At 46.4% G+C, this 141,814-nt stretch overlaps 4 protein-coding genes, 4 long non-coding RNA genes and 2 pseudogenes across 25 annotated transcripts; 5 read left to right on the top strand and 5 right to left on the bottom strand.

Moving 5' to 3' along the window:
• The first annotated feature begins 4,270 nt into the window (after positions 1-4,270).
• On the top strand, positions 4,271-9,577 carry LOC134756883 (uncharacterized). Its single transcript, XR_010130264.1, has 3 exons — positions 4,271-4,684; positions 8,326-8,371; positions 9,537-9,577. It is a non-coding gene; the product is annotated as an uncharacterized lncRNA (long non-coding RNA).
• A 718-nt stretch (positions 9,578-10,295) lies between these two features.
• On the top strand, positions 10,296-33,740 carry LOC115935780 (uncharacterized). Of its 5 annotated transcripts, none has more exons than XR_004071379.3 (5): positions 10,296-10,441; positions 25,499-25,661; positions 28,852-30,230; positions 30,380-32,588; positions 33,079-33,740. It is a non-coding gene; the product is annotated as an uncharacterized lncRNA (long non-coding RNA). The 5 variants fall into 5 exon arrangements; XR_010130261.1 differs by lacking the exon at positions 10,296-10,441 and having other exon boundaries at positions 24,774-25,661; positions 30,380-30,785; positions 31,672-32,588; XR_010130260.1 differs by lacking the exon at positions 10,296-10,441 and having other exon boundaries at positions 24,774-25,661; positions 28,852-28,957; positions 29,835-30,230.
• On the bottom strand, positions 19,878-24,246 carry LOC115935779 (putative spermatogenesis-associated protein 31C1). Its single transcript, XM_055350900.2, is given in 4 exon segments — positions 19,878-22,635; positions 22,637-23,284; positions 23,540-23,600; positions 24,168-24,246. Coding segments are annotated over 4 exon segments (3,336 nt in total). The 5' UTR covers positions 24,190-24,246; the 3' UTR covers positions 19,878-20,030.
• On the bottom strand, positions 30,989-34,352 carry LOC101146317 (procathepsin L-like; annotated as a pseudogene).
• Positions 34,353-53,832: 19,480 nt separating this feature from the next.
• Positions 53,833-58,082, top strand: LOC109028232 (uncharacterized). 2 transcript variants are annotated; one of them, XR_010130257.1, is made up of 5 exons: positions 53,833-53,982; positions 54,998-55,177; positions 56,830-56,981; positions 57,241-57,532; positions 57,814-58,082. It is a non-coding gene; the product is annotated as an uncharacterized lncRNA (long non-coding RNA). The 2 variants fall into 2 exon arrangements; XR_002007253.4 differs by lacking the exon at positions 57,241-57,532.
• Positions 58,083-60,794: 2,712 nt separating this feature from the next.
• On the bottom strand, positions 60,795-63,806 carry LOC101149186 (ETS-related transcription factor Elf-2-like; annotated as a pseudogene).
• Positions 63,807-63,830: 24 nt separating this feature from the next.
• On the top strand, positions 63,831-72,721 carry CDK20 (cyclin dependent kinase 20). Of its 12 annotated transcripts, none has more exons than XM_063696528.1 (10): positions 63,840-64,283; positions 64,620-64,733; positions 67,339-67,527; positions 67,777-67,898; positions 68,029-68,106; positions 68,755-68,878; positions 69,104-69,174; positions 69,325-69,480; positions 70,503-70,581; positions 71,017-72,721. In XM_063696528.1, exons 1-10 carry the CDS (start codon positions 64,209-64,211, stop codon positions 71,212-71,214), a joined length of 1,206 nt encoding a protein of 401 aa, XP_063552598.1. In that variant the 5' UTR covers positions 63,840-64,208; the 3' UTR covers positions 71,215-72,721. The 12 variants fall into 12 exon arrangements, with proteins under 12 accessions (XP_063552600.1, XP_063552598.1, XP_063552599.1 ...); XM_063696529.1 differs by having other exon boundaries at positions 63,841-64,283; positions 68,044-68,106; XM_063696530.1 differs by lacking the exon at positions 64,620-64,733 and having other exon boundaries at positions 63,831-64,283.
• Positions 72,722-95,866: 23,145 nt separating this feature from the next.
• On the bottom strand, positions 95,867-132,441 carry LOC101152072 (uncharacterized). 2 transcript variants are annotated; one of them, XR_010130265.1, is made up of 5 exons: positions 132,067-132,441; positions 128,401-128,446; positions 127,184-127,237; positions 126,333-126,388; positions 95,867-96,212 (listed from the first exon to the last, which is right to left on the bottom strand). It is a non-coding gene; the product is annotated as an uncharacterized lncRNA (long non-coding RNA). The 2 variants fall into 2 exon arrangements; XR_175476.5 differs by lacking the exons at positions 126,333-126,388; positions 127,184-127,237; positions 128,401-128,446; positions 132,067-132,441 and adding exons at positions 98,087-98,184; positions 100,758-100,901; positions 102,179-102,309; positions 104,563-106,663.
• LOC109025440 (putative spermatogenesis-associated protein 31C2) lies at positions 117,682-123,359 on the top strand. The gene is made up of 4 exons (XM_031014915.3): positions 117,682-117,900; positions 118,975-119,068; positions 119,636-119,696; positions 119,952-123,359. Exons 1-4 carry the CDS (start codon positions 117,712-117,714, stop codon positions 123,241-123,243), a joined length of 3,636 nt encoding a protein of 1,211 aa, XP_030870775.3. The 5' UTR covers positions 117,682-117,711; the 3' UTR covers positions 123,244-123,359.
• A 4,735-nt stretch (positions 132,442-137,176) lies between the features above and the next one.
• On the bottom strand, positions 137,177-138,164 carry LOC115935771 (E3 ubiquitin-protein ligase ZNF598-like). The gene has a single exon (XM_031014223.3). The coding sequence runs from the start codon at positions 138,117-138,119 to the stop codon at positions 137,436-137,438; it is 684 nt and encodes a 227-aa protein (XP_030870083.3). The 5' UTR covers positions 138,120-138,164; the 3' UTR covers positions 137,177-137,435.
• Positions 138,165-141,814: the final 3,650 nt, after the last annotated feature.

A 141,814-nucleotide genomic window follows, 5' to 3' on the forward strand; every position in this document is an offset into this window, starting at 1 on the left:
GCCATTCTAGCCAATAAAAATAAGATATAGAAAGTGATCTTATTTAAATGGAAGAAGTAAAATTCTTTAATTTGAAGATTACATGATGTTTTATTTTTATGCAGAAAATTCTATAGATTCAACAACAAACTACCAAAACTAATAACTGAGTTTAGGAAGATCACAAGACATAAGGTCACAAAAATCAATTGCATTTGTATTCATTAGCCAAAAAACTGAATTTAAAAATGTTTAAGTACAATTTATAAGGTACCAATAACATATAAAATATTAAGATGTAAAGCCAATTAAGTATATGCAGGAGATATATGTTGAAACTACAAAATAGTGATAAAAGGAACTAAAGAAGACCTAAATAAATGGAGAGACACATTATGTTCATGGTCAAAGACTCAATATTTTTAAGATATCAATTCTCCCCAAATTGATCTACAGATTCAAAACAATCTCAGTAAATCTTTTAGAAGGATTTTTTGTATGTATTGACAAGATTGACAAGATGATTCTAAAATTTATATAGGAAAGCAGGTAACCTAGAATAATCAAAACAACTTGAAAAAGCCAGTGTTTAGCAGCCCTGCCATATCCATTCTTTTGCCAAATTATTTTCTTTTTTTTCTTTTTTTGAGACAGAGTCTCGCTTTGTCACCCAAGCTGGATGTGCAGTGGCGCAATCTTGGCTCACTGCAACCTCCGCCTCCCAGGTTCAAGCCATTCTCCTGCCTCAGCCTCCCAAGTAGCTGGGACTACTGGCACGTGCCACCACACCCAGCTAATTTTTGTATATTTTTAGTAGAGACAGGGTTTCACCATATTGGCCAGGCTTGTCTTGAACTCTTGACCTCAAGTGATCCACCTGCCTCAGCCTCCCAAAGAGCTGAGATTACAGGTGTGAGCCACCGCACCCAGCCCCAAATTATTTTCAATGCCACTTTGGTCATATATAAAATGTCCTTATGATTGTGATTCTGTTCCTTAGCCTGTATTCTCTTCTCTTATACAACCACTATCTTTGCTCTATTATCACCTATCAAATTTATTATAAACTTAAAACATGCCCTCTCTGTGCTAATTTTTGCCTTGTTCTCCTTCAAAATTGTCTTGGCTATGTTTGGCCCTCTTATCTTTCATATAAAATTTAAGATATTTTTGGAATTTCCATAAAAATCTGTCATTATTTTGACAGAAATTGTATTGCATATATGATCATATTTGAAAACCAAAATCTTTATGTTACTGTCTTCCCATCCATGATCATCTATCATAACTTTATTCCGTTTTTCTTTTAATACCTCTGACTAAAGTGTTACATATTTGAACAGTCTAAATTTATCATGCCATGTATATAATAGATTGATCATGTGTTTGTTATTCTAAGTATCTTTTTAAAAATCTATTTAATGTAACTTTTTGCTGGTATATAAAAATGCAGCTGATTATTCCTGGTATGTTTTCCTCTGACTACTTTTAAGATCCTCGTTGTCTTTAGTCCTCCCCATCTTATTATGTTTTTTTTGAGACTGAGTCTTGCTTTGTCACCCAGGCTGGGGTGCGGTGGCGTGATTTTGGGTCACTGCAACCTCTGCCTCCCAGGTTCAAGTGATTCTTGTGCCTCAGCCTCCTGAGTAGCTGGGATTACAGGTGTGTACCACCATGCCTGGCTAATTTTTGTATTTTTAGTAGAGATGGGGTTTCACCATGTTGGCCAGGCTGGTCTCGAGCTCCTAATCTCAAGTAATCAGCCTGCCTTGGCCTCCCAAAGTGTGAGATTATGGGCATGAGCCGCCATGCCCGGCCTAAGATGTGTGCTTTTTATTTCACGTTTTTAATATGCTTTTGTGCCCTATGTTCTTAATACACTCTGAAACACTGTTCAGTCTTCATCTCACACCTAGAGTTGCTCTGTTTTCCCAGGCTCCTCGTTTTTTCCCTCAAAGCTACTCCTTTTCCTTTGCTATCTATCATTTATACAATGTCCAGAGTGAGATTTTTAAAATGCAATTCGGATAATATCATGCCCCTGCTTAAAAGCCTGGGAATGATTTCCTTTGCATTTAGGGTTCTTAAAAAAATCTTTAGAGTAGCTGACGAGGCCCAGCCAATGTCTACGCCCTTTCTTTGGCATCCTCCTTTGTTTTGTGATTTAGTCCCACTGACCTCCTTCAAGTTCTTTCCAAACAATTCCTGTCAGGCCATTCACTCTCTGGTCTGTTTGGGCCACTGCTCCTCACTCACCGTACCTGCCCCATTTGTCTTTATTCTTCATGTTGGAGCTAAAGTATAACTTTCTTAGATGACTTTCTCCATGGAACCTACTATTATAATTCACTGTCCTTGTTGAACTCCACATAACACCCTGTTTTTCCTTTATAGAACCTACTGCATATTGTGATTATATGTATATTTGTGATTACTAATTTGTTTCTTTCTCCTTCCTTACCACAAATCTTAAGACAAAAATTAGCCTTTTAAGGCCAGGCATAATGGTTCATGCCCGTAATCCCAGCACTTTGGGAGGCTGAGGCGTGCCGATTATGAGGCCAGGAGATCGAGACCATCCTGGCTAACGCGGTGAAACCCCGTCTCTACTCAAAATACAAAAACATTGGCCGGGTGTGGTGGCAGGCGCCTGTAGTCCCAGCTACTCAGGAGGCCGAGGCAGGAAAATGGCGTGAACCCAGGAGGCAGAGCTTCCAGTGAGTCGAGACCGTGCCACTGCACTCCAACCTGGGCGACAGAGCGAGACTCCGTCTAAAAAAAATTAAATTAAATGAAAATTTTTTAAAAATGAAGAAACAACCCAGAGAATGGAAGCAAGTATTTGCAAACTATGCATCAGACAACGGGTTCATCCACAAAATATATAAAGAATTCAAACTACTCAAAAGAAAAAATACAAACGATCTTATTTAAAAAATCTAGCCAAAACCTTCGTCCCCCACCATTACTTCCCTACACCTTCTTTTCCCGACCACCTTTGACCCCCTCCCTCTGGCCACCCTTTTTCTTCCTCCATCTGCCCCCAAACTTCTTCACCATTTTTCTCCACCATCATTTCACAAAGCCTTCTCTACTCTCCTGCTCAACACCCTTTTCCCCATCCACCTACCCAAACCCTTTCCCCACTGTTTCTTCCCACCGTCTTTTCCTCTTATCCCTGGCCACCCTCTTTTTACCCCTCCCGCATCACACTCTTTTGCTCCTTCATCTAAGCAAAAACATTTCCCCCGCCTTTTCCCAAAACCTTCTCCCCACTCCTGCTGCTCACCACCGTCTTTTCCCCCTTCATCCACCCAAAAACTGTGTTCTTCATCATCTTTCCCCCCGTTCGTCCTTGCCATTTCTCTGTCCCTTCTCCATCTACCCAAAAACATTTCCCCCATCTTTTCACAAAGCCTTCTCCCCACTGCTGCTCATCTCCCTCTTTTCCCCCCTCCATCCACCCCCCAAAACTTTCCCCACCATCTTTTCAAAGTCTCCCCCCTTTACCACTCGTGCTCTTCTTTCCCCAATCCTGCTTGCCATCCTCTTTTTTGTCCTGTATCTACCCCAAACTATTTTCCCGTCGTTTTCCCAACCCTCTAATCCCTGCTCCCTCTCCCCACCCTCTTTCCTCCTCCTCGTCACTCTCTCCCCCCTCCATCTATCGAAACACTTTTTACCCACCGGCTTTCTGCAAAACCTTCCCTCCCTCCCGCTCCCCACCCTGTTTTTCCGCCTCCATGTACCCAAAAACTTTTTTCCCCACCATCTTTTCGCCGCCATCTTTTTGCAACGCCTTCTCCTGCTAAGCTATCCTTTTTTTCCCTTTGGCATTAACTACCCTCTTTACCCACCTCCAACTATCCCAAAACTGTTTTCCTTCTTCTACCTCTCCAGCCGCGCCATCTCCATCGCTGCCAACAACCGCAGCCAGGCAAGCCACGCTCCCGCGTCTCCAGCCTCCAGCATACGGCCAGTGACTCCCGATTCCTAGTCCTCTACGCCGGGATGCGACTACCTCGACAGGTCAGTACAGGAACCTGAAAACACCAGATTTCTTTTCAGCATCATTTACATACTGCGGTTATGCCCACGGAGGATCCTGGACTGCATGTTTTGATTGGATGAGAAAAAAACCTCCAGGCTTACTCTGATTGGACTCCATGATCATGTTCTGATTGGATGAGAGCAAGTCTTAACAACCAATCACAGCATGAAAATAAAGTCCAATCAAAGTAGGCCTAGAGGTTTTTCTCTCGTCCAATCAGAACATGTAGTCCAGGAACCGCTTTTGCATAACCTCAGTAGATAAAGCATGCTGAGGTCATGTCAGGTCATTTCAAGCTCTTCTGTGTCGAGCTGAGGAACTGCTCTGTGCCCGGCTTACAGAACTGGAAGGGGTCGCCACCTTCCGCCTGATGGAGGCTGGAGAATGGATGGAACCTGGATCCCTGGAGCCTGGGACACTACCTCGCTGCGGTTGGTGGTGGCAGCAGACCAGTAGGAGGGCGGTTGGCAGCGGGAGCTTCTTCTGCCGGGCTGGAGGACTAGGAGAAGGAAGAGGGACCGCCACATGCTGGAGGCTGGAGCCTGTGCCACCGTGGCTCACCTCGCTGTGGTTGGTGGCGGCTCGCCTTGCTGTGGTTGGTGGTGACGTCGGAGACTGCAGCTCGGCCACAGTGGTAGAAATGTGTTGGGGTAGGTGAGTGTTCCGGGGCTGCCCTGTACGGCTCTGGGGGCAAGGGTTGGGTGTCCTATTGGGGCTCACTGCTAGAGGCTACACTGCCTGTGGTAGGTGGTCTGGTTGGGGGCACTCTCCGGGGTTGCATTGCTGGTGGTGGGGTAGGTTGGCTGGCTATCTGGGGCTATGCTGCCCGCGGTGGCAGGAGTGGTGGGGGGAGGCAGGTTGTGTACACTAACGTGTACTGCTGGTGGCTGGGGAAGGGTTAGGGGCGCTATCTTCTGCTGCACTTCCCGCAGCAGGGGGTGGGTTGGGTGGAGTTACCCAGGGCTACAATGCTGGCAGTAAGGGGTGGTTAAGGGGCGTTGTTGGGTGCTGCACTGCCTGTGACTGGGGGGTGCGCCATCAGGAGCTGAACTGCTGTGGTGGAGTTGGGGGAGGCGGGTTTGGGATGCTATCCAGTGCAGCAACACCTGTGGCTGGGTCAGATTGTGGGCACTCTCGGATGGTACACTCCCTGCGGTGTGGGGGGAGTGCTTTGGGGGGGGAGTATTGGGGTTACATTGCCTGAAACTGTAGGGTGTGTTGGGTGTGCTATCTGGGGGCTACACTGCTAGTGGCAGGGGGCAGATTAGGGGTGCTACGGGGGCTACACTGCCAGCGGTGTTGGCGAGCTGAGGAGGTGGCAAAGGCAGCGACAGCAATGGCCTCCTTCTTCCTTCTGGTGGCTTCCAAGTAAGGGATCGTTCTCCTCTTGCCGGACTCCAGACTCTAGAAGGAGATCTTCTCCTGCTTGAGCTAGATTGCACGGCAGGGCCCCCACACCCACTGTGGTTTCCCGTCCCGCCCTCATGCTCTGTGTTGCAGAGACCACCTGGGACTACTGGGCAGGGAGTAGTAGGCACCACGGGGGAAGTGGGGGACAGGGCACTGTGGGTGGAGGCGTCAGGAATGGGAACCAGCCCTTGGGTGGGGAGGGCTGGCTGGGTCTGAGTTTCTCCTACTCAGGCTCCCCGAGGAAGGCAGCCCTGGTGGGCCCAGTAATTCCTGGCCGGCTGGACCTGGCCAGGGGCTGTGGTTTCAGTGAAGGCACTCACTCCCACCCCAGGCCCCAGTTCCTGGCCAGCTCTTGCCAGAAGGAGAGGCTGGACTTTGGAAGGTGGGTGTGAGTGCCTTCAATGAAACTGATCCCTGCCACCCAGTCACCAGTGTGACAAGGTGAGGCTCTAACGGTTCCACTCCCTGAATCCTGTTTTGGGCTTTTCGGGCTTTGCCTGCCCAGCTGCTCCAAGCCAGGCTGAAGGAGGAGGAGGAGTTGCCTGTGGTACGGTTTAGCCTGCAGATGACGTGGTTCTGCAGCTTGCCTCATGTGGTTGGTGGCGGTGATGGAGACTGCAGCTGGATCAGAGCGGTAGGAGGACACCCACGGGGGCCAGGTGGTAGGAGCCTGGTAAGGTGGGCTGGTACATTGAGGGCGACGGTGGTTGTATTGGCATCGGCGCTAGTGGTGGTAGCAGTAGGAAGTCTGGGGGCCGGGAAAGGGGAGTAGGAGCACTGCAGGGCCCATCCCGTTCTGGGGTGGGGAGGAACCTGTGGGTGCTGTAACGAAGGCCTCGGTGGCAGTGGTGGTGGTACACTTAGGGTCTTACTCTACTTGATTGTAGTTTGTCTGTGGTTCACATCACTTTTCTTTTCTTTTTTTTTTTTTTTTTTGAGACAGTCTCGCTCTGTTGCCTAGGCTAGAGTACAGTGGCACGATCTCGGCTCACTGCCACCTCCGCCTCCTGGGTTCAAGTGATTCTCCTGCCTCAGCCTCTTGAGTAGCTGGGACTACAGGTGCCCACCACCACACCTGGCTAATTTTTGTATTTTTATTAGAGATGGGATTTCACCATATTTGCCAGGCTGGTCTCAATCTCCTGACCTTGTTATCCACCCGCCTCAGCCTCCCAAAGTGCTGGGATTACAGGGGTGAGCCTCCATGCCCAGCCCATACCACTTTTAAAGTTTCTTTGCATCATCTTAACTCTTTCCACCCATAATCACAAGTGAATGACAACCACTTAATGACATATAGATATTTATTATTTAATAGAATCCAAAATAAGTGCGTTTTATGAATTAAATAAAACACTGAAAGGTTCATTTTCATTTTTCTGTTAAAAGCTTTGTGCTTGGCCAGGTGTGGTGGCTCATGCTTGTAATCCCAGCATTTTGGGAGGCCAAGGCAGGCAGATCACCTGAGGTCAGGAGTTTGAGACCAGCCTGGCCCACATGATGAAACCCTGTCTCTACTAAAACTACAGAAATTAGCCAGGAGTGGTGGCAGGCACATGTAATCCCACACACAGCAACCCCATTACTATACTAGGGGTATACCTCAAGGAAAATAACTCATTGTAACAAAAAGATGCATGCACATGTTATGTTCATTGCAGCACTGTTCATAATAGCAAAGACATGGAGTCAATCCCGGTGCACCAAAGATAGATTGAAAATCCAAGGTAGATTGGAAAATTCCATATATATATACCATGGAATACTGTGCAGCCATGAAAAGAACAAAATCATTTCCTTGGCAGCAACATGGATACAACTGGAATCCACTATCCTAAGCAAACTAACGCAGAAAGAGAAACCAAGTATCTCGTTTTCACTCATATGTGGGAGCTACACATTAGGTGCACATTGGCATAAACATAGGAACAATAGACACCGGGAAATAAGAACGGGGAGGGACAGAGTGGGCCAGGGTTGAAAAACTACTTCTTGGGTCCTATGCTCACTACCTGTGTGATGGGTTCAATTGTACTCCAAACCTCAGCATCCCTCGATATACCTTTGGAAGAAACTTACACAGGTACCACTTTAATTTAGAATACAAACTAGAAAAAAAAAAAGAAAAATTTACTATAAAAAATTTTCTGTAAGTAAATATAAATTTCTTTTTAAGAAAAAAATTACTGAAGTAAAAAAATGGATTAAACTTTTACAAAGGACAGAGTTTTGCTAAGAATTTCAAAGCGATGCATTCATTGCAAAATATGACTTTAATTGTTTAACTTTTCTTCTTTTTTTTGAGATGGAGTCTCGCTCTGTCACTAGGCTGGAGTGCAGTGGCACGAGCTCAGCTCACTGCAACCTCCGCCTCCTGGGTTCAAGCAATTTTCCTGCCTCAGCCTCCCGAGTGGCTGGGACTACAGACATGCACCACCACACCCAGCTAATTTTTGTATTTTTAGTAGAGTCGAGGTTTCACCATGTTGGCCAGGATGGTCATGATCTCTTGACCTCATGATCTGCCCGCTTTGGCCTCCCAAAGTGCTAGGATTACAGGCATGAGCCACCGTGCCCGGCCATTATTTAACCTTTGTACTAATAAAACACCACCTTTCTAAAATTATGTATATCCAGTAGACCAATATTATCTATTTTTGTCAGATTACTCTAAACAGCATTGCACAGAGACATCCTCTATTATCTAAACTTAAAATAAGTAGGAATTTTACTTTATTTATGTGATTACTTTTCTTTTTAAGCAAACTTCATGTTATGTCTAGTCCCTAAAAATACTAAAGGCCACATTTTGTAAGTGATATATTATTCTCATGATAATGTCTCTTGTTTAACTTAAAACATTATTTTTTTTTTACGTATTTTAGATGGAGCCGGACTGTGTAGAACAAATAATTACAGAAACAAAGAAAAGTATGTTTCCAAAATTTATTAATTAAATTTAGGTTTATTTTAGTAATAAAGTGTAAATAGCAAATGGCATTCCTTTTCATTATTGGGTTAGTAGATACTACGTTCAGTATCTTTTCCTTACACACATCTAGTGAAAGATGTGAAAACAAAAACTGTCACAGTGAAGAGTATACTCATGTACCATTAATTCATCATGTCCGATAGCTTAAAAAATTCCCAAGAAGTGTATCCATCTCTTTTTTACTGGCTCTACAATTTCTTCACTTTTGCCATCCTCGTGGAACTGTCAGCCAGCACGTTGAAAGGATTCTCTGAAAACAAAGTCATCATCAAGTTCTCTGGGTTTTGGTAGAGATTGAAGGCCAACAGACCTCAGACTCATTTAGAAATACTTAGTTGAGGAAAAACCCTTCATAAGCAGTCGCTTGACAGGTGACATTTTAAATCTCCTGTCATTTACTGTGCCATTGGCTTACATCTGTTCTCAGGAAAAGTTCCAAAATTTTCACCATGAAATAAAAACACCTGTGTCAATGTAATTCTTGTCAGGTTACTCAGCCTTATGTCTCGCCGCTTACCGCACTCTGCCCTTTGCTCTAGCACCAAAGTGGGCGGAGTAGAACTCTGTAGGGCTCTTCCTCACCTCAGGCTCTTTGCCTTCGCCTGGTCTCTCTATCTGGCAAGCTTTTCCTTGTCCTTCAGGTATCAACCCATTTATCTCCTCCACAAAGCCCATGATATTGACACAAAAGTGGGATAGATGTCCCTTCTGTGTGTTCCAGTAGTGCCCTGCTTTATACCTGTCATAGTGTCTATGACTCTATACGGACATTGCCTGCCTGTCTGTTGTTTTAGGTTGTAGCATATGACTGTTGAGAGGTGGACCATGCCATCTTCATATTGTAATTCAAGTACTGATTCTAGTGCCTTAGCACGTGGGTGTTGAGTACATGAATAAAGAATGGAAAAGCTGTGATATTTAACCACAATTAGAATTAATGCCATGCGTTAATTATTTAATAGTAATTTTGTATTGTAATTGTACGTACATATTTCTCATTCTTTTTAACTCTGATAACGTTCTCAACTCTTTAGATTTTAAACTCACACTTAGTTAACTGAAATGTTTTGGGTAAAGAACATAATCCTTTCTTTTTCTTTCCAGCTTTTGCTGTGTTGGGCACTTGCTCCCATCTGCTTTCTTCTCTAGAATCCACTGGGAAGCCACATCTAATAAAGAGAATATTTAACCATAAAATCTTAAGGAAAAGTTGTGTGATTTAAAAGATCATAAAACTTTATTACTGGGCTATTTACATGAAATTTTAATTGCTTCTCATTACTAAAGTGGAATATTTTCATATCATATGTATGATGAAAATTTATTATGGTATTTTAAATGATGTTTTTTAGCCCCCTTAAGTTTTAAGTGGATCTTGCAAATGAACACCAGTATTATGGAGTTTGACATACTCAAATTGCCCAAATGTCAGCTGTTTAAAAAGCCAAACAACCAAGTCATCCTTGATACTCTAGTAAAGGTCATCGAAGCCTTCTTTGCATTTTACAGGTTTTATTACTATATATAGTAGGAGACTTAAAGAGTACCTGCCAGGTTTGTCCATAGTAATGTTATGAATTTCTTTTTGTAGTTCAACCGTATTTTGTGTGGAGATACTCTGAGGCTCTGTAAATATCTGGTTACTCCTAAAAACCCACTAGATTTGGTATTTCATTGATGTCTTGTCTTTGAACAAGTATTACTGTGATGGTTGCCAGATGATTATTTTCGTATTCTCTTGTTTGTTCTACATGGAGAAGTAAAACCAATAAATAAAGGAGAAGGGAAAGCTCATGATTCTGGTGCTCCAATTCTCCAAGATTAGGCCAGTGGTAGACATTTCTTTATGTCTGACTTTATGTCTTTTTGATTTGTCTCTGTTACTCTTGTCAGCACTTTTTTACTTTCTGGCACAAGATGTTCCAAACTAATCTTGTATTTTCTCTGTTCCAGCCCTAGAATGAGTAATTTTTCTTAGAAGCAGAGTTGGAACCACTGAGGAAGCACAGGTGAGCCCTCCCCAGGACACACTCGCTAGTCCCCAACAGAAGAACTGTTGCTGCATCCATTGAGGTACCAAGAAACTAGCAAAGGGCCTTCTGGCTGTCTGGGGACAGTCCTCATGTGGTCCCTGGCTCAGCCTCAAGGGTTCTGGATTAATTTGTCTGCAGCCTCTGTGCTGTGTCTCTAGATCGGGGCTCTGTGGGAAGGGCCCTGGGAGACCCAGCAGCACAGGGTGTCTCGTCTGCCAAACGTCCCTCCCTTCTCCCACTCTGACACTCAGGAATGGGGTAGATGGCATGTCCAGGCAGTGCCAGGCCACCTCATTGTCTCCTTTGAGATGGGCCCAGAGGGCCTTGGGGGGCGAGTGTGAAGCTGGGTACCTGGAGCCTGAGGCTGACTGTCCCTTCCTGTGTCTTGGAGGAGAGGCCTTGGGGCCCAAGAAACCCCCCAGGGCCTGATCTCTGGGCACACATGCAGGGAGGGAGGGTCTGTGGGCTGATTGGGGCATTGTAATGAGACGTTGAGCACCACTGCACAGGGGCCTCGTCAGTGGATCATGGTCAGAGATGACCTAGCCATCAGGACCTGGTCAGTTGGGACCAAATCAGCAGGGACCTGGCTAGGGGGTGGCCTCCTCAGTGAAGGCCTCACCAGTGGGGATCTGGTGACCTAGTCATTGGAAGCCTAGTCAGTGGGGATCTGGTCAGTGGTGGCCTTATTAGTGGGGTCTGATCGGTTGGAACACAAATAATAAAAAACTGGTCGGTGGGGTCTATTCAGTATATTAGGGGTCTGGTCAGTGTGGGGCCTTAGTGGCTTGGAGCCTGGTCAGTGAGGGCCTGGTCAGAGGGGGCTCAGTCAGCTGGGGACTGATCCATGGAGAATTGTTCAGTAGGGGTGAGGTGAGCGGCAACCTGGTAAATTGTGGTCTTGTCAGTGGGAACCCAGTCAGTGGGGTCTGGTCCGTGAGGCCTATTAATAGGGGCCTCTTCCTGGTTATGGAGACATGGCCAGTGGGGACTTGGTCAGTGGGACCTGGTCAATGGAGGAGTGGTCATTAGGGGCCTTGTCAGTGGGTACCTGGTTTGGGGGGCACCTGGTCAGTAGGAACCTGGCCAGTTGGCCGCTGTGTGACCTTAGGCAGGGGGTTTGTGGAGCCTCCTTGCTTCCATGTGTAGGAAGGTGAGTCAGGGCACCCTGGAGCGTTGCTGGAAAGAGAATGTGAGACGATGTGTTGAATTCAGCACTGCTTGGCAGACTTCCAACTTTACACACAACCTGGGTTCCACCTAGAGAGGGTGCCAGCCCGCTCTACTCTGCTCGGCGCCCCTCCTCTGTCTGCATCCCCAGGACCACACTCGGTGGGGAGGGCAGAGATTGGGGAACACCTGTGGATTCTCTAATCCTGGCCCTGGGCCCTGGTGGTGATAGTGATGAGGACCTGGGTGCACCTGTGAGTGGAGCAGCTAGGCCAGGCCAGAGAAGCAAGACAAATACACCCATATACACATAGACACATGCATGCATAAACACATTGCATGCACACATGGGAGTTCAGGGGATAGAGGACACTGATTCTGGGCCCTCTTGACCCAAGCAGGCTCCCGTTGTGGTGTGTTGTGTCACCCCACGATGTCACTGTTGCTGAGCCCCCATTGCCTATGTGTTGTGGAGCAGTTAGAGACACAGCAGTGTCTGTGAGTGGCTCTGCATGAAGGGCCATTTTCTAGGTGAGAGGCACATCTCAGCACAGCTCACTGATCAGACTTAGGTGAGTGGAACCTGCTCTCTTCTCTTCCTCCTGGCTTAGGGACAGTCGCTATCAGGTGGATGGTTTTGGCCTCTGGGCAGCTACTGAGGGTAAACCCTGAGCACTCACCAGGTGCCTGTTCTGTGTTGACAGTCATCTGATTCATCCTGGTAGCAATTCCATTCTGCATCTCCTCTGGACACCCACAGGACCACCAGAACAACCCCATCATGGCCCTGTCACCAGGCCCAGTTTGGCTCCATGATAACCAAGACGCAGGTCCAGAGACAACCGCCCTGCTTGATGCCTGCATCTGACCTCCCTTGGTGGGTAGTGATGAGCACAACATGGAAGAAGCCAGCGCAGCTTGCGGCCAGCTGCCCTACAGCCCCAGATGGCTGGGGACAAGGATTCCAGAAGGATGATTTTGGAGCTGTAGGATTGAATGACTGGCCTGCTGGGTTTTGGATGTTCATGTATCCTCTGAGTCCCATCGGTGTTTGTTTTTCTTTCAGGCAATTTTTCTTCTATTGGCTGGGAATGCTTACCCATTACCTGTACAATCATTGTACCTTGGAAGTAGTTAACTTGCTTTATAATTCAGAGGCTCATGGGCAGAAGGGACTGTATCCTTGTCCCAGATAAAACTTTGGGCTTTGGACATTTGCTGGAATGAGTTAAGATTTGGGGGACTGTAGGGAAGTCATCATCGTATTTTGCAACGTGAGAAAGACATGAGATTTGCATGGGCAGGGACAGAATAATATGACTTGGCTCTGTGTCCCACTGATGTGAAATTGTAATGGGAAATGTTAAAGGTGGTGGGGGCTGGTGGAAGGTGATTTAATGGTGGAGAGTGGAGGTTGGAAGGTGGGGGTGGTGGGGAGAATTGGGGGGAATTATGGTGGGGTTGGGGGTGAAAGGCAGGGGTGGGGGTAGATCCTTCACAAATGGTTAAATACCATCTCCTTAATGCTGTCCTTCTGATAGTTCTCTTCATAATTTTGTAGCTGTGAGATTGAATACTGGTCTGCTGGGTTTTGGATGTGCATTGGGCCTGTGGTCCCATTTGTGTTATTTTTCTGGGAAATTTCTTCCCTTTGGATTAAGAAAGCTTACCCAATGCCTGTACCATCATTGTACCTTGAAAGAAAAGAACTCCATTTTAACTTCAGGGACTCATAGGTAGAAGATACTGTAGCCTTGTCTCGGATGAGACTTTGAACTTTTTATAGTTGAGTTAATGCTGGAATGAGTTAAGGCTTTTGGAAACTTTTGAAAAGGCATGATTGTGTTTTACCCTGTGAGAAGGACATGAGATTCGGAAGGGTCAAGGTCGGAATAATATGGTTTGGCTGTGTTTTGCTAGAAAAACTCATGTGGAATTGTAATCCCGAATTTTGGTTGTGAAGCCTGGTGGGAGGTGATTTAATCGTGGATGGGAGGTGGGTGGGGGGGTAAGGAGAAAGGGGTGGGGAGGAGTAGGCTGGCGGGAGGGTGGTGGGTAGTAGGAAGGGGGAGTAGCCTGCTGCACAGGTAGAGGCTCATGGAAAACCTCTACTAGGGCAGTGCACCTGTGGCTTTGCTGCTCTCATGGCTGGGCTGGTGTTGAGTGCCTGTAGCTTTTCCATGCAGAGGGTGGGAGCTGTTGGTGGGTCTATGACTGGGGTCTGGAGGATGATGGTATCCTGTGTGGGAGCTCCAAGCCCATATTTTCCTTCCGCACTTCCCTAGGAGAGGTTTTCCAAGAGGCTCTGCCTCTGCATCAGGCTTCTGCCTGGAAACAGTGGGAGTTGGGGGTGGGGGGCGAATCCTTCACCAATGGTTAAGCACCATCTTTCTGATGCTGAGCTTGTGATAGTGAGTTCCCATGAGATCTGGTTGTATAATAGGGTGTGGCACCTCTTTCCTCTCTCTGTCTCGCTCCTACTCCTGCCACATGAATCATCTCATTGCCCCTTGACATTCTAATATGATTGGGTGGCTTCCTGAGTCCTCCCAGATTCAGAAGCAACTATGTTTCCTTACAGCCTGCAGAATCATGAGATTCTTTATGATCATAGAGAAAATTAGTACTGGAAAGTGGATGTATGAAATGTCTTCAAGGCCTTTTCCCTGTTGTCTTGGCAATCAGCACTCAGCTTCTTTTCATTCAAGTATCTGAAGCCTTGAATTTTCCCCCTGAAAATGGACTTGCCTTCGTTTACCACATTGCCAGGCTGCGACAAGATAGCTGATAAAGTAGGAGCAGGTTCAGAAGGGGGTAGCAGACAGAGGTTGGGAGAGTTTGAAGGGCTTTGAAGACAGGAAAATGAGGAAAAGTTTGGATCTTTGTAAAGAATTGTTAAATACTTGTGATCAGAAGGCTGACAGGAAAACGGTCAGTGAAAGCCAGACTTAGAAGGTCTCAGATAAAAATGAGGAACTTATTGGGAACAGAAGCCAAGGTTACCTTTGTTTTGCTGTAGCAAGGAATGTGGTGGCACGGTGACCCTGCCCTGGAGATCTGTGAAACTTTAAACTTGAGGGTGATGACTTAGTACATATTTGGTGGAATGAACTTCTAGGAAGCAAAGCTCAAGAGGTGTCCTGTCTGCATTGAACAGCCTGTGCTCTGATGTGTGACTGAGGAAATGACCTCTGGATGGGACTTACATTAAACAAGTCCCAACTCTTACATTAAATAAGAAACAGAACTCAGAAGTTTGGAAAATTTGCAGCCTGGCCAAGTGGTCAAAAAGAAAATCTGATTTTCAGGGAGAAAATTCAGGAAGGCTGCTTCAGAAATTTGCATAAAAAGGAGCCCAGTGCTAATAGCCAAGACAATAGGGAAAAGGCCTTGAAGGCATTTCATAGAACTTTGCAGTAGCCCTTCCTGTCACAGGCCCTGGGGCCTAGGAGAGAAGAATGGTTTCCTGGGCCAGTCCCATGACCCCCCTCTATGTGCAGCCTCAGGGCACTGCTGCCTGCATCCCTGCAGCGCCAGCTCCAGCCATGGCTGAAAATGCACAGATGCAGCTTGGGTCACTGCTTCAGAGAGTGCAGGCTAGAAGCCTTGGTAACTTCCTCGTAGTGTTAAGCCACTGGGTGGACGGATCTTGAGACTAGAGGCTTGGAAGCCTCTCTGTAGACTTTGGAAGTTGTATGGAAATGCCTGGGTGACCAGAAAAAAGCATCCCAAAAAGGCAGAGCCTCATAAGAAACCTCTACTAGGGCAGTGCAGAAGGAAAATATGGGGTTGGAGCCCCCACACTGGAGGCCACCATCATGCAGACCCCAGATTCGTAGACCGACCAATAGCTTGTACCATCAGTCGGGGAAAACTACAGGCACTCAACACCCGCCCAGCCCATGAGTGCAGCCGTGGGGCATAAACCCTGCAAAACCAAAGGTGCAGAGCAGCCCAGGGCCTTCAGAGCCCAGCCCTCACGTCCCTGTGCCCTGGATGTGGGACAAGGTTTCAGAAAGGATGATTTCGGAACTGTAGGATTGAATGACTAGCCTTCTGGGTTTGGAGTTTCATGGGGCCTGTAAGTCCTGTGTTTTGTTCTTTCTGGCAAAATTCTTCCTTTCGGCTGAGAATGCTTACGTAACATTGCCTGCACAAGCATTGTACCTTGGAAGTAGTTAACTTGCTTTATTGTTCAGAGGTTCATGCACCTAAGGGACTGTAGCCTTGTGTCAGATGAGACTTTAAGCTTTGGACATTTGTATAAATGCTGGAATGATATAAGATTTGGAGGGGCTGTAGAGAAGGCATCATTGTATTTTGCAATGTGAGAAGGACATGAGATTTGGGAGCCAGGGACAGAATAATAAAGTTAAAGGTGGGGCCTGGTGGAGGGTGATTTAATCATGGTGGAGAGTGGGGGTTGGAAGGTGGGGGTAGGGAGAATGAGGGGATTATGGTGGGGGTGAGGGGTGAAAAGTGGTGGTCGGGGGTGGATCCTTCACAAATGATTAAACACCACCTCCTTATTGCTGTGCTTATGATAGTGAGTTTTCTTCATGATTTTGGAGCTGTGAGATTGAATGGATACTGGCCTCCTGGATTTTGGACTTGCATTGGGCCTGTGGTCCTATTTGTGTTTTTTTCCTGGGAAGTATCTTCCCTTTTGATTGAGAAAGCTTATCCAATGCCTTTACCATCATTGTACCCTGAAAGAAAAGAACATCCTTTTAAATTCAGGGACTCATAGGCAAAAGGGACTGTAGACTTGTCTCAGATGAGATGTTGAACTTTTTACTTTTGAGTTAATGCTGGAATGAGTTAAGACATTTGGAAAGAAACTTTTGAAAAGGCATGAATGTATTTTGCTCTGTGAGAAGAACATGAGATTCTGGGGTATCAGGGTCAGAATAATATGGTTTGGCTGTGTTTATTTACAAAACTCATGTGAATTGTACTTCTTAGTGTTGGAGGTGGGACCTGGTGGGAGGTGATTTAATCATGGCAAGAGGGGGTTGGGGTTGGAAGGAAAAGGGGTGGGTAGGGTGGAGAGTAGGTTGGCAGTAGGGTGGTGGGAGGGTGGGGGGTAGTAGGAAGAGGGAGTAGTCAGCTGTAGAGGCAGAGGTTTGTGGAAAACCTCTACTAGGACAGTGAACCTGTGGCTTTGCAGGCTTCAGCCCCCATGGCTGCTCCCATGGGCTGGGCTGGTGTGGAGTGCCTGTAGCCTTTCCATACTGAGGGTGCGAGCTGTTGGTGGGCTTATGAATCTGGGGTCTGGAGGATGGTGGCCTCCTGTGTAGGGGCTCCAAGCCCATATTTTCCTTCTGCACTGCCATAGTGGAAGTTTCCCAAGAGGCTCTGCCTCTGCAGGAGGCTTCTGCCTGGAAACAGTGGGTGGTGGTATGGGCGGTGGTTCCTTCACCAATGGTTAATCTTCTTGATGCTGATCTGATAGTGGGTTCTCTTGAGATCTGGTTGTATAACAGGATGTAGCACCTCCTTCCTCTCTCTGTCTTGTTCCTACTCCTGCCATATGAAATATCTCATTGTTGCTTGGTCTTCTGGTATACTTAGGAGGGCCCTGATGAGTGTGGGCCTCGTCAGTGGACCTAGTCAGTTGGGACTTGGTCAGTGAGGCCTATTTATTGGGGGCATGGTCAGCAGGGGTCTGCTTAGAGAGGGTCTCATTAGGGGGATCTAGTAGTGGGCATCTTGGTGAGTGGGGACCTAGTGGCAGCCACTTGTTCGGTGTCTGGTCAGTGTAAAACTAGGCTGCAGGACTTTGTCAGTGGAGACCTGGTCAGCTGGGGCTTAGTGGTGGCCTTGTCAGCATGAGCTGGGTCACTGGTGACCAGGTCAATGGGTGCTATTCAGTGGAGGCCTGGTCACATGGGACCTAGTCAGCAGGGCCTGGTGGCCATGTCCTCATCAGTGAGGCCCTTGTCAGTGGGGCCCTGATCAGGGCAGCCTGGTCAGTGGAACCTGATCAGTGGGGGCCTGTTAAGAGAGAGCGTGGTCAGTGGTGGCTTTTGTAGCACTGGTCTGTGGGTGACCTGGTCAGCAGGGATCTGAGCAGTGGGTGCCCATTCAGCGGGGCCTACTCACTAGGGTCATAGTCAGAAGTATCTGGTCACCTTGGGCCTGCTTAATAGGGGCCTGGTCAGTGGCAGCCTGTTCCCCGGAGGCTTAGTCAGCAGGACCTCATCTGTGGGGCCAGGCAATGGGGTCATGATCGGTGGAACCTAATCAATGAGGCCTTGTCAGTAAGGACCTGGTCAGTGAGGCCCTGGTGTGTAAGGTCCTGGTCAGTCAGTAGGGTCCTGGTCACTGTGGGCCTGGCAGCAGGGCCTGGTTAGTGGGGCATGGTCATGGGGTTCTAATCAGTGAGGGTGTGGTCAGGGAGGACCTGATGTGTGGGATCTGGTCAGCAGGGACCTGGTGCGGGGGCTGCTGAGCACTGCTGGGAGATGCCAGGTGTGTAATGCACGTTATCAAAGGCCCTATGGACAGCTCGGATGGGCCAGTGATGCCCAAAAGCCCAGTCAAAAGTGGACAAAGCAGGTGTTTGGATGGACCTGGGAGATCTTGCTCAGAGATTTTGACAGGACAAAGGCAAAGGAAGGGCCAGAGTGGCCGGTGAGATGATCACAGTCTATGGGCTGCACGGAATGGAGGAAGCCAGGGAACAGGCAGGGTGGGCAGCTGGGGTGCAGGGAGAGGAAGGTACATGCTGGGAGGTCAGATCCTGTCAGTGCTGTGGGGGCGTCAGGTGGGGTGGGCTCCAGTTGCACCCTCAGTGCACTGGGCAGGTCTCAGCCCAGGCTCCCTGCGCCCTGGCCGAGTGATGCGGTCACTCCCTGGGGGACTTCTGTCGGGCCCCAGCCACCCACCCTGGGCAGTGCTGTCCCATCTCAGGACTGGACTTTCTCAGATCCTGCAGAGGGCACAGCCTCCAGCCCAGGAGGGGCAGCCCGAGCTCTCCATGGGCCTGGAGCATCCCCTGCCAGCCCTGGGCTCCCTCTTCTTCCAGGTCCCGCGTTTCCAGTGTCAGCCAGCAGGGAGGCCCCGTCCTCCCTTCCCTATGTGTCTCCTGGGCAGAAACTTGCGGCGGATTGGGGCAGGGATGGTGCTTCCCTCAGGCCCATTTAGGGAGGGGACTGACTCCCAGCCTGGCACAGGTCCTCAGCTCTGCCTTGGTTGCCTTAGAGTGAGAAGGATCATTCCTGAAGGTAAAGGTAAGAGACTGTCCGTGCTGTGTGGGAGGCTGGTCTAGGGATGGAGGACTTAACAGTTCCTCCCAGTCTGTCAGGCCTGGGCAGCACCGTCCTGTCTCAGGACTCAGAAAGTCCAGTCCTGCGATGGGACGGTGCTGCCCAGGGTGGGTGGTCGGGGCCTGACAGCAGTCCCCCAGGGAGTGACCACATCACCCAGGTGGGGTCCAGAGAGCCTGGCCTGAGACCTGCCCAGTGCACTGAGGGTGTACCTGGAGCCCACTCCACCTGATACCCCCACAGCCCTTGCAGGCTCTGACTTCCTAGCAGGGTCATTCACTCATCTGGGGCAGGGGAGTTCGCCGCCCTCAGCAGCCTCCATGAAGGCCGTCCCCCCAGCCCCCCGCCCCCCACCTACACATGCACAGAGCTGGAAGGTCTATCCCCACCACCACTCCAGAGTGCGAGAAAGGGAGAGGCAGTGGGATGGGGACTCTGTGCTTCGCACGTTGGCTGAGCAAAGAGGGCCCATCTCCATCCCAGCCTTTGTCAGGGAGAGAAGGGGCTTCCCAGGGCAGACATTATCTATTCTTCACCAGGATACCCAGGGTCAAGACTTCTCCCACTTCTGAACTCAGGGTCCAGCACTCTCCCACCCAAACTTCCACTATTTTGTGACACATGAAGTTATTCGGCTGTGGCACTTCCTGGAGCCTGCATGGAGATGTTCAGCCGTGTGACATCTCTGCAAACCTTCTCCCTATAGTTGCATAAAATTTGAGGTGGACAGTAAGCAGTGGAAAGATGGGTTGAACCTTATTTCAGAGTGGGATCTTCATAGGTTTTTCTCATCTTGTTTTTAGAATTTTTTGTTGTTTGTGTAAAGATGGTATTACGGAAACATAAGGTTCAGTGAAGGAACTCAGGATGAAGGTGGGCTTACAGCACCGCTGTCAGCCTCCCTCCATGTCCTGTCGCTTCTAGAAGCCAAGCCCACACCAAGCACAGCACAAATAAAAGCCATCACCCTCTTATGAATAAAAAACCATATATATTGTGGAATATTAAATGTTCTGCGTGTACTAACATGAGAGAAAATACTTTTTCTCTACATAGAGTGAATTTTTTCTTGGGGACTTGTTTTTCTCTAGGGAAGGCTAAAAAGGAATTTGTGACTGACCAAATTAGATACCTTCCTGAAAAAGACAGTGCCTTGGGCAGTGGTGATGGTGGCTGGAAGCACCGGGTGTCTTCGGCCGGTGCTGAGGGGGACTGACTGGGGATACAGCTTTCTTGGGGAGCAAGAGTTGGGGATGTCGCAGGCCCAATTGCTCATTGTTGCACCGGACACTTTTCAAGGGCTGCTGATCTCTGATTTGTCTGTCTCTGTTGGGATGACTCTGGTTCTTGAGAGTGGCTTGTTGACTCCTGGCTGCATAGCTCAGCATTCTGCTGTGTTCTGAGTAGAACGGGTGTCTGTGGTTGCAGGGAAACCCACAGACTGGGGCTTGAAACTGCTGTCTTTGCTGATTTACCTTCGAGGCATGGCGCGCATGGCAAAGTGACATTTTCTCCTCCAGGATCTGTCCAACTGCTGTCGTGAGCCTCTCAGCTTCAGCACTGCTGCCGTACATGCATGATCTGTTTTTTACTGTTTTTTGGCTCTCAGCAGTGACTGGTGCTGGCTTCCTTTCTTTCTTTGAAAAAATCCTCTGAAAAAATTGCTTGATGTTTTCTCCAAAGTGGCTTATTGAAGGAGGCTGTTTCTTTGATGGCAGTAGCTGGACGCCTTCATTCTGACGGGTGTCTTCCGTTTTCCTGCCTGGGGTAAGTTGAGGAGTCCTCAATCCTTGAAACATTTCTTCACGTTTTTCTAAGTTGGGCTTCCTAGAGTTCTCCCTCTTGTGAGTAGGGGGAAACATTGGGCTTTGGCTCTTGCATGAGCCTTGACAGTTTGGGTTCCTGGGCTCCTTGTGCCCCACGTTACTCCTTCTGGCTGACATGAGGTCACATAGCTCTTGGGAAGCCTGCATGTTCCCAGTAGGCATGCTCTGGAGATGGCCCTGGGGCACTTGAGAAGCCAAATTCTCTGAAGCATGGGGCACAACAGATGCTTGCCCATCTGGAAGGAGCACAACAGCGGCAGAAACTTGAGGCTGGGTCTCTGACTTCGTGGCCATTCCAGGCTCAAATTCACTAACAGCCTCCTCCATGAGACACAGCTTTCTTGGGTCTTGGGAGACAGACATTCTAGGGAGTAGAGAGCTTTTGCTGGCGCCTGGAGCTTTGAAACCACGCACATCCTCACTTGTGGCTTGGAGGTTTGCTCTCATACAGGTTCCCAAGGGGACTGTGGGTTGTGGCACTGCCTCCCTGGTCTCTCCAGCCCTTGGAGATTGGGCTCCTAAGCTCCTGCTCTGCTGGGTGCTGCCTGTGAGGCTGTATGTGAGGGGCTTAGATGGCCACCTGCCCTCCTTTCCAGCTGTAGGAGCCTTCAAGGACCCATGATCATTCCAAGATGGGATCCCTCGCGGGGCCCTCTGGAACTGCTTACAGGCAGGTGAGGAGGCCTGAAGCCTCTCTGGCATGTGAACAGATGGTTTGGTCAGCACCTGCTTTCTCAGACTTGCCATTGGTGGCTCTCCAAGGAACGTGGCCACCTCAACTTTTGAGCCAGCCCCAGATTCGCAGGTGTCTGAGGAGGGACCAGGAAGCTGTATAAGGGACAAGGATGAAACCTTTTCCAGTTGAAAGCACTGAATGGGCTTGAGGACCCTGAGGGGTAGACCCCACCTGTGTTTGGCCCAAAACCTCACAATATGGGCTCCCAGCACCTGCTGAGTACACGGCTCAAGGAAGGAAAGCACCTGGGCTGTGTTCACACAGGCTTTCCTACTTTTCGGGGCTGCTAGATTGCTGGTTTTCATGTGGGTGTTGGATACGGGAAAAGCCTGGTTGACAGCAAGCCAGGATCGACGCACACTCACGGGGATCAAGCCCTCGTTGGTCTGGCCCAACTTTCTGCCCATGTGGGCTTTCAGGATGTTTTCTATATGATTCCTCTCTGTGCGTCTTAATAAATCACTTCCTGAGTCACTCCTCAAGGGCTTCCTCAGGTTCCTTTCTGACTCCTCAGAGGTCGCCCCCAGAACCTTCCCTGGGAAGCTTTCCATGTCCCTGGATAGATTTTGTGGGGTCTCACCCAGAATTTGCCCCAGATGTGGGCATGGGTCCCTCTCTAGCTGGAACTTCACCGTCTCTGCCTCCTTGCTGCTTTCACCTGTGGACGTGGAGGACTGCCAGGGCCTGGGTTTGCCCTTGGCCTGACTTGTCCCCGGCAATTCATCCTGAAGCTGCATCAGATCCAGAGACTCTTGGATCCTTCCACGTTGCCCCATGTGTTGCTCCAGTTGTCTCCAGAGTTCAGGACTGACTGGAAAGTTCTCAGGCAGAATGGATGTCAGTCTTTCCTGGGGAAGGTTAGGAGTGGGGACACTAAAGATGTCCTGAGATTTTTGGACGCTAGAGGGTAAAGCCAACCCACCTTCTAGTTGTTTCCTCAACAAAGGCCTTTCAGGGTGCTGAGTTTCAGGTAGGGAGAGAGCTTGCACTTTATTCTGCGACGCAGGGCAAGCTACTCCAGTGTTCTTCATCGGGGATGGAAAAGCAGGAGATAGGACTGGGAAAGAGGATTGAAGATGGGCCTGAGCCTCGGCCTGAGCCATAGGTGTGGGCCGGAATTGGGGTGTGGATGAAATAAAGGGTTGGGACTCAGGCCCCAGATGGGACGGGCTGGGCCTGGAAAAGCAGTGGGGACATTGTAGTGTCCCTTTGGCGGGAAAGATGATCTTGCTGGACTGACGAGTTGAAGTCGCACCAGGTTCTGGTAGTCTCCTGCGACCCGGAGAAGGCAGAAACTTGACTGTTTGAGCCGCCAAGGCCTGAGATGGCTGGGACAGAAGCCGCCAAATCCTCACGTGGAGACAAGCTTTGAGGGACGGTGTCCAGTGGAAGTGCCACTGAGTCACAGTGAGATGGTGTTAACAGAGTGGAGTCCCGCAGGGGAGGAGCAGTGAAGCCTTTCGGAGGAGGTGGAGAGCAGGCCAGAGGATCAGGGGTGTGTGGTGGGTGAGGGAAAAGTACAGGTGGCTCGGGTGAGGGGCGTTCTAGGAGAAGAGAAGGTTCTGGTGGCTGGGAGGCACTTAGGGAGGAGACTGAGGTGGTCATTGGGCCTGGTGGTGGGGTGGAGGCCAGATCCTGAGGATGCTTGGTTCGAGGATCCGGGGAAGCTAACGGGGAGACAATGGGAGCAGCGTCTTCCATAGGCTCATGAGAGGACCGGGAGGCTCCATCAGGTGCTCTTTTGCCCACCTCACCTGGGGGGTCTGGGCCAGAGAGCTGACCAAAGTCACCTTTTGCAAGGTGTGGCCCCAGGAGGCTGCAGGAGACAGGAGGCACAAGCTGCAGCCAGGAGCAGATGGGTTCGGAGGGCAGAGTGGGCGCTTGGGCCACAGCCCCTCCACCACGCCACACCCTGACCACCCAATTCTCCTGCTACCCCTCACCCCAGGGCTTTACTCCCATCCTCTGTCCCCCTGGTCTCCCCATCCCAGGTCAGCTCCAGGCTGCCTGTGGCCCTGGGGTCACGTCCCAGCCCTGGTAGGAAGGATGCAGGGAAGGGGAAGTGCCTCACCTCTGCAGTTGTGAAAGCAGGTCCCAAGTCTCCTCCAGGCCTCTCGGGCACTCTCTACAAGCTGGAAATCAGGAGACCGGGTTAGGGCAGTGAGGGAGGGGCTTGGGATCTCACAGGAGGCTGAGTGTATGTTTCTTTAGGGAAGACCATGGGGAATTAGACCCTGGAACCCACCCATCTGTGTCCAAAGCCACATGGCCCTGACGGTAATAGCAAGGCATAGAGGACAGGGCTTTGTCATTCACAAAGGGCTTCCACACACAGACCCTCCACCCCCACGGTCCTCACAACTGCCCTGTGAGGAGAAAGGACTGGGGTGGTCTCAAAGAGGAATCAGCCTTAGCAGAGTTGAACAGCTGTTCCCAGGGAGCGGGAGGCCCCTCAGTCCCCTCCGCATCCAGGCAGGCATTGGTCTCCCCAGGACACACACACTGCCCCCTGCTGGGTAACGCTCAGTCCCTGGCCCACCATGGCTTCATTCCGGCACAGAATCTGAGAAGGACCCAGGGTTCTGATTTCCTTCCTAGGAGCCCCTACCTCAGGTTTCTTCAACTGACTTCTTCAGAGTCAGTTCCCTCCCGGACAGATGAGATCAAATTAACTCTAGTGTGCCCTGGCAGAGCCTTACCTCTCAGACTGTGGTTTTTCATCCTGCCTCTGGGCCTCCCCCTCCGCCCTACTGGACACTGGGAGACAAGATGACGCTGGGAGACAAGAAATGGTGAGGAGCTAGGACCGGCTCTCCCTCTCTGCCCCCAGCCCAGCCGCAGCACGCTGCACTCATGAACCGCATGGCTCTGTCTGTCTTGCTCAGGGAGCTCTGTGTGCTTCCTCCCACTCATGTTTAAATGGATGATAAGCTGCTTTTCTTAGAAAAACAGGAAGAGGGGGTCGGGTGCGGTGGCTCACGCCTATAATCCAAGCACTTCGGGAGGCCGAGGCAGGTGGATCACCTGAGGTCAAGAGTTTGAGACCAGCCTGGCCATGGTGAAACCCCATCTCTACTAAAAATACAAAAATTAGCCAGGCGTGGTGGCGGGCGCCTGTAATCCCCAGCTACTCAGGACGCTAAGACAGGAGAATAGCTTGAACTCTGGAAGCAAAGGTGGCACTGAGCCGGTATCGCTCCATTTCACTGCAGCCTGCACAAAAAATATAATAAATAAAAATAACACACAAACACACATGCACACACACAGGGATTTTCAAAATTTTTAGAATTTTTTGTTGTTTGTGTAAAGATGGTATTACGGAAACAAGGTTCAGTGAAGGAACTCAGGAAAAGGAAAGGGAATTTTGTCTGCACCTAGGCTATCCTATAGTGGCTATCCTATAGGATCCTATAGGATCTAGAGGACTGGGGAGAGCTGTGTTCCCGCTTCTCCTTTCCTCTCTAATGCTCCCTTATATGGAGTCTTAGCAAAGCTTCCTCTGTCCTCGATGTCAAAGGAGATTTCAGAATATTGCCTGGGCTCCTCTTCCTGTGTTGCCATGCCCTCTGAGTCTCGCCCTGCCCACCTCTGCACTCTGTCCTCATTGCCTCACTTCCATGCTCCTCTTGGGGACACTTGCACAGCTTGCTGCCCCGTGAATGCTCCACGTCCCCTTTTCAGTTCCAGGTTGTTCCTCTGCTGGAAGAGCATGTGCCTCGCCCGGCCTCTTTGTCTGGACACCTTCTTTTCTTTAAGAATCCACCCAGGAATGGCTCCTGACACTTCCAGGTCTGCAGAAAGCCATCCCCGGCCCCTTCCTCACCCAGCCTGAGTGCTGTGCTCCCCTGCAGTGCCCACACAGTTCCCGGTGTGAACGGCTGACATCCCGTTCACATTGACCTCCCATACTGCACCCTGAGCTTGTGAGCTCTGTGACAGCAAAGGGCTTATGTGAAGGGCGTTTGGCACCTTCCACATGGAGGTGAACCCATTTACCTTGTTAATTCCATTTGCTCCCACCTCTTAGGTACCTGCATATTCCTATCCTTCAGATTTCCTAGCACTGGGCATTATAACAGCATTTCTTAAAATGGGGTCCCCAGTCCAACAGCATCAGCATCACATGGGAATTTGCTAGCAATGCAACTTTTGGAGCCCTCCTTGGACCTCTAGGATCTAAAACTCTGCAGGTAGGTGCAGCGTTCTGGGCTTTCATAATCCCTCCAGCTGACACTGAGGCGGGCTAGTGTTTGAGAACCATGGCCTCCCAGGAAGTCATTGCTCATGAGATTGTTGATTCCCTGAGGACAGTAACTGGTTATTTTCAATCTGGAAAAGAAAAATAGTAACTGAGGAAATGATAAAGAAAATTTTTACTGTAGAAGAAGAATTTTCTGACTTGATATTTCAAATATGTGCCTTCCAAAGAAGGCCTAGCTTTGTACATTTAAAAACAAGGTTGATTCTGTCTGGCTCAGTCTACCCCAGATGTGGTTTTGCTGAAGAGCAGGTGTTTGGAAGAGATAGCCTTACCAGGTGCCCTCCACTGCTCAGATTCTCTGCTTCTAGAATATTCTGTGTACTATGAAATAAACATAAGCTAGAGAGCAGGGCATGATTGCTAGGGGAGTAAAAAGATGGTTTCTGCTTTGCAGGATGAAAGTATTCATGGATGGATGGTGGTGTTGATTGCATAAAAATGTGAATGTATTTAATGCCACCAATCTGTGCAGTTCAAGATGGTTAAAATTATCAATTTTATGTTATTTATGTTTTACCACATTTTGAAAATAAAAATAAAAAGATAAAGCTAGAACCTAAAAATGCCCAGGTAACAATAAAGCTGGCAGAGTAACGTATAGGACTACCCATTCTATTTAGAGCAGCCCAGCAAAGCAGAACCCCCAGAGAAACGGGGGATAAGAAAAGTGAAAGATTGTTATTTCCAAAATAACCACCTATAAGGTGGTCTTCCTAGTGGGAAGTGATTGTTCCTTGGCTCTTTTGTTTGTTTGTTTGTTCGCAGGGTTTTTGTTCAGTTTGAATTCATATGTGGGAGGATGTCATAGTCTTTGCAGGCCTTTGGATTCTTGAGAACTTAATCAGGCCAAGCTGTTCATGTGTAGTAGGGTGCTCAAATTCATCCTTCCAACAAGGGACTGTTGGGTACCAGTATGGTGCCAGCCCCGTGCTGGCAACAGGGATGAAATGCCCAGTGAGGGCCACATCCTGGCTCACCTACCAGGCCATGGGCTCAGCTCCACAGCTGCCTGTGAAATTTGCTTTCAGGGGCAATTTGTAGAGATTGTAGCTGAGGTTTGGGTGGCAACCTGAGATGCAGTCCAGCTTTGTCATCAAAAGTCACTTGATGAGAGGCTCCAAACAACACCTGGAGCCCATGACCCAGCAACTTCCAGATGTTGAGTTGGGACAGGGGATGGGCTTGTCTGCTCCAAATGAATGCCCTGGCCAGAAAAAGTAAACTACGGAGGCACTCTTGAAAGAGGGTGTTAAGGAGCAGTGAGCCCCCTTCCACCTCCACCAGGAAACGTCCCCAGGACAGACAGCTGCTGACCTTTTTCTGGAAGCTCTGGGCCTCAGAAGGTTGCTGGTTCCTGCCTACTTGCTCCCAAGGCATATTCTTGATCAGAAAGGAAGGAAGTGCATGGGTGTGGGGAGGAGGGGCAGGGAAGAAGTCACAGGAATGCCCACAGCAGAGGTCTTTGGGGACGCTGGGCTATCCCTGGTGGCAACACTCTTGGGGCTGGCGCTGGGTGAGGACGGCCTCACAAGCACCCTATGCTGTGACTCCAGCCCCCAGGATCCTCCTCAGGGTACAGAGAAGGAGCTCAGTACCCTGATACTGTCTTTTCCCATTGAAGTCACAGAATTTTACAACTAAAGAGAACTTCCAGATGATTTGAGTCAACCACACTCTTTTGGGGGCTGGAAGCAGAAATGAAAAGATTTAGACAAAATTACACAGTTCAATTATTAACAATTCAGACTAAGTGTAAGGCCATCTGACCACAACTGAGATCCCCTGATGCTACTCTACTAAGTGTATTATACTGTGGTGTGTATGCATGTGTGTGTGCACATGTGTGTGAATATGTGTCAGGAGTACATGTATATACATGTGTATTGCGTAAGGGTGTGAATATGTGTGCATTTGGGTATCTGTACATAAGTGTATGTGTATAGGTGTGTCTGGTGCATACATGTTCATTTGTATAATGGGTTTGTGTGCATGTACATGTGTGTGTATTGGGCATGTGTGTAATTCTATGTGTTTGTGGATGCACATACATGTGTATTTGTGTGTGCTTAGTGAGGGCTTCGCTGGCCATAATGGCTTGTTTTTCTGGCCAAGAGACTTGATTCTCCCTGATTCAGCCTTGAATGTGTATTTTCAAGGATCAGGGTGACTAACCAGGACATCCGGAGAACTTTCTTCTTCTCTGCCCCACCCATCCTGCCCATTCCATTCTTGGGTGTCAGAGGCTGAGGCTCTGGCCCCTGTGTGAGCCCCACAGGAGGTCTTCAGAGCCCTCAGGTTGCCTCACAGCTGGCAACCATTAGCATCTTTCTGTTTTCCAAGAGGGTGAGCCAGGGCTGCTCCCATCAATGACAAGATGCTGGGACCTGGATTCATGTGCAAGGAGAAACCAGGCACTGAGGGGCTGAGGGTCCAGCTGCTGCTGGGCTGGGAGTCAGCAACCTCTGTGCTTCCAAGGCTTACCCTTCCTGGCCATGGGCAGTGCCCCTTGGCTTTGCGGCAATTTGAGGCAATGAAAGTTTTTATTTCCTCTAGCTGCATTTTCTAGATATATTTTAATGTAGCTGTAATTATACAAAATGTTGAATTTTTTGTCCTGCTTTTAAAAAGATTTTAATTAGGTTAGATTAGAACCAAGGTGGGCGGATCACCTGAGGTTGGGAGTTCGAGACCAGCCTGACCAACATGGAGAAACCCCATCTCTACTAAAAATACAGAATTAGCCAGGCATGCTGGCGCATACCTGTAATCCCAGCTACTCGGGAGGCTGAGGTAGGAGAATTGTTTGAACCTGGAAGGCAGAGCTTGCAGTGAGCCGAGATCGCGCCATTGCACACCAGCCTGGGCAAAAAGAGCCAAACTCCGTCTCAAAAAAAGTAAATAAATAAATAAAAACGCCTAATACTTATTGAAAGTATAAGTATAGAAAAACTTTAATTATGTTAATTATGAGATTTTTAAACTGTATTACTGGAGAAAAGAGACCAAATCTCCTCGTAATACTTTTCTTTATCAATTTATTTAATGATAAAGATGAACATAAGCATTTGTGCAATTCAGTGTTTAAAGTTTGCCAAGGTATATGTATACATTTTTCCCAGAACTGATGCTGTGAGAAGCCCAAGCCATGGAGAGGCCCTAGGCAGGTGCTCTGGTCAACAGCCCAAGCTAAATGCCCAGCCAACACCAGCATCTGCGGCCAGCCGTGTGAGTGAGCCTTTGCAGATGTCTAGTCCCGTCAAGTCCTACAGATGTCTCCAGCACAGATAGAGCCTACAGATGTCTCCCCATGAAACCACACAGCCAAGTCCAGGCGGAAAATGTGAAAGATGTTTCTACAAAGCCACTGAGTTTCTGGGTGGTTTGTTTTACAGTAATAGAGTAATAGAAAACCAGAACAGTAATAGAGAACCAGAACAGTCTGTTCCTGCACTCTCCAGTGGTCCTCCTATGTTCAAACACTCCACTTAGCAAGCTTCATCACCCAACACCTGGACCTAATCACTCCGCAGGGTCTCTCACTGCAGAGTCATTTCTCAGGGTTACTGACGTGCTAGTCTCTGCTAAGATGCTCACCTCTTCACCTTCCCTTAGTGACTGGCTGCTCTGGTTGATGTTGGCTTTCCTTTCCTCCTGGAAGCCCTCCCTCATTACCTCCCTTTCCCTAACAATTCCAGCTCTTTGAGGTCAAGACCTCTCTCTTCCACCATGGTGATAACCTGCATATGTTGGGTGCTGCATAAATTCTAACTGTATCAAATCTAGGACCCAACCTGCACAGTTAAGGGATTTACCTTGAGAATCTTCCCAGTCTTCTTGCTAACATGGGCTACTTTTATTATAAAATCCAAAGAATTTCACAGTTGCCACTTTTGTCATTTTATGTCAAAAAGATGGTTTTAGCAACGACTAGGGAAGGGCACGTAAGAGTCCAGCATGGCACATGATCCAATTCCGATGAACTTAAAAGGAGCCTGCTGGAGGCTTTGTGGGATGAGACCCCATTGTCCACCTAGTTTTCTTCCTGCAAGATTATGGCGTCTATTCACTAAACACTTCTAACTATCTTTTATATTTTTTTCAGTGGGAACACGAGACTTTTGAAAAAACACAGATGATGAAACTATGTGCTCTTTCAGCCAATACAATGTGGGAAGTTTTTCTGTTTGTTAAAATAATTCAGGTCCTTACAGGGTAGCTTGGTGTAAATGTGGCCACAGACTCTCAGTTTGGGTCCTCTCATCTGGTCCTCCACCTTCCAAGGCCAGCACACCATTCCTGAAGCCCAGCTTCACACCCTGGATTTTACCCCTCATCCCTTGAGGACCCGAAGACAAACAGCCTTGTCAACACACTAGTGCTTTGTCTCACCTCAACTGCAAAGTGGCCATGGGGTCTTCACCAGCAGCTGGGGAGGATGCTCCAGAAACTGGCCCTGATAGCTTTGCCCTGTAACTTGACTGGATTGCAACCACTATGGGTGAGATAAACATGATCTCTAAGGCTCTTTTTCAGTATTGAAATTACATGTATGTCTGATCACTTTAAAGAAAAATGTGAATTTTTTCTTTATTAAAACAATTTTCCTTTGTCCTTATGGATCATTTGTCATATTTTGCTTCAATCAAGAGTTGGGTCAGACACAACCACTGGGCAGCTGACACGAGATCTGCACATTTGTTACTAGAAGAGCCAGAAGGCCACCCACTGTTTCTCCTAGTGAACCACTGGCAGAGCAGGTATGGCTTACAGCCCAGTTTCATGCTTGACTACTGATATGGTTTGGCTGTGTTCCACCCAAATCTCATCTTGAATTTTAGCTCCCAGAGGGACCTGATTGGAGGTAATTGAATCATGGGGGCAGGTCATTCCCATGCTGTTCTCATGATAATGAATAAGTCTCATGAGATCTGATGGTTTTATAAGGGGAAACCCCTTTCGCTTGACTCTCATTTTCTTTTCTTTTCTGCTGCCATGTGAGATGTGCCTTTCACCTTCCACCATGATTGTGAGGCCTCCCCTGCCATGTGGAACTGTGAGTCCATTAAACCTCTTTCTTTTGTAAATTGCACAGTCTTGAGTATGTCTTTATCAGCAGCACAAAAACAGACTAATACAACTACACAAAAAAGTCAGTGCATCAAAACAGAAAGAAGCCCCACCAGTACGTTTGAAATTACATTTTAAACAGGTAAAAATGTATATATCCTTTTAAAATGAAAATACAAAGTAAGTGAATCAATAATACAAATATGTTTATAGCAGTAATTAAAATAGAGGTAATATTTACCAATGTGAAAATATCACAGAATTCCAATCACACTTGGATCTTCAATGATTGAAGTGTGCATTTGACACAGCAGGGGCTGGTAGATTGAAGATCAGTTCCTCCTCTGGATGTGCCATCCTCAGTCGAGTCCTTCCTCATCACCATCCATCAGCTCACACAGTTGGGTAGCTGGCTGCTGTGGTGATTCCACAGTTGTTCCTCCGGTCTTTGGCCATCTTTATGTAGCCATCCATGCCCCAGTTTTTACCCCAGCTGAAAGGAGAGCAGGTTTTCCATTTCAGAGGCAGGATAAAGCACGTTGGGTTATTAACTTAAACAGTGTGCCAGAAGCCACAGGCTTAACATAAAGAAACAGGAGATGGTGATGTTCCTGTTCATCCCTTATAAATTCTTGAGTCAAAACCTGCATATCACTTCGATCCCACACCCAAAACTGTGACCTTTCACGGAACTGCAAAATCAGAAACAGAAAAAGGAAAGGATGTCTTTCCAGCCAGATATGCTTCAGAATTAAGAAAATGTTCAGAATTTAGACATGCAATGGGACAAATACTATATTAATATCCCCAGCATGCTTGTGACAGTATCTAGATGTTACAATCAATCATTAATATTCTGTGTTCTGCCTAAGGGGGATGAAGACTTCTGGGATTTCAGAAACGTGATTAAGGGCTTCTGGTATGTAAACATTGATTGCAAAAAAGGATTCCCTTTTGAATTTCAACTGTAAGTCTTTCTGGCCATTTATACCTGTTCTTCACCAGCCAATATTTGTTATCCCAGTCTGCTCCTTCATAGCCGTAGCCAACCACCAGCATAGCATGATCCAGGCCTTCAGAGTCACAGCGTGGCTCAAAATAAATTTCTGAGAGAATAAAATGAAGGCTGGGTGAGAAGTTCCCGAGGACACCTGACAGTAACCCACCCTGTCACCCACAGGGAGGGAGGCAACTCTAAAATCAGTGAAATGACACACAGTCCAGATCAGGCTTAACAAAATCTATTGTTACCAAGGCTAGGGAATTAGGCTCTCATCCACAACTAGCAGAAATAGAAATTAGCATAAGTCCCTCATAAAAAAACTTTCTTACAGGCATAAAAGACCACTCATTTTAAGCTTGTAATTCTACTCTAGAATATCAATCTTGAAAATAGCACAGAACACCAAAATCCTTGAATCAAAAGGCTCTTTTCAGATTTGATCACAAAAAAAACTTTGGAAAAATTCTAAGAATACAACAATTAGAGAATATTTAAGTAGATTAAACTATACATAACATAGCTATTTATAAAAAGTTATGAAGTACATGTATTCATGGACATACGTTCAATGTAATATCAAATGGAAGCATTAGGTATGATTATTGCGTGTATAGAGTCCATCATGCTGGTATGTCATGGTGGTTTACTTTTTTTCTGCAATAATTTCTATGAAGAAAGATGCTTACCTTTTTTTATAGAACTGGAAGGAGACATGGCTTGCATCAACAGCAACAGAGATGGGTCCCACAGTTGCCACTGCCTTCGCCAGGTCCTTCTCCCATGAAGGTATGTCCACAAAGCCAGTGTCATTAGCAACAGAATACTTGGGATTGTACCTACAGGTTTTAACCTTTTAAAGGTTAAGAGGGAGGAGACTTGATTACTACCATCCTTCTCCTGGGGAACATGAGTCGGAACCACAACACTCAGCAGTTTGCAGCATAGAATTTCCAAGTCAACATTCTTACAAATCAACCAAGGAAGTGAAATGTAATTATTAATAGTTAATTCGAAACGGAAAATTAGCTCAGTTCTCTTCAGTGAGACCCCTAGGTTTACTTTCCATAAGATATTTTTCACACTGGAGACGTATATTATATGTAGAATGGTTTGTATATTCTCCGTGTTACATAGAAGCAAGAACAGCTGCATGTTAACCATGTAATCACAGAACTGTGCAAAGGCTATAATTTATAATGACAATACTGACAGTTTGCAGATAGAGATTCCACTATCTAAAATGGGAATTCTGAAAAGTGTCTGTTATCTCTGAAAGTGTCCCAGTAAAACAAAGCAGGAATGGCAGCAAGAAAAGGAGCTCCATTTACCTTTCCTTCATATGGATAGGAGGCCTCAGAGTCCAGGTCTCCGTTCTCCTGAACATACCAGAAGGAAGTATCCATGAAGCCACCATTGCAGCCCTCATTGCTTTGAGGCCCAGAGCTACCAGATTCTGCTCACTCAGTGAGATAAGTTTGCCTGTTTTCTAGAACATCTGCCCTTCCAGCATACCAGTTGTACTAAAAGCCCAAGAGCCACAATGACCCTGAAAAGAGAATAAAAAAGCTGATATCCACACACACTCACACACACACACACACACACACAGAGCAAGACTTTTAACAACAGCTCATATATCTAAATACTCCTTTAAAAAGTGAACTGCATGTTGCAGCACAGTCTAGCATAGCTCAAATGTCAATTGCTTCTTGGCTTTCCTGGGGTGATGGGAGGTCTGAACCTAACACAGTCTCACCTGATCCTTCACAGGACTCATGTAGCCTTTCTCTCTCCAGTTCACAGATGTGGGGATCTCAAGAAGCAGAAGTTCCTGGAACTCTTTCCCCTTCCTGTGCTTCTGGTATTGAAAACCATTCATCACCTGCCTGAATTCTTAATTAGTCTTCAAGGAAAAGTAAATAAAATGTTAAAAAGCAAGAGATTGATTTGGTAAAGAACTGAGGAGAGGAAGCACAGAGTTCAGCAGTCCACAGCACACTCACCATGTCTCCAAAGGCGTTCATGGCTGTTGTGAAGCTGTGTTTCCCTTGGCTGTATTCCTGATTGTGCTGCTCAATCATCTTCATGTTCTTCTCCCACACTGCTCTCCTCCATCCTTCTTCATTCTAAAGACAAACATGTAACTGATGCTCTTTATTTCTAATTAAATCCCAGCCTATGCTAACCAAGTGAATCTTCAGACAGAGATGTAAGAGTAACCATGGCAGGGGAAGGCTTGACACCTCTGGGAGATGTTCTCCAAGCTGAGACACAACAAGGGTGTATGCCCATATCGTGCTCATAATCGGTGCTATTAAGTTACTGCATTAGGTTATTGGTAAGAGCTGGCCTCTAGAAGCTACTTTCTGGCCGTATGATCCCAATAGCAAGGTCCATCTCTCTGGGGTTCCCCTGGACAGTTTCAGATGCCACCAACCATGCCATATAATCTCTTGTGCTTTGCCTTCCACTTGGTCCATTGTTCATCTAAACTGGTCACGTGTTACAGCAGCTGAGGCAATAGGCAGCCAGGAAGAGTGAAGGGTTCATGTTTCAAAAATCTGGGAAGGGAAAAGAAATGAGGATCTGATTAGACCAATCCGAAAAAGTCATCTTACTGCCCGCTGAGAAACTAGGGCCACCATGGTAGAATAAAAATATTTAAATTATTCTCCCATGCATTTACCTAAGGACTGTGGAAGAGGCCAAGGATCTGGTTGGAGAAAAACAAGGCAAGTGGAAGTATTGGATGGACTCACCAAAATGAAAAGCAGCCTGTCCAGAGCTGTAGGAGCTGAAACAGTTTTATGGGATGATAATTTAGGCTATGAAAAGGATAGGAAGGTACCTTATGGGCGAGAAGTTAAAGGCAACAACCAGGAAACCGTTGGCCCAGGTTTTGTACCAATTGTGCTGAGGTCATCCAGGCAAAACCTCACTAATGAAGACATCTAATTTCAAGAAGGGACAAAGGGATCCCCAATAATTGGGAAGTCACTTCACACCTTGTTCTTGGCTAATACATAGCAGAAGGTGAAGTATGTTTTCCAAACACCCCTTGTAATGGAAACAGTTCTTAAATGTCTTCCCAGGAGAAACTGGGAAGGAGAGCACCTATCTACCGCCGCTCCCGCAGTCCTGCAGTCCTGCAGGGGCCAGTCCTGCCAACACTCCAACTCCCCTCATAGAGCATAAACCCAATCAGGTGGCCGAACCGCCAGAAGCCAGAGTCCCCAGTGTCTGCGCCCACACAGGGGTAGGCAGCTTCCCGGGCTTTGGGCTGGGGACCCAGGCCAGGTCCCCTGCCTCTTGCTTCTGCCCCCCGCTCATGCTCACTGTGGCCCCAGGAGGCGGGTGGTGGTGCAGGGAGCAAGCGGCGCCTCTGCCTGATTTGCCCGGGTCGAGCCTCCCTGTCCCACCCCACCAGCCCTGGGAATACTGCGGCCTGGCACTCCTGAAAATCCCTCACTCAGAGCTGAAGGACTTGCTGGGTCCCTGATGGCCCTTGTCCAATCTCAGCCCACTGGGGTCTCAGCTGCAGTAGCCACAGGTGGACAGGCACAGTGGGCAGGTGCCGAGTCCAGGAGTCTCCTGTCGCCTAAGGCCGCCCGAAAGCAGCTAATTGACCTCTTAAGGCCCTTAGGGCCCCCTGTCCCCTTGCCGCCCAGGCAGGCCCGTCCCAACCGTTTGCCCGCGCTGCGATTGGCTGCGCCAGCCGCTGGGCGGGGCCTTCCGGCGGGCTGACTCCTGGCATGTGGAGCAGCTCAGTCCACTTGCCTCAGTGGAACCGGGGGAGGGGAGCTGGGGGCTACGAAGAGAAGGGTCGGAGGTCTCCCTGGAGGGTTCGGATCAACTAAGTACCCTATTTAATGCCCTGGGCGGGTGGTTCATGAAAAGAAGTTTACAGGAGCCCTGTGTGCATTTTCAGCCTAACCCTGCTTTTCCCTTAGGCCTAGAATTGTTTATTAAAATCTCCTGCAGGGCCGAGAGCCAGAGGACTCTAGCCCAGTGGTTCCTGTTTAGTCCACAGCAAAGAAGGGGCCGGTTGGAAGAACTCACAGCCCGCAAGCAGAAGCCTTATCTCCCAATTAAGGGTATAGAAGAATCTGGGCATGTTGCTGGTAGCTCATGCCTGTAATCCTAGCACTTTGGGAGGCTGAGGCAGGCAGATCACTTGAGCCCAGTAGTTCGAGACCAGCGTGGGCACCCTGGCGAAACCCCGTCTCCACTAAAAATACAAAAATTAGCCGAGTGCTGTGGCCCGCGCCTGTGGTCCCAGCTATTCGGGAGGTTGAGGCACGAGCATCCCTTGAACCTGGAAGGTTGAGGCTATAGTGAGCCGAGATCGCACCACTGCACTCCAGCCTGGGTGAGAGGAGACCCTGTCTCAAAAACAAAACAAAACAAAAAACAGCAAACAAAATACAACTGGTAGGAAAACGCACCCTCAAAACACATGATGAGATGGTCAAGACCAGACCCTAGGAGGGTGGGGACTGGCTGGGTGGGTATCCAGAGACCATGGGCGTTTCATAATGCATTGTTTCCAGTCTTCTCCACTCAGCGATTCTTCTTCCCCTGAAGTCTTGCATTAAGTAAGTGAATGAATCAATCATCAAGAGTTAATGAAGCTCTGACTTTGTACATATTGTCCTTTGCTTGGTACAGTTGGGGACTGCCTTAGAAACAATCTCCAGGTAACTTTTCCAACTGCTTTTGTGAGGCCCAGTTTTCCATTTTAAAATCTAAGATTAACTCAGTAATCTTGCTTTTACAGCAAGTGGGCATGGAGCCTGACGGATATATTTAAACTAAGTTATGGACAAGCTGCTTGGTGCATTAGATAGCACAGGAGATAACCTTGTGGGACATCTCCCCACATTCGTAATATCCACCCCTAAGTCTATAATCAATAAATGCTTGTTTGGAGGCCATAGAAACTCTTCCCGAGATCTGACCTGTGTCTTCTGCCATCTGCCTGATTACTCCCCATAGAATAGGAAAACACTGTGTAGGAGATACTGTGAATAGAAATATGAATATAGGTCGGGTGTGGTGGCTCGCATCTGTAATCCCAGCACTTTGGGAGGCCAAGGTGGGCGGATCACCTGAGTTCAGGAGTTTGAGACCAGCCTGGCCAACATGGCGAAACCCAGTCTCTACTAAAAATACAAAAATTAGCCAGGTGTGGTGGCAGGCGCCTGTAATCCCAGCTACTCAGGAGGCTGAGGTATGAGAATTGCTTGAACCCTGGGAGGTGGAAGTTGCAGTGAGTGAGATGGCACCATTGCACTCCAGCCTGGGCAACAGAGTGAGACTCTGTCTCAAAAAGAAAAAAAAAAATTACAAAAATTAGCTAGGCAAGGTGGTGGGCACCTGTAATCCCAGCTACTCAGGAGGCTGAGGCAGGAACAACTGCTCAAACCTGGGAGGCGGAAGTTGCAGTGAACCAAGATCACACCACTGCACTCCAGCCTGGGCAGCAAGATCAAAACTCCATCTCAAAACAAACAAACTAAATAAATAAATAAATAAACAAGAAGATGGATATGTTGATAGAAAAATAAAAGACATGAAATATACAACCTACAAAATAAAAATGATCAATAAACTCTAAAAAGTTTACCTCACTCATAAAAATAGAAATTAAAACAAAGAAGAGGTCTTTTTTTCCACCAAACTGATGAAGTTGAAAAGACAATACTATCTTGTGTTTGTCAGAATAAATTAAAAAGAACCCTCTTATCACTGATGGTAAAAGTATAAATTTATGCAACCTTTCTGGAGGAAAACTTCAATATGTATAAAAAGATTTTTTACCCAGTAATTTAATTATTTGGAATTTCTGTTGGGAAAACAATCAGAGAATCATGTATTTATGACCTAGATTGTTAATCTCAGGTTGTTTTGTTTTTCAAAAAGTTGGGAGCCATCAAAAGGATAGTAAGGGAATATTATAAACAACTCTACACACATAAAATTTATAACTTAGATGAAATGGACTAACTTCTCAAAAAGCACAGTACTCTAACTCACCCAATATAAAATAGATAATTTGAAAGGCTAGTTTCAGGGCTCAACTATTAGAAAATAGAATTCAAAAAAGAAATCTCCAGGCCCCGATGCTTTCACTAGAAAATTATACTAAATGTTCAAAGGTTATTCAATCTCTTCCAGAAAAGAGAAGAGGAAGGAACATTTTTCAATTCATTTTATAAAGTCAGCATTACTTTGATACAAAAACCAGACAATGATAGTAAAACTGACCCAATAATCTCATAGACTGTTCTTTTGGATAAACATAGAAACTGACCTTTCTGTTCTTAAAGCTTGAAGCTTACATTTGTTTTATATGAATTCCTTCCTCAGGAAAGGAACTTCAGACCTCTCAAAAAGAGTATTAGAGAACTGAAAGTCACCAGATCACCACATCCTGACAATGAGAAGCCTGGAGCCCTCATTCTTCATTATTGCTTCCTTTCCCCTCTCTACTTCCTGTATTCTTGCACATTGTCACATTTCTTCTCTGTTATATAAACCTCTAGATTTAGTCTGTCAGGGAGATGGATTTGAAACTGAGCTCCCCCATCTTCTCGGCTGCAGCACCCAATTAAAGCCTTCTTCCTTTGCAATACTTATTGTCTTAGTGATTGGCTTTTTGTGTGGTAAGCAGCAAGGCCTAGACCAAACCCCTGGTGTTTTGGTAACAATAGCTCCAAAAAAACAAAAACAAAAGAATACTACAGACCGGCCGGGTGCGGTGGCTCACGTCTGTATTCCCAGCACTTTGGGAGGCCGAGGCGGGTGGATCATGAGGGCAGGAATTCAAGACCAGCCTGGCCAATATGGTGAAACCCCATCTCTACTAAAAATACAAAAATTAGCCAGGTGTGGTGGTAAGTGCCTGTAATCCCAGCTACTTGGGAGGCTGAGGCAGGAGAATCGCTTGAACCCAGGAGGCAGAGGTTGCAGTGAGTCGAGACCACGCCACTGCACACCAGCCCGACAACAGAGCGAGACTCCATCTCAAAAAAAAAAAAAAAAAAAGAATACCAAAGACCAATATCCCTCATCAATAAATGAAAAAACCCTTAACAAAGTATTGAGAAGTAGAATTCAACAACACATAAGACAAATTATACACCATGACTGAGTGGGATTTATTCTGGTAATAGAAGGCTGGTCCGGTATTCAAAATCAGTCAGTGTAATCCACCATATCAACAGGCTAAAGAAGAAAAATAATATAATTATATCAATTGATGGAGAAAAAACACTTGAACAAATTCAAAACTCATTCATGACTTAAAAAAGAAACTCGCTGAAGTGGGAGGATCACTTGAGGCCAGAAGTTTGGGACCAGCCTGTGCAAAGTAAAAAGACCCTATCTAAAAAAAAAAAAAAAAAAAAATTAGCCGGGTGCAGTGGCTCACACTTTAATCCCGGCACTTTGGGAGACCAAGGCGGGTGGATCACGAGATCAGAAGATTGAGACCATCCTGGCTAACACAGTGAAACTCCATCTGTACTAAAAATACAAAAAAATTAGCTGGGCATGGTGGCACACACCTATCATCCCAGCTACTTGGGAGGCTGAGGCAGGAGAATCACTTGAACCCAGGAGGCAGAGGTTGCAGTGAGCCGACATTGCGTGACTTCACTCCAGCCTGGGCAACAGAGCAAGACTCCATCCCCACCCCCCACAAAAAAAAATTAGCTGGAGAGGTGGGTGGTGGTGCATGCCTGTGGTCCCAGCTACTTGGGAGGCTGAGATGGGAGGATCGCTTGAGCCTAGGAGTTGGAGGCTGCAGCGAGCCATGATCACACCCCTGCACTCCAGGCAGAGCAACAGAGTAAGACCCTGTCTCTGAAAAAAAGAAAATCTTAGAAAACAAGAAATAGAGGAGGAGCTTACCTCAACCCTATCAAGTACATCTACAAAAATTTATAGCTAGCATTAGTATTTAATGGTGAAAGAGTGAATGCTTATCCTCTAAGATCAGGAGCAAAGCAAGGATGTCCTCCCTCACTACTGTTACTCAACATATGTAACCCTGGAAGTCATAGTCAGCACACTAAGGCAAAGAAAATAATGAAAGGGAAAAAGATTGGAAAGCAGGTAATAACATTGTCGTTCTTTGCAGATGCCATGATGATCTGTGTAGGAAATCCCAAGGAACTTACAAACAAAAAACCAAAACACTCCCTAGAATGAGTGAGTTCAGCAAAGTCACAGGACACAAGATCAACATACAAAACCAACTGGATTTCTATATATTAGCAATAAACTAATTCATAATAATAATTAAATTTAAAATATGTACTTTAATCACTTAAAAAGTGAAATAGTATTATATAAATCTAAAAAACATTTCTAGGATTCTTATGCTGAAAAGCACTACATGTATGCATGTATATATTTATGTGTGTGTATAAACTTGCATATATATTTATCTGTGTGCTCGTCTGTGTTAATTAAATGCAATGATCATGGCCCAGATTGTGTTACATGGTGGGAAAACAGACATGAACAAGACGGAGTGGGTACCTCCCTTCAGGCTGCTTACAGTGTAGCTTGGAAGTCAGACACTAAACCCAAGAATGAAAATGTGTTGGGAGCTTCAAAGAAGTAGCCCTGGATGCTCATGGCATCAAGCACCTGGAATACCAAATCATGAGGTCAGAGCATAGGGGTGAGACCATTCAGATTTACAAGGCTTCTAACTCTACATCACCAGAATGTCCTCTAATTCTAGATATCTGGAGGAGAGAGGCTGATTGGGCCATTCTAGGTCAGGACTCTCTCTCCTACCCCATCAAGAGTGTGTGTGTGTGTGTGTGTGTGTCTGTGTGTGTGTGTGGTGGGAGGCATGACTCAATATAAACGTAGCAGCTAAGAGTTCTAATTTTGGATAAGGGGGTGAGGAAGAACCATTTGCACTGGCTGGATGCACCAAAGGCTAGAAAAAAACTAGAAAGAGGACCAAGATTTAAAGAACCAGAGGAAGAGGAGCTGTGGGGAAGAGAAGCAAATGAGAAGGAGCATCCACAGAGTCAGAGAGAAAGCAGAGTCAGGGCTTCCTTCTGTTGAGTGAGTTGTGCAGCTGTTCCAACTGCAGTAGATTGTTCATCTCAGGTTGTTTTTTTCTCAGAGTTCTCCCACTGAGCCATGAAGGTGACAGTGCTATGTGCCTCAGATAGCTGTTGAGTGTGCAGAGTGAGACGCTGCACACTCTGCGCAGTGATCTGAGTTGTGACTATCATGGCTCAGGAGTGCAGCTTACGATTTTAGCATCTGGGAGTGCTTTTCTTGGCAGGCTGCAGACACATGTATTTGGAAAATAGGAAGAAATCCAAAAATGGCCTTTGCCATGGCTCAGCTAGAATTGTCGGTAACGTGGCAACTCATTTTCTCTGGATAGATTTGTGGCAGCTTAAAATTCTAAGAACTGCACTTTCTTCGGTGGTTCAAGGAGATCTGAATCCCATGCCTCTGACAAAGGGTTCTCTCCTGAGACAATAACACACCGTGTTTCTCTCCTTTCTTCCACAGACCTCAGAGGACAAGCCTTCTGAAAGGGATGCCCTGCAGCCTGGCTGCAACATTGTGACCATAGTTTATACACTGTACAGTAGCACAACCCTGGTGGCTCTCTCCACAGGGCAAGGGGTGGACCTCTTCATGCTTGACTTGGTAGGTACAGAATATGGCAGCCTCTGGGCTTGGGGACTTGATGGGCCTCTGTGCTTTAATGCTAGTCCCCTGGGATAATTTCCTGGTCATTCCTAATACTTGTTTTTGGGGCCAGAGAGTCTGAAAACCTAGTTTCGGGAGCCAACGCCATCATCAGAAACCATGAAGGGCCTTTGTCCCAGTGAGGGAACCCGGGGTAGGGGTGTCCTGCAGAGTCAGTTGCATCAACTCAAGCCCTGTCCTTAAGGAGTTCATTTTTCAAAAATGCACTCGATCTCTTTGGTTTATGAGAACTCCATGATTTAAGAATCGTAATGCTGCGAATTTCCAGACAGAAGCATGAATGCTTTAGAGCAGCATCATCCCATAGAATGCTCTGTGAGTTTTGCTTTTAAATGCTGGATGCCTTGTTTATCACTTGTGAAATGCTTTGCCAAATACACTGAGGTCTTGTGAAAACTCAGATAATGTTGACCAATGACGACTTCAAAACCCCTTGTGTTCACTTAGATGAAAGGTCAGTATTTAAATTTAATTTAGATTTACAGATGTTATTGAGCATCTACTACATCCCAAAGCACCATTTCAGGCAGTGGAGGTACAACATTGATCAAACACACATGCCAGCCCTTGTGGAGTTCACATGTCAGTTTGTATGTGGAGAGAAGGGGATTGCAAATTTCAAAATGAAACAGGGTTAACAAAACAGGGTTTGCAGTATGGAAATCCAGAAACTTTTCAAATCTTTTCACCTATAAACCCATTAGACCAAGGCCCACTGCTGTGTCACTTTGCTAATGCCACAGTTTCCCTTTATTTTCAAAGAAGCTGGCAAACTCTCAGAAATTCTATGGCTTACACATATTACTCTCAGACAATAAATTGCCCTTTCTACAGCTGCTATAGAGTAACAGCTAACATAATTCTTAATAAGTTGTAGGAATGTAGGTACCTGTCCTAGGGAATTTACATCTATTAATGCATTTAAACATCACAGCAGCCCTGTGAGGTAGGTCCTACTATTATTCTCATTTTCAGATGGGGAAAGTGAGGCACATAGAGGGTGAGTAACTTGCCTGAGGTCAAGCTAGTGACTGGTGGTGTCAGGAGTCACACTCCGGCAATCTGTGCTTTAACTACTAAACCAGACCGAATTTCAAAAACAACTGCTCTTGAGTACAAGTAAAATATCTCCAAGAACATTCTGAGCAGTTCTAAAGGCAACGGGAGGTGCTTTGACTCAGGTACTCAACTCAAGGATTCCCAGGCACAGAAAGAGCCTCTGCTTTCTGCCCTCAGTCACGACAGCAGGGCCCAGTCTGGACATAGGTGGGCACGAGAGCTTGTCAGCATGACAGAAGGAAGAGATGAACCATAGCATAATTTTTCGTGATTTCTGTGTATTATGCTGAAACCCCTTTGGATCATATCACTCTACTATAAAGGACATTTGAGCAAAGACCCAGTGCACAAAGCTTAGTGCCTGTTTGGGATGTTGACGTCCAGTGGAGATAGCTTGTGGCAGTTGTCACAGATAGAAATGCCATGGAGGGCAGTCAGCAGTGATGGAGGCAGCATTCCCTGGTGGGTCAAACTCAGCCTGTGAGGTCTGTGGGTTTGCAGACCTGATGATTTGATTTTGTCAGAACACACATATTGTTCAGGCACAGAGAGACCACCTCCTGTTAACCAACTCCCCATTGTGGGATAAAGCTCAATGTCAAAGCATTCATTTACAGATTCTTTGTTTCTCAGTGACAAGGATCTGGTGCCCGATCATCAGGGACCCTCTTATCTGAGTGTATGAGAGCTCATATTAAAAATCAGCAGTTGTTGGTGACCACACAATCAGAACAAAGGGGCATATTTTCCAGGTTAATAAAACTGTGGAAACAACATTCCAGGGGCCTGAGAGTCCCTGCCCCAGACCCAGGAGCGGATCAACCCAAGGCGTTTTCACCCCCCCGATGCATAATGAGCTCCTCTGTTCAGGTGGAGAGTGAGTGCCGCTGTTTAAATGACAGCTGCGCATCTCCATGCTCTTTGCTGAAAAGCAAGAGCAAAATCGACCCCAGCTCAATTAAGTGAAAGGAGTTACTGCATTGATGGTGATACGAGAAGGGGGCAGGGAAATGCTGGGAGGAAAAGGGCAGGGTCCTTGGTGAGGGCTCCACCCCCGGGCCTGTGCCCACGGACCTAGGTTAGGACAGGCATTTCTGTTTCAGTGCCCAAATGTATTTCTCAAGACCATCCTGGCCTGCCACGCCCCCATCCTGTGCCTATAAAAACCCCGAGACCCTGGCGGGCACGCACCCAAGCGGCTGGACTTCAAGAGGAACACGCCGGTGGAAGAACACACTGGCATCTGCCATCAGGCCATTGACCTGTGGATGGCGGAAGATAAGGCAGGGCGTATAATTGAGCTGACTAATGCAAGCCGCCTGTGGACGGATGGCTAAACTGAAAGAGCACTCTGTAACACACGCCCCACTGGGGCTTCAGCTGTAAACATGCACACCTAGATGCTGCCATGGGGTCGGAGCCCCACAGCCTGCCTGTCTGCATGCTCCCCCTAGAGGTTTGAGCGGCGGGGCTCGGAAATAGCAAGCCACACCCCCATCACATGCCCTGCGAGGCGGATAAGGGAACTTTTCTCGTTTCATTGGGAAAGCAGAGGACCTTGGCTAGGAACGGGCAGGGCTAGAGGACCAGGAAGCAGAAAGCATGGCAGTAGTCCTGCAACACGGCCACTCTGTCCTGGACACCAACTCCAGTGCTGTGCCTGTCTCTCAGGTTTCAAATCCCATGGAGGGGTATATAATTTTTAAGCTAAGGCACGTGCCTGGCCTTGGTCTAGAAGAGGCCCAGATACGGATCTTTCTAGACTGACATCCCACTCTTTAAGGGATGTCAGGGCACTTTTCAGAAGTGGAACTCAAGGCTGGTCTGCTCCAAAGCAACAGATGTCCACAGAGAGTTAAAACTCATGAGACAAAAACCATCACGTGCATGCCTGTAATAAAAAGAAGTTCGATTTACTGGGCAGGGGGAGTGCACTGCAGAGGAACCACGGGGTTTTGCTTGGTGATTCTAAAGAGGGTTTGAGGAACAGAGGGTCAGTCTGGATTGGATATTGCCTGGAAGTGGGTGCAATTAATGATTAGTTATCTTAATAATTTTTAGTTAGGAGCCAGGGAGATTAAAGTGAAGTCATTGGTAAAGAAGCAGTTGTCAGTCTTGTTAGCAGAAGAGAGGAATGTGTAGTTGTTGAGTCTCCTAGTCACCATCTTATTTCAGACATGGACAGCATGGCCTTCCTTCTTTATATTCTGGGAATATCTCTGATGTTCCTTGGGAACCTCTGGGCTAACTGTTAGCTGTAAGCTGTCATTTTGGAGTTTCTCACTTTCTCAAAATCTTGAACATTAATGAAAATGAATCTGGTTTCAGGCCCTGACTTTACCCCTAGTGACTTAGAGAGACATCAGCATTTAAGGTGGTGTCTGTTGTGAGCTGATCACACTTTTAGTGACTGATGTCACCAGAACTAGATAAAGGGGTGTCTGAGGGATGCCCTGCAGGTATTGACCATGGTGGCTAGAAGAGGGACTGGGCACAATTTTATTAATAAGTCTGAGGATTCCTTTAGATTTTGCCAACTTTTTCTTTATGCCAGGTGAACACAGTTTCCAATTGAAAGAACCTCCTCTTTTCCCCAGGCAAGAGTAGTTGGGATACCAGAAACTTTTAATGGTTTCTGAGATTGAATCATTAACATAAACGAAATAACTGGACCACAAATTGTCAAAATGCATCCCTCACACATCAGTGCAACTTCTCCTCTAACTGTTGATAGCCCAAGTCTTTCTGAAAACATTAATCTGGGGGTGACAACTTGGGAGATAAGCACAGTCATGTTCTTTATAAATAAGGAGCCTCCCTGACAGTAGAAATCACAAAGAAAAAGAAAGAAGACCATGGGCCTCTTCCCTTTGAATTGTCTTCCCTCTTGCTATGTTATTGCTTGAGCTTCCTTTGTGGGCTCCATATTGTCACTGTTCTTTCCACCACTCATAAAAACACCACGGGGCAGGCTCCAGAGTGACCACAGCTAGGCCCCAGCTCTGCCAGCAGGCCCCCTTCTTCTCATGATTCTGTGGGCTTCTGTTTCCTGGCATCTCTCTTCTTCCTGGCATCTCTCTTCATCTCTCTAGGCTCTCGGTGAGTTTGTACTGGTGGAAAAAGATGTCAAGTTTAGTAAGAAAGGAAAGATTTACAGCCTGAATGAGGGCAATGCTAAGTATTTTGACAGGGCCGTCACCGAATATGTGCAGAAAAAGAAATTCCCTGAGGTGAGTGAAGAAAGCCCAGGTGGGTCGGAGGGAGAGTGTTGTCTCTATGGGGTCCTGTTTGGGTGGTGGCTTCAGGGGGCCTTGCTGAAAGAGGTTGGAGCCACTGTTCATAGTTCTGGTCAGTATGAGAATGGCAGACTGCTTTTCTTCATAAGCAATCAGTATCTTTTATAGCTAAAATTTACCTTCTAAAGATAATACTTCCCTTTACATTTAAGTTGTTCCAGGAGAAATTGTTTGTAGCAAAAGTTAGGGATCACACTTGCAAAATTCAGAGCTCAGGCCAGAACCTTTCTCAAGTCATTTGTTTAATCTAAGCTCCAACCTGCAGATTCACTCACTCAGTTGCATTTGCTTTTCGAAGGAATAATTACACAAGAGAACTTCAAAAAGTTCATGGAAAAAAATGAAATTAAAAGATAAAAATACAAAATACAAAATTTATTTCTCAACATAAGCTCCATTGAGCTCAAGACACTTTTGTAAGGGTTTATACCAGCCATTTAGTCCAACCCTAAACCCAAGGTCCTGGGAATTTAACCCTGCCAAGGCAGTCTTTTTTATGTTATTTGCTCAAGAAAAATGGATGCCCTTTAAAGGTTTTTTAATACTAGAAAACAAAAAGAAGCCAGAAGGAGCCAAATCAGGGCTGTAATTATATTCCATTAAAACTCTTGCAAAATTCCCTTGTTTATTAAATTAATGAGAGGAATGAGCAGAGCATTGCTGTGGTGGAGAACTCTCTGGTGAAACTTTCCTGGGCTTTGTCTGCTAAAACTGTGGCTTTCTCAGAACACTCTCTTAACAAGCATATGTGGGCCAAGGAGCCAACATCTCCCCAGTGTTGTGAAAATGAATGGCCGTGATTAGTCAAGGCCAAATTGTATCCTGCACCTTCAGAGGCTCTTGCTCTCCTCCCTCAAGTTATGCCCATCTATAGTTATCCATCCATCCATCCATCCATCCACCCATTCTTATATCCCTTCATCCCTCCCTCCCTCCTGTCTATGTATGTATGTATGTATGTATGTATGTATCTATCTATCTATCTCTATCTATCCATCCATCCTCCTTTCTATCTATCTATCTATCTATCTATCTATCTATCTATCTATCCTTAACTGAGAGATTTCTCACAACTTTCCTTTCCAGAGCAAAGGTAAGTTGAAGAGTAGCAACACCTCCGTCTGTTATGTGGAGTCATTCTGGGCTTAAAAACTAGGAATTTAGGGATATAAGTTCTATCTCTGTTCCTGGTAGTTCACTGTGTGTCTTCTGAAAGATTCTTTCTGTATTTAAGTGTTTTGGCTTCATGACTTAACGTTTTCTCCAAATATAAGAATTGTGTTTGTTCATGTGTAACACATGGAAGGTGCCAAAAAAATAAAATGTAAACAAAAACCATGTGTAAGTTTCTTCACTCTCAGTAACCCCACTGTGAACATCATCATACATCTCTCTAGGTTTTGTTTTCTTGCAAATGTGCTTACATAGTTATCAAATGTAATCCACTTATAAATACAGTTTTTAAACCTGCATTTCTACTTACATCTACTTCATGAGTATTTCCTAGTTATTAAAAATTCTTCAAAAGCACATTGCTGTACCATAACGTATTTAATCATTCTCAGGTTGTTCTACACTTAGTCTGTGTCCAGCTTTTCACTCCATAAAAAAATATTGCAGTGAGCCCCTTTGTACCTCGTCTTTGCTGATCTGAAAATTCCCTTAGAAGGTATTCCTAGAAGTAGGATTTCTGGTAAAATAGAATTGTGGATCCTCACCTTAGTCTTCACTGTTAAGTCAGGCCAAGGCGTTTCATCTTGGATCCAATAAAGTGCTAGGTAACTACAATACCCGAAGACTTGGTAATTTCCTGCCTGTAGTGTGGTTTCAAGGGATGCAACTAGAGGACAGTATAATATAATGATCTTCATTGTAACTATGAGTTGGATTTAATAATAATAGTTAACATTTACTGGGTGATTAATATGTGGTAAGCCCTGTTTTAAGTGTTTTACACGTATTAACTCCTTTATTCTCATAACAACTCTTGGAGGCAGGTACAGATGGGGAAGATAAGGCACAGAGGGGTTCAATTACTTATCCAAGGTAAGTGGCTGAGCCAGGATTCAAACCCAAGCATTCTGGCTGCCAACCCATACCATTAACCACAACATGACCCTGCTTGGAAACAATCAGATGGGGAAGAACCCTCACCTCCCACACACTGGAGTTGCAGGGCTTAGGGCTGCCTAACCTGCAGGGAGATAGCGCCTCCTCCTTGCTGGCTGCGGAGTTTCTGCCTCCTTCACCTTGGTTCCTTTTCCTGCTTTATGGGCTGTGTGCCTGCTGGGTATGGGCAGGACAAAAGCCCAGGTGAAGAACACACAATTCTGTATCTGGAAGGGAAGAGGAATATGTATCAGGCTGTTTTCAGGAATCTGCTGGAAGGGGAATGGAGGGAGGAAACGAATGAGAAAACACTGCTTCCGGGGTTTGGTATTTTGTGTTCTCATTTTTGTTTTTGACAATTGTTAGAGCATTAGGCTTGCCTAATTAGCAGTAATAGTTCTTTACATTTTTCACAAATTCCACCTGGTGCAATGCCAGATGTGATCTATAAAACCAGAGTTCCTAGAGATGACAGGTCTAGTGGTAATGAATTCCCTCAGTATTTGCTTTTCTGCAAAGGATCTTATTCTCCTTTGCCGATGAAGTTTAGTTTGGCTAGATATGAAAGTCTTGGTTGGAGTTTCTTTTAAGAATGTTGATCATTCCCTGTGACTCATGGGAAATGGACCTCTGCTGAGAGGTCCATTGTTAGTTTGATGGGCTTCCCTTTGTAGGTGACTTGACCCTTCTCTCTAGCTGCTTTTAACATTTTTTCTTTCATTTCAAGCTTGGAGAATCTGATGATTATGTGTCTTGTGGATGATCTTCTTGTGAAGTATCTTACTAAGGTTCCCTGCATTTCCTGAATTTTCTACTGGCCTCTCTAGCTCAGTTGGTGAAGTTCTCATGGGTGATAACCCGATATGTGTTTTCCACCATTGTCTCCATCTCTTTCAGAGACATTAATGAGTCATAGATTGGGTCTTTTTACATAATCTCTATTTCTCAGAGGTTTTCTTTTCATTCCTTTTTATTCTTTCTTTCTTTATTCTTGTCTGACTCTCTTATTTCAGAAAGCCAGTCTTCAAGCTCTGAGATTCTTTCCTCAGCTTCATCTATTGTGCTATTAATACTTGCGATTGCGATTAGTGTGTTTTTCAGCTCTATCAGGTTGATTACATTCCTTTTCATACTGGCTATTTAGTCTGTCAGCTCCTGTATTGTTTTGCTGTGATTCTTAGCATCCTTGGATTAGGAGAAGGAAGATCATTCTCCTTAATCTCGATGATCTTCCTTCCTGTTTGTATTCTGAATTCTATTTCTGTCATTTCAGTCATCTCAGCCCAGTTCAGAACCCTTGCTGGAGAGGTAATGCAGTCATCTGGCGGAAAGAAGGCACACAGGCTTTCTGAGTTGTCAACTTTCTTGCATTCATTCTCATCTGTGTGGGCTGATGTTCCTTCAGTCTTTGAAGTTCTGTCCTTTGGATGGGTTTTTTTTTCTTTTATCCTATTTGATAACCTTGAGGGTTTGATTGTGGTACAAGGTGGGTTCAGTGGACTGGCTTTGTTTCTGGAAGATTTTAGGGGGTCAAAGCTCAGCTCCCAACTTCTGGACTGCATGCTCTAATTCTGGACTTCTACTGGGCTGACTTTGTTCCCTTTCTCCTTGAGGTTAGGAATCCACTGTGCTGGAGGTATGGAGGTTCTCCCAGATAGCTGGTCACAACACTTGTATGGGTGGTGCCAGCCAAAGCGCTTCATAGGGTGGTGGCAGTGGAATCTGTCCTCATTTGCATGTGCCAGCAGCAGTGGCAGTGGCGCTGTGGCGGGGTGCATGCTTGTCCACTGTGGTGGGGTGCTAGGTTGCCGGCCTCTGTGCAGGTGTTCACAGCAGTGGCAGAGGCAGCATGGTGTCAGGAGGAAGGGCACCCCAGCTGGCGTCTTACATGTGTTTGCACTGGTGATGGTGTTAGCATGTGGGTGGGGTGCTGGTGGGTGCAGGAGTGTGTGTGTCCTCTGTGTGTGTTCCTCTGGGTGGCAGTGACCACTCAGGGTGGATGTGTGTCCATTATTCTCCATGCCTAGTTTCAGGCTGGTGATAGCTTGGCACAGGGGTGGGGCATTAGTGGGGGCAAGGTCTACCCGTACACATATGCTCCGGCAAAGCCATATGGGGGGTGGCTGTGGGCAAGTGTGTGCAGGCAAAGCAGCACAGGGGAGACTGCAATGGGGGGAGGGCATTAGCAGGTTGGTGTATGTCTGTGGGGCTACTCTGCTGGAGCTCTCTGCTGGTCAGGTATGGTCTGCCAGCACAGGAGCTATGATGTGGGGCCCTAGGAGGTACCCTCTGTGGGCACCCAAGGCTGCATTGCAAGCAGGCATGGCCAGGCTGGGGCCCCAGGAGAGACCAGGAGACTGAGGGGTGCTCAGGTCGGACTGGCCCTGTCTCACGGACCACCCCGTGGTCAAGAAGACAAGAAGAGGATGGGCTTTAGGTAGGAGTCGGACACCACTTCCATCATAACAAGAGGAAAGGCAGGATATTTACTCAGCACCTGTGACTGGCAAATAAGGAACATGGTCCCATCTCCAGGAAGCTGCAGTCTGGTTGGAGTGGCAAGACATTACTACAAAAAAAGAATAATTCAGTGTGCGATAAGCCTACAGGGACCAAGTGCTGTAGTATTGTGTAGGCATTTACAAGAAATACTTCAAATTAGGTTTCACTTATGTCTGCAAATCAAGGAAGGTTGAGGTCCCTTAGGAGGCCTCACTGGCTTTGTTCAGAGATTTCCCAGGCTTGGTTTCCATCTTAACTTATTTTAATGATTTGTTGGTCACACACACACACACACACACACACACACACACACACACACACACATGCAGTTTCTAACCAAAACACCTTGAGAGGACATCAGTTCACATTTGATCTTACTGGCATTTACTCCGTTCTTGATCCATTACTCAGTCTAGTTGTGTTCAGGTCTTTAAAGCCTGGAAAGGTTATTTTGCCAAAGTACTAGTTTTGAAGCTTACTTTGTTTGTCATTACTCATGACTGATACCATGCTGAGTTAACCCCAAATATTTTTGGAACACAAAACACCTGATGGCTGCCCTAAGGAATTTGCTGTCTCCCTGTGCACTGTCAGAGAATTATCAGATTAGAGAAAGAAATCACAGATGGGTCACTGAATGGGGAAAACCAAACCTGCCTCAGGGAGCAATGTAATCATATTGTCATGACTTACCTCTTATACCTACTCTAAGGAACATCATGACCTTTGACATATTTCTCTCTGGTCAAACATCCTTTTTATTACATGTGTGAGTAGTGAAATCGCAGTTTACAAATAAATTGTTTTATTTCTTTAAATAATTGCTAAAGGTGTTTAAGATTTTGCCACGTATAAACACTGCATGCAGTAAGAGAAGAGTAGTCATTATTTAAGGAAGTCTGCTTCTCAGAAAGCTAAAACTATTGTGAACCATAGTGATTCAAGCAGGAGCTTCAAGGAGCTACCAAACAACGGTTGTTCATATAGACTTTCTTTCTATCTTTCTCTTTCTTTCTTTCTTTTCTTTCTCTCTTTCTTTTCTTTTTCTTTCTCTTTCTTTCTTCCTTTCCTTTCCCTTTCTTTCTTCCTTTCCTTTCCCTTTCTTTCTTTCTTTGTTTCTTTCTTTGTTTCTTTCTTTCTTTCTTTCTTTCTTTCTTTCTTTCTTTCTTTCTTTCTTCTTTTCTTTCTTTCTCTTTATCTGTTTAGCTGCTCTCTTAAGATTGCTACAGGATATTGTCTCTTACTTTAAGTAGTCCTACATTTAATAAGTCCAATCACATGTTGACATTTGAGGGGCTCATAATGAATGAAATGCACAATTGTATAATCTTTTCAATTTCTACACTAGTGGGTGGAGGATAGGGGGTCAGGAATGTAGAGGTCACCCCAACTGGATGTGTGACCCCAGAGCAGGTACTGACTAATCATGAAGGCCACTGAATTTTGTCTCTTCTCTTTCTGCCTTGTAGGACAGCAGTGCTCCCTATGGGGTCAGGTATGTGAGCTCTATGGTGGTGGATATGCACCACATCTTGGTCTACAGAGAAATCTTCATGTACCCAGGCAACAAGAAGAGCCCTCAGGGCAAGGGAATTCTCCTTTGTCCACTGGCTGTGCACCTAGTCAGGGAGCAGGAGGAGCTCTCTCCTCTCACGCTTGCTGTTTGGCTACTGCACTGCTGCTCCTTGGCAAGTCTGTGTGGTGGGCAGGGGAAGAGAAACCAGCTCTGTTTTCTTTGAGTGAGCCTCCAGGCTGTGGTAGGTTTGAAGGAGAAGGCCGAAATTATGTGACTGGTGTTTCTTACTGTCCTTCCCCTCTGGCCTCACACCCATCATTCACCATGAGCCATCTGTGTGTTTTATTTGCCACAGGCTGCGTCTGACTTTTAGCTTCAACATCTGATTAGGGATCATAGACCCCATAAGGAATCTAATGAAATTTATCAACACACTTCCCAGAAAAATGCAGATAAACATACATGTTACATACACATTACATGTTTAGAGGGTTTACAGATGCCCTGAAGTCTACCCAAGAATCCCCCACAGAATTCCCAAAATCCAGAATAAGAACTTCTGCTCAGAACTCATCAAATATGACTGTAAACGTTGTTCCTGGAAGGTCTAACTGCAACTCAGCTCTATCCCATATCAATTAATTGTAGGGTAGAGGCCAGCGGCAGAAGTTGTAACTGACAATTTATTTGCGGGGCCTGTGGCTGGCAGCTCTGGGTGGAAAAGATTTCCTTGATGCAAGAGCTGAAGGCTCTTCCCCAACATCAGCAAGCCTGGGGGGCTGAGCAGGTGGTCTTTATCCTGCACTTCCTGGGCCACCTTCTCTGGCAGCAGGAAACAGCCCCGGGCGGGATCAAGGAGCACTGTTGGAGATGGGTCAGGCTTCTTAAGGGGAAGGACCCCTCCAGCTGGGCTGTGTGAGCTGGGGACAACATGGCCTTCCCAGCAGGAACTCACTGGAGACACCTGGGCCTTGTCAGTCAAGTTATTTTCTGTCAAGCAATTGGGATAAACATTTCCCTCTAGGGGCCCCGGACTGCACCTGAAGGAACTGAGGTCTCCCTGGGTCTCCAGGGCCCTGGAAGCGGATGTCCTGCCGAGAGAGGGGGCTTTTCTTGTCCTCCTGCTCCTGGGTCTCTACCTGACCCTCCTCCTCTATCACTGCTCTGGGCTTTTCTTGGGTCCTCACCTTGGTCTTATTCGGCGGCCTGGCTGGGATCGGAATCAGCTTCCTAGCCCCAGCCACCTGCTCACGTGGTGAAGGCAGTTGGAGAGTGAACTTGCTGCTGGGAGGAGGGATCCTCACCGAGCTGGGGTGTCCCAACATCATGGAGTTGCCACTAGACAGCACGGGTTTCTTCCTTGAGGGGAGCCCGCAGCCCACAGCAGGCAGGACCCCCAGGGGGGCGCCCGTGTCTGGCGGGAGAGGACACGGTCTCCTAGGCGCGCTGTAGAAGCTGACTGGAGAAGGCCCGCGACTCTGCTGAGGGTTAAAGAGGAATCGGAAAGGGCCCGGGGTAGACGTGGGTGCCACAGGGTGAGCCGGGCCAGGCTGAGAGGACTCACGGGCTATGGGAGCTTGTGGGCGACGGCCCGGCAGGGGCCTGCGGCGGGAACAGGGACAAAATATACTTAATAAATTGCCCATTTAGAGCAAGTTGTGTGGGTACAATGGCGAGAAAACGGTCAGTAATGGAGACGCTGCTCCGTAGTCGCCCACTTCTCTTTCTCCAGGCGCGCACTGGACGGCTGAGCGATTGTGACGTCCCAGTGGGGCTGGTGACAGAACCAGGGCGCGCCGAAGCGCGCGGCAGCACCCCCGCCCTAGGGCGCCTACCAGAGGGGTCAAAGGGCAAAAGAGAGAGCCCCACCCCCACCACGCCCGCCTCCGCCGGGCCGAGCAGGACTCTCTAACACCTGGGGACATCCTGCTGCTGGGGGCAGGTGTGTGGCCTCGGATGGGTCCCTCTGTGGGGCTGTGGGGTATGCGGGCTGACATGTCAGAGCCCTTCCCGCCTGGCGCCTGGCCTGGGCGCTTCCTTGGCACCCAGTGGCCCTGTATTGGCCGGCCCTGTCCCCTGGGTTACAGGGCCAGAACCCGCTGGAAGCCGAGCATGGGGCCACCCGGATGCTACCAGGCTACCCCAGGGCTGCTCCAGTGCCTCTATGCCGCCTGGAGCCAGGCCCACCTTCTACATGGCCACCCTGGCCGCTAGGGCCACCAGCCCCGCTACGAAGGTTTCCAAGGAGAGGACGCGGTGCCCTGACCTGACTGGATGCTGCCCCTTACCACATCCCTTCCTGGCAGGCGGGATCTCCACTTCTTTTCACAAATGTACCTAAGACCTTTCTGCAGGTCATTCAGGTGGTCATGGCCCAGCCAGGCTTTGAACCCGGGCTGTGCGATTCCACAGCTGGCGCTCTGGCTTGTGTGCCTCCTGATCGTGGATACAGCATGTATTCTTATTTTTACTGTAGTCCTGGGGTACTTAGCACCTGGCATATCTGTAATAAGCACATGCACACCTAGAAGTAGGTCTTCACTTCAACATGTAAGTTGACCATGGCCCACTCCGGGCTCCAGTCCTCGACAAAGATGTAGGGCAGGGACTACCAGTTGCCAGCATAGCACCATCCCACATTGCTCTTCTAATGGAGCCTTTCAGCCCAGATGTTCTTTCTTGTCTAGTGGGAAGGATCCAAGTATGTAAAGATTATGTTCTAGATCAGCTTTGGTCTATCCTAAAAGAAATTCACCAGGGGACTTATTCCGTATCGATAAGAAGCCAGTTTCTTTGGCCTTCCTGGAATATGTCTAGAAAGCAAATGTGTCATTTATTTGCAAGTTAATAGTGGAGCAATGTATTGGATTAAAATATGATCAACACAATTTGGTCATTGTGAGCATGCCAGCTGGATCCACTCTTCACCACACATTAACACCTAAATATAATTTCAGATCTTATGCCCAAGAGAAGGACATACTCTTGGGTGTCTGGACAAGGAAAACATGCGTGAAAAATCAACGATTCTTCTTAGACCCCTCAGGCAAGTGAAGTCATGGAGCAAACCACGACCCCATAATTGGAGAGACAGAGTAATACCAAAAATCACAACTTACAGCCTCAGAAGCCCAAAGGTAGAGACCTCCACAGGAACAAACAACTGGGTGGGGAAAGCAAAGTGCAACTGACAAATTGCTTGAGGCCCAGTGTGAGCAAGGCTGAGAGTTAAAACTCTTAAGAGTTCCCAGTCATAGAGAGGCCCCATGAGCTGTAAAGCTTCAATAGCTCTACTGGGTTCTGAAAGTGAAAAGGTGTGAAAAATTGCATTTCTCTAATGATTAGTAATGTTGCATTACTCTGGTGGTTAGTAATTTTTTCATTTTTGTTGGCCACTTGCATGTCTTCTTTTGAGAAGTGTCTGTTAATGTCTTTTGCCCATTTCTTGACGAGGCTATTTGGTTTTTAATTTTGTCTTGTTCAATTGTTTACATTCCTTATAGATTCTGGATATTAGGGCTTTGTCAGATGCTTAGTTTGCAAATATTTTCTCCCATTCTGTAGGTTGTCTGTTTGCTCCATTGATAGTTCTTTTACTGTGGATAAGCACTTTCGTTTAATTAGGTCCCACTTGTCAATTTTTGTATTGGTTGCAATTGCTTTTGAGGATATAGTCGTAAATTCTTTGCCAATGCTGATGTCCAGAACATTGTTTTCTAGGTTTTCTTCTAGGGTTCTTATATTCTGAGGTCTTACATGTGAATCTTTAATCCATAGTGGTTACTTTTTGTATATGGTGAAAGGTAAGGGTCCAGTTTCAGTCTTCAGTATATGGCTAGCCAGATATCTCAGGAACATTTATTGACTAGGGAGTCCTTTCTTCTTTGCTTATTTTTGTCAACTTTGTTGAAGATCATATGACTGTAGGTGTTCAGCTTTATTCTTGGTTTCTCTATTCTGTTCCATTGGTCTGCATGTCTGTTTTTGTGCCAGTACCATGCTGTTTTGGTTACTGTAGCCTTATAGTATAATGTGAAGTCTGGTAGCATGATGCCCCTGGCTTTGTTCTCTTTGCTCAGGATTGCTTTAGCTATTCGGGCCCTTTATTAGTTCCATATAAATTTTAGAATAGTTTTTCCTAGTTCTGTGAAAAATGATGTTGATAGCTTGATAGGAATAGTATTGAATCCATAGATTGCTTTGGGCAGTATGGCCATTTTATCAATATTGATTCTTCAAATTAATGAGCATGGAAAGTTTTTCCATTTGTTTGTGTCATCTCTGATTTCTTTCAGCAGTGTTTTGTAGTTCTTGTAGAGATCTTTTACCTTCATGGTTAGATGTATTCTTACATATTATTTGTTTTTGACTATTGTAAGTGGGATTGCTTGCTTTATTAGGTTTTCAGCTTGTTATTGTTATACAGAAATGCTACTTATTTTGTACATTTGTATTATATCCTTAAACTATATCAAAACATTTATTAGTTCAGGATTCTTTTGGTGGAGTCCTTAGGATTTTCTAGGTGTAGAATCATATAGTTTGACTTCTTCTTTTCTTGTTTGGACGCCTATTATTTCTTTCTCTTGCCTGATTGTTCTGGCTTGGACTTCTTGTTATATCAATTTTATCTGAAGTTTTAAAACAATTTATTAGAGACAGAAATAAACATATCTACAACATTAGTAATAATTGCAGACCAGGGGTTACGGACCATGAGAATAGTCATTTGAAACTTTTTGTTGTTGTTGTTGTTGTCACTAACTGGCTTTTTCTCATCCATGCTCAGGATATGCATTGAGGACTCTTCATCTAATAGCCCTGACCCACGCAGAAACTGCTCCCAAGAATCAAGCGCAGGCTTTTTGGCCACTCAGGTTCCAAGAAAAGCAGCCTTATGGACTCTCTCAAGTGTGGGCTGCTGAGGAGCTTTCTCAAAAGGTGAGGTCCTGACTCTCCTCTCTCTCCCAACTACAGCAGATTCCCATCTTTGCACCTGGCTCTAAGCTTGCAGGTGGAGCCCAGATGCTGGCCCCTGTCTCTCCAGGATGTCTTGGCTTCTACGCTGTCTCCCATCAAGGTCTAGGAGGAGGAAGGGTTTTGCATCAGTCCTTGGCCTATGGCTGACACAGTGGCTTTGGTGGCTTTCAACTGTGGTCTAGGCTGGCTGGTGACCCTGTGTGCACCCCTTGTTTTCCAGCAATGGCAAACTGCCCCAGCAATAGCAAAAGAAGGGCTCCACTGAAATCACAGCCACAGACACAATGGTCCATCATCGTCACTGTGCCTGTTGCAGAATTGCCTCATGTTCTACTCAGGCTCTGCCCTTAAAAACAAAGCTTGGACTCACACAATTCCAAGCATAGCACAGATCAAATACTGGCATCAGGAGGAATCCTCACCTCTTATACCTTCTTCCTGGAATGCTGCAGGGTGTTGCAGAAAAGGAAAATGCAGTGGAAAGGCTGGAGAGAGAAGGCCAAGGCTGGGAGGTACACGATGCCCTGTGCAAGGGCTCCCTTGAGTTCTTTCTGGCCTGCAGCCTCCATAAGCATAAAAAACCTATACCCAGACTGTGAGAACATAGTATGAGGAACTGCAGTGTCATGTTGGAGCTGGGCCTCCCCAAAGCCATGCTGGAGGTGTTTGTGGCCCTGTCCTCCAACTGGAGAGATGGCCTGGGCATGAGGCCAGCATGCCCTCCTCACCTGGGTAGTAAAGTCAGCCAGGTAGCAGGATCCGCCTCCTGAAATAATTCATTCTCTGCCCCCAGCCTTTGGTGACAAGCTGAAGAACCCACTCCAAGTTGTCCTGCTGGCTTCCATGCTGACATCATGAATGTTCCCGAACCAGCTGGAGGCAAGTTTGGATATGACAGAGATACATCATTGCTGAAAGAGATCAGGAGTAGGTGAGGATCAGGTGCTGGGTCTCCAACCCAGGGGCAGGCTCTTATCCCAGGGAACTGAATCAGGGCTGTGGAAACCACAACAGGAACAACTTGAACCAGGAAAAGAATTAAAGGCCTTTCTTGCTTGCTTAGCTTTTTTGTTGTGCTTTTCATTTTTATCAAATCAATGAATTCACATAACAACGAGTTAAATGAGTGAAGAGCATGTGATGAAAAGCAGCTGTCCTCCCTCTTCTTTCTCACCTCCCAGCACCACGGCTTGGTGGTGACTTCTTTCATTATTTTAGCTTTCACTGCTTTTTCATGATTATTGTGATAACACTAATCAGTATTTCTCAAAATATAAGTTGCAACCCACTACTGGATCATTAATTTCATTTAGGAGGGCATGTCCAGCTCTTTTAAAATTTTTAATTGATACATAATATTTATAGATATTTATGCGATACGAAGTGATATATCAAAACATGTATACGTAGTGTGTTAATCAGTTCAGGGTAATTAGCACACCATCACCTGGAACATTTATCATTTCTTTGTAGTGATAACATGTAAACGCCTCTCTTTCAGTTATTTTGGAATATACATTATTGAAAACTATAGCCACTCTGCTGTACAATAGGCCACCAGAGCTTATTCCTGCTATCTAATCATACTTTTGTACCTGTTAACCACTCCCTCCCCAGTCTCTGGCAACCACTGTTTTATTTTCTACTTCTATGAGATCAGCCTTTTAGATTCCACATATAAGTAAGATCGTGTGATATTTGTCTTTCTGTGTCCGGCTTATTTCATTTAATATAATGTCTTCCAGGGTCACTTATGTTGTTGGAAATTAAAAGGTTTCATTGTTTTTAGTGGCTGAATAGGATTCCATTCTGTGTATATACCACATTTGTAACAATCTATGTATGCATTGATAGACACTTAGATTGATTTCATTTCTTGGCTATTGTGAATAGTACTACAATAATCATGGGAGCGCAAATATTTCTTCAGCATACTGATTTAATTTTATCTGAATATACACCCAATAGTGGGATTGCTATATCTAGTATTTCTGTTTGTAAGAAGGAAGGAAGGAAGGAAGGAAGGAAGGGAGGGAGGAAGGAAGGAAGGAGAGAGAGAGAGAAAGAAAGAAGGAAAAGAAAGAAAGAAAAAAGAGAGAAAGGAAGGAAGGAAAGAAAGAAAGAAAGAAAGAAAGAAAGGAAAGAAAGAAGAAAGAAAGAAAGAAAGAAAAGCTCCAGGTATTAGAGCTACCTGACAAAAATTCATGCTGAGCCTAAACTTCCTAGAGACAGTAGAACTGAAACTGATATATCTGCACAAATGCCAGGGCTGAATGAGTGACACAGGCATGTTACAGCAAAAGGCCAAAGCCATTTGTTAATTTGTCCACAGTTAAGAAACTGACAGACTTAAACTACCATATAAAATGTTACACGTAAATTCTGTAACAATACTGTGCTAGGTACAAGATTTTTACATTTTTTCTTTTAATAAAAAAGCTTTACACGAACAAGCCATTAGCTTATTTTAAGAAAGAAAACAAAAAGTCTGAGGGCTTTGTTTTAAATTAGCTTAAGCTATAAGATATATATATATGTATATATATGTGTGTGTACATATAGTGATACATATCTAGTGATATATAGTGATAAATATATCTATCACTATATAGTGATATATATATCTATATCACTATATAGTGATATATATATATCTATATCACTATATAGTGATATATATATATCTATATCACTATATATATCACTATATAGTGATATATATCTATATCACTATATATATCACTATATAGTGATATATATTCTATATCACTATATATATCACTATATAGTGATATATATGTATATACGTATATATGTATATATATGTGTGCATATATATAGTGATATATAGTGATATATATATCACTATATATGATATATATGTATATATGTATATATAATATGTATATATATGTGTATATATATATCACTAGATTTTCTTTTGCTATCCTCTTTCTGAAGTTTTTGGATCCATTCTTCAATTCACATTCTAAAATACCTCTATTAGCAGGGTCTTCACTTAGCACCAGTTAGGTGATTATTGTGCAAATACAGTAATAATTGCTGGGATGCATATAAAATGCATCAAAAATTGCTATATGTAACAATGAGATCACCATCCCAACCCCTCCCCACTGAAAACTACATAACCTCTTACAGAATGTTAGTGTTCCAAGTCTTAGTGTAACTTGATCTCATAGTGAGCTGCTTTCAATTCTTTTGATTGACGGGTTCAGTTGTTTCTGTAAGAGGCAGTTTTCTGTCAGCATCTTAATACGTAGTTCATTTCCCACTGAAACATGAGACAGGTAATTTATTTCCAGTAAGTTTGATTGTTTTCTTTTTCTCTTTTTTTCTTTTTCTTTTTTTTTGAGTTGGAGTTTCACTCTTGTTGCCCAGGCTGGAGTGCGATGGCACGATCTTGGCTCACTGCAACCTCCTCCTCCTGGGTTCAAGTGATTCTCATGTCTCAGCCTCCCAAGTAGCTGGAATTACAGGTGCCCACCACCATGCCTGGCTATTTTTTGTATTTTTAGTAGAGACAGGGTTTCACCATGTTGACCAAGCTGGTCTCAAACTCCTGACCTCAGGTGACCCATCTGCCTCAGCCTCCCAAAGTGCTGGGACTGAGAGCCACCGTGCCTGGCTAATTGTTTTCTTATAAGCATTAAAAATGTCTTAAAGTCCTCTTTGGCTTTTCTTGATGACTTCCCTTGCAAATGTTTATGTCACTACTACCACTAACAGCCTGAAGCACATGGTGGAGCTGCTATTTTATTTCTCACATGTCACTAGTCCATCATTTTCATAGTTACAGGAAGGGGCAATAGCTGAAGGTACACTGACAAGCACTACGTGGGTAACTGTCTCATTTCCACCTGTCGGCTTTTCTTCTTTCAGCTGCAAAGTTTTCACATCATGTTCTTGCGTTCTTGCCACTGCTTCTGAGTTAACCTCTGGCCCCTTTATGACCAAACTGATAACTAGAGGAGGAATCTGGCCAGATGCCTGCTGAGTAGGCACTGAGAGTCTCATTACAGGTGTACCATGGGCTATTGAAACAAACAAGGGTAAGTGCTCTCATAGCCAGTGGTGTTCCAACAATGTTAATGCTTCCTGATCCAGTTAAATTTGACTTTGTCTGCAGTTGACAAAGTCAAACTGTGTAGCTGGGATGGTAATAATTTTGACAGGCTGCATGGTGATTTTTTCTTGGTTTTCAGTAGAAGCTGTCATCATAGTAGGGATTATCTGAATGACTACCTTTGGAGAGGTCGCTGTTGTTGGATTAGTGCTGGTTATTAGTGGTGCACCTGCATTAACTGACTGAACTGCCACAGTTGAAATGTTCTGACCCAATGATGTCATTACAACAGGTACTTGCATTGCCACACAAACTGTCCTTGGAGCTGCTGTTGCTGATACAGATGCAGTGGTAGTTGGAAACCTGCATGAAGCATCGTGACCAGGCGAAGTGATATTCACGACTCTAGCTACACTTTTCTCTGCTCTGGAGAAGTTTATGCGGGATGAATTTTTTTATCACAAACAGAGGATGCTGCTTTCAGGAGACTTTCTGCTGACAGTGACACTCGTTCCAATGATTTTTTATCAGTAGCTCCTGCTAAATTTTCATTACAGATTTCACTTCTGTCATCATCTGTGACCACTATGTTTTTGGGCATATCCTTAAACTGATATACAAGCCTCTGTCCTTCAACCTTTGCAAGACTTCCCTTTTGGTAGCTTTGCAATAATTCCCCTTTGGTAATAGAATCTCAAAGCTCATTCCATAGTTTCATAGTTCATGTTTGGTTTGTTCTTATGCTTTCCCCAAAACTTGGAGACAGCCTTTGAATCCACCAGCCTGAATATGCCTTTTTCTCTCTGAATCCATTTAATATACAGGGGACAAATATTTTTATCTTTAAGTAGATCTAAAAGAAACTCCCACAAATATATTATGTTTCCTTTTCCTTCTCTCATCTTTTTTTTTATACCTGACTCAGGAGACCCACTGGAAATTGGTGATTGTTGGGTCTTTGGTTTACAGCCAATTTTTTTCCTTTTCATTGGTTCATGGCTATCTGGTGATGTAGGAATAGGAGAGGTATCCATTGGTTCAGACCCCTCAGTTGACACCTCCACTACAGTTTCTGTAATGATATCTGGCCTCATAGCAACATGGATAAATTCAGGACTTCTTGAATCCCTCAAGTAGGTGGGAGATTTCATAGGAAGCAGGGCTTCAGCAGCTTCAATTCTCTTTTGGAGTCATGTTCAAAATAATCTTGCTCAGGCCAATGTCTTTAAGCATTTCTGCTGTTTTCCTCTAGTAGTTTCATATTTTGGGGTCTTATATTTGTGTCTTTAATCCATTTGAGTTTATTTTTCTATCTGGTGAAGGATAGAAATCCAGTTTCATTCTGTGTGTGCACATCCTGTTTTCCAAGCACCATTTGTTGAAGAGTCTGTCCTGTTTGCAATGTGTGCTTTTGGCACTTTGCCAAAAATCAGTTGGCTGTAGATGCATGGAGTTATTTCTGGGCTTTCTGTTCTGTCCCTTTGGTCTATTTGTCTTTCTTTATGCTAATGCCATCCTGTTTAGGTTATTATAACTTTGTAGTGTATTGTGTATTTTGAAGTCAGGCAGTATGATGTTTGGAGCTTACTTTCTTTTCCTTCTTCTCCAGACTGCTTTGTCTATTTGGGGTCTTTTTTGGTTCCATATGAGTTTTAGGATTGTTTTTCCTATCTCTGTGAAGAGTGTCACTGGTATTTTGATAGAGATTTCATTGAATCTATAGATAGCTTTGGTTAGGACTGGCGTCTTAAAAATATTAGTTTTTCTAATGCAAGAACACAGGATATCTTTCCATTTATTTGCATCCGCTTAATTTCTTTCACCAATGATGGACATCTGTGTGGTTTCCAGTAGTTTGCCATTGAAACAACGTTGCAATGGAATAACTTTGTACATGTCATTTCACATGTGTAAAAGGTGTCTATTGGGGAAATTGCTAGAAGTGGCTTTGCTGAGTCTGAGGGTCTGTGCATTTGTGATTTGATCAACATCGTCAAATTATACTGCCACCAGCAATGTATGAAAGTGCTTGTTTTCCCGTAGCTTGGTCAATGAACTATTAGACCTGAGATCTTTAGCCATCCAATATGTGAAAAACTGTAACTTTAGTTTGCATTTGTTTATTGTATGTGAAGTTGAGCATCCTTTCAGAAGTTTAAGGCCTACTCTGTCCTGTCTGGGTCAGAGTATGCCCTTTTATTTTATTTTTAGTTTTAGTTTTTGAGACAGAGTCTCGCTCTGTCACCCAGGCTGGAGTACGGTGGCGCAATCTCGGCTCACTGTAACCTCTGCCTCCCGGGTTCAAGCGATTCTTCTGCCTCAGCCTCCTGAGTAGCTGGGATTACAGGAGCACGCCACCATGCCCGGCTAATTTTTTTGTATTTTTAATAGAGACGGGGTTTCACCATGTTGGTCAGGCTGGTCTCGAACTCCTGACCTGATGATCCGCCCGCCTCAGCCTCCCAAAGTGCTGGGATTACAGGCGTGAGCCACCGTGCCCGGCCCTCAGAGTATGCCCTTTTAAAAATCTGTGGGTACACGTAGCCAACTGACATTTTAAGACAAGAGGACCCACAGACCCTCTTTCCACAACGCAGCCCGGGACCTGTCTGTCTGCATCAATAGTGTCTGGCTTTCGGAGCTAGAAAACAGCACCTGCGCGTGGTCGAAGCCGGAACCTCTACTTACAGGTGCGGACCTTCCGGCTTGCCAGGGGAAGGAGCCCGCCCCTCCCGGCTGCGTGCGCCAGCGCAGCTAGTCACGTGACGCCGGGGGCGGGGGCAGATAGGAGGTGCCTGCTGTCATCGTTCCGTGGGCCCTGCTGCGGGCACGCTCTCGGCGCATGCGTTTTTTATGCGGGATTAAGCTTGCTGCTGCGTGACAGCGGAGGGCTAGGAAAAGGCGCAGTGGGGCCCGGAGCTGTCACCCCTGACTCGACGCAGCTTCCGTTCTCCTGGTGACGTGGCCTACAGGAACCGCCCCAGTGGTCAGCTGCCGCGCTGTTGCTAGGCAACAGCGTGCGAGCTCAGATCAGCGTGTGGCGGACGAGAAGTGGAGTTTGGAAGTTCAGGGGCACAGGGGCACAGGCCCACGACTGCAGCGGGATGGACCAGTACTGCATCCTGGGCCGCATCGGGGAGGGCGCCCACGGCATCGTCTTCAAGGCCAAGCACGTGGAGGTGAGGCTGGACCGCGGCCGGCAGCCTGGCGGGGGTGTGCCCCCGCCACCCTCCGGCTAACGCTCTAAACTGTTTCGGTTCCCTTTTTACATCCAGTACAGTTTTTAAAACCTACTCATATTCTAAACCTACTTTGGGCCGTTGCGCTTCCCTCCGCACAGCTGGCTTGGTCCCCTACTCCAGCGGCTGGGTCCCAGGCTAGTCCTAGACCCCCGAGGAGGGCCTCTGGCCGAGCCGGGGTCGCGTGTCTCTCTCTCAACCACTTTCCCCCCACCCACCTTCATCTCTCTTTCCCAGCCGAGGGTGGGCTGGCAGTGTCTGCCTTCTATCCTGCAGACTGGCGAGATAGTTGCCCTCAAGAAGGTGGCCCTAAGGCGGTTGGAGGACGGCTTCCCTAACCAGGCCCTGCGGGAGATTAAGGCTCTGCAGGAGATGGAGGACAATCAGTATGTGAGTAGGGGAGGGGGGGCATCGTATTCTCACCCTCCGTCGCTCGTTCCCACTTCTTTGTGCCTTCATTTTCCCAGCTACGCCTTCACCAGCTTTCAGGGATTTCCTCCCGCTGTCACTCACACACACTGCTCATTCATCTGCCTCCTTACCCGCTTTTGCCCTTTTTTGTCCACTTGTTCACCTTTATTTACGTATTTCTTTCATTTCTCACACATTCACTCTCATTTGCCTACTTATTTCTTAATGTATTCATTCATTCACACATGTAGCGATTTATAATGTAACTAGCACCTATTGAGCTCCCGATGTGTTCTGCAGGCATTATATACATTGTCATTTTGAGACCTCTTTACTACTGTACAAGGCAGGTTTCAGGATCTCTGTTTCTCAGGTGAGAGGAGGAGGTTATGTCACCAGCTCTTGGGCCCTCCGTTAGTCAGTAGAGGGTTTGGCCCAGGTTTGATTGAGAGTCCAGACATTCTTCCCTTGGGACCTCCCATAGGCCCTACCCTGTGTTGGGCACTGGTGACACAGAGAAACCAGCTCCAGCCCAGCTCCTGAGGACTTAAGTGTGCTAACAAGAGACAGAGGCAACAGGGCCCACCTAGTGTGGTTCGTGCTGTGATAGGGTACCGGGAGGGGCTGCTGGAACACGAAGAGGGGCATCTTTCACCCCTAGTGTCATTACTCTTTTGGTGCTCTCTCTCACCCATGTCGAAATAGGGAATGTATTTGACTCCCTGGAGAGTAACAGGGTTGGGTCTCTGTGATCCTCTGACTTATCTTTGCTGTTCCCTGGAGATATGCATGATATATTGGATGACAAAAGCATGTTATAAAATTTTGTGTCATCTGGGTTTTGTTTGGAAATATTATATATGTGAATGTGTATTTGTGTGTGCCATATCTGTTGTAAAGTCTGGTAGAATACACTCTAAGATTGACTGTAGGATTTTTCTTTTGTTCTTTTTCTGTTGGATTTTATGTCTTACCTGAATGTGTGCATGTGTTTTGATCTGTTAAATGGTTGTGTACTACCTGAAAAATCCAAAAACAGCAATCAGGCCATTTTGATTTTTTGAGGAAGATAAAAGGGCTTCCAGACAGCCATGCGTGGGATAGGTGGAGAGAGATCCATAAGGAAGCTGGTGATATGGTCCCTACATCCAGTTGGTCAGCAATTCTGAAGGTTCTAACTTTAAAACATACTCTAGATTTGCTCCTTGCCCAAGTCATCATCACCACTCATCAGAATGACAGCGGCAGCCTCCCCACTGCTCTCCATAGCCACAGTCCGGAGGGCTTTGTCAAAAGTGTAAGTTAAGTCATCGGCTCCCCTGCATAAAAAGCCCTGGTGGCTTCTCTTCACACTTAGAGCACTATCACCATGTGCCCACCTCCAGCTGGCCTCTCCCTTTTCTCTCATTCAACACAACTTCTTAGGCATCTCTCCAGTAACCAGCACCTATCTAGGGTCCAGGAGCACAGAACAAGGCAGACACATCCTTCCCTTAAACGACCTCATGTACTCACATCCCTCTAGCCTCCTTCTGTGCTGGCGTTAGGGCCTTGCACTTGCTTTTCTTCCTGCTCAGAGCTTTATCCCAGATCCCCACAAACTGGGTCCTCATCTAGCCCCACCCCACCTAAATAAAGAAGTATCCTTTTCTCCACTCACAGAATCACACTATCCTCTTCTAGTTCTGTTGATTTTTTTTTCTATTCTTGATACAGGGTCTCACTCTGTCACCCAGGCTGGAGTGTAGAAGTGTGATTTTGTCTCCCTGTAGTCTCAACCTCCTGGGCTCAGGTGATCCTCCCACCTCAGCTTCCCAAGTAGCTAGGACTACAGGCACGTGCCACCATGCCTGGCTAGTTTTTTGTATTTTTTGTAGAGACAAGGTTTCACCATGTTGCCCAGGCTGGTCTCAAACACCTGGGTTCAAGCCATCCGCCCACCTTGGCCTCTCAAAGTACTGGGATTACGGGCATGAGACGTCATGCCCAGCCCCCTTGTATTTTGGTTCCTGTACTTACAGAATCTGAATATATCCCTTTTATTCATTTATTTGTTAAATTGTTTGTCCTTTGTGCTGTGAGTTCATTAAGAGTCCTATCTCTCAGCTCACTGCTCTGTGTAGCCTGGCTCCTCTGACAGTAGTGGCCTCAGTGTTTGTGATGTGTCTGTAGCTGTCCCAGCACTGGGAAAGGTGGGATTCCTGGTGTCCTTTCCTTGGTGCTGGGATTCGGTGGTTCTAGAGGAAACAGGAGGAGACCTGTCCATCTCATGTGTGACCATCCAGATGATTTTCAGGCGGGTAGGCTGGGTGGGCGGACCAGATGGTGCCACTAAATGAACTTTTTTAGACCTTTACTTTTAGTGTTCATGGAGAATTAGAGTAGGGGCACACCTTATCTCAGGAGAGCAGAGCAAATCATGAGCATCGAGCTCTCTGATTCTTAGCTCAAGTCCACGTCACCTTCTTTGCTTACTGTCTTTTTGGATACAGGGTCCTCTGTCAGGGCATGGGCTGGGGTCTCAGGGTCACAGAGAGGGTCTGGTGACTTGAGTCTGGGGGCTAACAGGATGTCCTGCCCACAGGTGGTGCAACTGAAGGCTGTGTTCCCACACGGTGGAGGCTTTGTGCTGGCCTTTGAGTTCATGCTGTCGGATCTGGCCGAGGTGGTGCGCCATGCCCAGAGGCCACTAGCGCAGGCACAGGTCAAGAGCTACCTGCAGATGCTGCTCAAGGGCGTCGCCTTCTGCCATGCCAACAACATTGTACATCGGGTCAGTCTCAGCATAGGCCGGGCATGGGGTCTGGGGAGCTGACTTGGCTTGGGGATGGGGCTAGCCCTTGTAAAAGGTGTGATAAGAAGTTGGGACAGAGCTGGTCAAGGCCTCCAGGTAAGCGGCCAGGGCATGGCCCTGGAGGAGGCGGGGACCGGGGCTGACCTGAGTGGTTAGACTGCCAAGCCCGCTTGTCCCAAGGTCCTATGGGGGATTTGGAGGGACTGATGCTTCTTTTGGTACTCCCAGGACCTGAAACCTGCCAACCTGCTCATCAGCGCCTCAGGCCAGCTCAAGATAGCGGACTTTGGCCTGGCTCGAGTCTTTTCCCCAGACGGCAGCCGCCTCTACACACACCAGGTGGCCACCAGGTAGGGAGGGCCAGATCCCTTCCAGTCCTCTCCATGGGGAAGAGATGCTTCTGGGCCTTTTCTCCAGACATTGCTTGTGGGGCTGGGGTCACCTCCCCAGGCATCCTTTTCTCAGCCCAGTGCCTGCCAGCCCTCTTCCTCGCAGGTGGTACCGAGCCCCCGAGCTCCTGTATGGTGCCCGCCAGTATGACCAGGGCGTCGATCTGTGGTGAGACCCCTGTGGGTGGTCAAAGGGTAACATGGCTCATGGATTTCTGCTAGGCTCTGAGGCCTCTGAGCTGTCTGGTGGTCTTTTCCCTGGTGGGAGTTTAGGCTTCCTTAAGGGTGTCTTCCCTGGTTGGGGTATTCTGAGCACTTTGGGGTTGGGGTTCCTCACTATGATGTTTTCGAGCTGGGTGGGGGCCAGGTGGGATGAGAATGGTGGTCCCAGGTGGTAACCTTTCTGGGCTAGATGGGGAGGTGGTCTGAGCCGATATGTGCTGGAGTTAGATCCCAGGATATGGCATCTCTGAGCTGGTCAGAGGCCTGTGTCCTTGGACATGAAAGCTCTGAGCTTGTTTTGCAGCAAGAAGATAGTTGGCAGTGCCCATGGGTCTGAGATTTGGGGCAGGTTTGCAGGTCTGCCCCAGAAGTGTCCTAGAGCAGGAGTCTCTGAGAAGTCTTGGAACAGCTGGGGCTTTGCTCTGGGTTCTAGGGTTGAGAGCTTTGAGGGTTCAGGGACTGGGCCTCTGGACTTGAGGCTCCAGGGCTGGCTTGTGGGGCCTTGCCCTGGAGTGCAGTGTTAGAGCTGCTCTGTGGGTGGGTCTGTGGTCCATGGTGGGAGATCTCTGACCTGCTTGGGGCTCTGTGTCCACAGGTCTGTGGGCTGCATCATGGGGGAGCTGTTGAATGGGTCCCCCCTTTTCCCGGGCAAGAACGATATTGAACAGCTTTGCTATGTGCTTCGCATCTTGGGCACCCCAAACCCTCAAGTCTGGCCGGTTTGTAGGGGCCCTTGGTGAGGTGGGTGTGGGGCAGGTTTACTCCACTCCCAACAGCAAGTAACCACTCCCTCCCCTGAACCTTCTCTCTCCTGGCCCCAACCCCCCTTGATGGACAGGGACCACTGTCCTGGCCCAACTCAGGGCTTCCTCCTTCCTGCTGTCATTTGGGTTGGGGTAGGTCCTGTCCTTTGTCCCTTTTCACCCCAGTACACACATGTGCAGTGTCTCAGCAAGCTGTGCACAGAGTCGTCATCTGAGAGCGCAAGGGGATGGATGAAGGAATACAGGGGTGGGTGAGTGAATGAATGATGGGTCAGGGAGACACATGGATGGGAGAGCACCCCCCATGTGAGTGTGTGTTAGGGGCTGAGAGTTGACAGCAGAGAGCATGGCAAGGGTCGGGGACTACTCTCATTGTACCCTGTTCCTTCTCCCTGGCCCAGGAGCTCACTGAGCTGCCGGACTACAACAAGATCTCCTTTAAGGAGCAGGTGCCCATGCCCCTGGAGGAGGTGCTGCCCGACGTCTCTCCCCAGGCATTGGATCTGCTGGGTCAATTCCTCCTCTACCCTCCTCGCCAGCGCATCGCAGCTTCCAAGGTAGGGGGAGAGGCTGTAGTCTCTGCTCCTTCAGCTCCCCTCCCCATCACCCTGGTACTCTGTACTTGGTAGCCATGTGACCCCATCACATCAGCGACCCTCAGAACCTGTGATTGGCATGGACCAGCACCGGACATCTGGAACCCAGGGGACAGGGGCCTTGGAGCAGGTGTGCCTCTCATGAGTAGACCCCACTGGACATCCCCAGACTTCCCCTGAGGGTGGCCCATACGAGGGGCATGCCCAACTCTCAGGAGAGCGCGTGACCGGGAGTGCAGGTTTCTGGGCTGCCCCTGACCCTGTGGCAGATACAGTAGGAGAGTCACTGGGGACTCATTCCTTTATTCCATTAGCAAGTATTTTCTGCACATCTGGCACATGCAGGGATTGTCCTGGGCCCCGCACAGATGGTAAACAATCAGTCCTACCTCCGCGGGGCACTCCTGGTGGTGAGGTAGCTCCAGGTCCAAAAGGTCACAAGAGGTCATGTTCTCCAGCTGTGGGAGCCCCAGGAGAGAGGCGAGGCCGACTTTGGGGTCAAGCAAAGCTTCCTGGTGGAGGGCAGGTTTAAGCATGAGATGTTTGAGGAGGTGTTCGCTGAAGAGAGAAATGGTGGGCAGAGGCCTGGAAGAGAGGACCCAGGAAGGCTGGTTATGGCTGGTAGGCCTGGGAGGACGATGACCACAGGAGCATGGGCTGACAGGTGTCAGGGTGTCTCTCTCAGGGGTCCCTGTGCCCTCCCTGCACTCAGCACCAGCAGCGTGTGTTTACATATGCCCTCTTGGTCTCCACTGTCAGCAGCTCCTGTGGGCTCTGTGTCCACAGTATACCCAAGCCGTGTGACCCTTATCTCTTGGATTGCCTCCCAGAATCTGGGTCTCCCCTCATCCCATTTAATCTCTTCTCCACCTGGCAGACAGAGTAACTTTATCCAAGTAGAACAGGACACATTCCTTCTCTGCCAGGGCCCTCCTGTGGCTCCATCTCAGAGGAAAAGCCAGGGTCCTTTTTGTGACCCACAGATGTCATATGCTTGGGTGCCATCACCTCATGACGCTGCCTGCTGTTGTGCCCTGTGCTCACTCCTCTCCAGCCCCAGGGGTCAGTACACTTTTGTCCCTGGCCTGGAGCCTCATGTCCCAGTTGCTTATGTCTCAAGTCTTGGCTTAAATGTCACTTCTCAGATGGCCTTCCCTCATGACTCTTCAGATCTGCAACCTCTCTCCAGGATTCCTCATTCCTCTGTCTTGCTTTCTCTTTTCCACTGCACTAATCATTATCTGACGTACTGTGTATTTTACTTCATCTTGTTTATTACCCCCCACACTCACTTATGTCAGAAAAACAGAGCTTTTGTCTGTTTTATTAACGGCTATGTTCCCAGCTTCTGGAATAGTGCTTCAGACATAGTAGACACGCAGAAAACACCCAGACACACTGAGTCAGCTGAATGCTTAGATGAAGGAACATCTGCTTGAGGCTGGGGACAGGGAGGTGACTAGTTTCCTTCTGCTGTTCCTTACTTGCCACCCTCAGGCTCTCCTCCATCAGTACTTCTTCACAGCTCCCCTGCCTGCCCATCCATCTGAGCTGCCGATTCCTCAGCGTCTAGGGGGACCTGCCCCCAAGGCCCATCCAGGGCCCCCCCACATCCATGACTTCCACGTGGACCGGCCTCTTGAGGAGTCGCTGTTGAACCCAGAGCTGATTCGGCCCTTCATCCTGGAGGGGTGAGAAGTTGGCCCTGGTCCCGTCTGCCTGCTCCTCAGGACCACTCAGTCCACCTGTTCCTCTGCCACCTGCCTGGCTTCACCCTCCAAGGCCTCCCCATGGCCACAGTGGGCCCACACCACACCCTGCCCCTTAGCCCTTGCGAGGGTTGGTCTCGAGGCAGAGGTCATGTTCCCAGCCAAGAGTATGAGAACATCCAGTCGAGCAGAGGAGATTCACGGCCTGTGCTCGGTGAGCCTTACCTTCTGTGTGCTACTGACGTACCCATCAGGACAGTGAGCTCTGCTGCCAGTCAAGGCCTGCGTATGCAGAATGACGATGCCTGCCTTGGTGCTGCTTCCCCGAGTGCTGCCTCCTGGTCAAGGAGAAGTGCAGAGAGTAAGGTGTCCTTATGTTGGAAACTCAAGTGGAAGGAAGATTTGGTTTGGTTTTATTCTCAGAGCCATTAAACACTAGTTCAGTATGTGAGATATAGATTCTAAAAACCTCAGGTGGCTCTGCCTTATGTCTGTTCCTCCTTCATTTCTCTCAAGGGAAATGGCTAAGGTGGCATTGTCTCATGGCTCTCGTTTTTGGGGGTCATGGGGAGGGTAGCACCAGGCATAGCCACTTTTGCCCTGAGGGCCTCCTGTGTGCTTCACATCACTGAGCACTCATTTAGAAGTGAGGGAGACAGAAGTCTAGGCCCAGGGATGGCTCCAGTTGGGGATCCAGCAGGAGACCCTCTGCACATGAGGCTGGTTTACCAACATCTACTCCCTCAGGATGAGCGTGAGCCAGAAGCAGCTGTGTATATAAGGAAACAAGCGTTCGTGGAATTAATTTATAAATTTAATAAATCCCAATATATCCCAGCTAGTGCTTTTTCCTTATTATAATTTGATAAGGTGATTATAAAAGATACATGGAAGGAAGTGGAACCAGATGCAGAAGAGGAAATGATGGAAGGACTTACGGTATCAGATACCAATATTTAAAAGTTTGTATAATAATAAAGAGTATGATTGTGGTTCAAGGATAAAAACAGACTAGAGAAACTTATTCTTAGCCATCCTTTATTTTTATTTTATTTATTTTTTGATGGAGTCTTGCTCTGTTGCCCAGGCTGGAGTGCAGTGGCACAATCTCGGCTTACTGCAACCTCCGCCTCCTGTGTTCAAGTGATTCTCCTGCCTCAGCTTCCCGAGTAGCTGGGACTACAGACGCGTGCCACCACACCTGGCTAATTTTTGTATTTTTACTCAAGACAGGGTTTCACCATGTTAGCCAGGATGGTCTTGATCTCCTGACCTTGTGATCCACCCGCCTCAGCCTCCCACAGTGCTGGGATTACAGGTGTGAGCCACTGCGCCTGGCCTGTCCAGTTCTTCTTGAGAAACTGGACTTTTATCATTTACATATTGAATTAGAAGTTGACATATCACATCCTCATTAGACCCAAACTTTGGCCAGAAGATTGAGGGATTGAGGATGGGTCCCTGAGTCCAAATAAAATAGCAATATTTTATCATTTGTTGCTTTTTCTTATGTTTAGTTCTCTCATTATCTTTCCAATATTTCAACATGAGACCTAGGGAACTATCGGGGGAATATCTTTATTGGTATCTTTATCCATTTTTTTTTTGAGATGGAGTCTTGCTCTGTTGCCCAGGCTGGAGTGCAGTGGCATAATCCCAGCTCACTGCAAGCTCTGCTTCCTGGGCTCACTCCATTCTCCTGCCTCAGCCTCCCAAGTAGCTGGGACTACAGGCACCCGCCACTGCACCTGGCTAATTTTTTGTATTTTTAGTAGAGATGGGGTCTCACTGTGTTAGCCACAATGGTCTCAATCTCCTGACCTCATGATCCACCCATCTCAGCCTCCCAAAGTGCTGGGATTACAGGCGTGAGCCACCGTGCCCAGCCCTATCTTTATCCTTTTTACTCCCTGTCTTGCTTGGGGTATTTCCCATGTTGGGTTCCAATTAGGCTCGATCTCTCATACTAGAGACTTCTTACCTATTCTTCTCTTGAGGCTTGCTGAGGCTCAATCCCTTATATTAGAGATTTCTTGCTTATCCTTTAACCCCATCTGCTGGAGGCTCTTTGCACCCTTCTCCCTTTGCTTCGTCCACTCTGGCCACTTTCCTCTTTGGAATGTTTCAGGCCCCTCTTAGCATTGATGGCGGGTCAGTATAAACCCCTGCTGGGACCCCCAAAGGGCCTCCCTAAGCCGTATGAGGTGACCACAGAACTGCAGATTGGACTCACTCACACTGCACAGCAGTCATGCTTGTTGCCATTCATGTGCTTTAAGCCTCCAGAATATTCCAACCACCAAGGAAGTACTTTGTTGCTGCTGCAAAGTTTCTTACCTTAGTATGTGCACAGAGTTACTTGGTCACCACGGTGTTGCAAGACTTTTTCTCGCGTTGCTGAGAGTCTGGGTTTATTCGTTGCACCAGGTGGGTCCTGATCCCTCACCCTGAGGCCACTTCAGTGAGGCAGTGGGACACATCTCCTCACGAGAGGTGACTGGAGACCCCTTTCCTGGAGGAAAATGGGGATCCTGGATGAGTCCCCAGATTTGTTGGAAACAAATGCTCAGAGCTGCAAAGTGAAACCAGCACTCAGGCAAAGGTTTTCTCAGCAAGGCAATTTACTTCTGCAGAAGGGTGCTGCGTGTGTCAATCACGATCACAGGAGCACACTGAACAAAGGAGAGAAAGGGTTTTTATCCCTAATGCAGTCCCTACCTCTGTGTCACTACCCCAGGGGTTGGGGTTGGACCACACATTCTAAGTTGACCTGATTGGCTATTTGTGAATACTTTTCCAAATAAGGAAGGGAAGGGGGATGTGAGTTACAGTGATGGGACGTGCAGTTTCAGTGGGAAGAATGGGTGCAGAGTGGGTAACCAAGGGAAAGATGTGAGTTATTGATTAGAACTGGCGAGAAGGTTGTTACAGTAACTAGAGGCAAGGAGGCATGGAGAACAAGGAAGCTGAGTTTGAGAGCAAAAAATAAGGAAGTTAACAGGCTAAATCTTTGAAGGGGAATTTACTGTATATTACATTCACCATCCACCCATCGCTCAGCAGATAGCCTGTGCTTTGCTCAGGGTCATGCTATGAGTGCCCACCAAGGCCCTCAGGTATTGGGACATCAGGCGGCAAGTACACATGGTAGCCCCAGGTGTGAAAATGCCCAAGGAGAACATCAAGAGAGGCCACACTGTCAGCCACCGCCTCTAGACACGATGGTTGAAGAGAGCTGTCTCACTAGATTAGTGCTTCTCCAGAGAAACAGAGATAAGATGATCTATCTATCTATCTACCTATCTATCTGAATGTAAACCAAATATAAAGTCTAAGCCTCCTAACTGACTGAATGGATCAGTGGCCAAAGGGATTCCAAAGACACGGGAAAAACTAGTTCAGGTCATGACAGGAAGGGACGAGGGGTCAGACATGCCTCATTATACTCCCTCCCTTTTGGAGTTTAGAAAAACTGACCAGTATTATCATTAAAATAGAGATCCCAAGACTGACAACACAGATTCTGTGTAGCAATGAGATACCCACTCTGAACTGACCCTGGTATAACATCCCAAGACAGATAACAGGCCCTAAAGGGAATCAAAGGATTTTACTCCAAAATTTATTTTTCTTTGACATATATTAAAATGGACCCATAAAGCTTTTCCTTTTCTTTCTTTCTTTTTGTTTTTTGTGTGTGTGAAATGGAGTTTCACTCTTGTTGCCCAGGCTGGAGTGCAGTGGCATGATCTTGGCTCACTGCAACCTCCACCACCCAGGTTCAAGTGATTCTCCTGTCTCAACCTCCTGAGTAGCTGGGATTACAGACGCCCACCACCACACCTGGCTTATTTTTTGTATTTTTAGTAGAGAAGGGATTTCATCACGTTGGCCAGGCTGGCCTTCAACTCCTGACCTCAGGTGATCCACCTGCCTTGGCCTCCCAAAATGCTGGGATTACAGGTGTAAACCACAATGCCCAGCACAAAGCCATTTCTTGTGGGGAAAATCTACACTCTGTAGAAAATCCCCTTCCCTTTCCAGGTCTTTTCCTGACCCAGGAGAGATTTAATTAAGAGTCTGGCACCTTTTAAGGTCTGATAAGAGACAGTTACCATCTATTCTCTCTGAAGCGTGCCACCTGGAGGCTCCATCTACATAACAAGTACCTCAGCTTCCACAGCCCCCCTTATCTTAACCCCAAGCATTTCTATCTGCTGACTTCAACTCTTCAGTCAAAGTTTAATTCTTCCAACTAATTTCCAATCAGGAAATCTTTGAATCCGCCTATGACCTGGAAGCGTCTTGCTTCGAGATGTCTTGCCTTTCCAGGCTGAACCAATGTATAGCTTACATGTATTAATTTATGTCTTTGCCTGTAACTTCTGTCTCCCTAAAATGTATAAAATCAAGCTATAACCCAAACACCTTGGGCACCGGTTCTCAGAACCACCTGAGGATCATGATCCTCACATTTGTCTCAGAATAAACCTCTTCAAATATTTTACAGAATTTGGCTTTTTTCATCAGTCTATCTATCTATCTATCTATCTATCTATCTATCTATCTATCTATCTATCTATCTACCTATGGTAAAAGGAATATAAATCCTGGGATTTCCAAATCACTAAGCCAAAGGGAAAAGTCAAGCCGGGAACTGCATCAGGCAAACCTGCCTCCCATTTTATTCCTAAATAAGATAGCTACAAAGATGAAAAAGCTACATGTTTCCCTAAAATATATAAAACCAAGCTGTACCCCAGCCACCTTGGGCACATGTCATCAGGACCTCCTGAGGCTGTGTCATGAGCACATCCTTAATCTTGGCAAAATAAACTTCCTAAATAGATTGAGAGGTTTATTTTGAGGCACTGGTTCATATGACTGTGGGGCTGGCAAGTCTGGAATGTGCAGGGCAGGTGGCAGGCTGAAAACTCAGAGAAGAGTTGAAGCTGCTGCTCGGGCCCAAAGGCAGTTTGCTGGCAGAATTCCCTCCTCCATGGGGGAGGTGAGCCTTTTTCTTAAGGCCTTCAACTGATTGCATGAGCCCTGTAGGGGAGGAATAAAATATCTTTACCCTATCCATCTTAGGGTTCATTGGATGAGGCCCCGCAAATTAGACTAGTAGAAGACGGAGAAACAGGAGAAAAACAAACCAAAGTTTGCTAAAGCATGCTTACACATGGAAGGACTCAGAGATGAGTCGTTGAAAGGGGTAGTTAGTACTTGGGCTTAGGGCCGGGCACGGTGGCACACACCTGTAATCCCAGCACTTTGGGTGGCTGAAGTGTTACAGGAAAAGGGTCCTGATCCAGACCCCAAGAGAGGGTTCTTGGAACTCACACAAGAAAGAATTCAGCGTGAGTCCATACAGTAAAGTGAAAGCAAGTTTATTAAGAAACTAAAGGAATAAAGAATGGCTACTCCATAGGCAGAGCAGCCCTGAGGGCTGCTGGTTGCCCATTTTTATGGCTATTTCTTGACTACATGCTAAACAAGGGGTGTATTATTCCTGTCTCCCCTTTTTAGACCTATAGGGTAACTTCCTGATGTTGCCATGGCATCTGTAAACCGTCATGGTGCTGGTGGGAGTGTAGCAGTGAGGATGACCAGAGGTCACTCTTGTCGCCGTCTTGGTTTTGGTGGGTTTTGGCTGGCTTCTTTACTGCAAGCTGTTTTATCAGCAAGGTCTTTATGACCTGTATCTTGTGATGACCTCCTATCTTATCCTGTGACTTAGAATGCCTGACTGTCTGGGAATGCAGGCCAGCAGTTCTCAGCCTTATTTCACCCAGCCGCTATTCAAAATGGAGTTGCTCTGGTTCAAACTCCTTTGACAGAGACAGGTGGATCACTTGAGTCCAGGAGTTTGAGACCACCCTAGGCAACATGGCAAAACCCCATCTCTACAAAAAAATACATAAAAATTAGCTGGGCATGGTGGCGTGTGCCTGTGTTCCCAACTACTTGGGGGGCTGAGGTGGGAGGATCACTGAGTCTGAGAGGTGGAGGTTGCAGTGAGCTGAGGTTGCATGGACATTGCAGTGAGTCCATACCGCACCACTGCACTCCAGCCTGAGTAACAGAGTGGGGCCCTGTCTCAAAAACAAAAAAAGAACTTGGGCTGAGATTGTTGTGTCTTAATAAAGAACAATAACTTTGTCGAGAATTGACTAGACAAAGGAAAGAGGAGTTAGGCTTTTAGGGGCAGCAAACACACAAGGTTAATGTCTGGGGAAAAGGCAAGAAAGGGCTTGTGTGAGTAGTCTTCCTTGGTGCTATCTCATCTTGGTGATCTGGCTGTTAGCCCCTTCCTGATACAGGAAAGTGGGGAGCACCTTCACAAATGAAAATTTGTGCTCTGTTTTAAGTAAGTGAGTGGGGCAGCAGAGAGCTCACATTGTCTACTTTTTTCAGTTGCCTTCAGCTCAAAATAATATTTACGCCAGAGCGGCTTGTTCTGGGCGGCACACCCTGAACCCCTTCAGCCCCACCTGTATTACGGAGGTTCATCTGCTTCACTCAAAGTCTGGTGACTTAAACTTTAATCTCATCTGAAAAATACCTTTCCAGAAACCATCTAGAATAATGCTTGACCAAATATTTGGGTACAAGACCCAACTAAGTTCACACATGAAATTAACCATCACACTGACTAAGTGAAAATGATGAAGACCATTCCAGGAAAGTGGATGATGGGTCCTGACTTGGATGAGAAAAGGTGGGGAAGTGGTCTGAGTGCACCACAGTGAAGCAGGGAGAGGGGAGCTGAAGCCACATGGTGGAGGGCCCTGAGGATATATAGGGAGTTTTGAGTATTCTGAGAGGTATGGGGATGAAACTGCTAAAGGAAAAAAATATATATTTGTGGTGTTAGGTACCAGGGACTTCTATAAAGATCTTCTAGTTCTACATGGCAGGTGTAAAATAGGGTGCTCTGAGGAAGACTGTTTGCCCTACTGAAGAGTGAAGGCTGGATTCTAGTTGTGATGGGGAAGAACAATATTAAATGTGACAAGTAGCCCTCACTTTACACTTTTATTCCAAAAGGATACTTGAACCGTCACTGATACCCTAATCGCCACCTTTTTTTTTTTTTTTTTTTTGAGATGGCCTCTCGCTCTGTCACCCAGGCTGGAGTGCAGTGGCTCGATCTCGGCTCACTGCAGCCTCCGCCTTCTGGGTTCCAGTGATTCTCCTGCCTCAGCCTCCCGAGTACCTGGGATTACAGGCATGTGCTACCATGCCTGGCTAATTTTTGTATTTTTAGTAGAGACAGGGCTTCACCATGTTGGCCAGGCTAGTCTTGAACTACTGACCTCAGGTGATCAGCCTACTTCGGCCTCCCAAAGTGCTGGGATTACAGGTGTGAGCCACCGTGCCGTCCCCTAACCACTACTTTTAAACATTTTTTTATGTGATGTTAAATGGCATTGCATTGGCTTGCGCTACAGGCTCCTATAGTACTGAGGCTGTAATAAAGAGCCAGTTTCCACTAGAACACAACTGAAGCTTTTTTTTTTTTTTTTGACTGCTTGGAAAGTCAGTTTCGCTTTCATAATGACAATTATTGCAAAAATGTCAAGAAACTTTCACCATGTTTTCTCCGGAATGTCTCATACAGCCCTTACTAATTTTTTCTTTTTTTTTTTTTTTTGAGTCAGGTTCTCACTCTGTCACCTAGACTGGAGTGCAGTGGCGTGATTTTGGCTCACCATAACCTCTGGCTCCCAGGCTCAAGTGATTCTCCTGCCTCAGCCTCCCGAATAGCTGGGATTACAGGCGCCTGACACCAGGCCTGGCTAGTTTTTTTGTATTTTTAGTGGAGATGGGGTTTCACCGTGTTAGCCAGGATGGTCTCGATCTCCTGACTTCGAATGATCCACCCGCCTCGGCCTCCCAAAGTGGCAAAGCGATGGGATTACAGGCGTGAGCCACCGTGCCTGGCCACTGATTTTTAAGTAGCCACCAGGTAGCACTTGAGAGCAGAGAGAGGAAAAATGGACTCTCAGTGATCACAAAACCAGGCGGCTCAGGACCAAGGCCAGAGCTGAAATATTTATCAGGAGTCCCCTCCGAGTACTGTAAAGTGACCCTTTAAGAGTTCTTGAGAAAAAGAAGCCCCAGGAAGGGGGGCTGAGTGTGAAGAGGCCCTCCCCACCCCATCTATGGCTGTGTTTGGGTCTGTGGCCCCTGCGGGGAAGAGCTTCCAGAAGAGCCTCCTTTCTTTATCTGGAACTCAGCAGTGTTTCCAAGAGGCTTCTATTCCTAGCTCTCATTGCAATATGCATCTCAAGCCAGCTTGATGAGCGCAGAAGTACTGGAGAAAACAAAAGCGAACCGTAAGAGGCTGCGGGCTCTGGCAGGGTGTGGATGCCCTGCAGCAGTCTTTCCACCCTGCTGCCCAGGTGTGGGGTGGTGTCATGGAAAGTGCGGCGTGGCCCAGGGTCCAGCTGGTCTGTGCTGGTCCCCCCACCCCATCTCCCAAGAACTATCTTCCCAAAACATCTGCTTCATCCTGCTCTTTCTTCTCTGAATACGGCGATGGCTTTCAACTCTAGGACACCCAACCTAAAAAAAAACCCAAACCGAGCAGTACACCTAACCTGTTGTTCCCCAGATGGTTTTTTTTTTCTTTTTGAGACACAGTCTTGCTCTGTCACCCAGGCTGGAGTGCAGTGGCGTGATCTCAGCTCACTGCAATCTCTGCCTCCCGAGTTCAAGAAATTCTCCTGCCTCAGCCTCCCAAGTAGCTGTGATCACAGGCACCCGCTATCATGCCCGGCTAATTTTGTATTTTTTTTTTTATGGAGACAGAGTTTCATCATGTTGGCCAGGTTGATCTTGACCTCCTGACCTCAAATGATCCGCTCGCCGCGACCTTCCAAAGTGCTGGGACTATAGGCATGAGCCACCATGCCCGGCCCCCCAAATGGTTTTGAAGGAAATGCCACCTTCTCACCTCCATTCCCCTCCTCGCTGTGGCAGCAGCCCCTCGCCTGCAGAAGCCAGCTACCACCATGTGTCCTGATGACCTGTTCTCGTGAAAAATTATGACGCTCACACTGGGCTCTGTGTCACGCCTTCTCTGGGGGCCTGGCATGTATGAAAAAAGATAGCTCTTCACAGAGAAGGGGCTAAAGTCAGGCTCTGGTCACACCAGTGGCCTCTAAGCTTTCTGCGAAAGGCCAAGGATTATTTTTCAGGGATCTTCTTAAAATTCAAGAGTTTTTCCCTCTATGAGCAGATATTTTCATTTTCTAGCAGAAGCTAAGTGTGTAGGTAGAAAATTGAGGTGCATGTCAGAAATTTCTGTTTTTTAGGACATAAAGATAGTTCAACTTAAAAAAAAGGAAGAGAAATGAACCCCATCCTTTGCCCAGCGGGAATCTCATTGACCTAATGGAAATCAATAACTGCTTTCATTTCCTGCAGATTTACTTTCTATAGAAATGTGCCTTTGTGGAGCATGCGGCAGCAGGGCAGCCCCGGGCCTGTGGTGAGCACTGGTAGCGGCTTCTGGGGCTTGTTAGCCCTGAGCTCCCCTGGCTGTGCCGCTGGCGGGTGGTCCCTGTGTTCTGCAGTTAGCACCTCAGAGTAGGAAGGCAGGTGAGGAGGCCAACCAGAGACCTGCACAGGAGGCCCTGGGTGCTGTCAAAACAAAAACTGGGCTGTGCGCGGTGGCTCACACCTGCAATCCCAGCACTTTGGAAGGCTGAGGTGGACAGATCACCTGAGGTCAGGAGTTCGAGACCAGCCTGGCAAACAGGGCGAAACCCCATCTCTATTAAAAATACAAAAATTAGCTGGGTGTGGTGGCATGCTTCTGTAATCCCAGCTACTCAGGAGGCTGAGGTGGGAGGATTGCTTGAACCCAGGAGGTGGAGATTGCAGTGAGCCGAGATCACACCACTGCATTCCAGCCTGGGCAACAGATTAAGAGTCAGTCTCAAAACAAAACGAAACAAAAACTGTACCAGATAGTCGGACAGGTATAGAATACTTTACTCCAGGCTATGACCATGGGGGAGAGAGGGCAGAACTCAGTCTGAACTCATCTTTGCTGAGACAAAGGGCAGAGGGCTTTTAAAGGCCTGTAGCCAGGCACGATGGCTTACGCCTATAATCCCAGCACTTTGGGAGGCTGAGACAGGAGGATCGCTTGAGCCCAGGAGTTTAAGACTAGCCTGGGCAACGTGGCAAAACCCCATCTCTATAAAAAATACAAAAATTGTCCAGGCACCGTGGCATGCACCTGTAGTCCCAGCTACTAGGGAGGCTGAGGTGGGAGGATTGCTTGAGCCCAGGAAGTGGATGCTGCAGTGAGCTGAGATTGTGACATTGCACTCCAGCCTGGGCGACAGAGCAAGACTCCATCTCAAAATAAATAAATACATACATACATAAATACATAAATAAATATTAGTGGGAATGGTGGCATGCACCTATAGTCTCAGTTACTTGGGAGACTGAGGCAAGAGGATTATGTGAGCCCAGGAAGTTAAGGCTGCAGTGAGCCATGTTTGTGCCACTGCACTCCAGCCTGGGAGACAGAGACTGTATCTCGAAAAAATAAAATAAAATAAATAAAGGCCTGCAGAGTGGACTCCTCGGGCCATCTGTGTGTGCTAGTGGGCTTTACCCAAAGGAAAAGTAAACTTCTCACATCTCTAAGACAGGAAGTAGTTTTACAGCTTGGAGGTTAGGCTCCTACCCTCTCACAGTCACTGGGAGATTATAGTTCAAAGAAAGGGTTTCTAGGCCCTTAAGAAAGATATTCCTGGGTTGTAATGCTGGCAAGAGGCCTTTAAAAACGTTTTACATACACCTCAAAGGGACAGAGAAAGAACTTACAACCAGTTTTCTAAAGAAAACATTCTAAGAAAAGATAAGTCAGGGCCCTGGAGGCAGGAAGAAGCTGTCAAGCAGAGGGCATGTTACGGCCAAGGTGGGCCATCACCCCATCCCCCACCCCCAGCTGCCACAGCTGCGTCCCTGGTGGAGCTGCATCCCAGGCAGAGGCTCACTGGCCACTGGAGCCCTCTCTGTTTGGGTTTGTGTCAGGCCAGAGCTTCCCACTGGCCTTCAGGCATGACCTAGGAAGCCAGAGCCCAGTGGGGAGATGACTTTGGGTTGCACATTCCACCCTGTCCCCAGAGCTCCTGTTAAAGGATAATATCTTCATGACACCTGCGAAAGTTTGGTGGGGACCGTCACTGCAGGTGCAGGAGATGCTGCACTGGGGTCTTGTAGTGGGCGAGAGAGATTGAGCCCAACTCTGAATAGAGCATGGGCAGGTGGGATTTTACAGCCAAGGAGCAGGGTGGGGGTCAGCGGATGGAGAATTGCTAAGAGGAAGTGTCGGGGTGAGGGGGATTCTGGCTAAACTGACCTAATAGGATTCTCGCTGAAGACAGGCCAGGGTGACCAGATGTCACCTGAAACCGATCAGATATGGAGGGTGATCAGATATCAAGGGTGGGGGTTCTAGCCAAACTGGATCTTACAAGGTCTAGGAGAAGGTTCGGGAGCCTGACTCAAGTACCGTCAGGGCAACAGTCTTTGTCACTTCCCAGTGGTCCCTTCCTGCCTCCTCCCCTCCTTGCGCAGAGTCTCCTCTGAGAGAACCCAAAGTAGCTCCTGACCTTGCTCAAGGTACTGGGCTAGACATGGGGGAAAGACTTGGATACTCAGGGTAGGGCAACATCACCAAGAGGGAGCAGTGGCTGCCACTTATTTTGTCCAGGAGAGAAGCAATTACTTGGCTGATCACTGGCCTTTAGTGCAGAGGGCCCCAGTAGTGTGCAGAGCACACCAGATATTTTCGGCTCCAGGCATAAAAAGAAGGCTGATTTTGAGCACTTATCTGATAGGTAATCCATAAGCCACACTGCAATGGCTGGTTGGGTTGGCACAGGTCTATGTGCCCTGGGTGGAGGGAAGGTGCCATTTCCCACCTGCATGTGGGTCCTCTGAGCCCACAGGCTTGGTTCTTCAGTACAAGTAGCTACAGGGTGGCAGGAGAGAAGGTAGCCCAGATGGTTCTGCACGTCTCTGGTTTAGCTACTAAAGGACTGAGTACACAAACAGACACTGGTCAGACTATATAAAAAAACAGAGCCCTGCCCCACAGTCTGCAGCAAGCTGCCCAGGAAACCAATGTTTTATCTACAGGAACCAGCCCAGGCAGGCAGGCTGTCCATTACAGGTCAGACTTCTAGGAAGTCAGACTGCTATCTCTAGTGACAATCCAGGAAGCCAACCAATAACTCTCCTGTAACAGTTGGCCCCAAATGGCCAGGGCTTGATCGGTAACTGACAGCTTCCCATTTTTTGTTCCTGCTTCCAACTTAGGACCAACCAGAGAATGCCAAATATGCTTGTCACATTTGACCTCAACTCCTCCTCCCACCGTTGATTCCGTATAACCAGGAAAGGGGCCAACACACTTGCTAAATGGCCACACGTGCTTCTGGGAACTGGCTGAGCTTATGGCCTTGGCCAGTCTAGAGGCGCTAGAATGTGCTCCCTGGTCCTGCACACAGACATGGACTTGAAAAGGCCAAGCCCTTCCAGCACCTGAGTCATTCGTGCTGCAACCTCTGCAGCTGGGACGGGAGCCCAGGTGTTGACCACCTGACCCAGGCCACCCAGGGGCATCCAGCCTGGAGGGGAAGTCACCTCACTGGGAAGATCTTCTCTTTTGGTTTGATCTGAATTCAACAACAGCTTTCATGTTAAGAAACGTGTAACTATGATGCTCCTCCAATGACGGAGCCTGGGTCCTGGGCACTGGGTGGTGCAGACGAAGCTGTGAGAGAGCTCAGTGCTTCTTCTGTGATACACAGAAGGGTGAACGCAAGTATCTCAGTGCTGTGCCTTTGAGAATTCGCCCTGCCTCTGTGAGCCTCAGCTTCCTCACATTTGAAGTTGCTACCACTCTGGTTTTATGTTGAGCTTGAGCAAGTGTGATTTGGGAGCCCCGGGAAAGGCTGTCCATTGTCAGTTATCACTGTCGTCTCTGCATCAGTGGCCATGGGGCAGGATGTGGGACTTCTGGGGGTGCAAGAGGTCACATGATCCTGGCACCCAGGTGGTGCTGGAGGGGCAAGGTGTGGGAAAGAAGCGTGTGTCGGGCAAAGGGCTTGGCAGCACATCCCAGAGCCGAGCACAGGGCCTGTACAAAATGAGGTTTGTGGGAACATGCTGTGAGCAGAGGAGCCGCAGAGGGCTCAGGGCCCTGGAGCTCTTCCATCTGCAAAACGGTGCAGAAGCAGCAGGAGATTGTCCTGGAGGGAGGGATCCTGCCCTTGGGACCCTGCCCCATGATGCTGGGAACATCTGTGAGAGAGTGTAGCAGGGAGTACCTGGTCAAGGCCAGGGCCGGCTCCTGGGCTTCTGCTGAGCGACGTCGGCCTCCCTGCCTGGCTTGCTGAGATCTGGATTTGCCTCTCGCCAGAATCCCCACTCATCTTCCACTTTGCCCAGGCACATGGGTCAGTTTGGGCTGCCGTAACAAAGTGCCACACGCTGGGGGACTTAGACAACAGAAATTTATTTTCTCACAGTTCTGGAGGCTGGATATCTAAGATCCAGGCATTGAGAGGGTGGTTTCTCCTGAGGCTTCCCCTTGGCTTGCAGATCGCGTCTTCTCCCTGGGTCCTCACATGGTCGCCTTCTGTGCTTGTCAGTGTCCTCATCTCCTCTTCTTGTAGGACACCAGTCATGATGAGTCAGGACCCACCCTAAGGGCCTCACTTTAACTTGATGACCTCTTTGAAGCCCCCATCTCCAAATACAGTCGCATCTGAAGTCCTGGAGGTTAGAACTTCCATGTCTGAATTTTGGGGGAGACGCGATTTGGCCCACGGCACCAGCAACCAGAGGCATTAGGAAGGAGACAGGTGTGAGGCAGGGCGTCAGACTCCATGGCACTGTGTCAGGCTCTCACAATCACACATTGTAGGTGGTCCTCATGCTTTAACATGAAGAAACTGAGGCGAAGGTAACGTAACTTATCCAGGCAGCGTAGTTGGCCAGCAGCGGCCAGCATATCTGAGACTTATTCTAAAGCCCAAGCTCCTCCGCTGGACTTCACAAGGAAGAGTGGGCGTTGGCGATCTGTGGGTTCCCAGATGCAGAGTCGTCAGTACTCAAAATACACCGTCAGGTATGTGTGGTGAAGTTCATAGCCTTCAAAGTTCCAGAATGCCCCTAAATATCTATAGCTGACAGTCAATGACACAGATCAATTTATCTCATAGGATGGAAGGAAAGTTAAATTATTACCAGGGACCCTTCGATTAGTAATGATAGGTAATTGGCTGGGAGCGGTGGCTCACACCTGTAATCCCAGCACTCTGGGAGGCCGAGGTGGGTGGATCACTTGAGGTCAGGAGTTCGACACCAGCCTGGCCAACATGGTGAAAACTTCATCTCTACTAAAAATACAAAAATTAGATGTGGTGGTGCGCACATGTAATCCCAGTTACTCAGGAGGCTGAGGTGGGAGAATTGCTTGAACCCAGGAGGTGGAAGTTGCGGCCAGCCATTTGTACGACTGCACTCCAGCCCGGGTGACAGAGCGAGACTCTGTCTCAAAAACAACAAAAACAACAATAGCAACAAAAAGAAATGATAAGTAATCGTGATATAAGCCATTCCCTTTAGTGACCAGGTGTCTTGTGACCATTCCACAGAAGCAGCTCAAGGTCAGAGGCCAGTCCCTGAAGCAGTGGTGCCCCAGGCTGGCTTTGACACTCAGAGCCCTTTCCAGGGTTTGTGGCCAGCATGGAGGAGGGACTCATCATGGTGCTTAGGCCAAACGTGGAACATTGTGACAATCTGCAGGCAAGCACAGTAGTGGAAAGATGCAGACAGCATGTATTTGGAAAAGGTTGCAGTATTTATCCAGGAAAACATTTATGATCTACAAAGAGATAAATATATGTCTTGGCAAGTCAAGTATCAAAGGCCTACAAAGGGTCCTCAAAGACCTCTTCGTTTGTTGAGTGTTTTTTTGTTTTGTTTTGTTTTGATTTTCTATTTCCTTCCTTCCTTCCTTCTTTCCTTCCTTCCTTCCTTCTCTTTTCTTTTCCTTCCCTCCCTCCCTCCCTCGCTTGTTCCCTTCCTTCCTTCCTTCCTTCTCTCTTTCTTTCCTTCAATCTTTCTTCTTTCTTTTCTGAGACGGGGTCTCACTCTGTCTCCCAGTCTGGAGTGCAGTGATGTAATCATGACTCGCTGCAGGCTTGGCCTCCTAGGCTCCAGCAATTCTCCTACCTCAGGCTCCTGAGTAGCTGGAACCACAGGCATGCACCACCATGCCCAGATAAATTTTTTATCTGCAAAGATGTGGTCTTGCTATGTTGTGCAGGCTAGTCTCGAACTCCTGGGCTCAAACTATATCCTCCCTTCTCAGCCTCCCGAAGTACTGGGATTACAGGAGTGAGCCACCATGCCTGACCTACCATGTACATTGTAGAATTAGTTTATTGAAATTGAAAAAAACCCACAAAACCTCAACATTTTATAGGTATTCTATAAACCTTCTAGATTATTTTGGGGGTGAACTGATATCTTTACAATGTTAAGTTATCCCTTCTATGGACATGGTCTATTTCTCCATTTACTCTTTTTCTTTTTTTTTTTTTGGAGATGGAGTCTCACTCTGTCCTTCAGGCTGGAGTGCAGTCGTGCCATCTTGGCTCACTACAACCTCTGCCTCCCAGGTTCAAGTAATTCCCCTGCCTCAGCCTCCCGAGTAACTGGGACTACAATTGTGTGCCACCATGCCCAGCTAAGTTTTGTATTTTTAGTAGAGATGGGGTTTCACCATGTTGGCCAGGCTGGTCTCGCACTCCTGACCTCAAGTGATCCACCTGCCTTGGCCTCCCAAAGTGCTGGGATTACAGGCATGAGCCACCGTGCCTGGCTTAGCCTACTCACTCTTTTACGACCTTTTTAGACTTTCAAAATTGACTCCATTAATATCATGTGCTTTTTGGGATGAGTTAATTCCTACCTGCTTTATAATTTTATACAGTTGTAAATTTGTGAAAAGGAACACTAGTGTTTTTTGTTTTTGTTTTTGTTTTGAGTTGGAATCTTACCCTGTCACCCAGGCTGGAGTGCAATGGTGCAATCTCAGCTCACTGTAACCTCCGCCTCCCGGGTTCAAGCGATTCTCCTGCCTCAGCCTCCCAAGTAGTTGGGATTACAGGCGTGTGCCACCACGCCTGCCTTTTTTTTGTGTGTGTGTGTCTTTATTAGAGATGGGTTTCACCATTTTGGCCGGGCTGGTCTCGAACTCCTGACCTCATGATCTGCCAGCCTCGACCTCCCAAAGTGCTGGGATTACAGGCATGAGCCACCGCGCCCGGCCCCACACTAGTGATTTTTATGAGTTAATATTATTCCTGGAAACCTTTATAAACTCTTGTAATTTTTTTTTTTTTTTTTTGAGACAGGGTCTCACTCTGTTGCCCAGGCTAGAATGCAGTGGCACAATCATGCAGCCTTGACCTCTTGGGCTCAGGTGATCCTCCCACCTCACCCTCCCAGGTAGCTGGGACTACAGGTGTGCACCACCATGCCTGTCCAATTTTATGTAAAGATGGTGTTTCTTCATGTTGCCCAGGCTAGTCTCAAACTCCTGGGCTCAAGCGATTTGCCCACCTCAGCCTCCCAAAGTGCTGGGATTACAGGCATGAGCTGTGATTTGGCCTTACCTCTTCTAACAGTTTTAATAGATTACATGTTGTTCTGTTGAGATTTATATGTGAACTATCACATCATCTGCAAAGAATGACAGTTTTCTCTTTTTTTATTCCAATACTCATTTGGATGGCAATTTTAATTTCTTAATGTCTTGTAACATTGGGTAACACCCCCAGTACTATATTGAAAAATAGCGCTAACAACAGGCATAATTGTTTTGCTTCCAGTCTGAAGGAGAGTCATCTGAAATTTCTGAATTACATATTTTTTTTTTGCTGTGTTTTTAAAAAATGTAATGTTTATCAAGGTGAGGACATTTTTTTATATTCTGAGAGTGTATTAATTTAAATCATAAATGGGCATGGAGGAAACACATTAAGAGAAACACCTGCCACTCAGGAACCAGGGAATCTGACCTAGGAGAGAATCACAGGGGATTCCTGGGATGATGGCAAGGGAGGACCTGGAGGGGATGGGGTGGTAATGCGGTGCTGGCCTGCGGCACTGCTGACGGTGTAGGTTAGTGACATACTGATGGCGTGGCCTCGGCTGTATTTCCTCCGCCTGGCCTCACTTCATTCTCAACTACTTTCAAAGCCTTATTTCTCTGGCCTTCCCATTGGCTTTAGTAGCTCCCCAATAGCCAGCCCTCCAATATCTTCAATAAATTTCCTTAGGATGGCCAGGAACATTTTCTATTAACTGCACCAAAAACTTAGGTAATACAGAAAGTGAGTTACAGAAAGTGAGTTACGGAAAGCAAACTGTTAAAGAAATGTGGGTTGTGTGGGCTTAGCTGTCTGACCTAGTAGTCACAAAAGCTCATGAAAATCCACTTAGTATTTAGGGACACAATGCTGATATGGCATAGGACAGCTTGAGGAAAAACAAAAAGAAACCTAAAAGTCTTACATTCTGAAATTGAGGCACAAAGTGTAACCCAGGGTTCTTTTGAAATGATAAAGTTCAGTCCTGCAGGTTGCTGAATTGTAAAGTCCATTGAGTTTACAGAATCTTAGTATCACTTAGGTGAAAGTTAGAGCACTGCTCAAAACTCTAAGAATTAGATTAGGGATCTAGAAGAGAAGCCGAAGCATCCAGACTACTCTCAACCCCACCTCCCCTTGCCCCCAGGTCCTCCTTACTAGCCCACATCCTGCCCTCATAATATAACCAGAATGACTTTCCTGGCATAAAGACCCTGAAGGCCTCTTGCTCAAGCAAGTTCCATTGCATGAAGTAATGGCTCCTCACTCACCAGTCCTTGCATGTTACCCTGACGATCTCTGAATTATCTTTGATTAGACTCAGATCTTCATATGTCTAGGGAATCAACTGCAAAGTCAAATCCTGGAATAGGCCAGCCTGGGCAACAAAGTGAGACCCCTGCATCAAAAAAAAAAAAAAATCATTACAATAGAAAACTCTTGATAGCTTCCCTCACCATTGGCAAAAAAGCCAAAAGCAATAGCAAATCCATGAGGGAAATTCAGAGGATGTTGGCTGTTAGTGACCAAAGATGCATGGATGTTGATTCCTGTCATAGTCCTATTTAACCTCCAGTTTGACCAGCATGAAAAGTGGATGGATGGTAGATAATGACAGTGGATTATGACTCACCAATAATTACAGTTGCTTTTCCAGATGTGAGCTTTTTTTTTTTTTTTTTTTTTGAGACAGAGTCTCACTCTGTCACCCAGGCTGGAGTGAAATGGCGCAATCTCGGCTCACTGCAACCTCCGCCTCCCAGGTTCAAGCAATTCTCCTGTCTCAGCCTCCCTAGTAGCTGAGATTACAGGCGTGTGCCATCACACCTGGCTACTTTTTTGTATTTTAGTAAAGATGGGGTTTCACCATGTTGCCCAGGCTGGTCTCAAATTCCTGAGCTCAAGCAATCCACCCACCTTGGCTTCCCAAAGTGCTAGGATTACAGGCATGAGCCACCGCGCCCGGCCCCAGAAGTGAGCTTTGTAGTGGAGCAAATCGAAACACCCTCAGGCATATAGAATGCAGCTACAGATAAGGAAATTTTTTTTCTTAATCCCAAATTAACAGAAAACAACTGAGAGGGTTTTTTTGACCAAGAAGCACATCTTCCGTGTCTTGCCTCGAGGGTTTCAGTGGTCTGGCTCTCCGCAGCCATCTGCAGTGCACATTCCATAGGACACCATCTGAGACCTGCACCATCCCGCCCTTGAACATCCTTGCAAGTAAGGTTATATGACATAAATGAGAATGGTCCCACACTTTGAGAACAGTTTGGGTTTGGCTTACACACACACAAGTCTCTGCCATGCCCCACCATGAATGGAGCTGTCAAGAATCTGGTGGATGAGATGATCCACATGACGAAATGAGTCAGCTGCTAACCCAGTGCTTGCTTACTGGACTCATGGATAAGATGGCAAGGAAGGCACTGCCCACTGGGGGTGTTAGCCGTGGTTAATTCTGCGACAAGTAGCAGAAGGATATACATGGATGTGGGGCAGCGGTGACTGTAGAGTACATTTTTGTAGCTACCTAGTAGAAACATTCATCCTGTGCTGGATAATTCCCTGATTTTGGGATAACCGGCCCTTTCCTCCCAGTATGGCACGGAGTGGGCCAGATGCCTGCTGTCCACACTCCCTGCACCATGGCCTGTGGTGTGTCCTCCTGGGACTTGAATCTTGAGGGAGTGATGGAAAGATGGGGACGGTAACATTGTTCATTTGTGGTGGCAGCAGCCAGGCCAAGGGTCCAGGGCCTGTGTGCCCAACGGTCTCCAACTGACCCCTGCAGTGTAAGCATGACTGCCTGGCCCCTTTTCCTTCCCTACTTCTTCTTATTTTTTTTTTTTCTTGAGACAGAGTTTCACTCTTGTTGCCCAGACTGGAGTGCAATGGCGTATCTCAGCTCACTGCAACCTCCGCTTCCTGGGTTCAAGTGATTCTCCTGCCTCAGCCTCCCGAGTAGCTGGGATTACAGGCATGCACCACCATGCTCAGCTAATTTTTGTATTTTTAGTAGAGACGGGGTTTCTCCATGTTGGTCAGGCTAGTCTCAAACACCCAACCTCAGGTGATCCATCTGCCTTGGCCTCCCAAAGTGCTGGAATGACAGGTGTGAGCCACTGTGCCTGGCCCGTTCCCTACTCCTTAAACTGGGGAATGACTCACCCTAGGTGAAGGCAATAAGAGGATACATTCTCAATAAAGAATTTTAAAGGTTGCCCTGCAACCTTTCCACATTCTGTGAGCTACCATGTCTCTTTTAAAAAATATCTCTTTTGGTGGGGCGCGGTGGCTCATGCCTGTAATTCCAGCACTTTGGGAGGCATAGGTGGGTGGATCACTTGAGGTCAGGAGTTCAAGATCAGCCTGGCCAACATGGTGAAATCCCATCTCTACTAAAAATACAAAAATTAGCCAGGCGTGGTGGTGCATGCCTGTAATCCCAGCTACTCGAGGCTGAGGCAGGAGAATCTGTTGAACTTGGGAGGCAGAGATTATAGTGAGCCGAGATCGTGCCACTGCACTCCAGACTGGGCAACAGAGTGAGACTCTGTCTCAAAAAACAAAACAAAACAAAACCTCTCTTTATGATCAAGCCAACCAGTTGTTTTCTGAGGTATGCAAAAAAGAACCCTCTCTAACACATTCTCCAAGCCAATACTGTGCATTTTTCTATCTTCAGAGTGATCATTTAGGTATGAATTTTTATGAAGAAACTTTTGTTTGATCTACAGAAATTCCTTACATTTGACTTGTTTCATTTTCTTCTATTAAATTGCAGAAAATTAAATTTGACAGCTTTATTTAAAAATTGCATACATAATATCATCTGATTTTTGTGAAAATTTTTCTATTCTTCTGTCTGTGTTTAGGGATGCATTGAGTGTTGTTCGCTGGGTGCTACCTAATACTGTTGTTGGCTGATGGGAGTTAGGATGATAGTTTATGTTCTTTGTGTTTTTTTTCTGTTATCACCTATATTTTTTAAAATTAATAATCATCTATTATTTGAAATAAATAATAATGTTAAAAAAGCATATTCTTAAAAATTTAATAATGTGAAAGAAAGTAGATTACAAAACTGCAGGCCGGGCACAGTGGCTCATACCTGTAATCTCAGCACTTTAGCAGGCCAAGGTGTGTGGATCACTTGAGGCCAGGAGTTCAAGACCAGCCTGGCCAACATGGTGAAACCCCATCTCTACTAGAAATACAAAAATTAGCTGGGTGTGGTAGTATGTGCCTGTAGTCCCAGCTACTCGGGAGGCCGAAGCAGGAGGATCACTTGAACCCTGGAGGCGGGGGTTGCAGTGAGCTGAGATCATGCCACTGCACTCCAGCCTGGGCGACAGAGCGAGACTCCATCTCAAACAGTCAAAACAAGACAAAACCCTGTATATTATGCTGTTGTGCAATTATATAAAGAAAAATGATTGGGAATAATTGCATTTAAATGTTTCTAGTTATTTCTGAGAATTGAGATTTTAGGTGAATTTCTTTATTCTTTTTTTCTTTTTGAGACTGGGTCTGGCTTTGTCACCCAGTCTGGAGTGCAGTGGCATAATCTTGGCTCATTGCAACCTCCACCCACCAAGCTCAAGCGATCCTCCCACCTCAGCTTCCCCAGTAGCTGGGACCACAGGTGTGCACCACCATGCCAGGCTATTTTTGTTTTCTTTTGTTTTGTTTTAGTAAAGGCAGGGTCTTGCCATGTTGCTCAGGCTGGTCTCGAACTTCTGACCTCAAATAATCCACCCACCTCGGCCTCCCAAAGTGCTGAGATTACAGGCATGAGCCACTGCACCTGGCCTACAGGTGATTTTTAAAATAGCTTTTATAAATTCTAAGTTTAAAAAAGTTAATATATGTATTACTCCTTTGTATTAGGTCAGGGTTTTCCAGAGAAATGGAACCAATAGGATCTGTATATATATATAGAAAAAGATTTATTATAAAAAAAAATTGGTTCATACAATTGTGGAGGCTGAGAAGTCCCAAGATCTGCATCAGCAAAAGCTGGAGACCCAGGAGAGGTGGTGGTATCTATAGTCTAAATCCAAAGGCAGGAGAAGACTAATGCCCCAGCTGAAAGGCAGTCAGGCAGAGAGAGCACATTCAACCTTCATCCACCCTTTTGTTTGACTGAGGCACTCAACAGATTGATTTGATGATCCCACATTGGGAAGGGGCAACTGTTTCCCTCTCTCCACCAATGCAAATGCTAATCTTATCTGAAAACACCCTCACAAGACACACCCAGAATAATGTTTAACCAAATATCTAGGTACCCCATGGCCCAGGCAAGTTGACAAATAAAATTAACCATCACACTCATTATAATGAAAAAAAAGTCACTGAAAACACACAGAGTGATCTTTCAAAAGAAGCATTTGGACAAGTTGAGCGGCTGTGTATTTGAAAATTTTTACCAAGTGTTGGGGGAGGGAACCACACGTTGAGAGCTTTCTCAAGACATCAGTAAATATTCTAGATAACCTCACATCTTTGTGTTTGTGGAGGGTATTCAGTATCAGAAGTGGTGAGGTAGAGAGTCCTGGGATCCAAGCAACCTCTATTTTGATTTTAATAGCTTCTGTTCTCGGAGTTCCCAGGGTCAGCCTGCTATGGCACGGGGTACTTTTTTAGATGTGTGGAGGGGGTATGACTCCTGTCTCCAGATGAAGAAACAAAAGGTCCAACACAAATAAAGACAGATTTAAACCCAAGTTTGAGTCAGCATTTGAAAGGAAAATAAAGAATGGTTGCTGAGGTGGTTGAGAACTTGTTTCCTGGGTCTGAAGCTCCATCTCCTGTCTCTCTTGGATGCTGGACAAGAGCCGGTGGAATTTTTTCTTTCTAATCAGGGCATTTTTATTGCAGCACACACATGTAAAAAATTGCAATGTATTTTATATATCCCTCAATGGGCTTGAAATATTAATTTCCCAGCTATTTAACATAAAATTGATCATAGGAGCTCAGAGATTGGAGAACAAGGAGTAATGAGTGAAACAGTGAATTATATACCCCAGGGCTGCTGTCTACCTCCACTTCCAGGGCAGGTGGAGAACAGTCACTGTGGCGGGGAAGTATGTCTTTGGCAAAATTCACACTGTCCCATGTCTCCTAAATAAAAATCATCTATTAAATCTTGCAACACAGCCGTTTGCTTTCAAACGGGGAGTCTTGGGGATTTCCCATACTTAGAATTAAATTAAAACAATCTATTCTATCCCACCAGATGTTCTGTTTTTGTGTCTGGACTATGTGAAATTATGAGGAGAAGAAGCATTTCTGCCAAGTGCCAACACGTTTTAAACACTGAAGCAAGATAGGCTCTAATTTGCCTTAAGACTCAATATTTTTTATTCAGCAGGTAAGTTTTTAGATTCTTAGACTAATGACAAAGAACACATCCCAATTCTTAGCCTTCTTTTTACCACTGGCTACACTAATACAATTTTAAGCACATTTTAACATGTAGCTGGTAAGGTATCCTCCTAGTCCACACACCTGGGGTTTTAGCACATTTAATTTCTTCTACAACTTCCCTCCTAGACATGGCCCACTATCTTCCTCATGGCAAAACTTGTTTATGACAAATCTTTTATGACACTGAGTACCACTGCTTATGACACTCAGAATTCATGGTTTCGAGATTCAGAAGTCTTTTCTTCCAAACTATTATTTCTGCTGAGACCTTCAAAGTCCATTTTAAGACTCAAGGTACTATCTCCATAGATTTCTCCCACCCCCTCCTCTAGGGCAGTGTTCTGTGTGGGAAATGCATGAGGGGAAAAGAAAAGGCACAGACAATACTTTTAAGGGTAAACAGCCTTTATCCCAAGTATAGCGCAATACACATATAATAAGCAAATGATATAATAAGCAAATTGCAATGGGAAGGGGAGATGGGAAAAGATATATATGTATATATATATTTACACTCACCAGACTATGGAGGATTCATCACCAGACCAGGAAGCAACAGCCTGGGCTCCAGAGTCGGCCACCAGTCCGTGCACAGATGAGGAGAGGTCTCATGGGGCTTTGGTGCGGTCTGGGACCCTAGCTCTTTTTGTAACAAGTTGTTTGGCATGAGGCCCAGTCATGAGGGCCCTTTGTGACTGGGCTCAAGGAACACAAAAAGGTCAACTTGTTTTTGCGATTGTCTGTTGTTTTTCAGTAAGTAACACATAGGGATAGTTTGAAATAGAGATTTCTCCGAAACAGGGCAGGATAAATGCCTCAAGGGACTCACACAACCTGTTCCCGGACTTGGTGACCATTGTTTGTGTCCACATTCAATTGAGTTCAAATTTAATATTTAACTTTTCCTCCACAGGCAGGAAGTGAGGATGTCAGCCAGGAAAAAAGGAATGACTGGATATGAAAAACATACTGGCCAATGTCAAACTAGACCAAAGCATTCTTTGAGTTTTGCCAACTTCATGAGGTTTGAGTTTTGAGTTTACTAAAACTCATGAGAATGACTTTACTCAATTTCAGTACTAGCCAAGGACTCCAGGTATCAGAGGTGAGAGAAATGAAATATGAAGTGAGACTATATGTAATATAAACAGAAAATTCTTTTTTTCTTTTCTTTTGAGATGGAATCTCGCTTGTTGCCCAGGATGGAGTGCAGTGGTGCCATCTTGGCTCACTACAACCTCTGTCTCCCGGGTTCAAGTGATTCTCCTGCCTCAGCCTCCTGAGTAGCTGGGACTACAGATGCCTGCCACCATGCCCAGCTAATTTTTGTATTTTTAGTAGAGATGGGGTTTCACCACGTTGGCCAGGCAGGTCTTGAACTCCTGACCTTGTGATCCACCTGCCTTGGCCTCCCAAAGTGCTGGGATTACAGGCATGAGCCACCGCGCCCAGCAGAAAATTCTTTAGTTCAGCATCAAAGCAGGAATTATTACAGCATTTATGGATATTTAATTTTATTTGATACACTTGGATGCAACTTTACTCATTACCATTTTTAAACCCATGTTTAAAAGTTTTAAAATTTGGGTAGAGGCAGAAAGAGTAGGTTGAGTTGGAGATGCTGGGGTAGTCAGCAGCTCAGTCATCGGTGCTTGTGGGCTTTTTTTGATCCGGGCCTTGGCTCTCTCTGGTATGGGAGGCTTCGACGTCAAGAGGGAGCTGCTGCCACCCGTAGTTCTAAGCTTGAAGTTGCTAGGACTTCTTTCAAACTTATATGCTGAAGAGACTCAGATGTTGGCCTCAGCTCCTAGGCTGAATTCAGCAGATCGGCCCATGAAAAACCCTATATTGAGACAAAGCAAAGGATCTGTCAGAAAGGAACACCTATTGTCCTGGGCTTGACACCAAGGAAGAGGACAGGTAGTGGAAATCCTGCAATCTGAAAAGCAGACAGAAAGGTGACAAAGCAGCTGAAGATAGGTGGTGGAGAGAGGAATAACAACCCAGCTCCTCCATCTAGAAAGGAGAGTAAGAACTACCAGTAGCTTAATAGAAGACCAAGGATCAGAATTCCCCGATGAAGACTGTTTGTAAGAAGAAAGAGGACAGGGTTATAACTCATCAGCAACTGCCTGGCAAGCCATGCAAGATAAGGGGACTAACAAAACTTTTCCAAATAATCAAATTGGAGCTCTAGTTTATCAAGTCCCAGCTTACTCTAAGATCTAAAGTTATGGCCGGGTGCAGTGGCTCACACCTGTAATCCCAGCACTTTGGGAGGCTGAAGCGGGTGGATCACCTGAGGTCAGGAGTTCAAGACCAGCCTGGCCAACATGGTGAAACCTTGTCTCTACTAAAAGTACAAAAAAATTAGCTGGGCATGGTCGTGGGCAACTGTAATCCCAGCTACTCGGAAGGCTGAGGCAGGAGAATCGCTTGAACCCGGGAGGCAGAGGTTGCAGTGAGCCAAGATCACACCATTGCACTCCAGCCTGGGCAACAAGAATGAAACTCTACCTCAAAAAAAAAAAAAAAAAAAAAAAAAAAACCAAAAATCTGAAGCTAACCAGAATGATGCCAGAGCCAAATGCAGTGAGCTGCCATCACCAAGTATTCTTCCCTAACCACCAAACCACTGGGTTCCTGATATGGTTTGGATCTGTGTCCCCGCCGAAATATCATGTAGAATTGTAAACACCAATGTTGGAGGTGGGACCTGCTGGGAGGTGATTGGATCATGGGGGCGGATTTCCTTCTTGGTGCTGTTCTTGTGATAGCGAGTGAGTTCTCATGAGATATGGTTGTTTAAAAGTGTGTGGCATCTCCTCGCCTTCCTCCTGCTCCTGTCATGTGAAGTGCTTGCTCTCCCTTTGCCTTCCAACATGATTGTAAGTTCCCTCCCCAGAGGCCTTCCCAGAAGCTGATGCCACCATGCTTCCCATACAGCCTGCGGAACTGTGAGCCAATTAGACCTCTTTTCTTTATAAATTACCCAGTCTCAGGTATTTCTTTATGGCAATACAAAAATGGACTAATATACTTCCTATTGCCTTTAATCCTTTAGATAAGAAAATAAAGACATTTGAACGTAAAATCTAAAGTGCACATATAGGCCAGGCGCAGTGGCTCATGCCTGTAATCCCAGCACTTTGAGAGGTCGAGGCAGGTGGATCATTTAAGGTCAGGAGTTCAAGACCAGCCTGGCCAACATGGTGAAACCCCATCGCTACTAAAAATACAAAAATTAGCCAGGTATAGTGGCACATGCCTGTAATCCCAGCTACTCGGGAGGCTGAGGCATAAGAATTGCTTAAATTCAGGAGGCGGATGTTGCGGTGAGCCAAGATCATGCCATTGCACTCCAGCCTGGGCAACAAAAGCGAAATTCCATCTCAGAGTGAGACCCTGTCTCAAAAAAACAAAAAGTGCAGATATAAAATAAGATAAAGTACTTATGTTTAAATTTAATTATGTTTACAGATAGTTGTCAATTGGTCTGAAACAAATTCACCAGGGAATTAATCTATTTGCATAGAACTGCTAATTAATGTAAAAAATATGCCCGGGTGTGGTGGCTCATGCCTGTAATCCCAGCACTTTGGGAGGCCGAGGGAGGCAGATCACTTGAGGTCAGGAGTTTGAGACCAGCCTGGCCAGCATGGTGAAACCCCGTCTCTACTAATAACACAAAAATTAGCTGGGCATGGTGGTATGTACCTGTAATCCCAGCCACTTGGGAGGCTGAGGCAGGAGAATCACTTGAACCTAGGAGGTGGACGTTCCAGTGAGCTGAGATCACGCCACTTCACTCCAGCCTGGATGGTAGAGCAAGACTTCGTCTCAAAAAACAAACAAACTATATATATATAAAATATATATATATATATATATATATGTACACACACACATAATTAGACTTCATCTCATCTGCTTTATGTGTTGCTTTATGTGTTGGGTGCACTGTGATGTAATGGTAGCATCAGTACAACTTAAAGTAACTAAATTAATAATTGTACTTGATATTAAATGTTCTCAACTGAGTAACTTTTAAGTGAAACCATTCATGTTTAGACCTAGGGAGTGGTAAAAGAACCAACTTTTTCTATTGTTGGGTTGAGGAAAATAGTAATATAAGATTATCAGTCATGGACAGTAAATTGCTGAAAGTTGCTGAATCAGATTATAAGCATCTAGCTAAGAATATAAAGATTGAGAAGTAGGTAAACATCTAAATGTTTAGTATACTAGAAATACCCAAGACGGTAATATGCCAACAACTTGATGTACTGTAAAATAAAAAGATGAAGTTTTCCTAATAGTTGCATTTTAGTAAACTGTACAGTGATGAAAGTGGAAAGGGCACCTGGGGCTCATTAGAATGAGGCACAGTATACCCCAATAGCTCTCTTTCTTAAATGCAGTGGATAGGTGTCTGCCAACAAATACACCAAAACCATTTTTACAGAAACATTATTTAATAGTGACTCAACAGCTTTCAAAATACACTTTTGTATTATAGCACTGCACAAGCTATTCTTTTTTTTTTTTTTTTTTTTCAGACAGAGTCTTGCTCTGTCCACCAAGCTGGAGTGCAGTGGTGCCATCTCAGCTCACTGCAACTTCCGCCTCCCGGGTTCAAGCAATTCTCATGCCTCAGCCTCCCAAGTAGCTGGGTTAACAGGCATGGGCCACCAAACTTGTCTAATTTTTGTATTTTTAGTAGAGATGGGGTTTTGCCATGTTGGCCAGGCTGGTCTCAAAATCCTGAGCTCAGGTGATCCGCCTCCCTCAGCCTCCAAAAGTGCTGGGCTTACAGGTGTGAGCCACCATGCCCCGCCTGCACAAGCTATTCTTATGGTGATTTGGCCTCATTGTTTCTGCAAAGCTTGCTTTGGGGAGAGGATACTTACTTTGGGGAGTTGTATAATGTGAAAATTTTAAGTAACTAGGGAAGAAAGAGCCATGTAAATACATGTAATAAACTTGTAGCATATGTAAAGTTTTCTTGGTCTTTATCCTACAAGAATGGGATATTTTAGTATGAATTTGCTGAATATAAGAGCGTGGACTTGTTTTTTATACTATGGCCTACTTTTAAAGGTCCAAAACAAATTTTTAAAAAGTTTGCCCTTGTGCTAAAGTGCCAGTGTCTGTATATTATACTTGATTTGGTTGTAAACTATATTTCCAAGTAAACCCTAGTGTAATAAGTTTTAGAGGTAAAAAGGCTTCAGCTGCTAAAACACTATTTGTAGGAGATGTGAAATGTAGTATAGGACAATTTTTTTTCCTTCTCTAAGCCCAAAGATGTACTACTAACGGGTCCCTCCAACCTTAAAGGTTCCCTTTGGCTTTCACCAAGTCTTACAACCTATGATACAAAGATAGTTTAGAGTATGGTGCCAGCAGTGTTTGTTTTTCATTTGGTCAAGAATAAGCACAACCCAGGGCACCACTTACGCAAAAGATGTAAACTCCTGCATAATACCTTGATAGGATGTTTCAACAACCTTAAGGGTAAATGCTATATATAAATTAACCCAATAGCAGGTTAAAAGAAAAAAGTATGTGGGTAAATCTAAAAATTCTGATTGTAACAAAAAGCTGGTTCTTTGAAACAATAAAATTCATAGATCATTAGTGAGATTAACCAAGAAAAGAAGAGAGAAGATCCAAATAAGCTCAATTAGAAATGAAACAGAAGGTATTACAACTGATATCACAGAAATACGACAGATTTAAAGGCTATCTTGAACACCTGTATATGCAGAAACTAGAAAACCTGGAGGAAATGGATAAACTCCTGGAAATGTACAACCCTCCTAGATTAAATAAAGAAGAAATAGAAACCCGGAAGAGACCAATAACAAGCAGTGAGATTGAAGCAGTAATTTAAAAAAATTGCCAACAAAAAAAAAAGTCCAGGACCAGATGGATTCAAAGATAAATTCTAGCAGACATTCAAAGAATTGGTACCAATCCTACTGAAACTATTTCAAAAGATAGAGACAGAGGAACTCCTCCCCAAATCATTCTATGGAGCCACTATCACCCTACTACCAAAACCAGGAAAGGACATAAGAAAAAAGAAAACTACAGACCAATATCCCTGATGAATATAGATGCAAAAATCTTCAACAAAATACTAGCTAACTGAATCCAGCAGCATATCAAAAAGATAATACATCTTTTTGATCAAGTGGGTTTCTTCCCAGTGATAGAGGGATGGTTTAACATATGCAAGTCAATAAATGTGATACATCATATAAACAGAATTAAAAATAAAAACCATATGGTCATCTCAATAGATGCAGAAAAAGCATTTGATAAAATCCAGCATCCCTTTATAATAAAAACCTGCAGCAAAATAGGCATAGAAGGGACTTACCTGAAAGTAGTAAAAGCCATATATGACAAACCCATATGCAACATCATACTGAATGGGGGAAGGTCGAAAGCATTCCTCTGGAGAACTGGAACAAGACAAGAATGCCCTCTCTCACCACTTCTATTCAACATAGTACTGTAAATCCTGGCCAGAGCAATCAGAGAAAAGAAAGAAATGAAAGGCATCCAAATTGGAAAAGAGGAAGTAAAACTCTTGCTATTTGCCAGTGATGAATGTATACTTAGACAACCCTAAAGACTCATCCCAAAAGCCCCTAGATCTAAAAAACAAATTCAATAAAGTCTCAGGATACAGAACCCATGTATACAAATCAGTAGTACTGCTATATACCAACAACGACCAAGCTGAAAATCAAATCAGATTAAGAACTCAATCCATTTTACAACAGCTGCAAAAATAAAATTCTTAGGAATATACTTAACCAAGGAGGAGAAAGATCTCTACAAGGAATACTACAAAACACTGCTGAAAGAAATCATAGATGACAGAAACAAATGGAAACACATCTCCTGCTCACGGATGGGAAAAATCAATATTGTGAAATGACCATACTGCCCAAAGCAATCTACAGATTCAATTCAATTCCCACCAAAATATTATCATCATTCTTCTAGAAAAAGAAAAATATATCATGATCATCTAGAAAAAACAATCCTAAAATTCATATGGAACGAAAAAAGAGCCTGCATAGTCAAAGCAATACTAAGTGAGAAGAACAAATTTGGAGGCACCACATTACCTGACTTCAAATCATACTACAAGGTTATAGTTACCAAAACAGCACGGTTCTGGTATAAAAATAGGCATGTAGGCCAGGCGCAGTGGCTCACGCCTGTAATCCCAGCACTTTGGGAGGCTGAGGTGGGCAGATCACAAGGTCAGGAAATCAAGACCATCCTGGCTAACACGGTGAAACCCCATCTCTACCAAAAATACAAAAAATTAGCCGGGTGTGGTGGCAGGTGCCTGTAATCCCAGCTATTGGGGAGGCTGAGGCAGGAGAATCGCTTGAACCCAGGAGGCAGAGGTTGCAGTGAGCCGAGATTGCACCATTGCATTCCAGCCTGGGAGACAGAGCGAGACTCTGTCTAAAAAAAAAAGAAAAATAGGCATGTAGACCAATGGAACAGAATATAGAACCCAGAAATAAAGCCAAATACTTACAGCCAATTGATATTTGACAAAACATGCAAAAACATAAATTGAGGAAAGGACACTCTATTCAATAAATGGTGCTGGGAAAACTGGCAAGCCAAATGTAGAAGAATGAAACTGGATCCTCATCTCTCACCTTATACAAAAATCAATTCAAGATGGCCAAACACTTTGTATTAGTCTGTTCTCACATTGCTATAAAGAAATACCTGAAACTGGGTAATTTATAAAGAGAAGAGGTTTACTTGGCTCATGGTTCCACGGGCTTTAGAGGAAGCGTGATGCTGGCATCTGCTCGGCTTCTGAGGAGGCCTTAGGAAACTTTCAGTCATGGCAGAAGGCAAAGGGGAAGCAGGCACAGGCATGTCTTACATGGCTGGAGCAGAAAGAAGAGAGTGAGATGGTGGGGAGGTGTCACACACTTCTAAACAACCAGATCTCCTGAGAACTCTTATCATGAGAACAGCACCAAGAGGATGGTGCTAACCCATTCATGAGAATGCCACCCACATGACTCAGTCACCCTTCATCAGGCTCCACCTCCAACACTGGGGATTACAATTCAACATGAGATTTGGTGCGGACCCGGACACAGATCTAAACAACATCAAACTTAAATCTAAGACCTGAAACTATAAAAATTCTAGAAGATAACATCAGAAAAACTCTTGTGGACATTGGCTCAGGCAAAGAATTCATGACTAAGACCCCAAAAGCAAATTCAACAAAAACAAACATTAATGGGACCTAATTCAACTAAGGAGCTCTGCATAGCAAAAGAAATAATGAGCAGAGTAAACAGACAACCCACAGAGTGGGAGAAAATACTTGCAAACTGCATCCAACAAAGGTCTAGTATCCAGAATCTACAAGGAACTCAAACAAATCAGCAAGAAAATAATAATAATAATAATAATAATCCCATCCAAAAGTGGGCAAAGGACATGAATAAACATTTCTTGAAAGAAAATATACAAATGGCCAACAAACATGAAAAAATGCTTAACATCACAGATCATCAGGGAAAAGCAAATGAAAACCACAGTGAGATGAAACCTTACTCCTGAAAGAATGGCCATAACTAAAAAGCCAAAAAACAACAAATGTTGGCATGGATGTGGTTAAAAGGGAACACTTTTACACTGCTGGTGGGAATGCAAATTAGTACAACCACTATGGAAAACAGTGTGGAGATTCCTTAAAGAACTAAATGTAGAGCTACCATTTGATTTGGCAATCCCACTACTGGGTACCTACCCAAAGGAAAACAAGTCATTATATGAAAAAGACACATACACACACGGTACAATTCACAATCGCAAAGACAAAGAACCAACCTAAGTGCCCATCAACCAATGAATGGATAAAGAAAACGTGGTACATACACACCACGGAATACTACTCAGCCCTAAAAAGGAATGAAATAACGTCTTTTGCAGCCACTTGGATGGAGCTGGAGGCCATTGTTCTAAGTGAAGTAACTCAGGAATGGAAAACCAAATATTGTATGTTTTCACTTATAAGTAGGAGCTAAACTATGAGGATGCAAATGCACAGAATGATATAATGGACTTTTGACTCAGTGGCGAAGGTTGGGAGGGGGGTGAGGGATAAAAGACTACATATTGGGTACAGTGTACACTGTTCGGGTGACGGGTGCACCAACATCTCAGAAACCACCACTAAAGAACTTATTCACGTAACCAAAACCACCTATACCCCCAAAACCATCGAAATTAAAAAAAAATTTAAATTCTGATTGTTAATGCCCTATTTTCTCATTTGGCACATTTTTTGATGTTTATAAGCAGACAGCTAAGTTGTATTTCTCCAAATAAATTAAGATGAAATAATATTGCCCAAGTTAAATACTGATATCCTAAAGACAAGTTTACATAGCACTTAATGTACGTAATATAAATTTGAAGCATAAAATTAGAAAAATAAAATTTTCTCCCCTCCTTTCAAAAAAGTTTTAAAATTTAATTGTACCAAGACCTTTAGCAGCAGATTCAGTAATAAAAATCATGAAGATTTAGGAAGATATTTGAAATATTGAAATGGAATTTAATCTGTATTAACTAGTTTCCTAAATATAAAAGCATCTCAGATAATCAAATTTTAATATTTATTCAAGAAAAGAAAGACTATGTCACCGATCACTGTAAATATGTGGGGATTTTTTGTAATTTTACCTTGAGGCTAGTTTTCTTTTGATTTTACAGGTCTCTTAAAACATACCTACACACATACACATGGACACACATGGACACAGACAAGCACACACAAACACTTGCACATTTGCACACACTTGCACCTTCATGTGATGTGCACACATACGGACATGCGCAGACATGCATGTGTGTGCACATGCCGGGCAGTGTGAAGGTGATAGATTATTTCAACAACTCTTCTATCAAGACAATACCAACTGTTATGCCAATCCAGGAATTCATGGGACAATTTTTAAAGGCAAAATTTAGGCTGGCATGTGGCTCATGCCTGTGGTCCCAACACTTTAGGAGCTGAAGTGGGAGGACTGTTTGAGGCCAGGAGTTTGAGACCAGCCTGGGCAACACAGCGCGACCTCTTCTCTATAAAAAAATCAGCTGGGTGTGCTGGCACCCACCTGTAGTCACAGTTACTCAGGAGGCTGAGACGTGAGGATCGCTTGAGCCCAGGAGTTAGAGAGGCTGTAGTGTGCTATGATCACACCATTCCACTCCAGCCTGGGTGACAGAGAGAGATCCTATCCCAAAAAGAAATTTTTTTTAACAAGAAGCATTTTTAGATTTTTGGGGAGTTCCTTTCAAAATTCAAAATTTTAAGTAATAATACACTTATCGAGCTTCTGTATTTATCAACCTCGATTTCTTTTGCAGTGGCTTTCCATTATAAAAGAGGAAGGTTTAGCTGATTAAGGCTACTTGTCTTCTTCCTCCTACTTTGCTGTGCTTATATTATTATACTTAGTTTTCCTATAGGTTAACTAGATTTAAGCAATATGCTTGAACTTGAATTTCTTGTTCTGTAAACTTAGACTGTATTAACTGCCACACCACGATGTGAATGAGGGTCTTAGCCCCCCTACCCTCTTTCCCCCCTGCCTCTGTATCCTGTCTTCTTCCAGTTAGACACGTATTTATTTTTTTACTGATAGACTTTTTTTTCATTTTTAACAGCTGGTATTTTTAACATGCTACATATTTCACCCATTGTCAGTAAATCTGTAGAGTTGTGTAACCATCACTGCAATATAGTTTTAGAATATTTCCATCAGTTCAGTATACTTTTATTTCTCTATTGCCAAAGTAAATATCATTTAATCCAGTCTTCTAACCATATTTGAGTTTTCTGGGTTTCCTCTATAAATTGATTGAATACGTAACACCAGAGTCCTATTAATACATTGTCTTGAAACATGTCCAGGGTAAAACTAAAGGCACAGAATTAATCAGAAAGCATTCCATTGAAAGTACCAATCAATAGAGTGAAATTAGACTTCAACAGCTGCAGCCTGTTACCGCCTAAGGATAGGTTGTATGAGGACTCACGAGGACCTGTTGTTGAGGTTAGGACGAAATGTTTGTCTAAATTCCCTTGAGAACACCACGCTGTCCTGGGATAGAAAGCCAGGCTCTGCTCATTGCGAACTCCCCGCCTTCCCTCCCACCTCCCGCCCTTCTGATCCCATTAATTGCTCTTTTTGGCAGGGTCGAGTGGTGTCAAAGCAGACGTCTGCTCGGTGTGGCCGTATTTTTGTGAGCGGAGCTGCTTTTGTGAGCGCTGCCTCCCTGCAGCATCTCTGCACTCACGCGTGGAGTCGCCGAGAAGCTGCCCGGCGGCTCCAGCAGCCTCCACGCCTAGAGAGAGGGCTGCGCGTCCGGGATCGCAGCGCCTTAGCGTCTCCTTCCCGCCTCCCTCCGCCCTCCCGCCAGCGAGCGCGTGGCGCCCCGGAGGTGCAGGGTTGACCAGGGTGCACCCCTCTACTCCTAAGCCAACCTAGGCACGGGCCTTCCAGTTTCTGCCGCAGCATTTCCAGCCCCTCGAGCCCCTGCAGCTCCGGAGGGTAGCTCAGCAGCCAGCCCAGCGCACTCTCTTCCGGGGCCAGCGCGCACTCCCTCGGCTCTGCTTGCCGTCCCTCGGTGTCCTTCTGCCCCTGGCAGACGCTCTCACACCACCCTCCCTTCATTTCCCCTGCCGGGCGGGGCTCGCTATTCAGCTCCCTGTGCTCAGGCTGACCCCTCAGCCTGCTGTACCCGCAGGCTCTGCGGAATGAGCCCGGGCCCCAGCCCTTGCCCTCCCGCCCGCCACCACGTCCCTCCTCCCGCCTGGAGTTTCCAGGGCCCTGCCGCGGGCCCCTGCATCTCCCGCCAGGCCGTCTCTCTCTGCCTCCGTCTCCTGCAGCCCAGCTCCGCCTCATTCTCCATTCCTCGCCCAGAAACCTGTACATTCTGTCCGCGGTCGCCGCCTGCGGTTCCTCCACGTCACGCAGGCAGACGCCAGGCTCCGCCAGCTCACAGAACTGCTCTTGCCGAACCCCGAAGGCCTCCACCTGGTTGACCCTGGCAGCCAGCCCGGCCCTCCTTGGCAGTCAGCCCGGCCCTCCTCGGTCCTGACTTTGGGGCCGCTGCCTCCCGCCAGCTCTGTCTTGGCCTGGTTTCAGGGCCCGCACCGCCTTTGCCGGTACAGCCTCATGGCCCGACCCCTGGCCTCCAGACCCCAGGATCTCCCCCTACACACCGGCCCCTGCCCAGGCCACCCGTGTCAGCTCGGGGCACCTCTATCTTGTCTGCACTTGTTCAGACCTCCAGTGACCTCTGAGTCTTCTCTCCCCCAGTTTTCACATCCCACCCTCCAGCGTCCTCCTTTCTCAAGATGGATCTAGATTCCAACTCCCTCGTATCCCCCACGGTGCTACCTGCCAGTTCTCTCTGCCTCTAGGGTGTCCTTGCTTCCCCTCCTGGGCCTGGCTGGGATCCTTGTAATGCTGTTGCACCCACATCACAGCCCAACTCTGCCTCTTCCCTTCTGCTACCCACATTCCTTCACAGGATGATTCCCATGAGGGTGCCTCAAAGATCTTGGTGTGCAAATCTCCTCAAAAACTCTGTTCTAGGGAACCTCAATTATAATGAGGCTTCTGACACTTCATTTATGTTGTCGTTGTTGTTGAGACAGATCTCGCTCTGTCGCCCAGGCTGGAGTGCAGGGGCACAACCTCAGCTCACTGCAACCTCCACCTCCCGGGTTCAAGCGATTCTCCTGCCTCAAGCCTTCTGAGTAGCTGGGATTAGAGGCACGCACCACACCTGGATAATTTTTGTACTTTTAGTAGAGACAAGGTTTCACCATGTTGGTCAGGCTGGTCTCGAACTCCTGACTTTGTGATCCGCCCACCTGAGCCTCCCAAAGCGCTGGGATTACAGGTGTGACCCACCACTCCCAGCGACACTTCACTTTTTAAAAGAATGTTGCAAAAATATCAAATGTCACAACCATTATCAGATTTTAATGTACTGGTCTCAAGATTTCCTCTTAGACATTGGTATTTAACTGATACTGAAAAAAGCATATTATATTTTGCTCAATGGTGTTCAATAAATTCATATGACACCAAAATAGCAATCTAGTAGAAACAAAAATTATAAAATTAATTATTTTGAAGCATAATTGTCTGTTTTTGAAAGGTACTTACTTGAAATGTATAACCATTGAATTCACTTGTGCGTTGAACAGCCTTGGTTAAGAGGAGTCCTGCCTTCCAACACACAGGGAGTTGCTCTTGTCAAAATCCATCTCAAGAAAAAAAAAATTGTCAGCCAAAAGATGGGAGCAAGACATGCTACTTCTCTGCTGACCTTGGAAACCAGGCACTCTGGACACATCTGAGTCGTTGTGGGCAGGGATTGAGGTGGAGGATGAAGGTAGAAACATCCCCTTTCTGTCCACACCTGACACTGCCCTCCAGGTGGGCTTGTTGCTTACGTGTAACTTCATTTTAGATTCTATTTCAGTGTCATGTCTCCGATGATCCAAAGACAAGGTAGGGGATGGGTCAAAGCAGAGAGTGATTTGGCAAAGAAGATGCATTTTTGGTTTCTTTTCTTTCTTTCCTCAGTCCCCACATCCGTCCTACCCATGCCACACTGGGTGTCCTGAGGAAACCTGGGCCTAGGGTGAGGCCCCTCCCATTCTCAAAGCCACCTGGAAAGCAAACAGTGGGCACCACCAGTCTCAGAGGGGCTTTTCCTCCAGATGGAGACTGTTCTAATCAAGTAGAGGGATGCAGGCTGACAATAATGTTTCCCATGTCGTTCCTTGAAAAATGTGGCGTGGATTTTTGCATTTTTTTTAACCTTGAATCCTTGAAGAAAGTTACCAGCAAGTCAGTGAGCACCCATGATCCACTCACAAAATGCAAAGGGAAGCCATGTGGCAGGAAGTAAATGGCCTGTCAATCATGGAGACAGAGCTACAGTGGGATAGAAGAGGGTCCCTGATATCAGCAAATGCAAATACGCAGAACTTCTGACTCAAAAAAAATAAAGATCATTGCCAGTATTAAAAAAAAAAAAAAAAAAAAAGAAGTTCAGTACTTGACCCCCTACAGGAGGCACACGTGAAATAAAAATACTCAAGCAGGCTGGGCGCAGTAGCTCACTCCTATAATCCTAGCACTTTGGAAGGCTGAGGTGGGCAGATTGTCTGAGCTCAGGAGTTCGAGACCAGCCTGGGCAACGTGGAGAAACTCCGTCTCTACTAAGAATATTAAAAATTAGCTGGGTGTGGTGGTGCGCACATGTAATGTCAGCTATTAGGGAGGCTGAGGCATGAGAACCGCTTGAACCCGGGAGGCGGAGGTTGCAGTGAGCTGAGATCATGCCACTGCACTCTAGCCTGGGTGACAGAGCAAGACTGTCTCAAAAACAAAACAAAACAAAACAAAACACCGCAAGCATATTAGAAAGTAAGATCGCTCTGCTGGTGCAGACTGAAAGCAACAAGTGTGTTTCTTATAAAAGTCACTGAGAGACAACGTCCACATGGGATGATGTGAAGATTAACTACATGCAATGATACTAAATTTGTGACCTCAAAAGCATGACTAGACAGAAGAATAATGATAATACCTCTATTTCTACCTAGATGATAGGAGATCAAGAACTGGTATTAAAATTATTCCTCAGAATAACACAATAAAGGTAGATTTGATTGGCAGGTGGGAGATATCAAGAGGGACACTGTAGTGGGGATCCCAGATGTGTGAAAACTCCAGAGAGCAGACCCAGCACCACTCTCGCTGCACCTGCCCCCAGAACATAAACTCCACTTGGAATAGGCACTGACTCTGCTGAGGGTTGGAATGAAAATGTCTTTAATTGTGCCTGACCTGCTTCATATAAATAAACTTGTTAATGGGCGAGTAGAAGGCCAGGATTTCTGTGCTGGGTTTTTCTGTTTCTTTCCCTGCCCCCCTCCCTCTGTCGTCTCCATCCTACTTTAGCCCTGCCTGAATACACACATTCCTTTCTAGGATTTATTTGTAAACTGCTAATATTAGGCCACCCGCAATAAACCAATGCTGAAACAAAAGCAGCATATATAAAAAACAAATTAATAAATTGTTTGACATGCCCTAACTTCCAAACCATGAAAAATAAAGATGCAGCTAAATAACATCAATGCTGCCGGCACTGAGCAAGGAAAGGCATCCACGCAAGCTAAATACAAGGCCATCCTCATAAAGTGAAGTTTGAACTACCCTGAAATATCATCTCTAACTATATAGACACTGGATTTAGGAATATCCAGGTAGGATCAAGGGGTGTAAATCATGTGTAGGAGAAACAATGGTTAGGCCTAAAATAAGATTGTCGCTCAGAAGCTGAAATCACAACACACATGTTGCGTCTTGTCAGAATGATCGACACCAATGAAAGGGAAATGGTCTGGGAGTACTTTAAACAATGGGGCCTACAAGTTGCAGTACGGATTTTTCAGTGTTTCAGCCAAGTGCACAGTGAAGCTGTTCTGGCCAACTTGAGGTCCACGTATGGGAGTGACGGACACATCAGTCACAATAGGACACAGCTCTTGGCTTCCAATTCATAGATGCTTCCTGAGGCCGCCATCTGGGAAGATGCCTTTAATGTGTCTCATGCACCCCTCTCCTCCACCCCAGCACAACCTCCTAGGAATAACGAACTTCCCATATTGAGGGCAGAGAATGTGCAACACAGCAGAACTGTGCTTCTGGTGCTCTATTCACTCCGAATTTAAAAAATTAGGGCCAGGCATGGTGGCTCATGCCTGTAATCCCAGTAGTTTGGAAGGCCAACATAGGTGGATCACCTGAGGTCAGGAGTTCAAGACCAACCTGACCAACATGGTGAACCCCCATCTCAACTAAAAACAAAAAATTATCCAGACGTGGTGGCGTGTGCCTGTAGTCCCAGCTACTCAGGAGGCTGACAGGAAAATCGCTTGAACTCAGGAGGTGGAGGTTGCAGTGAGCTGAGATCGTGCCACTGTGTTCCAGCCTGGGTGACAGAGCGAGACTCCATCGCAAAAAAAAAAAAAAAAAAAAAAATTCGTGTTTGGGGTCTCTTGAGAGTTCGGTTGAGTTTATAGCTATGGGTCTATGGAAAATAACCATGGACACTAGGCAGTAGAGACCTTGCTAAGGTGGCAATGTCTGGGAGAAAGCTCCCTGGCCTGCAGGCATCTTCCCTGACTTCACAGTGAGGTCAAAGCTTCAACACTGATGCTTGTTCAAAATGGACTGGGGAGTCTGGGATCAGCCCACCAGCAACACACCAAAGGCCTTCTCTGCATGTTGTTTTCCACTGGAAAACATTTTCTCCAAAGAGAAAATTCCTTGGGCGTTTTTGTCTCATCTTTATATAAAACTTTTTCTCAATCAAACAACAGACATTTGATGAAAGTCTCAGTACTTCCTTTTTTTTTTTTTTTTTTTCGAGACAGAGTCTTGCTCTGTTGTCCAGGCTGGAGTGCAGTGGCATGATCTTGGCTCACTGCAACCTCTGCCTCCCGGGTTCAAGCAATTCTCCTGCCTCAGCCTCCCGAGTAACTGGGATACAGGCATGCGCCACCATGCCCGACTAATTTTTTAGTAGACACAGGGTTTCACCATGGTGACTAGGCTAGTCTCGAACTCCTGACCTCGTGATCCATTCGCCTCAGCCTCCCAAAGTGCTGGGATTACAGGCGTGAGCCAACGTGCTTGGCAGAAAGTCTCAGTACTTTCAATAAGAAAAAAATGTAGTTTAATTTTGGCCACAGAATTTCTTTTTTGACCCAAAGTTACACAAGATGAAAGTTCTGCCAGACATTTTGGGTTGGGCCAGCCTATCTAAAAGTTGGCATCTCACTGGGGATTTTGATCCCTGTTCTTGAGCATCTTGACGTGTGACCATGCTGTACAACTCTCGTGATATGGAAGCTGCTTCTTGTGAGAAGAGGACTCTTAGCTTAGATCTCACAGTGGTGATTTTCCAGCTGATGGGAAGATATGCAGCAGGTCAGTCTTGATATAGGTGTGGTGAGAGCAACAGGCTGGGGAAGGACTTGATGTCCACAGATGAGCAAGCTGGGACAGTCACACATCTGCAAGGAAGGGGCAGGTTCGTGGGCCCAGGATGAAAATCTTTCAGAGGGAAGGGTTAGCCTTGGTGCAGTGGTTAACAGCTCCAAAGCTATCATAGCTGACAGCTTACTTCATGACCCTGAATCTAGACTTCTGCCTCTCCTCAGCAGGAATGGGAGAATGGGAGAGATTATGCTGCACCAGCTGCCTGTCTCCTGGGGGTCAAATTTGAAGACAAACATCTCCTTCAGAATTACAAACCAAAAAGGAAACATTTATTATAACAAGAAGACTCCCATTCCGTTTGATAAAGTTGTCATATATTTTATTAAAAATTATCAAAATTATAGTTTAATTCATTTCAAGGTGCTAGTAGCAATATCACAAGATTCTTGGCATGAATGAACACATGTAATGAGCGCAGTCATCTCAGCTCTATCAAGATAAGCTGTGGTGTCAGTCATGACACAGGAGCAAAGAGCTTGCTCAAATAATGATCAGAGTTCCTGCCACTTCCCAGCTCTCTATTTGTCTACAAAGCTTTTTTCATTAAATTTTTAACATTTTGTACAAAACAGTTATTCCAGGCACTTTTCTTTCAGAGTGATTTCATTACCCATTTCCTTCTTTTAAAATATGCCAAACTGGGGGCCAGGTGTGGTGGCTCATGTCTGTAATCTCAGCACTTTGGGAGGCCGAGACAGGCCAATCACTTGAGCTCAGGTGTTCGAGACCAGCCTGGGCAACATGGCGAAGCTCCATCTTCACTAAAAATACAAAAAATTAGCCTAGAATGGTGATTTGTGCCTGTTGTCCCAGCTACTCGGGAGGCTGAGGTGAGAGAATCAATCACCTGAGCTCGAGAGGTGGTTGCTGCAGTGAGCTGACATCACACCACTGCACTCCAGCCTGGGCAACCAGAGTGAGCAAAAAATTTTTATATTTTTAAATGTATTTTATATAAATATATAAAATATATTATATATAATATATTTTAATATATTTTATATAAATATATATTAAATATATATTTAATATATTTATATATTTATATATAATATATATTTAATATATTTATATATTTATATATAATATATATTTAATATATTTATATATTTATATATAATATATATTTATATGTTATATACATATATATTTTTTCAAGCAATTCTTGAATTCAAGCAACACACAAAAAAATTAGTTCGGTGTGGTGGTAGGCGCCCGTAATCTCAGCTACTCGGGAGGCTAAGGCAGAGAATTGCTTGAATATATATATAATATATATATATATATATATACCAAACTGAGAAACTACAGCTCTCTCATTCCTTAAGGTGTAATGCTGAGTGTTTTATTAGAAAATTTGATTACGTTAGGGGAAAAATAATCCCACTAGACAAGGCTCTGACCAAACTGCATTCAAGGTGCTACCTTCAGCTCCAGATGCTGGGTCTTCAGTGGGGGCTACATCAGGCGCACCCTTGGTAGAGAGCTGCCCTCAAGCACAGGAACCTGGAGCCAGGATGTCTCAATGTGGTCAAAAAGACCAAGGCTATTAAGGCTAGAGAATAAAAGACTTCAATATTTGCTTTTCATTATTCAAGAATGCGTCACAGAGAATTAAGTGTCTTCAACTTCACTCTTGGCCTCAGGGATGAGACTAAAAAGTAGAAATAGGAGAAGGGAACTAATATTTCTCATGCATCTTCAGTGCACCTGGAAATGCTCTCAGGCAATCCTCCCATAAATGGCCCCATTTTACAGAAGAAGAAGTTGAGGCACAAGAGGATTAAGAATTCACATTCTCGGCCGGGCACGGTGGCTCACGCCTGTAATCCCAGCACTTTGGGAGGCTGAGGTGGGTGGACCGCAACGTCAGGAGTTCAAGACCAGCCTGGCCAAGATGGTGAAACCCCACGTCTACTAAAAATACAAAAAAAAAAAAATTAGCTCTGTGTGGTCGTGGGCACCTGCAATCTCAGCTACTCGGGAGGCTGAGGCAGAGAATTGCTTGAACCTGGGAGGTGGAGGTTGCAGTGAGCCGAGATCACACCACTGTACTCCAGCCTTGGTGACAGAGCAAGACTCCTTCTCAAAAAAAAGAAAATTCACATTTTTTGCCTGTGAATTAGTTACACAGTCACCTAATGGCAAGATGTATCCTCGAGGAAGAGGAAATAGATACCCCCAACCCACAGGGAAGTCAGGGCGGGGTCTTACACCTGGAGGAGTCCTGGTCAGATGCTCCCTTTGGAGTTGAGTGAAGGGCAGGTAGATAGAAAGCAAAGAAGACAAACAGCCAGGAGACCAGCCGTGCACAGGCCATGTGCAGGCTGGAGCTGACAGAGACCTGGGCCAGGCCAGAGGCAATCAGACGGCAGAGAAACGGGGCTCCAGAGGGGCCCAGGAGGCGAGTCTGTACAGAGGCTGCCTCATGGGTCAGAGTGTGAGATGGTGCCCAGGTCACATGTCTGCTGTGCAACAGACAAACACAGCTGTAGAGGGGCTGCAGCAGAGAACAGTTTCATCATCACTAGTGCTCAGTGAGGAAAAGGGGGGTAGTTCTCAAGCCTCAAATTCATTTCATTGAGGGGTTCTGGGCAAAGGTTTTTAAGGGGATTTGTGGAGGTGAGGGGCTGGGAAATTTGGATGGTCAATTGGTCGGGGTGAGGGGATGAAATCATCAGGATGTGGAAACTGCATTCCTTCCTGAGCCAGCTTCCTCCTGGGCCCTCCACACCAGCTGGTGTCTGTCGCTGAGCAGAACCTGAAGCAGCTCGAACAGAAAGCTAATGGCCTCACAGCGTCTCAGACTTTATCCACAAAACGGCAACCCAGAAGCGGGCCAAAGGGGAAGCCGACCTAAAGATGGCTGTTTCAAGCCTAGCTGGATTTTATGTTCTTTTTTCTTAACTGATTTTACAAAATTGCGGAGGGGTGGGGGGGGTGGGGGGAGTGCGGGAGGCAGTTTCAATATGAGGAATACAGAAGAGAAAAAGATCTCCTGATCATCAGGAAGTTCATGTAAGATAGCCCATCCCAGACTACTGATCAGAAATCAAACAGGAGCTAGCCACAAACAGAGATCATTGGAACTGAAGAAAATAGATTTTTAATCAAAATTTCTATTTTTCAATTTGTCTGGCTTTGTTGAGAGGAAATGTCCTCAGCACTGGGGCCCTGTCTCTAAGTCATCTAGCTGTGTGGGCATCTGCTTACTGTTAGTGACAGCACTAAAACGATTAGTAATAATTTATTGGTCATAATCATCGACAGTTTACAGCAGAAGGCAGCAAACTACAGTCCACCACCTCTTTTATGCAGCCTATAAGCTAGAAAGTTTTTTTTTTACATTTTTTAATGCCTGGGGGGCGGGACGGTGGGGAGAACAAGAATATTTAGTGACATGTGAAAAGTATGTGAAGTTCAAGTTTTAGTGACTGTAATAAATGTCCAAAATAAAGTTTTATTGGAACACAGCCATGGTCATTCATTCAGGACTGGTCTAGGGCTGTTTTCCCACTGTAATAACAAGGTTGAGTAGTTGTGATAGAGGTTTGCAAAGCTTAAAATATTTATTATCTGGCCTTTCATGGAAAAAATTTGCTGACCTGTGATTGAGAGAATAAAGTATGTGTGTGTGTTTAAGTCATTCCTTGCTTACTATTTGATATGGCTGACTACAAAAACATGCTTAAATTTATCAAAGACATTTAGAAAAGAGAGAGAGAAATCACAACCACACAAAGTGGCTTTTCCAGAGAAGGTATTTGTCAAATAAATGACAACATGAGCAAATTCCCAAAACTGATTAGAATTTCATACCCTTCAAAGAAAAGAGAATTTTAGATATGCTTTGAGATTTAGAAAACAGGCTCATATTTATAATATGTTTAACACAGAAAAACTGGACAGAAGAATCAAAATGGTAAGTAAAATGGAAAGGTTTCCATTCATATCATATTAACGGAGTTGTGATTGTCCACTTAGCTGATAGCTAAACAACGTTTGCGTGGGGCGAGGTGAGGTTCACATGACAACCTCTTGTAGCAAATGTGAAAATTACAATGGGCATCCTCATAATCTGGAAACCTAACAGTCTCCATGGCTGGTAAGCCCTTTGTGCCTGATATACCCTGGGCACTCTTCTAAGCACCTGGCAGGCATTATCTCAGGAAGATTCAATTTTGAATTAGTGACTCATTTTTAGATCACGCTACTAATTTATTTCTTGGATTTTTTTTTTTTTTTTTTTTTTTTTTGAGACGGAGTCTCTCTCTGTCACCCAGGCAGGAGTGCAGTGGCGCGATCTCAGCTCACTGCAAGCTCCACCTCCCGGGTTCACTCTATTCTCCTGTCTCAGCCTCCCCAGCTGGGACTACAGGTGCACGCCGCCATGCCCGGCTAATTTTTTTGTACTTTTAGTAGAGACGGGGTTTCACCGTGTTAGTCAGGATGGTCTCGATCTCCTGACCTTGTGATCCGCCCACCTCGGCCTCCCAAAGTGCTGGGATTACAGGCATGAGCCACTGTGACTAGCCTATTTCTTGGATTGTTTTAAAGGGTTTGGGTTTGTTTGTTTGTTTGTTTTTTAGACAGTCTCGCTCTTTTTTGCCCAGGCTGGAGTGCAATGGCGTGATACTGGCTCAGTGCAACCTCAGCCTCCCGGGTTCAAGCGATTCTGCCGCCTCAGCCTCCCTAGTAGCTGGGACTACAGGCGCCTGCCACCACGCCTGGATATTTTTTGTATTTTTAGTAGAGATGGGGTTTCACCATGTTGGCCAGGCTGTTCTCAAACTCCTGACCTCAAGTGATCCGCCTGCCTCAGCCTCCCACAGTGCTGGGATTACAGGCATGAGCCACCATGCCCAGCCAAGGGTTTGAGTTTTTTTAAAAAAATTTAAACAAACAGAGGAATCGATGTGGAATGGTACCAATGTAAAATACATAGAGCCTGTCAAAGTCAAAATATAAATATAGACCCAAATATCTAAATTTAATGTTTCATTTGGGAAGAGAGAATCACAATTTGGGGCATACACACAGAACAGGTGGTCTCTGGTATGCTCCGCAATGTTACGTATTGTTCTTTGAGAAAGTTCATTGACACTGGGAAGCTCCTGGAGAGCTGGCAAGCTCTGATTGTTGAGCAACGGCAATGGGAAAAATTAGTCCTAGAGTTGCAGCAAGTTATCTCAGAAGCTAGAGATAAAACTGGTTTCAGATTTCAACAAGCAGTTCCAGCAGCGAGACTCGCAAAGGATGACACCCTGGGAGCAATGTTTTGGTCCCTGAGCGCTTTTCCCACCACCCTCTCCCACACCCCCCTGCCCTCCAACCACTGGCTTCTCGCTTCTTATCTCTGCTTTAGTTTGGTAGGACAAGAATGACGCAGTTGGGATGATCAACCCTCACAGGCCTAAGGACAATGTTGACATAACAGCCAGAGCATTCCTCCTGGTCTATGGGAGGCCCTGAACACCATTTTGATGGGGATAGATTGGTTTTAAATGCGGACAAGGAGGCAATAAAAACACTGGATTTTCACGATGGGCTTCTGAAGTCTCAATGCTGCTCCCTGACTCGGCACCCCACAGCAGATGAGGGCTGCTGGCAGGCAGGCAAAGCGGTTTAGGATTCCTGGTTTCTCCAGTGACTTACCTTTAATGCTTTTTACTAAAGTAGAAGCTTGATGCTTCTCAAGGAGCCTGTGACCCCAGTCCTCTCCCTGCACAGTCATCTTTTCTTACCCGTATTTTCTGTCACTACGCAGTGCGTCCCCTCCTTCGTGCAGACTCCCACAGTGGGAGGGGACCTGCTGCTGGCAGAGAAAGGCTATGAAATAGGTAACCTCAAGCCACCGACTCCAACAGATAAAAGGAACCAGGTAATATCTGTGTTCCAGGTAGAAATAGAAAACTGGCTGAGTTCTATCACTGACAAAACTTAGTGCGAAGGAGGGATCTGGAAAGCGGGAGGGTGAAGGGATCCCCGGCTTGGAGGGTGGGGAGGGGCTGTGCTTCGGCCTCCCCCTCCTACTCCCCTCCCCAACAAAGGAGCCCTTTGTGATGTGAAGGCCCAGCTCTGTGATGCAGGCCTGGGCCCCAGTCCCTAGTCTCCACGAGGATGCCCAGAGCTCAGTTGCTAGAAAGCAATGCGCCTATTCACATGGAGAATCTTCCCTTTCCTCTAAAATTACTTAGTGCCTCATCACTAAACACCCCCAGCTCCACACCATGGGTGTTGGATATCTTCCTCACCTTGGTGTTTGCCCTGGGGTTCTTCTTCCTATTACTCCCCTACTTCTCTTACCTCCGTTGTGACAACCCACCCTCACCATCGCCTAGGAAGAGAAAGGTAAGGAGCTCTCAGTCCAGACCCACAGAGCTTGATTCTCTTCTTTCTTTTTATTATTAGTTCCACCTTTCCAAATCCAGTGGAGACTTCTGCGATGGGAAGTCTCAGGAGAGACCAGAACAGCATGCTTCCAGGGAGAGGCAGGGCAGCCAGGGGTTGGTAGGGGTAGATCGTGTACTGGGATTTCCATCCCAAGCTCTCAGTCCATCTGTGGGGGAGCGCAGGAGGCATGAAGGCAAAATCAAACCTGTGGGCTCAGCGGCCAGGACCGGTCATGAGACGGGGGAGGTCTCTGGTCATGAGACGGGAGGTCTCTGTCCGAGGCCAGGCCCTGAGCTCTGGCTCATCAGTCCCTTCCTGGGGCAGGTGGCTCGGGACCCACCCTCTTCTGTGTCGGGTGATATGGGGCCTGTGCTGGGACCCCGAGGGCCTCCCACCGGGGCCTGGCATCTCCTCTGGTCTCCTGGCAAGCAGAATGCTACCTGACAGCTCAGTGGTGCCTGCGGGCCTGAGCCTGGGTGTTCCTGGAGCAGAGGAACAGGGACTGATGGCGTCCATGGTGGACCTCATATTGAAAACCCCTGTGTGTGTGCGTGTGTGTTTGTGTTATTTTTATTTATTTTATTTTTTGTGCAGGCTGCAGTGAAATGGAACGATACCGGCTCAGTGCCACCTTTGCTTCCAGAGTTCAAGCTATTCTCCTGTCTTAGCGTCCTGAGTAGCTGGGGATTACAGGCGCCCGCCACCACGCCTGGCTAATTTTTGTATTTTTAGTAGAGATGGGGTTTCACCATGGCCAGGCTGGTCTCAAACTCTTGACCTCAGGTGATCCACCTGCCTCGGCCTCCCAAAGTGCTTGGATTATAGGCGTGAGCCACCGCACCCGACCCCCTCTTCCTGTTTTTCTAAGAAAAGCAGTTTATCATCCATTTAAACATGAGTGGGAGGAAGCACACAGAGCTCCCTGAGCAAGACAGACAGAGCCATGCGGTTCATGAGTGCAGCGTGCTGCGGCTGGGCTGGGGGCAGAGAGGGAGAGCTGGTCCTAGCTCCTCGCCATTTCTTGTCTCCCAGCGTCATCTTGTCTCCCAGCGTCATCTTGTCTCCCAGTGTCCAGTAGGGCGGAGGGGGAGGCCCAGAGGCAGGATGAAAAACCACAGTCTGAGAGGTAAGACTCTGCCAGGGCACACTAGAGTTAATTTGATCTCATCTGTCCGGGAGGGAACTGACTCTGAAGAAGTCAGTTGAAGAAACCTGAGGTAGGGGCTCCTAGGAAGGAAATCAGAACCCTGGGTCCTTCTCAGATTCCGTGCCGGAATGAAGCCATGGTGGGCCAGGGACTGAGCGTTACCCAGCAGGGGGCAGTGTGTGTGTCCTGGGGAGACCAATGCCTGCCTGGATGCGGAGGGGGGTGAGGGGCCTCCCCCTCCCTGGGAACAGCTGTTCAACTCTGCTAAGGCTGATTCCTCTTTGAGACCACCCCAGTCCTTTCTCCCCACAGGGCAGTTGTGAGGACCGTGGGGGTGGAGGGTCTGTGTGTGGAAGCCCTTTGTGAATGACAAAGCCCTGTCCTCTATGCCTTGCTATTACCGTCGGGGCCATGTGGCTTTGGACACAGATGGGTGGGTTCCAGGGTCTAATTCCCCATGGTCTTCCCTAAAGAAACATACACTCAGCCTCCTGTGAGATCCCAAGCCCCTCTCTCACTGCCCTAACCCGGTCTCCTGATTTCCAGCTTGTAGAGAGTGCCCGAGAGGTCTGGAAGAGACTTGGGACCTGCTTTCACAACTGCAGAGGTGAGGCACTTCCCCTTCCCTGCATCCTTCCTACCAGGGCTGGGACGTGACCCCAGGGCCACAGGCAGCCTGGAGCTGACCTGGGATGGGGAGACCAGGGGGACAGAGGATGGGAGTAAAGCCCTGGGGCGAGGGGTAGCAGGAGAATTGGGTGGTCAGGGTGTGGCATGGTGGAGGGGCTGTGGCCCAAGCGCCCACTCTGCCCTCCGAACCCATCTGCTCCTGGCTGCAGCTTGTGCCTCCTGTCTCCTGCAGCCTCCTGGGGCCACACCTTGCAAAAGGTGACTTTGGTCAGCTCTCTGGTCCAGACCCCCCAGGTGAGGTGGGCAAAAGAACACCTGATGGAGCCTCCCGGTCCTCTCATGAGCCTATGGAAGACGCTGCTCCCATTGTCTCCCCGTTAGCTTCCCCGGATCCTCGAACCAAGCATCCTCAGGATCTGGCCTCCACCCCACTACCAGCCCCAATGACCACCTCAGTCTCCTCCCTAAGTGCCTCCCAGCCACCAGAACCTTCCCTTCTCCTAGAACGCCCCTCACCCGAGCCACCTGTACTTTTCCCTCACCCACCACACACCCCTGATCCTTTGGCCTGCTCTCCACCTCCTCCGAAAGGCTTCCCTGCTCCTCCCCTGCAGGACTCCACTCTGATAACTCCATCTAACTGTGACTCAGTGGCATTTCCACTGGACACCGTCCCTCAAAGCTTGTCTCCACGTGAGGATTTGGTGGCTTCTGTTCCAGCCGTCTCAGGCCTTGGCGGCTCAAACAGTCAAGTTTCTGCCTTCTCCGGGTCGCAGGAGACTACCAGAACCTGGTGTGACTTCAACTCGTCAGTCCAGCAAGATCATCTTTCCCGCCAAAGGGACACTACAATGTCCCCACTGCTTTTCCAGGCCCAGCCCCTGTCCCATCTGGGGCCTGAGTCCCAACCCTTTATTTCATCCACACCCCAATTCCGGCCCACACCTATGGCTCAGGCCGAGGCTCAGGCCCATCTTCAATCCTCTTTCCCAGTCCTATCTCCTGCTTTTCCATCCCCGATGAAGAACACTGGAGTAGCTTGCCCTGCGTCGCAGAATAAAGTGCAAGCTCTCTCCCTACCCGAAACTCAGCACCCTGAAAGGCCTTTGTTGAGGAAACAACTAGAAGGTGGGTTGGCTTTACCCTCTAGGGTCCAAAAATCTCAGGACATCTTTAGTGTCCCCACTCCTAACCTTCCCCAGGAAAGACTGACATCCATTCTGCCTGAGAACTTTCCAGTCAGTCCTGAACTCTGGAGACAACTGGAGCAACACATGGGGCAACGTGGAAGGATCCAAGAGTCTCTGGATCTGATGCAGCTTCAGGATGAATTGCCGGGGACAAGTCAGGCCAAGGGCAAACCCAGGCCCTGGCAGTCCTCCACGTCCACAGGTGAAAGCAGCAAGGAGGCAGAGACGGTGAAGTTCCAGCTAGAGAGGGACCCATGCCCACATCTGGGGCAAATTCTGGGTGCGACCCCACAAAATCTATCCAGGGGCAAGGAAAGCTTCCCAGGAAAGGTTCTGGGGGCGACCTCTGAGGAGTCGGAAAGGAACCTGAGGAAGCCCTTGAGGAGTGACTCAGGAAGTGATTTATTAAGACGCACAGAGAGGAATCATATAGAAAACATCCTGAAAGCCCACCTGGGCAGAAAGTTGGGCCAGACCAACGAGGGCTTGATCCCCGTGAGTGTGCGTCGATCCTGGCTTGCTGTCAACCAGGCTTTTCCCGTATCCAACACCCACGTGAAAACCAGCAATCTAGCAGCCCCGAAAAGTAGGAAAGCCTGTGTGAACACAGCCCAGGTGCTTTCCTTCCTTGAGCCGTGTACTCAGCAGGTGCTGGGAGCCCATATTGTGAGGTTTTGGGCCAAACACAGGTGGGGTCTACCCCTCAGGGTCCTCAAGCCCATTCAGTGCTTTCAACTGGAAAAGGTTTCATCCTTGTCCCTTATACAGCTTGCTGGTCCCTCCTCAGACACCTGCGAATCTGGGGCTGGCTCAAAAGTTGAGGTGGCCACGTTCCTTGGAGAGCCACCAATGGCAAGTCTGAGAAAGCAGGTGCTGACCAAACCATCTGTTCACATGCCAGAGAGGCTTCAGGCCTCCTCACCTGCATGTAAGCAGTTCCAGAGGGCCCCGCGAGGGATCCCATCTTGGAATGATCATGGGTCCTTGAAGGCTCCTACAGCTGGAAAGGAGGGCAGGTGGCCATCTAAGCCCCTCACATACAGCCTCACAGGCAGCACCCAGCAGAGCAGGAGCTTAGGAGCCCAATCTTCAAGGGCTGGAGAGACCAGGGAGGCAGTGCCACAACCCACAGTCCCCTTGGGAACCTATATGAGAGCAAACCTCCAAGCCACAAGTGAGGATGTGCATGGTTTCAAGGCTCCAGGCGCCAGCAAAAGCTCTCTACTCCCTAGAATGTCTGTCTCTCAAGACCCAAGAAAGCTGTGTCTCATGGAGGAAGCTGTTAGTGAATTTGAGCCTGGAATGGCCACGAAGTCAGAGACCCAGCCTCAAGTTTCTCCCTCTGTTGTGCTCCTTCCAGATGGGCAAGCATCTGTTGTGTCCCATGCTTCAGAGAATTTGGCTTCTCAAGTGCCCCAGGGCCATCTCCAGAGCATGCCTACTGGGAACATGCAGGCTTCCCAGGAGCTATGTGACCTCATGTCAGCCAGAAGGAGTAACGTGGGGCACAAGGAGCCCAGGAACCCAAACTGTCAAAGCTCATGCAAGAGCCAAAGTCCAATGTTTCCCCCTACTCACAAGAGGGAGAACTCTAGGAAGCCCAATTTAGAAAAACATGAAGAAATGTATCAAGGATTGAGGAATCCTCAACTTACCCCGGGCAGGAAAACAGAAGACACCCGTCAGAATGAAGGCGTCCAGCTACCGCCATCAAAGAAACAGCCTCCTTCAATAAGCCACTTTGGAGAAAACATCAAGCAATTTTTTCAGAGGATTTTTTCAAAGAAAGAAGGGAAGCCAGCACCAGTCACTGCTGAGAGCCAAAAAACAGTAAAAAACAGATCATGCGTGTACGGCAGCAGTGCTGAAGCTGAGAGGCTCACGACAGCAGTTGGACAGATACTGGAGGAAAAAATGTCACTTTGCCATGCGCGCCATGCCTCGAAGGTAAATCAGCAAAGACAGCAGTTTCAAGCCCCAGTCTGTGGGTTTCCCTGCAACCACAGACACCCGTTCTACTCAGAACACAGCAGAATGCTGAGCTATGCAGCCAGCAGTCAACAAGCCACTCTCAAGAACCAGAGTCGTCCCAACAGAGACAGACAAATCAGAGATCAGCAGCCCTTGAAAAGTGTCCGGTGCAACAATGAACAATGGGGCCTGCGACATCCCCAACTCTTGCTCCCCAAGAAAGCTGTATCCCAGTCAGTCCCCCTCAGCACCGGCCGAAGACACCCGGTGCCTCCAGCCACCATCACCACTGCCCAAGGCACTGTCTTTTTCAGGGAGGTATCTAATTTGGTCAGTCACAAATTCCTTTTTAGCCTTCCCTAGAGAAAAACAAGTCCCCAAGAAAAAATTCACTCTACGTAGAGAAAAAGTATTTTCTCTCATGTTAGTACACGCAGAACATTTAATATTCCACAATATATATGGTTTTTTATTCATAAGAGGGTCATGGCTTTTATTTGTGCTGTGCTTGGTGTGGGCTTGGTTTCTAGAAGCGACAGGACATGGAGGGAGGCTGACAGCGGTGCTGTAAGCCCACCTTCATCCTGAGTTCCTTCACTGAACCTTATGTTTCCGTAATACCATCTTTACACAAACAACAAAAAATTCTAAAAACAAGATGAGAAAAACCTATGAAGATCCCACTCTGAAATAAGGTTCAACCCATCTTTCCACTACTTACTGTCCACCTCAAACTTTATGCAACTATAGGGAGAAGGTTTGCAGAGATGTCACAGGGCTGAACATCTCCATGCAGGCTCCAGGAAGTGCCACAGCCGAATAACTTCATGTGTCACACAATAGTGGAAGTTTGGGTGGGAGAGTGCTGGACCCTGAGTTCAGAAGTGGGAGAAGTCTTGACCCTGGGTATCCTGGTGAAGAATAGATAATGTCTGCCCTGGGAAGCCCCTTCTCTCCCTGACAAAGGCTGGGATGGAGATGGGCCCTCTTTGCTCAGCCAACGTGCGAAGCACAGAGTCCCCATCCCACTGCCTCTCCCTTTCTCGCACTCTGGAGTGGTGGTGGGGATAGACCTTCCAGCTCTGTGCATGTGTAGGTGGGGGGCGGGGGGCTGGGGGGACGGCCTTCATGGAGGCTGCTGAGGGCGGCGAACTCCCCTGCCCCAGATGAGTGAATGACCCTGCTAGGAAGTCAGAGCCTGCAAGGGCTGTGGGGGTATCAGGTGGAGTGGGCTCCAGGTACACCCTCAGTGCACTGGGCAGGTCTCAGGCCAGGCTCTCTGGACCCCACCTGGGTGATGTGGTCACTCCCTGGAGGACTGCTGTCAGGCCCCGGCCACCCACCCTGGGCAGCACCGTCCCATCGCAGGACTGGACTTTCTGAGTCCTGAGACAGGATGGTGCTGCCCAGGCCTGACAGACTGGGAGGAACTGTTAAGTCCTCCATCTCTAGACCAGCCTCCCACACAGCACGGACAGTCTCTTACCTTTACCCTCAGGAATGATCCTTCTCACTCTAAGGCAACCAAGGCAGAGCTGAGGACCTGTGCCAGGCTGGGAGTCAGTCCCCTCCCTAAATGGGCCTGAGGGAAGCACCATCCCTGCCCCAATCCGCCGCAAGTTTCTGCCCAGGAGACACATAGGGAAGGGAGGACGGGGCCTCCCTGCTGGCTGACACTGGAAACGCGGGACCTGGAAGAAGAGGGAGCCCAGGGCTGGCAGGGGATGCTCCAGGCCCATGGAGAGCTCGGGCTGCACAATGGGGCTGCCCCTCCTGGGCTGGAGGCTGTGCCCTCTGCAGGACCTGAGAAAGTCCAGTCCTGAGATGGCACAGCACTGCCCAGGGTGGGTGGCTGGGGCCCAACGGAAGTCCCCCAGGGAGTGACCGCATCACTCGGCCAGGGTGCAGGGAGCCTGGGCTGAGACCTGCCCAGTGCACTGAGGGTGCAACTGGAGCCCACCCCACCTGACGCCCCCACAGTACTGACAGGATCTGACCTCCCAGCATGTACCTGCCTCTCCCTGCACCCCAGCTGCCCACCCTGCCTGTTCCCTGGCTTCCTCCATCCCGTGCAGCCCATAGACTGTGACCATCTCACCGGCCACTCTGGTCCTTCCTTTGCCTTTGTCCTGTCAAAATCTCTGAGCAAGATCTCCCAGGTCCATCCAAACACCTGCTTTGTCCACTTTTGACTGGGCTTTTGGGCACCACTGGCCCATCCGAGCTGTCCATAGGGCCTTTGATAACGTGCATTACACACCTGGCATCTCCCAGCAGTGCTCAGCAGCCCCCGCACCAGGTCCCTGCTGACCAGATCCCACACATCAGGTCCTCCCTGACCACACCCTCACTGATTAGAACCCCATGACCATGCCCCACTAACCAGGCCCTGCTGCCAGGCCCACAGTGACCAGGACCCTACTGACTGACCAGGACCTTACCCACCAGGGCCTCACTGACCAGGTCCTTACTGACAAGGCCTCATTGATCAGGTTCCACCGATCATGACCCCATTGCCTGGCCCCACAGATGAGGTCCTACTGACTAAGCCTCCGGGGAACAGGCTGCCACTGACCAGGCCCCTATTAAGCAGGCCCAAGGTGACCAGATACTTCTGACTATGACCCTAGTGAGTAGGCCCCACTGAAGGCCCCACACTGACCAGACCCCTAATATACTGAATAGACCCCACCGACCAGTTTATTATTATTTGTGTTCCAACCGATCAGACCCCACTAATAAGGCCACCACTGACCAGGTCCCCACTGACTAGGCTTCCAATGACTAGGTCACCAGATCCCCACTGGTGAGGCCTTCACTGAGGAGGCCACCCCCTAGCCAGGTCCCTGCTGATCTGGCCCCAACTGACCAGGTCCTGATGGCTAGGTCATCTCTGACCATGATCCACTGACGAGGCCCCTGTGCAGCGGTGCTCAACGTCTCATTATAATGCCCCAATCAGCCCACAGACCCTCCCTCCCTGCATGTGTGCCCAGAGATCAGGCCCTGGGGGGTTTCTTGGGCCCCAAGGCCTCTCCTCCAAGACACAGGAAGGGACAGTCAGCCTCAGGCTCCAGGTACCCAGCTTCACACTCGCCCCCCAAGGCCCTCTGGGCCCATCTCAAAGGAGACAATGAGGTGGCCTGGCACTGCCTGGACATGCCATCTACCCTATTCCTGAGTGTCAGAGTGGGAGAAGGGAGGGACATTTGGCAGACGAGACACCCTGTGCTGCTGGGTCTCCCAGGGCCCTTCCCACAGAGCCCCGATCTAGAGACACAGCACAGAGGCTGCAGACAAATTAATCCAGAACCCTTGAGGCTGAGCCAGGGACCACATGAGGACTGTCCCCAGACAGCCAGAAGGCCCTTTGCTAATTTCTTGGTACCTCAGTGGATGCAGCAACAGTTCTTCTGTTGGGGACTAGCGAGTGTGTCCTGGGGAGGGCTCACCTGTGCTTCTTCAGTGGTTCCAACTCTGCTTCTAAGAAAAATTACTCATTCTAGGGCTGGAACAGAGAAAATACAAGATTAGTTTGGAACATCTTGTGCCAGAAAGTAAAAAAGTGCTGACAAGAGTAACAGAGACAAATCAAAAAGACATAAAGTCAGACATAAAGAAATGTCTACCACTGGCCTAATCTTGGAGAATTGGAGCACCAGAATCATGAGCTTTCCCTTCTCCTTTATTTATTGGTTTTATTTCTCCATGTAGAACAAACAAGAGAATACGAAAATAATCATCTGGCAACCATCACAGTAATACTTGTTCAAAGACAAGACATCAATGAAATACTAAATCTAGTGGGTTTTTAGGAGTAACCAGATATTTACAGAGCCTCAAAGTATCTCCACACAAAATACGGTTGAACTACAAAAAGAAATTCATAACATTAGCATGGACAAACCTGGCAGGTACTCCTTAAGTCTCCTACTATATATAGTAATAAAACCTGTAAAATGCAAAGAAGCCTTCGATGACCTTTACTAGAGTATCAAGGATGATTTGATTGTTTGGCTGTTTAAACAGCTGACATTTGGGCAATTTGAGTAAGTCAAACTCCATAATACTGGTGTTCGTTTGCAAGATCCACTTAAAACTTAAGGGGGCTAAAAAACATCATTTAAAATACCATAATAAATTTTCATCATACATATGATATGAAAATATTCTACTTTAGTAATGAGAAGCAATTAAAATTTCATGTAAATAGTCCAGTAATAAAGTTTTATGATCTTTTAAATCACACAACTTTTCCTTAAGATTTTATGGTTAAATATTCTCTTTATTAGATGTGGCTTACCAGTGGATTCTAGAGAAGAAAGCAGATGGGAGCAAGTGCCCAACACAGCAAAAGCTGGAAAGAAAAAGAAAGGATTATGTTCTTTACCCAAAACATTTCAGTTAACTAAGTGTGAGTTTAAAATCTAAAGAGTTGAGAACGTTATCAGAGTTAAAAAGAATGAGAAATATGTACGTACAATTACAATACAAAATCACTATTAAATAATTAACGCATGGCATTAATTCTAATTGTGGTTAAATATCAGCTTTTCCATTCTTTATTCATGTACTCAACACCCACGTGCTAAGGCACTAGAATCAGTACTGGAATTACAATATGAAGATGGCATGGTCTACCTCTCAACAGTCATATGCTACAACCTAAAACAACAGACAGGCAGGCAATGTCCGTATAGAGTCATAGACACTATGACAGGTATAAAGCAGGGCACTACTGGAACACACAGAAGGGACATCTATCCCACTTTTGTGTCAATATCATGGGCTTTGTGGAGGAGATAAATGGGTTGATACCTGAAGGACAAGGAAAAGCTTGCCAGATAGAGAGACCAGGCGAAGGCAAAGAGCCTGAGGTGAGGAAGAGCCCTACAGAGTTCTACTCCGCCCACTTTGGTGCTAGAGCAAAGGGCAGAGTGCGGTAAGCGGCGAGACATAAGGCTGAGTAACCTGACAAGAATTACATTGACACAGGTGTTTTTATTTCATGGTGAAAATTTTGGAACTTTTCCTGAGAACAGATGTAAGCCAATGGCACAGTAAATGACAGGAGATTTAAAATGTCACCTGTCAAGCGACTGCTTATGAAGGGTTTTTCCTCAACTAAGTATTTCTAAATGAGTCTGAGGTCTGTTGGCCTTCAGTCTCTACCAAAACCCAGAGAACTTGATGATGACTTTGTTTTCAGAGAATCCTTTCAACGTGCTGGCTGACAGTTCCATGAGGATGGCAAAAGTGAAGAAATTGTAGAGCCAGTAAAAAAGAGATGGATACACTTCTTGGGAATTTTTTAAGCTATCGGACATGAGGAATTAATGGTACATGAGTATACTCTTCACTGTGAAAGTTTTTGTTTTCACATCTTTCACTAGATGTGTGTAAGGAAAAGATACTGAACGTAGTATCTACTAACCCAATAATGAAAAGGAATGCCATTTGCTATTTACACTTTATTACTAAAATAAACCTAAATTTAATTAATAAATTTTGGAAACATACTTTTCTTTGTTTCTGTAATTATTTGTTCTACACAGTCCGGCTCCATCTAAAATATGTAAAAAAATAATAATGTTTAAGTTAAACAAGAGACATCATGAGAATAACATATCACTTACAAAATGTGGCCTTTAGTATTTTTAGGGACTAGACGTAACATGAAGTTTGCTTAAAAAGAAAAGTAATCACATAAATAAAGTAAAATTCCTACTTATTTTAAGTTTAGATAATAGAGGATGTATCTGTGCAATGCTGTTTAGAGTAATCTGACAAAAATAGATAATATTGGTCTATTGGATATACATAATTTTAGAAAGGTGGTGTTTTATTAGTACAAAGGTTAAATAATGGCCGGGCACGGTGGCTCATGCCTGTAATCCTAGCACTTTGGGAGGCCAAAGCGGGCAGATCATGAAGTCAAGAGATCAAGACCATCCTGGCCAACATGGTGAAACCTCGACTCTACTAAAAATACAAAAATTAGCTGGGTGTGGTGGTGCATGTCTGTAGTCCCAGCCACTTGGGAGGCTGAGGCAGGAAAATTGCTTGAACCCAGGAGGCGGAGGTTGCAGTGAGCTGAGCTCGTGCCACTGCACTCCAGCCTAGTGACAGAGCGAGACTCCATCTCAAAAAAAAGAAGAAAAGAAAAGTTAAACAATTAAAGTCATATTTTGCAATGAATGCATTGCTTTGAAATTCTTAGCAAAACTCTGTCCTTTGTAAAAGTTCAATCCATTTTTTTACTTCAGTAATTTTTTTCTTAAAAAGAAATTTATATTTACTTACAGAAAATTTTTTATAGTAAATTTTTCTTTTTTTTCTAGTTTGTATTCTAAATTAAAGTGGTACCTGTGTAAGTTTCTTCCAAAGGTATATCGAGGGATGCTGAGGTTTGGAGTACAATTGAACCCATCACACAGGTAGTGAGCATAGGACCCAAGAAGTAGTTTTTCAACCCTGGCCCACTCTGTCCCTCCCCGTTCTTATTTCCCAGTGTCTATTGTTCCTATGTTTATGCCAGTGTGCACCTAATGTGTAGCTCCCACATATGAGTGAAAACGAGATACTTGGTTTCTCTTTCTGCATTAGTTTGCTTAGGATAGTGGATTCCAGTTGTATCCATGTTGCTGCCAAGGAAATGATTTTGTTCTTTTCATGGCTGCACAGTATTCCATGGTATATATATGGAATTTTCCAATCTACCTTGGATTTTCAACCTATCTTTGGTGCACCGGGATTGACTCCATGTCTTTGCTATTATGAATAGTGCTGCAATAAACATACATGTGGATGCATCTTTTTGTTACAATGAGTTATTTTCCTTGAGGTATACCCCTAGTATAGTAATGGGGTTGCTGTGTGTGGGATTACATGTGCCTGCCACCACTCCTGGCTAATTTCTGTAGTTTTAGTAGAGACAGGGCTTCATCATGTGGGCCAGGCTGGTCTCAAACTCCTGACCTCAGGTGATCTGCCTGCCTTGGCCTCCCAAAATGCTGGGATTACAAGCATGAGCCACCACACCTGGCCAAGCACAAAGCTTTTAACAGAAAAATGGAAATGAACCTTTCAGTGTTTTATTTATTTAATTCATAAAATGCACTTATTTTGGATTCTATTAAATAATAAATATCTATATGTCATTAAGTGTTTGGTTGTCATTCACTTGTGATTATGGGTGGAAAGAGTTAAGATGATGCAAAGAAACTTTAAAAGTGGTATAGGCTGGGCATGGAGGCTCACCCCTGTATCCCAGCTGAGGCGGGTGGATAACAAGGTCAGGAGATTGAGACCAGCCTGGCAAATATGGTGAAATCCCATCTCTAATAAAAATACAAAAATTAGCCAGGTGTGGTGGTGGGCACCTGTAGTCCCAGCTACTCAAGAGGCTGAGGCAGGAGAATCACTTGAACCCAGGAGGCGGAGGTGGCAGTGAGCCGAGATCGTGCCACTGTACTCTAGCCTAGGCAACAGAGCGAGACTGTCTCAAAAAAAAAAAAAAAAAAAAAAGTGATGTGAACCACAGACAAACTACAATCAAGTAGAGTAAGACCCTAGGTGTACCACCACCACTGCCACCCAGGCCTTCGTTACAGCACCCACAGGTTCCTCCCCACCCCAGAACGGGATGGGCCCTGCAGTGCTCCTACTCCCCCTTCCCGGCCCCCAGACTTCCTACTGCTACCACTAGCGCCGATGCCAATACAACCACCGTCGCCCTCAATGTACCAGCCCACCCTACCAGGTTCCTACCACCTGGCCCCCGTGGGTGTCCTCCTACCGCTCTGATCCAGCTGCAGTCTCCATCACCACCACCAACCACATGAGGCAAGCTGCAGAACCACGTCATCTGCAGGCTAAACGGTACCACAGGCAACTCCTCCTTCTCCTCCTTCAGCCTGGCTTGGAGCAGCTGGGCAGGCAAAGCCCGAAAAGCCCAAAACAGGATTCAGGGAGTGGAACCGTTAGAGCCTCACCTTGTCACACTGGTGACTGGGTGGCAGGGATCAGTTTCATTGAAGGCACTCACACCCACCTTCCAAAGTCCAGCCTCTCCTTCTGGCAAGAGCTGGCCAGGAACTGGGGCCTGGGGTGGGAGTGAGTGCCTTCACTGAAACCAGGCCCTGGCCAGGTCCAGCCGGCCAGGAATTACTGGGCCCACCAGGGCTGCCTTCCTCGGGGAGCCTGAGTAGGAGAAACTCAGACCCAGCCAGCCCTCCCCACCCAAGGGCTGGTTCCCATTCCTGACGCCTCCACCCACAGTGCCCTGTCCCCCACTTCCCCCGTGGTGCCTACTACTCCCTGCCCAGTAGTCCCAGGTGGTCTCTGCAACACAGAGCATGAGGGCGGGACGGGAAACCACAGTGGGTGTGGGGGCCCTGCCGTGCAATCTAGCTCAAGCAGGAGATCTCCTTCTAGTCTGGAGTCGGGCAAGAGGACAACGATCCCTTACTTGGAAGCCACCAGAAGGAAGAAGGAGGCCATTGCTGTCGCTGCCTTTGCCACCTCCTCAGCTCGCCAACACCGCTGGCAGTATAGCCGCCGTAGCACCCCTAATCTGCCCCCTGGCACTAGCAGTGTAGCCCCCAGATAACACATCCAACACACCCTACAGTTTCAGGCAATGTAACCCCAATACTCCCCCCCAAAGCACTCCCCCCACACCGCAGGGAGTGTACCATCCGAGAGTGCCCACAATCTGACCCAGCCACAGGTGTTGCTGCAGTGGATAGCATCCCAAACCCGCCTCCCCCAACTCCACCACAGCAGTTCAGCTCCTGATGGCGCACCCCCCAGTCACAGGCAGTGCAGCACCCAACAACGCCCCTAAACCACCCCCCACTGCCAGCATTGTAGCCCTGGGTAACTCCACCCAACCCACCCCCTGCCGCGGGAAGTGCAGCAGAAGATAGCGCCCCTAACCCTTCCCCAGCCACCAGCAGTACACGTTAGTGTACACAACCTGCCTCCCCCCACCACTCCTGCCACCGCGGGCAGCATAGCCCCAGATAGCCAGCCAACCTGCCCCACCACCAGCAATGCAACCCCGGAGAGTGCCCCCAACCAGACCACTACCACAGGCAGTGTAGCCTCTAGCAGTGAGCCCCAATAGGACACCCAACCCTTGCCCCCAGAGACGTACACGGCAGCCCCGGAACACTCACCTACCCCAACACATTTCTACCACTGTGGCCGAGCTGCAGTCTCCGACGTCACCACCAACCACAGCAAGGCGAGCTGCCACCAACCACAGCGAGGTGAGCCACGGTGGCACAGGCTCCAGCCTCCAGCATGTGGCGGTCCCTCTTCCTTCTCCTAGTCCTCCAGCCCAGCAGAAGAAGCTCCCGCTGCCAACCGCCCTCCTACTGGTCTGTGGCCACCACCAACCGCAGCGAGGTAGTGTCCCAGGTTCCAGGGATCCAGGTTCCATCCATTCTCCAGCCTCCATCAGGCGGAAGGTGGCGACCCCTTCCAGTTCTGTAAGCCGGGCACGGAGCAGTTCCTCAGCTCGACACAGAAAAGCTTGAAATAAGCTGACGTGACCTCAGCATGCTTTATCTACTGAGGTTATGCAAAAGCGGTTCCTGGACTACATGTTCTGATTGGACGAGAGAAAAACCTCTAGGCCTACTTTGATTGGACTTTATTTTCATGCTGTGATTGGTTGTTAAGACTTGCTCTCATCCAATCAGAACATGATCATGGAGTCCAATCAGAGTAAGCCTGGAGGTTTTTTTTCTCATCCAATCAAAACATGCAGTCCAGGATCCTCCGTGGGCATAACCGCAGTATATAAATGATGCTGAAAAGAAATCTGGTGTTTTCAGGTTCCTGTACTGACCTGTCGAGGTAGTCGCATCCCGGCGTAGAGGACTAGGAATCGGGAGTCACTGGCCGTATGCTGGAGGCTGGAGACGCGGGAGCGTGGCTTGCCTCGCTGCGGTTGTTGGCAGCGATGGAGATGGCGCGGCTGGAGAGGTAGAAGAAGGAAAACAGTTTTGGGATAGTTGGAGGTGGGTAAAGAGGGTAGTTAATGCCAAAGGGAAAAAAAGGATAGCTTAGCAGGAGAAGGCGTTGCAAAAAGATGGCGGCAAAAAGATGGTGGGGAAAAAAGTTTTTGGGTACATGGAGGCGGAAAAACAGGGTGGGGAGCGGGAGGGAGGGAAGGTTTTGCAGAAAGCCGGTGGGTAAAAAGTGTTTCGATAGATGGAGGGGGGAGAGAGTGACGAGGAGGAGGAAAGAGGGTGGGGAGAGGGAGCAGGGATTAGAGGGTTGGGAAAACGACGGGAAAATAGTTTGGGGTAGATACAGGACAAAAAAGAGGATGGCAAGCAGGATTGGGGAAAGAAGAGCACGAGTGGTAAAGGGGGGAGACTTTGAAAAGATGGTGGGGAAAGTTTTGGGGGGTGGATGGAGGGGGGAAAAGAGGGAGATGAGCAGCAGTGGGGAGAAGGCTTTGTGAAAAGATGGGGGAAGTGTTTTTGGGTAGATGGAGAAGGGACAGAGAAATGGCAAGGACGAACGGGGGGGGAAAGATGATGAAGAACACAGTTTTTGGGTGGATGAAGGGGGAAAAGACGGTGGTGAGCAGCAGGAGTGGGGAGACGGTTTTGGGAAAAGGCGGGGGAAAATGTTTTTGCTTAGATGAAGGAGCAAAAGAGTGATGCGGGAGGGGTAAAAAGAGGGTGGCCAGGGATAAGGGGAAAAGACGGTGGGAAGAAACAGTGGGGAAAGGGTTTAGGTAGGTGGATGGGGAAAAGGGTGTTGAGCAGGAGAGTAGAGAAGGCTTTGTGAAATGATGGTGGAGAAAAATGGTGAAGAAGTTTGGGGGCAGATGGAGGAAGAAAAAGGGTGGCCAGAGGGAGGGGGTCAAAGGTGGTCGGGAAAAGAAGGTGTAGGGAAGTAATGGTGGGGGACAAAGGTTTTGGCTAGATTTTTTTAATAAGATCGTTTGTATTTTTTCTTTTGAGTAGTTTGAATTCTTTACATATTTTGTGGATGAACCCGTTGTCTGATGCATAGTTTGCAAATACTTGCTTCCATTCTCTGGGTTGTTTCTTCATTTTTAAAAAATTTTCATTTCATTTAATTTTTTTTAGACGGAGTCTCGCTCTGTCGCCCAGGTTGGAGTGCAGTGGCACGGTCTCGACTCACTGGAAGCTCTGCCTCCTGGGTTCACGCCATTTTCCTGCCTCGGCCTCTTGAGTAGCTGGGACTACAGGCGCCTGCCACCACACCCGGCCAATGTTTTTGTATTTTGAGTAGAGACGGGGTTTCACCGCGTTAGCCAGGATGGTCTCGATCTCCTGGCCTCATAATCGGCACGCCTCAGCCTCCCAAAGTGCTGGGATTACGGGCATGAACCATTATGCCTGGCCTTAAAAGGCTAATTTTTGTCTTAAGATTTGTGGTAAGGAAGGAGAAAGAAACAAATTAGTAATCACAAATATACATATAATCACAATGTGCAGTAGGAAAAACAGGGTGTTATGTGGAGTTCAACAAGGACAGTGAATTATAATAGTAGGTTCCATGGAGAAAGTCATCTAAGAAAGTTATACTTTAGCTCCAACATGAAGAATAAAGACAAATGGGGCAGGTACGGTGAGTGAGGAGCAGTGGCCCAAACAGACCAGAGAGTGAATGGCCTGACAGGAATTGTTTGGAAAGAATTTGAAGGAGGTCAGTGGGACTAAATCACAAAACAAAGGAGGATGCCAAAGAAAGGGCGTAGACATTGGCTGGGCCTCGTCAGCTACTCTAAAGATTTTTTTAAGAACCCTAAATGCAAAGGAAATCATTCCCAGGCTTTTAAGCAGGGGCATGATATTATCCGAATTGCATTTTTAAAATTTCACTCTGGACATTGTATAAATGATAGATAGCAAAGGAAAAGGAGTAGCTTTGAGGGAAAAAACGAGGAGCCTGGGAAAACAGAGCAACTCTAGGTGTGAGATGAAGACTGACAGTGTTTCAGAGTGTATTAAGAACATAGGGCACAAAAGCATATTAAAAACGTGAAATAAAAAGCACACATCTTAGGCCGGGCATGGCGGCTCATGCCCATAATCTCACACTTTGGGAGGCCAAGACAGGCTGATTACTTGAGATTAGGAGCTCGAGACCAGCCTGGCCAACATGGTGAAACCCCATCTCTACTAAAAATACAAAAATTAGCCAGGCATGGTGGTACACACCTGTAATGCCAGCTACTCAGGAGGCTGAGGCACAAGAATCACTTGAACCTGGGAGGCAGAGGTTGCAGTGACCCAAAATCACGCCACCGCACCCCAGCCTGGGTGACAAAGCAAGACTCAGTCTCAAAAAAAACATAATAAGATGGGGAGGACTAAAGACAACGAGGATCTTAAAAGTAGTCAGAGGAAAACATACCAGGAATAATCAGTTGCATTTTTATATACCAGCAAAAAGTTACATTAAGTAGATTTTTAAAAAGATACTTAGAATAACAAACACATGATCAATCTATTATATACATGGCATGATAAATTTAGACTGTTCAAATATGTAACACTTTAGTCAGAGGTATTAAAAGAAAAACGGAATAAAGTTATGATAGATGATCATGGATGGGAAGACAGTAACATAAAGATTTTGGTTTTCAAATATGATCATATATGCAATACAATTTCTGTCAAAATAATGACAGATTTTTATGGAAATTCCAAAAATATCTTAAATTTTATATGAAAGATAAGAGGGCCAAACATAGCCAAGACAATTTTGAAGGAGAACAAGGCAAAAATTAGCACAGAGAGGGCATGTTTTAAGTTTATAATAAATTTGATAGGTGATAATAGAGCAAAGATAGTGGTTGTATAAGAGAAGAGAATACAGGCTAAGGAACAGAATCACAATCATAAGGACATTTTATATATGACCAAAGTGGCATTGAAAATAATTTGGGGCTGGGTGCGGTGGCTCACACCTGTAATCTCAGCTCTTTGGGAGGCTGAGGCAGGTGGATCACTTGAGGTCAAGAGTTCAAGACAAGCCTGGCCAACATGGTGAAACCCTGTCTCTACTAAAAATATACAAAAATTAGCTGGGTGTGGTGGCACGTGCCTGTAGTCCCAGCTACTTGGGAGGCTGAGGCAGGAGAATGGCTTGAACCTGGGAGGCGGAGGTTGCAGTGAGCCAAGATTGCGCCACTGCACATCCAGCTTGGGTGACAAAGCGAGACTCCGTCTCAAAAAAAGAAAAAAAGAAAATAATTTGGCAAAAGAATGGATATGGCAGGGCTGCTAAACACTGGCTTTTTCAAGTTGTTTTGATTATTCTAGGTTACCTGCTTTCCTATATAAATTTTAGAATCATCTTGTCAATCTTGTCAATACATACAAAAAATCCTTCTAAAAGATTTACTGAGATTGTTTTGAATCTGTAGATCAATTTGGGGAGAATTGATATCTTAAAAATATTGAGTCTTTGACCGTGAACATAATGTGTCTCTCCATTTATTTAGGTCTTCTTTAGTTCCTTTTATCACTATTTTGTAGTTTCAACATATATCTCCTGCATATACTTAATTGGCTTTACATCTTAATATTTTATATGTTATTGGTACCTTATAAATTGTACTTAAACATTTTTAAATTCAGTATTTTGGCTAATGAATACAAATGCAATTGATTTTTATGATCTTATGTCTTGTGATCTTCCTAAACTCAGTTATTAGTTTTGGTAGTTTGTTGTTGAATCTATAGAATTTTCTGCATAAAAATAAAACATCATGTAATCTTCAAATTAAAGAATTTTACTTCTTCCATTTAAATAAGATCACTTTCTATATCTTATTTTTATTGGCTAGAATGGCTAGGATCTCTAATACATTGTTGAATAGAAATGAAAGGGTGGTCATTTTTGCTGTGTTCTGATATTAGAAGAAGAGCATTTGTGTGTGTGTGTGTGTGTGTGTGTGTGTGTGTGTGTGTGTGTGTGGTATTGCAAAATAAATTTATTTGAAGATAAACTGTCTTATAAAAGGTCAGAGGCAATTCGAGATCCCAGATTCAGCTTGTCTCATAAAAAGATTCAACTTCAAGTAGCACAATTTCTTGTCTGCTTTTAATCCTGAACATTCTTGAAGCACGAAGCAGCCAACTGTTTACACAACACACATCTGTGACATCTTGACTCTGGCACCAGTGGCGCCGCAGCTTTCAGCTCTGAGGCCGCAGGGGCTGCAGCCCTCAGCTTCGGGAGGGCCCAGATCAGGCCACTGTGACCTTTGGCTTTGCCAGCAACAACAGGTCCCAGCATCCCAGCCCTTCCCTCCCCTGGCGCCTCCCAAAAGCACAAGAATGCAAACGGAGACTGGCCCACCACTGAGGCAGGGGTGGACTCCCGCCTGAGTGTGCCAACAGGGCGGGTGGACCGTCCTGGTGACTTCCTGGTGGGCCTGGCCAACCAAGAGGCCAGGTGGCCTCACCGGGCCTGACCTGGCTGCCTGGCAGCCCGGAGAGGAAGGAGGAAGGACGCTCATGGTGCAATAGCTCTGGCCACGCTGGCGGGAGCTACGTGATGATCCTGGCGATGGCTTGCAGGGAGGGGAAGTCGTCGTCCCGGGCAGCATGCAGCGCCTGGTGGCTGCTGGCGTCGCCATGCGTGAGCACCTGCTGGCAGGTGGGGCACACACGGCAGTCCAGGCCCGCCTGCTGGGTGGTGGCCTGCCACGCGCTCTTCTTGTTGTTCTTGGACTTGGTGCTGAGAGTCTTCTCGCGGTTGCAGAAGTCCGTGTGTGCAGACAGGAGCTCCTGCTGCTTGGCCGTGTCGGGCAGCAGGACCAGCAGCTCATTAAAGACCTTCTGGAAATTCTCTCCCAGCAGGTCCCGGCAACTCTTGTAATACTGGGCTGTGGAGATCAGGCCCTGTCTGAAGTCCCCTGAGTGGCTCTTGAACTCGCTGAAGCGGGCCTCGTCGCTCTTCAGGAAGTCCCTGATGGACTGGATGAGCTGAAGTTTCCTCTCCCGGAAGTTCTCGGCGACTAGGTAGGCCCGTGGGGCAGGCGGCGGCCTGGGTGCTTTTGTGGTGGTGGTGGTGGTGGTGGCGGGACTGGGGACACAGGCCGGCTGGGGGCTAGGCAGAAGGCCAGCGAAGCCGGGGGGCGGCTTGCTGACTGGGGGCACCAGGCCCGGTGGGGGAGGGGGAGGCGTGCCCTTCAGGAGCACCACAGCGCTGAAGCCTGGGGGCGGCGGCATCCGGGGTGGGCGGGGGCCGCCGAGCGCTGGGAAGTCCTCCTGTGGCGTGGGAAGAAGAGCATTTTATCACTAATATGATGTTAGTTGCAGGTTTTTGGTCAGTATACTTTATCAGGTTGAGGAAGTTTGTTTCAATTCATAGTTTCCAGAGAGTTTTTAATCAGGAATTAATATTGGATTTTGTAAAATGCTTTTTCTGCATCTGCGGACATGGTCATAGAATTTTTCATCTTTATTCTGTTAATATGGCACATTATATTAATTGATTTTCAAAATTAAAGCAACCTTGTATTTCTGGGATAAACCCCATTTAGTCATCATGTATGAACTGTTTTATGTATTGCGAGAGTCATTTAGCTACATTTTTATTAACTGGATAATTGTTGTGTCTGTGTGCATGGTGGGGATTATCATCTGCAGTTTTATTTTCCTGTAATATCTATTTTCCTGTAATATCTGCTCTGAAACCAAAAAAGGTTTCAGAGTAATGCTGGCTGCTGTGGTCTGAATGTTTGTGTTTCCCCCAAAATTCACTGCATTGAAACCTAACCACCAATGCAATAGTATTAAGAGGTGGGAACTTTAGGAGATGATTATTTCATTAGGGTGGAGACCTCATAAATGGGATTAGCGCTCTCATAAAAGAGGCACAAGGGAGTTCATTCACCTCTTCCACCTTGTGAGGACACATAGCAGGTGCCATCGATGAGGAATTGACAGATGCTGAATCTGCTGACACATTGATCTTGGTCTATCCTTACTCCAAAAGTGTGAGCAATAACTTTCTTGTGTTTATAGATTACTCAGTATAAGTTATTTCGTGATAGCAGTCTGAATGGACTGAGACACTGGCTTTATAGAGTAAGTTGGAAAATGTCTCCTCCTCTTCAATTTTCTAGAAGAGTTTGTGTATAATCAACATTATTTACTCCTTAAATATATAGTGCTATTTGACAGTGAAGCCATATATGTTTAGGGTTTTCTTTGTGGGTATGTTTTTAACTGTTTAATTTTTAATAGATATGTTTATTCTTGAGTGCCCTTTGGTAATTTATCTATTTCAAGGAATTTCATCTAAGTTGTTGAATATATTAACATAAAGTTGTTAATATTCTCTTATATCCTTTGAATATCTGTAGAATCTATGACTTTATTAATCTCAAAGAACCATTTTTAATTCATTTATTTTCTTTATATTTTTTCTCTTTTCTATTTCATGGTTACTAATCTTTATCTGTCCCTTTGGCTTATTTTCTTTATCTTTCCCTTTGGCTTATTTAACTTTCGTATTTTCTTCCAATTTGTTGTGCTTATTGTGTATGTCAGCTTAATTTTTTAACAGCTTTGCTGAGATATCATTGATATATTAAAAACCATATGTATTTAATGCGTACAATTTAATGAGTTTGAACATATGCATATTCTCGTGATACTATCCCTACAAAAGTTTTCTTGTGTCCTTTTGTTGCTTTTTGTTTATTTGTTTGTTTATTGTTTTGTGTGTATGTGGTAAGAACACTTAACATGAGATCTTAAAATTTTAAGTGCATAATACCATATTGTTGACTGTAGGCACTATGTTGTACAACAGATCTCTAGAATTTACTCATCTTGTCTAACTGTAACCTTATACACCCATTCAGCAACTCCCCATTTCCCCCTCCCCTATCCCCTAGCAACCACTATTGTATTTTCTACTTCTATAAGTTTGACTATTTTAGATACCTCATTTAAGTGGAATCATGGAGTATTTGTCTCTCTGTGACTGACTTAATTCATTTAGCATACTGTTTTCTGTGTCCATCCATATTATCACAAATGGTAGAATTTTGTTTTTTTTAAGGCTGAATAGTATCCCATTGTATATATATATACTACATTTTCTTTTTCCATTCATATATCAGTGGATATTTGGGTTGTTTTTGTATCTTAGTTATTGTGAATAGTGTTGCAGTGAACATGGGTGTGTAGATAGCTCTTAGAGATCATAATTTTAACTCCTTTGAATATATAACCAGGAGTGCAATTGCTGCATCACATAGTAATTCCATTTTTAAGTTTTTGAAGAATCTCCACAGTTTTCCATTATGGCTGTACCATTTTACATTCCCACCAATAGTGTACAAGAGTTCCAATTTCTTCACAACCTCACTTTTAGCTTTTGTTTTTTTTTGATAATAATCATCCTAACAGGTATGAGATTGATATGGTTTGGCTGTGTCCTCACCCAAATCTCATCTTGAATTGTAGTTCCCATAAACTCCACATGTTGTGGGAGGGACCTAGTGGGAGGTAATGGAATCATTGGGGGTGGTTTTTCCCTTGCTGTTCTCGTGATACTGAATAATTCTCATGAGATCTGATGGTGTTATAAAGGGCAGTTCCCTGCACACGCTCTCTTGCCTGCTGCCATGTAAGACATGACTTTCTCCTCCTTCGCCTTCCACCGTGATTGTGAGGCCTCCCCAGTCATGTGGAACTGTGAGTCCATTAAACCTCTTTTTCTTTATAAATTACCTAGTCTTAGGTATTTCTGCATAGCAGTGTGAAAATGGACTAATACAGAGATGATATCTCATTGTGGTTTTCATTTGCATTTCCCTAATGATTAATGACTTTGAACACCTTTTCAGACACTTGGCCATTTATGTCTTCATTGGCAAAATATCTGTTCAAGTTCTTTGCTCATTCTTAATTGAGTTATTTGAGTTTTCACTATTGAGTTATAGCAGTTCCTTATATATTTTAGAAATTAACCCCTTATTGGTTGTACGGTTCGTAAGTATTTTCTCCTGTTCTGTAGGTTGCCTTTTCACTCTGTTGATTATTTCCTTTGCTGTGCAGAAGATTTTTGGTTTTATATAGTCTCACTTGTTTGTTTTTGCTTTTGTTGCCTCTGCTTTTTGTGTCAAATCCATTAAATCATTGCCAAGATTTAATTTAATGAAGCTTTTTCTTTACTATTTTCCCAGGAGTTTTACAGTTTCAGGTCTTACATGTAAGTCCTTAATCCATTTTTATCTTTTTCAAGTATTTTAAGGTAGGAAGCTGAAATCACTGATTTGAGAGCTTTCTTTTCTAATACAGACCTTTTGTCTGCACTCCACAAATTTTGATACATTGTGTTTTGATTGTCACTGTAATCCCAGCACTTTGGGAGGCCAACGCAGGTGGATCACGAGGTCAGGAGATTGAGACCATCCTAGCCAAGCTGGTGAAACCTTGTCTCGACTAAAAATACAAAAATTAACCAGGCATGGTGGCGGGTGCCTGTAGTCCCAGCTACTCAGGAGGCTGAGGCAGGAGAATCGCTTGAACCTGGGAGTGGCAGTTGCAGTGAGCTGAGATCATGCCACTGTACTCCAGCCGGGGTGACAGAGTGAGACTCTGTCTCAGGGAAAAAAAAAAAAAAAACTTTCTAATTTCCCCTTTGATATCTTTGATTCATGGTTTAATTAGAAGTGTGCTGTTTGATACCCAAGTATTTGGAGATATTCTAGAGATACTAATGTTATTGATTTTTACTTTGATTTCACAGTGGTCTATATATGATTTAAATCTTTTTAAAATTAATCAAGACTTGTTTTATGGCCAAGAATATAGTCTATCTTGGAAATCTTATTAGTGCATTTTAAAGGAACATATGTTATTGGGTGGAGTATTAATATTACAGCAAGTTTATATATATAGTTTAT

Source organism: Gorilla gorilla, chromosome 13 (genome assembly GCF_029281585.2).
Source record: "Gorilla gorilla gorilla isolate KB3781 chromosome 13, NHGRI_mGorGor1-v2.1_pri, whole genome shotgun sequence".
Lineage (NCBI taxonomy): Eukaryota > Metazoa > Chordata > Mammalia > Primates > Hominidae > Gorilla > Gorilla gorilla.

Coding starts and splice junctions, on each gene's coding strand:
- CDK20 (XM_063696528.1), top strand. CDS start 64,209: ATGGACCAGTACTGCATCCTGGGCCGCATCGGGGAGGGCGCCCACGGC. Junction 64,284..64,619: donor TCAAGGCCAAGCACGTGGAG/GTGAGGCTGGAC, acceptor TCTATCCTGCAG/ACTGGCGAGATAGTTGCCCT. Junction 67,528..67,776: donor CCAACAACATTGTACATCGG/GTCAGTCTCAGC, acceptor TGGTACTCCCAG/GACCTGAAACCTGCCAACCT.
- LOC109025440 (XM_031014915.3), top strand. CDS start 117,712: ATGGAGAATCTTCCCTTTCCTCTAAAATTACTTAGTGCCTCATCACTA. Junction 119,069..119,635: donor GAAAAACCACAGTCTGAGAG/GTAAGACTCTGC, acceptor CCTGATTTCCAG/CTTGTAGAGAGTGCCCGAGA. Junction 119,697..119,951: donor CTGCTTTCACAACTGCAGAG/GTGAGGCACTTC, acceptor TGTCTCCTGCAG/CCTCCTGGGGCCACACCTTG.
- LOC115935771 (XM_031014223.3), bottom strand. CDS start 138,119: ATGCCGCCGCCCCCAGGCTTCAGCGCTGTGGTGCTCCTGAAGGGCACG.